The sequence below is a fragment of the Ursus americanus genome, chromosome 6 (assembly GCF_024610735.1).
Source record: "Ursus americanus isolate L20-20 chromosome 6, mUrsAme1.1.p, whole genome shotgun sequence".
NCBI classification, from domain to species: domain Eukaryota; kingdom Metazoa; phylum Chordata; class Mammalia; order Carnivora; family Ursidae; genus Ursus; species Ursus americanus.
In genome coordinates this window covers 64911919-65056097 of record NC_142132.1, presented here as the reverse complement: position 1 = coordinate 65056097, position 144179 = coordinate 64911919, and the positions used below count along the sequence as shown (strand labels likewise).

At 38.0% G+C, this 144179-nt stretch overlaps 2 protein-coding genes across 6 annotated transcripts; one reads left to right on the top strand and one right to left on the bottom strand.

The window, feature by feature from the left end:
• Positions 1-59979: 59979 nt before the first annotated feature.
• On the bottom strand, positions 59980-102980 carry IPMK (inositol polyphosphate multikinase). Of its 2 annotated transcripts, none has more exons than XM_045783151.2 (6): positions 102648-102980; positions 90211-90305; positions 84310-84406; positions 76515-76687; positions 66715-66796; positions 59980-65233 (listed from the first exon to the last, which is right to left on the bottom strand). In XM_045783151.2, exons 1-6 carry the CDS (start codon positions 102835-102837, stop codon positions 64611-64613), a joined length of 1260 nt encoding a protein of 419 aa, XP_045639107.1. In that variant the 5' UTR covers positions 102838-102980; the 3' UTR covers positions 59980-64610. The 2 variants fall into 2 exon arrangements, with proteins under 2 accessions (XP_045639107.1, XP_045639108.1); XM_045783152.2 differs by having other exon boundaries at positions 90220-90305.
• Positions 102981-104300: 1320 nt separating this feature from the next.
• CISD1 (CDGSH iron sulfur domain 1) lies at positions 104301-120974 on the top strand. Of its 4 annotated transcripts, none has more exons than XM_045783155.2 (4): positions 104301-104499; positions 109869-109963; positions 110905-111110; positions 119005-120974. In XM_045783155.2, the coding sequence occupies exons 2-4, from the start codon at positions 109924-109926 to the stop codon at positions 119092-119094; spliced, it is 336 nt and encodes a 111-aa protein (XP_045639111.1). In that variant the 5' UTR covers positions 104301-104499; positions 109869-109923; the 3' UTR covers positions 119095-120974. The 4 variants fall into 4 exon arrangements, with proteins under 4 accessions (XP_045639111.1, XP_045639113.1, XP_045639110.1 ...); XM_045783154.2 differs by lacking the exon at positions 104301-104499 and adding an exon at positions 106340-107603 and having other exon boundaries at positions 109754-109963; XM_045783156.2 differs by lacking the exon at positions 104301-104499 and adding an exon at positions 107506-107603.
• The last annotated feature ends 23205 nt before the right edge of the window (positions 120975-144179 follow it).

Genomic DNA, 144179 nt, shown 5'->3' with positions numbered 1-144179 from the left:
CTCTCTCACACCATACACAAAGATAAACTCCAAATGGATGAAAGACCTCGATGTGAGACAGGAATCCAACAAAATCCTAGAGAAGAACATAGGCAGCAACCTCTACGACATCGGCCACAGCAACCTTTTTCATGACACATCTCCAAAGGCAAGAGAAACAAAAGAAAAAATGAACTTGTGGGACTTCATCAAGATAAAAAGCTTCTTCACAGCCAAGGAAACAGTCAAAAAAACTAAGAGGCAGCCCACGGAATTGGAGAATATATTTGCAAATGATGCTACAGATAAAAGACTGGTATCCAAGATCTACAAAGAACTTCTCAAACTCAATACATGAGAAAAAAATACACAAATCATAAAATTGGCAGAAGATACGAACAGACACTTTTCCAATGAAGACATACAAATGGCTAACAGACACATGAAAAAAATGTTCAAAATCATTAGCCATCAGGGAAATTCAAATCAAAACCACCTTGAGATACCACCTTATTCAAGTTAGAATGGCAAAAATTGACAAGGCAGGAAACAACAATTGCTGGAGAGGATGTGGAGAAAGGGGATGCATCCTACATTGTTGGTGGGAATGCAAGTTGGTACAGCCACTCTGGAAAACAGTGTGGAGGTCCCTTAAAAAGTTAAAAATTGAGCTACCCTATGACCCAGTCATTGCACTACTGGGTATTTACCCCAACGATACAGACATAGTGAAGAGAAGGGCCATATTCACCCCAATGTTCATAGCAGCATTGTCCACAATAGCTAAATCGTGGAAGGAACCGAGATGCCCTTCAACAGATGACTGGATTAAGAAGTTATGGTCCATATATACAATGGAATATTACTCAGCTATCAGAAAGAACGAGTTCTCAACATTTGCTGCAACATGGATGGCACTGGAGGAGATTATGCTAAGTGAAATAAGTCAAGCAGAGAAAGACAATTATCATATGATTTCTCTCATCTATGGAACATAAGAACTAGGAAGATCGGTAGGGGAAGAAAGGTGATGGGTAGTAATGAAGGGTTTTAATCAGGAAAGGATGCTGTATTTTGTCAAATGCTTTTTCTGCATCTATTGAGATGATCATATGATTTTTGGGTTTTTTCTTGTTGATGAAATCTATTACACGGATAGATTTGCGAATGTTGAACCACGCTTGCATCCCAGGGATGAATCCCACTTGGTCATGATGGATAATTCTTTTAATGTACTGTTGGATTCTATTAGCAAGGATCTTGTTGAGACTTTTGACGTCCATATTCATCAGGGATATTGGTCTCTAATTCTCCTTTTTGATGGGGTCTTTGCCTCATTTAGGGATCAAGGTAATATTTGCCTCATAGAATGAGTTTGGTAGCTTTCCTTCTGTTTCTATTTTTTGAAGAAGCTTTAGGAAAATAGGTATTATTTCTTCTTTGAATGTTTTGTAGAATTCCCTGGGAAAACCATCAGGCCCTGGTGTTTGTTTTTTGGAAGGTTTTTAATGACTGCTTCAGTCTCTTCATAATTAATCAGTCTGTTTAAATAATCAATTTCTTCCTGTTTCAGTCTTGGTAGTTTATAGGTTTCCAGGAAGGTCTCCATCTCTTCCAGATTGCTTAATTTATTGGCATAAAGCTGTTGATAAAAGTTTCTAATAATCTTTCCAATTTCATTGGTGTTGGTTGTGACCTCTCCCTTTTCATTAATAATTTTATTAACTTGGTTCATTTCTCTATTCTTTTGGATAAGTCTTGCCAGTGGTTTGTCAATTTTACTTATTCTTTCAAAGAACCAGCTTCCAGTTTTGTTGATCTGCTCTACTGTGCTCCTGGTTTCTAATTCATTGATCTCTGCCCTAATCTTGATCAACTGCTTTCTCGTGCGTGGATTAGGCCTGTTTCTCTGTTGCTGTTCCAGCTTCTTGAGGTGAGAATATAAAAACTGCATTTTAGATTTTTCTATTCTTTTGAGTGAGGCTTGGATGGCTATGTATTTCCCCCTTAGGACTGCCTTTGCAGTGTCCCATAGGTTTTGGACTGTTGTGTTTTCGTTCTCATTGGTCTCCATAAATTGTTTAAATTGATTTTTGATTTCCTGGTTTATCGAATCATTCTTGAGCAGGATAGTTCTTAGTCTCCAAGTGTTTGAGTTTCTTCCAAATTTTTCCTTGTGGTTGAGTTCCAATTTCAAAGCATTGTGGTCTAAGAATATGCAGGGAATAATTTCAGTCTTTTGGTATCAGTTGAGACCTGTTTTGTGACCCAGAACATGGTCTATTCTTGAGAATGTTCCATGGGCATTAGAATAGAATGAGTATCCTTTGGTTCTGGGGTGTAGTGTTCTATATATATCTATGAGGTCCATCTGGTCTAGTATGGCATTCAAAGCTCTTGTTTCATTGTTGATTTTCTGCTTAGGTGATCTATCTATTGCTGATAGTGGAGTGTTGAGGTCCCCTACTATTAACGTATTTTTATCTATATGTCTCTTTATTCTGGTTAAGAGTTGGCTTGTGTATCTTGCTGCTCCCCTGTTGGGGGCATAGATATATATAATTGTCATATCCACTTGTTGGATACATCCTTTAAGAATAATATAGTGCCCTTCTGTATCTCTAACTATAGTCTTTAGTTTAAAATCCAATCTGTCTGATATGAGGATTGCTACCCCAGCTTTCATTTGAGGTCCATTGGCATGAAAGATGTCTTTCCATCCCTTTACTTTCAGTCTGGATGTATCTTTAGGTTCAAAATGAGTCTCTTGTAGACAGCAAATGGATGGGTCATGTCTTTTTATCCAATCTGCAACCCTGTGGCATTTATGGGAGCATTTAGGCCGTTCACATTGAGAGTTATTGTTGAGAGGTAGGATTTTAATGATGCCATGTTGCCTGTAAAGTCTTTGTTTCTATAGATTATGACTTTCTGTTCTGTATCACTCTTGGGGTCTTTTTACTTTTATAGAACCCCCCTTGGTATCTCCTATAGGGCTGGTTTCGTGGTTACGAAATTGGTCAATGACGGGCGATTCTGGAAGGTCTTTATCTCTCCATCAATTCTGAATGACAGCCTTGCTGGATAAAGGATCCTTGGCTGCATGTTTTTCTCTGAAAGAGCTTTAAAAATGCCCCCCAACCCTTTCTGTCATTCCAGGTCTGTGTAGACAGGTCTGACATAATTCTGATACCTTTGCCTTGGTACATGAGAAATTTCTTTGCCCTGGCCACTTTCAATACTGTATCCTTGGATCTAATATTTAAGAATTGCACTATAATGTGACTTGGCATAGATTTGTCAGCTTGGGAGGGGTCCTTTCTGCCTCTTGGACACGAATGCTTGTTTTCTTTGCTAGATTAGGGAAGTTTTCAGCTACAATTTGTTCAAATATCTCTTCTAGACCTCTGTCTTCCTCCACCCCTCAGGGATGCTGATGACTCTGACATTGGAACGTTTCATTGAGTCAGTAATCTCCCGTAATCTACATTCTCGAGATTGGATTTTTTTTGAGCCAAGTTTACATTTTAACTTTCTCTTCTACCATCCCATCCTCCAATTCACTAATTCGTTCTTCTGCCTCATTTACCCTGGCCATCAGAGCATCTAGTTTAGACTGCATTTGCTTCATAGCATTTTTAATTTCTGCCAGATTCGCTCTCATTTCCACCCTTAGAGATTCTATATTCTCATTAATATTTTCGTTAATATTTTTTTCAAGCCTACACATCATCTTGACCATTGTTACTCTGAACTCCATTTCTGACAATTTGCTTATATCCATATTCATCAGTTCTGTGTCAGAGACCACAGCCTCTGTATCTTTTCTTTGCTGGGGGGAATTTCTCCTCCTCATCATTCTGATGAGGAGAGTTTGCGGGGATGCCCAGAGCCCAAATTATTGACCAGGACCCAGGCAGTGTGCAGTTGTTTTATAGGGACTTTAGGGATGTGGGCTTCTTGATTTTTCAGGCTGCCTTCTGGGGGAAGGGCCTGCCACGCTGATCCTCAGGCAACCCTGTTTGGGTAGAGTCGCCCTGTCCCCTGTGATGGGGGATAGGGATGGGCACAATGTGAACCTTTATTTCCTGGCTTTTGTTCTCTGGCGGCTTTCCCTGGTGGTTTTCTGTGACTCTTCTGAGAGAGCAGCAGTGGCCGTATCCCAGCCTCTGTCTCAGAACAGAGAGACCACAGTCCTCTCTCCACTGAGCTCTCCTGCCCACCTTAACTCTGTTTCTGTCAGAGCTGCTAAGAACCCCGCAGCTTCCCGGGATGTGCGCCCCACAGCCCCTCTCCCAGCCCTTGCTTCCAGGGTTGGCACGTCTCTGTCCTTTGTGCTTCTAACACTGCCAGCCACCCCCAGTTCCCGCTCATGCTCCCGTGCTCCCTGTTTCAGTGTGGTTCACACGCGCTCCAGAGTGCCAGTTTCAGTCTGGTCACGCGTGCGCTCCCAGGCTCCCGGTTTCAGTCCAGTTCCAGTGAGTGCTCCAGAGCTCTGGTTTTCAGTCTGGTCGCATGTGCATTCCCAGACTCATGGTCTCAGTCTGCTTTCTTGTGAGTGCTGGTCTTCAAGTCTGGCCCACTCCCCAGTGCAGGTGGCTACAACTTTCTGGCGCCTGAGCATGGCAGCTCCCTCCCCCTTCTGTTTATTTTCTGATATCTGGGCTTGGATTCTTGGCTCCCTGCTTTGTACCTCAATACTCAGCACCAGAGATGTTCATTTGTAGAGATCCAGATGTATCTTCCTGTGTCTCAGGATGATTTTGTGGGTGTTCAGGATGGTCTGGTAGATATCCAGCTCAATTCAGGGGACCAGCTGAAAAAGGGGTCCCCTACTCCTCTGCCATCTCCCCCCCTGAACTCAGTCCAAATCAAGTGAGATCTCACGCACACTTCTTGAAATTTCTAGCCAAATCTCATGAGATCTGAGTCCAAATCTCATGTGAACTCAGTCCAAATCTCACGTGATCTCATCCAAATCTCTCCAGATTTCAGTCCAAGTCTAGTGAGTGCTCACGAACATCTCCCAAGATTTCTACCCAAGACTTGTGACATCTTATCCAAAACTCATGAGATCTCATTCAAATCTTGCCAAATCTCAGTCCAAATCTCAAGGGAACTCAATTCAAATCTCGAGAAAACGCAGGTCAAATCTCGAGAGATCTCAGCATATCTTGTGAAATTTCTAGTGAAAGCTCATGAAATATCAGTCCAAATATCATGATATCCCATCCGAATCTCTCCAGATCTCAGTCTAAATCTTAAGAGAGCTCAGCACATCTTGTGAGATTTCTATCCAAATCTCATGAGATCTTTGCATAACTTGTGAGATTTGTAACCAAATCTTGTGAGATCTCAATCAAAATCTTCTGATAACTCATCGAAAATCTCGCCAGATCTCAGTACAAATCTTGTGAGAACTCAGTCCAAATCTTGTGGGATTTCATCCAAATATAGCCAGATCTCAGTTCACATCTTGTCAGATCTCACCTACATCTCATGTGGTTTCTAGCCAAACCTCATGAGATCTCAGCAGAAATTTTGTGAGAACTCAGTCCAAATCTCATATGATGTCTTTCAAATCTTGGCAATCTCTGTCCAGATCTCGAGAGAACTCATCCAAATCTCATGCGTTCTCATCCTAATCACATGAGATCGCAGCCCAAATCTCGTGGGATGTCATGTACATCTCACAAGCTTTATAGCCAAATCTTATGAGATCTCAGTCCAAATCTCATGAGAACTCTTCCAAATTTTGCCAATCTCCATCCAAAACTCCTGAGAACTCAGTCCAAATCTTATGAGAACACAGGCTGAACCTCATGAAAGCTCATCCAAAACTTGGTAGATCTCAGTCCAAATCTCTTGAGATCTTGGTTGAGATTGAGATTTCTACCCAAACCTCCTGAGATCTCAGACAAAATCCCATGAGAACTCAGTCCAAGTTTTGTGAGAGCTATTCCAAATCTCACCAGATCTCAGTCCAAACCTCATGAGATATCAGCATATCTCCTCAGATTTCTAGCCACATCTCATGAGATCTCAGTCAACATGCCATGAGATCTCATCATCTCTCATGATATTTCTAGCCAAATCTCGTGAGATCTCAGCATATCTTAAGAGAATTCTAGCCAAATCTCATGAGATATCAGTCCAAATATCATGAGAGCTCATCCAAATCTTGCCAGATCTTAGTCCAAATCTCATTGGAACTCAGTCCCAATGTGGTGAGAACTAAGTCCATATCTTATATGATCTCTTTCAAACATCACCAATCTCTGTCTATATTTCCAGAGAACTCATACAATTCTCATGAGATCTCAGTCCAAATCTCATGAGATCTCATGCATATCTTGTGAGACTTATAGCCAAATCTCGTGAGATCTCAGTCCATGTCTCATGAGACATCAGTCCAATTCTTGTGAGATCTTCCAAACCTTGTGGGATCTCCATCCAAATCTTGTGAGACATCATGCACATCTCATGGGATTTTGACACAAATCTCATGAGATCATAATCCAAAACCACATAAGAACTCATCCAAATCTCGCCAGATCTCAGTCCAAATCTCATGAGATTGCAGCATGTCTCGTGAGATTTCCAGCCAAATCTCGTGAGAACTCAGGCCAAATCTTGTGAGATCTCGTCCAAATCTCATGAGAACTCAATCCAAATCTTGTGAGAACTTCCAAATCTTGTGCGATCTCAGTCCACATCTCATGAGATCTCATCCAAATCTCACCAGATCTCTTCAAATTTCATGTGAACTCAGACCAAATCTTGTGAGCTCTCCTCCAAATATCATCAGATCTCAGCCCAAATCTCCTCAGATCTCATGCACATCTCGCATGATCTCTAGCCAAACCTCGTGAAATCGCTGTCCAAATCTAGTGAGAACTCAGTCCAAGCCTCAAGAGAATGCATCCAAATCTCATGAGTTCTCATCCAAATCTCACCAGATCTCAGTCCAAATCTTGTGAGACCTCAGCATATCTCGTGAAATTTCTAGCCAAACCTTTTGAGATTTCAGTCCAAATCCCATTGAGATCTCTTCCAAATCTCGCCAGATCTCTGGCCAAATCTCGTGAAAAATCAGGCCAAACCTCATGAGATCTCATCCAAATCTCGGTAGATCTTAGTACAAATCTCTCAAGATCTCAGGCACACCTCCTGAAATTTCTACCCAAACCTTGTGAGATCTCAGTCCCCATCTCGTGAGAACTTAGTCTAAATCTTGTGAGATATTTTCTTTTTTTTTTTTATTTATTCATTCGACAGAGATAGAGACAGCCAGCGAGAGAGGGAACACAAGCAGGGGGAGTGGGAGAGGAAGAAGCAGGCTCCTAGCGGAGGAGCCTGATGTGGGGCTCGATCCCATAACGCTGGGATCACGCCCTGAGCCGAAGGCAGACGCTTAACCGCTGTGCCACCCAGGCACCCCCGTAAATCTTGTGAGATATTTTCTAAATCTCTCCAGATCTCAGTCCAGATCTCATGAGATCTCATACACATCACACAAGATTTCTACCCAAATCTCATGAGAAGTTAATCCAAACCTCATGAGATCACAATCAAATCTCACCAGATATAAATCTCTTGAGAACTCAGGCCATATCTCCTATGATCTCTTTCAAATCTCATGAACCTCTGTCCAAATCTTCAGAAAACTTATCCAAATCTTGGGAGTTCTCATACAAATCTCATGAGGTTTCTACCCAAATCTCGTGAGTTCTTAGACCAAAGCTCATGAGACCTCAGTCCAAATCCTGTTTGATCTTCCAAATCTTGCCAGAACGCTGTCCAAATCTTGTGAGATTTTACCCATGCCTTGTGAGTTTTTTAGCCAAATCTCATGAAATCTGAGTCCAAATCTTGGCAGAGCTTAGTCCAAATCTCATGTGATCTTATCCAAATCTCTCCAGATCTCGGTCCAAATCTCCTCAGATCTTTTGCACATCTTATGTGGTTTCTAGACAAACCTCATGAGATCTCAACCAAATCTCATCATATCTTGGTTCAGCCATTGACACCTAGGGCCAAAACCTGATGGATCTGTGGCGAAACACCCAGGCCATTGGAGGTAACTGGCACTCTGTAGCAGAGCCCTCCTGCCACTTCTTATGTCAGTACTGAATGCACAGGCCAGGATCATGCAGAACTTCCAATATGTCAGGTTGAATAATTTGTCCCAGACATGACCTGCCAGAAGCCACAAGGTGTCTCCCACTAAATCCCTGGGGTTTCACCATCTTGGTGAAGAGCAGCTACGATGGGAGCATTGAATTCAGGAGGAATGTGCCATGTGTACTCTTAATCACCCTCAACCAGAAGTGATGGAAACAATAGAGCACCACTGGAATGAGGAAGCAATGTTCCCCTGTTCAACCCCCCCCCCCCCGCCAGAACATGACAAGTGAGCATGCAGGCAGGCTCACCTGTGTGTGAGCCTCACTTGTGAGTCTCACCTCACAAACCCTCAGCAAAAAAGAAAAGTTTCTTCTTTCCTTCCCAGGCATCAGGTGATCTTGGGGGGAAACCTGGGGAGATCCCAGCTCAAATCTTGTGAGATCACCTCTAAATCTCAGGAGACCTCGGGCCCAGCCACTGAGGTCTAGAACCAAAACCTGTTGGATCTGTGGCCAATCAACCGGGCCCTTGGGAGTATCTGGAACTCTCTAGCAGAGCCTCAATTATGATCTTTATGTCGGTAGGGATGGCTCATGTCATGATGTGGCACAACTTGAATAGTTCTGGTAACCTAATTGGTCCCAGACATGACCTGCAGGAAAGATGTGCCTCACCCCAAATCCATGGTGTTTCAGCATCCTGGGTGAAGAGTATGTATGAAGAGAGCATTGAAGTCAGATGAATGGACTTGGTGGATTCTTAATCACCATCCACCAGAGGTGATAGAAACAGGGGAGCAGGAATGGAAGGAGGAAGCAAGGAGACCCCAAGGAGGAGAGCACAAAGGCATGCTCTCTGGGGCTTTCCCAGGCTTTCCAATTGTTAAGGTTGTCTGTATTAGCATCACAACACCCCAGAAATGAAAGAACATATACCTCTTTCTAGTGCTAGACCTCACCCATCTGGGGGGGGGGGATCTCATGAGGTCTGGGTTTAAATCTTGGGAGATCTCATCCAAATCCCCCAAGATCTAGGTCCGAATCTCATGAGATCTCATACAAATCTCATGAGATCTCATGCCCAGCTAGTGAAATCTAGAGCTAATCCCTGATGGGTCTGTGGCCAAACTTCAAGGCCCTTGGGAGGATCTGGCACCCCTAGCAGAACCTGAATGGAACTCTTGATGTTGGTAGGGGATGCACATGCCAGGATTGGGCAGAACTTCCAATTGGACTGGTTTCCTAATGGGTCCCAGACATGACCTGCAAGAAGACCGAAGGGATCTCATACCTCAATCCCTGGTGTTTCAGCATCCTGGTTGAAGAGCAGTTAAGAAGGCAACATTGAATTCAGCATGATCATCCTTGTGGACACTTGTTCACATGAAACCAGAAGAGATAGAAACAGGAGGAGAAGAAGAGGAGGCAGAAGAAATATGCCCTGGAGGAGGACATGTGAACACACAGGCAAGCTCCCTGGGGGCATTCCAGTCTTTGAACATGTTAAGCTCTCTGTGTTTACCTCACAATGCCCCAAAATAAAAAGAAAACATAACTCTTTCTTTAGTAGGACCTCGGGGAATCTGGGACCAATCTCAGAATTCTCTGGCTGTCTCTCAGGAATCCTTATCCTAAATCTCAGGAGCACTTTGACAAATCTGGTGAGATCAATGTCCAATCCATGTAAATGGGCCCAAATCCCCTGAGACATCGGGGCATGTCTCTGTGGCGAGATCTATCACTAAATCCCATGAGACATGGGGAGAAATCTCTCCGAAACTCAGCAGGGGTGGGAAATGCCTAACTTTGTTGCTTGTGCAGAATAATAGCTAGCCATTGGATATTCCTGCCTGGGGGACTATGGGAACACCTGGCATTTCACAAAGCCAACAGATGCCATTCAGACATTGGGATCTAAACCCAACACTGAAATAGGGATGAATGGGCTCAAGGTCCCTTACTAACATTACCTGAGAAGGGAGAGACATGGGAAGACATCAGTTACAGAAAGAGGCGAGGAGCCTGAGAGCTGGCTCATCTGGATAGATAGGAAGGCTCCCTAGCTGCTCTCCCAGGCTTTTGACTTTTAAGTACTGTGTATGGGAATCACCACATACAAGAGCAAGCCAACTCCTGACTTTGCCAGATATCACATGATCTTGGGGCCGATCTTGGGTGATGTCAGTTACAGATCTCATGAGATCTCATCCAAATATCATGAGATGTTGGGCCCAGCCAGCAAGATCTAGGGTCAAAACTCATGAGATCTCTGGGCAAAGCTCCTGGGCCCTTGGGAGGAACTGGGAGTCCCTAGCAGAGCCTGCTTTGTGCTCCTTATGTCATTAGGGATAGCACATGCCAGGATTGGGCACATTTTCCAATATTCCTGGTTTCAGAAGTGCTCCCAGACTCGACCTGCGGAAGGATACAAGGTGACTCACTCCTAAATTCCCAGTGCTTCAGTATATTGGGTGAAGTGGGGGTATTAAGGGCGCACTGAATTCAGGATGAATGGGCCCTGTTGACTCTTCTTCACACTCAACCAGAAGTGATAGAAACAGGATGGCAGGAGGAGAAGGAAGAAACACTGAGCCCTGGAGCAGGAAGTGTGAGCACACAGGAAGTCTCCCTGGGGACTTTCCCAAGCTTTCTACAGGTTAAGGCTGTCTGTGTTTGCCCCACAACCCCCCAGAAATAAAAAGAGAAAGAAAGAAAAGAAAAGAAAAGAAAGAAAGAAGAAAGAAAGAAAGAAAGAAAGAAAGAAAGAAAGAAAGAAAGAAAGAAAGAAGGAAAAAGAAAGAAAGAGAGAAACATATTTCCTGAGCTGGATCTCATGTATTCATGGGGGTAAATCTGGCAAATTCTCTGGCTACTTCTCAGGAATGCCCAGACTATTAGGATAACCATGACAAATCTCATGAGGTCAAAGTCCACTCCATGGAACTGTTCCAAAATCCCGAGAGGTCAGGCCAACTCTCTTGAGATCTGTAACTAAATGTCATGAGACCTGGGGAGAAATCTCAGGGGAACTTGGGAGGTGTGGGAACTTCCTAGCCTTGCTGCCTGTGCAGCATCATAGGTAGCACTTGAAACTTCTTTTTTGAGTGATTTGTAGTTTCTAGAATATAGATCCTTTACGTCTCTGGTTAAGTTAATTCTGAGCTAACGTATGATTTTTGGTGCTATTGTAAATGGAATCAATTCCCTGATTTCTCTTTCTTCAGTCTCATTGCTTATGTATAGAAATGCAACTGATTTCTAAGCATTGATTTTGTATCCCACCACATTACTTTTTTTAAAGATTTTATTTATTTATTTGACAGAGAGAGAGACAGTCAGCGAGAGAGGGAACACAGTTGGGGGAGTGAGAGAGGAAGGAGCAGGCTCCTAGTGGAGGAGTCTGATGTGGGGCTCGATCCCAGAGCACTGGGATCATGCCCTGAGCCAAAGGCAGACGCTTAACGACTGCGCCACCCAGGCACCCCTCGCGCCACATTACTGAATTGCTCTATAAGTTCTAGTAGTTTGGGGGTGGAGTCTTTTGGGTTTTCCATATAGAGTATCATGTCATCTGCAAAGAGAGACAGCTTGACTTCTTTGCTGATTTGAATACATTTTATCCCTTTTTGTTGTCTGATGCTGTTGCAAGGACTTCTAGTACTATATTGAATAATAATGGCGAGAGTGGGCATCCTTGTTGTGTTCCTGATCTTATGGAAAGGCTCTCAGCTTTTCCCCATTGAGAATGATATTCACTGTAGGCTTTTCATAGATGGTTTTTATGAAATTGAGGAATGTACCCTCTATCCCTACACTCTGAAGGGTTTTAATCAGGAAAGGATGCTATATTTTGTCAAATGCTTTTTCTGCATCAATTGAGAGGACCATATGATTCTTGTCTCTTTTCTTGTGATATGATCTATCACACTGATCGATTTGCGAAGGTTGAACCACGCTTGCATCCCAGGGATGAATCCCACTTGGTCGTGATGGATAATCCTTTTAATGTACTGTTGGATCCTATTAGCTAGGATCTTGTTGAGAATTTTGGCATCCATATTCATCGGGGATATCGGTCTGTAATTCTCCTTTTTGATGGGGTCTTTGCCTGGTTTGGGGATCAAGGTAATACTGGCCTCATAGAATGAGTTTGGTAGTTTTCCTTCTGTTTCTATTTTTTGAAAAAGCTTTAGGAGAATAGGTATTATTTCTTCTTTGAATGTTTGGTAGAATTCCCTGGGGAATCCATCAGGCAATGGAGTTTTGTTTTTCAGAAGGTTTTTAATCACTGCTTCAATCTCCTCAAAATTAATTGGTCTGTTTAAAAAAAATCAATTTCTTCCTGTTTCAGTCTTGGTAGTTTATAGGTTTCCAGAAAGGCATCCATTTCTTCCAGGTTGTTTAATTTATTGACATAAGGCTGTTGATAAAAGTTTCTAATGATCCTTCCTATTTCATTGGTGTTAGTTGTGACCTCTCCCCTTTCATTCATAATTTTATTAATTTGGGTCCTTTCTCTATTCTTTTGAATAAGTCTGGCCAGTGGCTTATCGATCTTATTTATTCTTTCAAAGAACCATCTTCTAGTTCTGTTGATCTCCTCTACTGTGCTCCTGGTTTCTAATTCATTGATCTCTGCTCTAATCTTGATCAAATGCTTTCTCGTGCATGGGGGTCCCCTAAAAAGTTAAAAATCGAGCTACTCTATGATCCAGCAATTGCCCTACTGGGTATTTACCCCAAAGATACAGACGTAGTGAAGAGAAGGACCATACACAACCCAATGTTCATAGTAGCATTGTCCACAATAGCCAAATTGTGGAAGGAGCCAAGATGCCCTTCAACAGATGACTGGATTAAGAAGATGTGGTCCATATATACAATGGAATATTACTCAGCCATAAAAAAGAACGATTTCACAACATTTGCAGCAACGTGGACAGGACTGGAGGAGATAATGCTAAGCGAAATAAGTCAAGCAGAGAAAGACAATTATCATATGGTTTCACTCATTTATGGAAAATAAGAAGTAGGAAGATCAGTAGGAGAAGAAAGGGAAGAAGAAAGGGGGGGGTAAAAAGAAGGGGGGATGAACCATGAAAGACTACGGGCTCAGGGAAACAAACTGAGGGCTTTAGAGGGGAGGAGGATGGGGGATCAGGATAGGCTGGTGATGGGTATTAAGGAGGGCATGTATTGCATGGTGCACTGGGTGTTATGCGCAAGTAATGAGTCATGGAACTTTACAACAAAAACTTAGAATGTACTATATGGTGACTAACATAACATAGTAAAAAATTTTTATAAAAAAAGAAACTTTTTTTGTGGGGAACCCCGGGAACACCTGGCATTCTACAAAGCCCACAGACACAATTGTGATGTTGGGGACAAAACGGAGCATGGAAGTGGTGATAATGGGCCTCCAGGTTCCTTACTGATATTACGTGAGAGGTGATAGACACAGGAAGGCATTAGGTATGGAAATAGGTAAGGAGCCTGGGAACTGGTTCATCTGTACACACAGGAAGCCTCCCTGGGTGGTTTCCCAGGCTTTCAACTTTTCAGGACAGTTTGTTCACATAGTCGCCACCTGCAGACAGAAGCCACCTCTCTCTTTTGGTTGAGCTCAGGAAATCGGGGAAATTCGCACAGGCCACAGCTCATGACAACTCGACCCAAATCTCATGAGTTCTCAGGGCTAATCTCATGCGATCGACAGACTAATATCATGAAGTTCAGGAAAACTGGCCTAAGAGCTTGATGTGTGAAAACACAGGCATGCTTCCAGGGGGGCTTCTTAAGGCATTCTCCATGTTAAGGTTATCTGTATGTGTGTCAGCAGGATAAGGCACTTCTTGCCTTTACCAGATCTCAAGTAATCTTGTGTTAAATATTGTGATTTCATGAAGTTTGATGTGTTTACTGAGTATGTGCAGATGTATAAAGAAAGTGCCATATACTGGACTCATTCAAACACTGTGTAGAAAGCACCTTTCAACTAACATCTCCTTTCATTATGATACAAGTGTTTTCAAATGTATCTGTGGAAGCATAAGGAAGTCTTAATACACACTGATGAAAAACACTGTGTAGAAAGCATCTTTCAGCTAACAGGTTCTATCTGATTATAGAAGCATTTTCAAACGTCTGTGTGGAACATAAAGAAACTTCCACATATTGAACACATTGAAACCAATGGGGGTATAAGGCACCCTTCATTCACATCTTCTTTCATTGAGATATAAACGTTTTCCAATGTCTGTGTGGATACATAAAGACAGTCTCAAATAATGATCTCCTTGAAACAACACTGTGGGGAAAGCGTCCTTCAACTCACATCTTCTTTCATGAAGTTAGAAGTGTTTTCAAACATATGAGTAGATTGAGGCAGCAGTGGCTCAGTGGTAGCAGGTGGGTGCTTGAGACTGATGCTCAAGTGTTTGGAACTGGGGTATGGGGCAGTATTCTTTGAAAGGGCTATTTCTGTATCGAGCAGTTCCCAGGGCATACTTCACATGTGTGAACCTCCTGCTTTTCAGAATGCAGGCATCTAGGTCAGTTAAGGGTGGTTGGGAAGCTTGCTGCCGATCACCAACTTTGCCACAGCTGGCTAAGCAGCAAGCATTCAGGGACCACACAGCCTGTTGTTTGGTTTTGTTTTGCTTTGTTTTGTTTTGTTTTCTAGGGTGGAGGAAATATCAGACATTGATTCACCTGCATAGCAAAAGACTAGAGTGGGAACTCATCAGCAATTCCTGAGGGCTGGCTGTGTGAGTCAGTCCTATTGCCATGGAATATAAACAAAGAACTTGTTAGAAACGTAGCAAGGTTGTAGGAATGGCCACAGGAAGGCCAAATTTCTACATTTCGAACAGCAGTGGGATACATCTAGGAATGAGATGTCTCAGTGTGTTTGTATTGCCCCAGAAAGGAGGCCAGGACCCTCCTAAAACCTCTTGCCCAGCCTACACACAAACATGCTTTGCTGGGCACCTTCACATGCCCTAGGCCTTTCACCATCCAGATAGTTCTAGAACCAGTCTTGGAGGGGCCCAGTGTTCATACCTATCACACATTCCCAAGGACTCTGCCAGACTCCCTAGTTTAAAAATAAGTGTGTCTAGTTGTGAAAAAGAACAAAACAATGGAAAGGGCTACACAAAATGCCACAGTTCTTCATGAAAGGTGAAAATGGAATAATGTTCAGAATGGAGCTCCTAGCACAATCTCCTAATGAGTTCACTTTCTCAGGAATAAGAAACACCTCTGGGCTCAGGAAAAGGGAAATCTCCACTGGTTACACCAGAGAGATAGCCAGCAAGATGCTTCCATTTTTCTTTCAGAAATAGAGGGAATTCTTCTGACCTTGGCTCTTTCTCCTGCCCTTCAAGTCAGTAAATAAAGACAGAAGTTCAGGGGAAGCAGGTGAATCCTCTCTGCTGATGCTCAGGTGTTTGGAACTGGGCCTTGAGTCAATATTCATTGAATACGCTTTTTCTGCACTCCCCAGGACCTGGAGAATACTCTACTTGCCCACACCATCTCGTCTTTAGAACAGAGGTATCTCAGTGAGTCAAAACAATAGAGCAAGCTGACTACCCATTACAGTACTTGCTCCATCCAGTGAAGCATCAAGCAATTAGAAGAAAGAGCATGAGTTTCCTTGGGGATGTCAGATACTGATTTCTCTCATTTAGGACAGGACCAGAATGGATGCTTGCCACGAACCACTGAGTGGTGGCTGTGTGAGTGACAGCTACATATTCCATGAATGGGAACCAAAGTCTAGTTGGAAAGACAGCCAGCTTATGAGAATGGCTACTAGGAGGGCCAAAGTTCTCCATTCCAGTGGGAAAGAACTAAATCTGGCAAGATGTTTACCTTTGTTTCCCTTTGCTACAGAAATGTGACCAGTTGCCTCTCAAAACCTCTGACCCAGCCTACACACAAACATCCTATGCTGGCATATAAAAATCCCCTATCCCTCCCCACGTCCATATATTTCTGAGACCAAACTGCAAGTGATCCCGTGGCCCAACCTAATGCACAGGCCCAGGGGCCCAGCCAGACTCCCAGTTGAAAGGAGAACATATTGCTCTGAGACACAGGATCTGAATGGCCTCAAGACTGAATGTAGTATGGAAAAAAAAAACCCCAAAGGACGGAAATGGATACAGAGGTCCAGAGTTCTTCAATAGGGATGAGAATGTGATAATGTTGAAAATGAAGTGACTAGCACAATTTCCTAGTGAGCTAACCTTATCGGGAATAAGGAACACCTGTGGGCTTGGGCAAAGGGAACCTCCATTGGCTACACCTGGGAGCCCTGTCAGCAAGAGGCCTGAATTCTTTCTGCCAAAAGAGAGAGAAAGCATCTGGCCTTGGCTCTTTTTCCTGCCCTTCCCTTCCCTTCAGTGAATACAGCTACCAGTGGCTCAGGGATAGCAGGAGTGCTTTAGGGACAAATCTTCAGTGTTTTTAACTGGGAGTCCTTGCACTACTCCATGCAAGGGCTCTTTCTGGGCAGGCCATGCCGTGAAGTGTTCTGTTCCTGGGTGAACTATCTTCTCTTCATAATGAAGGCATGTCAAACACCCAGGAGAGGGAGACAAGGTGGGTACGTATCAGCAGGCTGACACTAGACAATCAAGAGCTAAGCAGGTGTGTGTGTGTGTGTGTGTGTGTGTGTGTGCCTGCGTGCATGTGTGTGTGTATGTTTGTGTCTGTGTTCATTTTATGAGTAGTATGTGGTGTGGTGCGTGTGTGTGTGTGTGTAGACAGTGTTGTTTGAGTGTGATGTGAGCCTGATCGGTGTTCAGGCATGTGTGGTGTATGTGTGGTATATGTAGGTGTGTTGAATATGTGGGTGTAGCTGTGTGGTAGAGGTGTGGTGTGTGTGCAGCTCTTGAGTGGTGTGTATGTGATGTGTGTTTTGTGGGATGTATGTGTGGTTTGTGTGTGATGGAGTTGTGTTTTGTATGGTGGAAGCGTGGAAGCATCAGGAGAGTGCCATGTAGTTAACACTGAGAAACCAAGTTGTGGAGAATGAAACTTTCAACCAATGCCTTGTTTCATGAAGATAGAAGTGTTTTCAAATGTATTGGTGGAAACATAAGGCAAGTGCCATATACTTAACTCTGCGAAACAAGTCTACGTAGAATGCGTCTTTCAACTCACATCTTGTTTTGTGAAGATTGAAGCATTTTCAAATGTATGAGTAGATGCATGAGGCAAGGGCCACATGTATTTTTTTAATCGAATTTCTAATAGCCAATATATGGCACCTCATTAGTTTTTGATCTAGTGTTCAGTGGTTCATTATTTGCATATGACACCTGGTCCTTATAAGATCCTACACCCTCTTTATTGCCCATCACCCAGTTACCCCATTCACCCATGCCACTCCCTTATGTTACCCTGTTTGCTGCCTGGATTCAAGACTCTCTCACAGTAATTCTTGCTCTCTGATTTCTTCCCATCCAGTTTTCCCTCCCTTCCCCAATGCCCCTTTGCGCTATTCCTTCCATTCCACATGGGAGTGAAGCCATATGGTATTTGTCTTTCTTTGCTTGTTTCACTTAGCATGATCCCCTCCAGTCCATCTATGTTGATGCAAATGGTAGGGATTCATCCTTTCTGCTGGCTGAGTCATATTCCATTGTATACTTAAGCTACATCTACTTTATCCATTCACCTGTAGAAGGACACCTTGGCTCCTTCCACAGGTGGGCTATTGTTGACATTGGTGCTATGAATGTTGCGGTCTGTGTGCTCCTTCTTTTCACTACAGGGTAGCTCTATGTTTCACTTCTTGAGGAACTGCCATACAGTTTTCCAGATTGGCTGTAGAAGCATACATTTCCCCCATCAGTGTAGTAGGGTTCCCTGTTCTCTACGTCCTCATCAGCATTGGTTTTTCCCTGTCTTGTTTGATTTTAACCATTCTAACTGGTGTAAGGTGGTATCTCGTTGTTTGGATTTCTAGTTCCCCAAAGGAAAATTCCATATATTTAACTTTGAGAAAAATATCTGTGGAGAATGCAACTTTCAACTAACCTCTTGTTTCCTGAGGATAAAAATATTTTGAAACATATGTATTGGAAATATAGTGAAAGCGTCATACACTTAACTCTAAGTGAGAAGCATTTGGAGAATGAAACTTTTTTTAAAAAATATTTTTTATTTTATTTTTGCCAGAGAGATATAGAGAAGAGAAACAGGGGGAGTGGGAGACAGAGAGAGAAGCAAGCTCCCACCTGAGCAAGGAGCCTGGTGTCAGACTCGGTCCCAAGACCTTGGGACTATGACCTAGATGAAAGCAGATGCTTAACCAGCTGAGCCACCCAAGCATCCCAAGAATGCAATGTTCAACTAACATATTTTTTCATGAAGATAGAAGTGTTATCAAATGTACAGGTGGAACATAAAGAAAGTGCCATGTACCTAAGTCTGAGACACAAGTCTATGTAGAATGCAACTTTACTAATGTCTTGTTTCATCAAGATAGAAGCGTTTCAAAACATAAGTGTGGAAAGCATCAGGAGAATGCCATATACTTAACACTGAGAAACCAAGTTGTGGAGAATGAAATTTTCAACCAATAACTCGGTTCATGAAGATAGAAGTGTTTTCAATGTATTGATGGAAACATAAGGCACTGCCATATACTTAACTCTGAGAAACAAGTCTGTGGAGAATGCAACTTTCAACTAACCTCTTGTTTCAAGTGGATAAAAATAGTTTGAAATGTATATGTGGAAATATAATGAAAGTGTCATACACTTAACTCTAATATAGAAGCATTTGGAGTATGACACTTTTTATTTTTTTTATTATGTTATGTTTGTCACCATACAGTACATCATTAGTTTTTGATGTAGTGCTCCATGATTCATTGTTCGCATATGACACCCAGTGCTCCATGCAAGATGTGCCCTCCTTCATACCCATCACCAGGCCAACCCATCCTCCCATCCCCCTCCCCTCTAAAACCATCAGTTTGTTTCCCAGAGTCCATAGTCTCTCATGGTTTGACTTCCCCTCTTTCTTCCCCCTTCATTCTCCCCATCCTTCTCCTAATGTCTTCCCTGCTATTCCTTATGTTCCACAAATAAGTGAAACCATATGATAATTGTCTTTCTCTGTTTGAGTTATTTCACTTAGCATCATCTCCTCCAGTTCCACCCATGTTGATGCAAATGTTGAGTAATCACACTTTCTGATGGCTTAAACAATTTATGGAACCCAATGAGAATGAAAACACATCGGTCTAAAACCAATGGGCTACTGCAAAGGTGGTACTAAGGGGGAAATACACAGCCATCCAAGCCTCACTCAAAAGAATAGAAAAATCTAGACTACAGACTCTATAGTTACACCTTAAGGAACTGGTGATGGAACAACAAAGGAGGCCTAAGCCACACACAAGAAGAGAATTAATTAAGCTTAGAGCAGAGATCAATGAATTAGAAACCAGAAATACAGTAGAGCAGATCAACGAAACTAGTAGCTGGTTCTTTGAAACAATTAATAAGATCAATAAACCACTCTCCAAACTTATCCAGAAGAAAGAGAAAGGACCCAAATTAATAAAATTATGAATGAAAGGGGAGAGATCAAGACTAACACCAAGGAAATAGAAACAATCATTAGAAATTCTTATCAGCAACTGTATGCCAATAAATTAAGCAACCTGGAAGAAATGGATGCCTTCCTGGAAACATATAAACTACCAAGACGGAAACAGGAAGAAAATGACAACCTAAATAGACCAAACCAGTAACGAGATTGAAGTAGTAATAAAAAATCTCCCAAAAATCAGGACTCCAGGGCCAGATGGATTCCCTGGGGGAATTCTACCAAACATTCAAAGAAGAAACAATACCTATTCTCCTGAAGTTGTTTCAAAAAATAGAAACAGAAGGAAAACTACCAAACTCATTCTATGAGGCCAGCATTACCTTGATCCCCAAACCAGGAAAAGACCACATCAAAAAGGAGAATTACAGACCGATATCCCTGATGAATATGGATGCCAAAATTCTCAACAAGATCCTAGCTAATAGGATCCAACAGTACATTAAAGGATTATCCATCACAACCAGGTGGGATTCATCCCTGGGATGCAAGTGTGGTTCAACATTTGCAAATCAATCAGGGTGATAGAACACATTAATAAGAGAAGAGACAAGAATCATATGGTCCTCTCAATTGATGCAGAAAAAGCATTTGACAAAATACAGCATCCTCTCCTGATTAAAACTCTCCAGAGTGTAGGGATAGAGGGTACCTTCATCAATTTCATAAAACCCATCCATGAAAAGCCCACAGAAACATCATTCTCAATGGGGAAAAGCTGAGAGCCTTTCCCTTAAGATCAGGAACATGACAAGGATGCCCACTCTCACCATTATTGCTCAACATAGTACTAGACATCCTAGCAACAGCAATCAGACAGCAAAAAGAAATAAAAGGTATTCAATTTGGTAAAGAAGAAGTAAAATTCTGTCTCTCTTCGCAGATGACATGATACTTTATGTGGAAAACCCAAAAGATTCCACCCCCACATTACTAGAACTCATACAGCAATTCAGTAATGTGGTAGAATACAAAATCAGTGCACAGAAATCAGTTGCTTTCCTAAAAACTAGCAATGTAACTGTAGAAAGAGAAATTAGGGAATAGATTCCGTTTACAATAGCACCAAAAACCATAAGATCGCTTGGAATAAACCTACCCAAATAGGTAAAGGATCTATACTCTAGAAACTACAGAACACTTATGAAAGACATTGAAGAAGACACAAAAAGATGGAAAAAAACATTCCATGCTCATGTATCAGAAGAATAAACATTGTTAAAGTGTCTCTGTTACCCAGAGCAATCTATACTTTCAATGGCATCCTGATCAAAATACCAATGCCATTTTTCAAAGAGCTGGAACAAACAACCCTAAAATTTGTGTGGAACCAGAAAAGACCCTGAATCACCAAGGAAATGTTGAAAAAGAAAAACAAAGCTTGTGGCATCATGTTGCCTGATTTCAAGCTATATTAGAAAGCTGTGATCACCAAGACAGCATGGTACCGGCCCAAAAACAGACACATAGATCAATGGAGTATGAAACTCTTTAACAAATATATTATTTTCTTTTGCCAGAGAGAAATAGAGAACAGAAACAGGAGAGTGGGAGGTAGAGGGAGAAGAAGGCTTCTACGTGAGGAAGGAGCCCAGTGCCAGACTTGATCCCAAGCCTTTGGGATTATGACCTAGATGAAAGGAGACGCTTAACCAACTGAGCCACCTGGGCATCCTGAGAATGCAACGTTAAACTAACATTGTTTCATGAAGATAGAAGCGTTTTCAATTGTATGTGTGGAACATAAAGAAAGTGCCAGGTATCTAAGTCTGAGACACAAGTCTATGTAGAATGCAACTTTCACCAATGTCTTGTTTCATCAAGATAGAAGTGTTTCAGATCAGTAGGAGGAGAAAGGGATAAAAAAAGGGGAGTAATCAGAAAGGGGAATGAAGCATGAGAGATTATGGACTCTGAGAAACAAACTGAGGGCTTCAGAGGGGAGAGGGTGGGGGAATGGGATAGGCTGGTGATGGGTAGTAAGGAGGGCATGTATTGCATGGTGCACTGGGGGTTATATGCAACTAATGAATCATGGAACTTTACATCAAAAACCAGGGATGTACTGTATGGTGACTAACATAATATAATAAAAAATATTATAAAAAAAGATAGAAGTGTTTCAAGTGTAAGTGTGGAAGCATAAGGTAGTGCCATGTACTTGTCTCTGAAAAATAAGACTGTGGAGAATGCAACTTTTAACTAACATCTTGTTTCATGAGGACAGAAATGTTTACAAATATATCTGTGAAAGCGTAAGGACAGTGCCACATATTTACCTCTGAGAAAATGTCTGTGGGGAATGTAAGTTTCAACTAAAATCTTGTTTCATGAAGATAGAAGTGTTTTCAAATGTATGTGTGGAAGCCTAAGGCAAGTGCAAAACACTAAACTCAATTAAATGACACTGTGTTGAAAGCATCTTTCAAATGACATCTTTTGAAATTAAGATAGTGGTGTTTTCAAATATATGTGTTGAGGCAGAAGGAAACAGCGTATATTTGACTCATTGAAAGAACATTGTATAACAGCAACTTTCAACTGACATCTTCCTTCATAAAGATAGAAACATTTTCCAATATATTTGTGAAACCATAGTAAATGTGCCATTATTTAACTCATTGAAACAGAACTGTGTAGAAAAGCATCTTCCAACTAACATCTATCATGATTTGAAATGTAGGACTTGGACCTTCTGGTTGCCATTCCCATTCTCTTGCTGTATGTCTAACTTGTTCTTCACTTACATTCAGGGGTGATGGGGCTGTACCTCACACAGACAGCATGCAGAGATTGATAGACCTTTTCTACTCTGTTCCTATGCTAAGCAAGAGCAATCAGTGTCTGATAATTCCAGAAAAGATGGCCTTCCTGCCCTAGAGCACTTGCTTTTTGGCCAGCTGGAGTAAGCCCAGGTATGGGTAGGGAGCTTGCCTCCCACCCCTGGCTGCCCAAGATATTTTCATTCTGGGGAGCAGATGTTTTGCACATGCCCGGTTTGCTCCAGGACCTGGTCAGTACAGAAAGAGCCCTTTCAGATACTTCCCCAAGGCATAGTTCCAAACACTTGAGCCTTGGCCTGAGCAACCACCTGATTTAACTGAACTGATCCTGCCTGGATACCCTGATTGGAAGGGCAGGAAAAACAGCAAGGGCCAGAAGCTTTCTTTCTCTTTCCCAAAGAAGAACACAGGATTTTTCTAACAGGGCTCCTGGGCGTGGTCAGTAGGGTTTTCCCTTTGCTCAAGCCTACAACTCTTTCTTAGTCTTGACACAACGAGCTTGCTAGGAAATTGTGCTAGTCACTTCATTTTCAACATTATCCCATTCTCTTTTCTAATGAGGGACTTTGGCTTTCAAGTACTTCATTTCCATCCCTTTGATGTTTTCTCAAACTAGGTTCTCCCTGATGGCCATCCAGATCGAATGTCCTAGAGTGATACCCTCTGTATTCAACTGGGAGTCTGGCCACGTCCTTGAGACTGTGGGACAGTTTGGGCCACAGGGCCCCTCTTATTTTGGCTTCTGAACTATTTTGACTTTGGCAGGATTAAGCATTTGAAGGTGCCCAATAGTGAATATTTGTGTGTAGGCATGGCCAAAGGATTTGGGGTGGGGAGCTGCCTTCATTTGTAGGGTAAGGGAAAACGAAGTTAGACATCTCATTCCCAGATTTATTTCATTCCCATTTGAAGTGTAGAACTCTGACTCTAATTGCAGATAGTCCCATTTTCTTGCTATTTTTCTAACAAGGTTTTGGTCACCATCAGGGGCCATGGTGCTGTCACTCACACAGCTAGCACCCAGGGAGGGGTGGTGAGTTCAAGTCTTGTCCTGTGCCAATCAAGAGCAGTCAGAATCTGATATCCCAAAGGAAATATGGCACTCCTGTTCCTGAGCGCTTGATTCTTGGCCAGTTAGTTAAGTGCAATGATGGGTAGCCAGCTTGCCTCCATCCCCTAGCCGATCGAGACGCCTTCATTTTGAATAACAGACCATTCCCGCATGGGCAGCATGCTCCTGGAGCTGGTCAGTGCAAAAAGACTTTTTCAAGGAATACTTCACTGAGAAACAGTTTCAAATACTCGGTCATCAGGTGGGAGAACCAACCTGCTATCCCTGAATCACTGCTACCTTTAACCACTGATGGAAAAGCAGAAATAACAGCCACCACCAGAAACATTCCTTCCCTTTATGGAGGAAGAATGCAAGGCTCTGGCTAAAGCTTTCCTGGGGTAGCACATGGCAGTTCCCCTTAACCCACAACCGTGGGTGATTCTTATTCCCAAAACTGCCAACCTGTTAGGAGAGTGTGCTAGTCACTTCATGCTCAACATTATCCAATTTTCATCCCTAATGAAGAATTTTTGCCCTCTGTGGATCTATTTCCATTCCTTTGCTCTTTTTTCAAACTAGGTTCTCCCTGGGGGCCATTCAGAGCTAGTGCCTCAGAGCTATATCTTATGGTTTCAATGGAAGTGTGTGGCTGAATGCTTGTCACTATGGGATAGGTTAGGTCAAAATGCCTCTGGTAACTTGGCTTCAGAAGTAAATTATTATACACAAACAACGCATCATGGAACACTACATCAAAAACTAATGATGTACTGTATGGTGACTAACATAACATTAAAAAAATAAAAACTAACATAACATTAAAAAAATAAAAACAAAGTAATTAGGGTGTTAAATATGAAAAAAGAAGTACATTGACATCAGGAGGCCTAGAGAATTTGAAGGGCCTAGCAGAGAATGGTTGTGTGTAGGCTCTGGCAGAGGTTTGGGGAGGAAGCTGGCCTCATTTTGGGCACAAGTGGTAGATATCATATTGCAAGATGTATCCCATTACAACTTGACATTGGACTTTGGCACTCTTTGTAGTTATTCCCAAACAGTACTTACTGTTTCTCTAACAAGGGCTTGGGTCATCTTCATGGGCCATGGTGTTTTAACTCACAGAGCACCCAGGGATTGGTGGTGAGTTCCCACTCTGGACCTGTGCTGAGATAGAAAAATCAGAGTCTAATATTTGAAAGAAAAGTTTGCCCTTCTGGCCCTGAGCACTTGGTTCTTGGCCAGCTGAGGCAGCACAGAGGTGAGTATCTAACTTGCCACACTCTTGGCTGATTGAGATGCCTTCATTCTGAAGAACAGATGGATCGTGCATGGCCTACTATGCTCCAGGACCTTTTCAGTCAGAAATAGCTTTTTTGAGGAATAGTGTTCCAAATACCAGTTCCAAACATTTGATCATCAGCTGGAAGTTGCAGCCTGGTACCTCTGAATCACGCTGCCTCTATGCACTGAGGGAAAGGCAGAAAAACCTCCAGCTTCAGAAGCTTTCCCTCTCTTTGTGAAAAAAGAATGAAGTCCTCTTGGGGCACGTGGGTGGCTCAGTTGGTTAAGCATCTCACTCTTAATTTTGGCTCAGGTCATGATCTCATAGTTGTGAGACTGAGCTCCACATAGCACTCCACGTGGGTCATGGAGCCTGCTTGAGATTCTCTTTCTCCCTCTGTCCCTCCATCACCCTGTGTGCTCTTGCTCTCTCTGTCTCTATCTCTTCTCTCATTTGAAAATTAAAAAAAAAAAACACAAGAATGAAGGTCTCTTGTTACTCAGTTCCCAGATGTAGCCAATGGAGGTTTCCCTTTGCCCAAGACCACTGGAGTTTCTTATTGCTAATATGGCCAGATTGTTTAGACATTGTGCTAGCCACTTCATTCTCAATATTATACCATTCTTGTCTCCATGAAGCACTTTGGGCCTCCATGTGTCCATTTCCATTTATTTGCTCTTTTTTCAAAATCAATTCAATCTAAGGGGTCATTCAGAAGTGTCTCAGAACCATATTTTATGTAATATAGGGAGTCTGGAAGAGTTCTTGGAACTGTGGAATACCTTGGACCACAGAGCCCCTTAACGTTGAGTTTCAGAACTCTGTGGATATCATGAAACCGAGGTAATTTGAATCAGCCCACCAGAGAATGTGTGTAGGTTTGGCTAGAGGATTTGGAAGGGAGCTGGTGTCATTTCTGGGGCATGGAGAAATTAAGTTGGACATATCTACCCCAAATTTATTCCATTCCCATTTGAAATGTAGAAATTTTCCCCTTGGAGTCAATAAAGAACCTTGCCTTCATGCATACATATACATCCCTGTGCTCTTTTTTCAAACTAGGTTCTCCTGGAGGTCCCTGAGAGCTAGTGTTCCCAGAACAATATTTTCTGATTTAAACTGGGAAATCTGACTAAGTCCCTGTGACTCTGAGATAGGTTATGCCACAGGCACCCTTGTAATTTGTCTTCAAAACAATATTAACATTAGGAAGCTACGTCATTTGAAGGAGCTCAGAAGTTTGTCTTTGTGTAGGCAAGGCCAGAGGTTTTGGGAAGGAGTTTGCCTCGTTTCTGGGGCTAGGGGAGCTGAAGTTAGACATCTCACCCCCAGAAAACTTTAATTTCTATTTGAAATGTAGAACTTTGGTCTTCCTTGAAGCCATTCCCATCCTCTTACTGTTTTTGTAACTAGGTTCACATTTAGGGGTAATACGGTTGACATCACACAACCAGTACCCAGTGTTGTTGGCAAGTTCCCACTTGGATCCTGTGCTATGTGAGAGCAATAAGTTTATGATAGCCAAAAGGAAAGTTTCCCCTTCTGTCTCTGAGACCTGGTTCTTGTCCTGCTGTTTGACATGCTGTGATTGGTAGCCAGCTCATTTCCCTTCCCTGCTAACAGAGATGTCTTGATTCTGAATAGCAGACAGTTCACACATGAGCAGTATGCTCCAGAACCTATTCAGTGTAGAAAGAGCTCTTTGAGGGAATACTGCTCCAATGACCATTTCTAAGTACATCTTCAGCCGGGAGAATTAATCTGCTAACCCTAAACCACTTGTTTTATTTTCCATAGGTCTGGAGAGACTGGAGAGTCATTCAATCCAGAAGTTTTCCCTCTCTTTATGAAGGAAGAATGAAGGTCTCTTACATCCTTGGCTCCCAGGTGTAGCCAATGGAGATTTCCCATTACCCAAGACAACAGGTCTTTCTTATTCCTGAGACTGCTAGCTTGTTAAGAGATTTTTGTAGACACTTTATTCTCAACATGATTTTATTCTCAACACTAAGAAAGTCCTAACTTCCTCTGTGTCTATTCCCATTCCTTTGATCTTTTTTTTAAACTAGGTTCTCCAGAGTGAAGGCTTCTCACTCAGCCAGGGGAGGGAGGCGCCCTGGCTACCCATCCACACCTTTATCCAACGCAGCCATACAGCAAGCTCAGGGACAAGAGGGCCAACTCTTTTACAGGATAACAGACACTAATTCTGTCACATCACACAGGACCAGAGGCAGAACTCACCAGAATCACTACGTTCTGGCTGTGAGTAAAAGCACTTTCCAGCCTGAATGTGAACCAAGACCTAGACAGAAAATCAACAAAAGTATAGGAATGTACATAAGCAGGGCCAATAATCTATATTTAAATTGGCAATGGGATAAATCAGTAACAAGATGTCTAATTTTTTCCCTTACACAAGAAATGAGGTCAGCACCTTCTAAAATCTTCTGGCCAAGGAGAAAGGGGGGGAAAGATTGTGGAGGAGTACGGGACCCTATTTCAACTGGTCCATTGAGTTGGGCTGGATATCTACCCAGACCGTTCTGAACACACATGAAATCAGCCTGAGATGTAAGAAGATAATCTGGATCTCTATAAATAGAACTTCTCCGGTAGTTGGTCTTGAGGTATGAAACAGGGAGCCCAGAGTCTGTGGGCAGATATCAGAAGATAAACGGAAGGGGGAGGGAGCCTCTATGCTCTTGCACTGGGAAGGCAAAAGCCCCCCACACTGGGAACAGGGCACAAACTCACAGAGAGGTAGCGGTGGGGAAAGGTCTTGAGAACACTGCACCAGACTGAAACCTGGAGCTCGAGAGCACGCGTGCAAACCAGCTGGTGGTTTTAGATGCACAAAGGGCAGAGATGTGCCCGGCCTTGGGAACGAGGACTGGGGGAGTGGCTGTGGGGTGCACAAACCAGGACTCTGAGGGTTTTTAGCAGCACAGACAGAAACAGAGTCAGTGTGGCCTGGAGAGCTCAGTGAAGAGCAGACTGAGACAGAGGTTTGGATACAGTTACTTCTGCTCTGACTCTCAGAAGAGACAATGAAAGCCACCAGGGAAAGCCACCAGAGAACAAAAGCCCCCCCCCCAAAATGGGTTTTCACTGAGCCCATCCCTCTCCCCCCAGGGGACAGGGCAACTCAGCCCAAACAGGGTTGTCTGAGTATCAGCATGGCAGACCTCTCCCCCAGAAGGCAGACTGGAAGGACAAGAAGCCCACTTCCCTAAGGTCCCTATAAAACAGGTGCATCTTGCTTGGGTCCTGGTCAGTAATTTGGACTCTATACATTCCAGCAACTACACATCATCAAAATGACAAAGAAGAGGAACCCCCAGCAAAGGAAAGAGTCAGAGACTGTGGCTTCTGCCACAGAACTAACTGACATGGATATAAGCAAGATGCCACAAATGGATTTCAGAGTACAATTATCAAGATGATACCTAAGCTTGAGAAAAATATTAATGAGAATATAGAATCTCTAAGGGCTGAAATGAGATCTAATCTGGCAGAAATTAAAAATGCTATGAATGAAATGCAGTCTAAACTGGATGCTCTAACTGCCAGGGTAAATGAGGCAGAAGAACGAATTAGTGAGTTAGAGAATAAGATGATAGAAAAGAAGGAAAAAGAGGTGGCATGGGAAAAATGAATCCAATTTCAAGAAACTAAGCTGAGAGAGATTACTTACTCAATGAAACATTCCAATATCAGAATTATTGGGATCCTTGAGGGGGTGGAGAAAGAGAGAGGTCTAGAAGATATATTTGAGCAAATCATAGCTGAGAATTTCCCTAATCTGGGGAAGGAAACAGCATTCATTTCCAAGAGGCAGAGAGGACCCCTCCAAGATCAATGAGAACAGACCAACACCACGACATATAATAGTACAATTTGCAAATCTTAGATCCAATGAAACTATCTTGAAAGCAGCAAGGGGGAAGAGGTTTCTTGTGTACAGAGGGAGGAACATCAGAATAATGTCAGACCTGCCCACAGAGACCTGGCAAGCCAGAAAGAGCTGGCAAGACATCTTCAGGGTATTAAATGAGAAGAACATGCAGCCAAGGATACTTTATCCAGAATGGATGGAAAGACAAGGTGCTTCCAAGACCGGCAGAAACTGAAAGAATATGTGACCACCAAGCCAGCCCTACAAGAAATATTAAGGGGTGTTCTATAAAAGGAGAAAGACCTCAAGAGTGATACAGAACATAAATTTACAGAGACAATCTACAGAAACAATGACTTCACAGACAACATGATGATATTAAAATCGTATTTCTCAATAATCACTCTCAATGTGAATGGCCTAAATGCTCACATAAAATGCAACAGATTGCAAATTGGATAAAAAGATATGACCCATCCACATGCTGTCTACAAGAGACTCACTTTGAACCTAAAGGTATATCCAGACTGAAAGTAAAGGGATGGAGAACAATTTTTCATGCCAATGGACTTCAAAAGAAAGCTGGGATAGCAATTCTCATATCAGACAAGTTCGATTTTAAGCTAAAGACTGTAGTTAGAGATATAGAAGGACACTATATCATTATTAAAGGGTCTATCCAACAAGACAATCTAACAATTATAAATATCTATTCCCCCAACATGGGAGCAGCCAACTACATAAGCCAATGGTTAACCAAAATAAAGAGACATATTGATAATAATATGCTAATAGTAGGGGACCTCAACACTCCACTCTCAGCAATAGACAGATCATCTAAGGAGAAGATCAGCAAAGACACAAGACCTTTGAATGACAGACTGGACCAGATGGACCTCATAGATATATACAGAACATTCCACCCTAAAACAACAAAATACTTATTCTTTTTGAACACACATGGAACTTTCTCCAGTATAGATCATATACTGGCTCACAAACAGGTCTCAACTGATACCAAAAGATTGAGATTATTCCCTGCATATTCTCAGACCACAATGCTTTGAAACTGGAACTCAATCATAAGAAAAAATTTGGAAGAAACTCAAACACTTGGAAGCTAAGGACCATCCTGCTTAAGAATGTTTGGGTAAGCCAGGAAATTAAAGAAGAACTAAAGCAATTTATGGACCAAATGAGAACCAAAACACATCCATCCAAAACCTGTAGGATACTGCAAAGGCGGTCCTAAAGGGGAAATACATAGCCTTCCAAGCCTCACTCAAAAGAATAGAAAAATCTAAAATACAGACCCTATACTCACACCCTAAACAACTGGAGATGGGACAAAAGAACAGGCCTAAGCCATGCACGAGAGGAGAAATAATTAAGATTAGAGCAGAGATCAATGAATTAGAAACTAGAAATACAGTAGAGCAGATCAACGAAACTAGTAGCTAGTTCTTTGAAACAATAAGATTGATAAACCACTCTCCAGACTTATCCAAAAGAAAAGAGAAAGGACCCAAATTAATAAAATTGTGAATGAAAGGGGAGAGATCACGACTAACACAAAGGAAATAGAAACAATCATTAGAAATTATTATCAGCCACTATATGTCAATAAATTAAGCAACCTGGAAGAAATGGATGCCTTCCTGGAAACCTATAAACTACCAAGACTGAAACAGGAAGAGACTGATGTCAGGCTCCCTGCTTAGCAGGGAGTCTTCTCCCTCTCCCTCTGCCACTTCTCCTGCTTGCACTTGCTTTCTTGCTCTCTCTTTCTCTCTCTACTAAATAAATAAATAAATAAATTTTCTAAAAAATAATAAATAATAAAAACAGATTAATTCTAAGAAAAAGGAAGAGACTGACAACCTAAATAGGCCAATATCCAGTAACAAGATTGGAGGAGTGATCAAAAATCTCCCAAAATACAAGAGTCCAGGGCCTGATCGATTCCCTGGGGAATTCTACCAAACATTTAAAGAAGAAATAATACCTACTCTTCTGAAGCTGTTTCAAAAAAAAAAAAAAAAGAAAAGAAAAGAAAGAAAGAAACAGAAGGAAAACTACCAAACTCATTCCATGAGGCCAGTATTACCTTGATCCCCAAACCAGGAAAAGACCACATCAAAAAGGAGAATTACAGACCGATATCCCTGATGAATATGGATGCCAAAATTCTCAACAAGATCCTAGCTAATAGGGTCCAACAGTACATTAAAGGATTATCCATCACAACCAGGTGGGATTCATCCACGGAATGCAAGCGTGGTTCAACATTAACAAATCAATCAGGGTGATAGAACACATTAATAAGAGAAGAGACAAGAATCATATGGTCCTCTCAATTGATGCAGAAAAAGCATTTGACAAGATACAGCATCCTCTCCTGATTAAAACTCTCCAGAGTGTAGGGATAGAGGGTACCTTCCTCAATTTCATAAAACCCATCCATGAAAAGCCCACAGAAATATCATTCTCAATGGGGAAAAGCTGAGAGCCTTTCCCTTAAGATCAGGAACATGACAAGGATGCCCACTCTCGCTATTATTGCTCAACATAGTACTAGACATCCTAGCAACAGCAATCAGACAGCAAAAAGAAATAAAAGGTATTCAATTTGGTAAAGAAGAAGTAAAACTCTGTCTCTCTTCATAGATGACATGATACTTTATGTGGAAAACCCAAAAGATTCCACCCCCACGTTACTAGAACTCATACAGCAATTCAGTAATGTGTCAGGATACATAATCGATGCACAGAAATCGGTTGCATTTCTATAAACTAACAGTGAGACTGAAGAAAGAAAAATTAGGGAATAGATTCCGTTTACAATAGCACCAAAAACCATAAGATCGCTTGGAATAAACCTACCCAAAGAGGTAAAGGATCTATACTCTAGAAACTACAGAACACTTATGAAATACATTGAAGAAGACACAAAAAGATGGAAAAGCCTCCCATGCTCATGGATCAGAGGAATAAACATTTAATAATAAACAATTTAAATTGTCCATGCTACCCACAGCAATCTTCTATACTTTCAATACAATCCCAATCAAAATACCAATGACATTTTTCAAAGTGCTGGTACAAACAATTCTAAAATTCATGTGAAATCAGAATAGACTCCAAATTGCCAAGGAAATGTTGAAAAAGAAAAGCAAAACTGGTGGCATCACATTGCCTGATTTCAAGCTATATTACAAAGCTGTGATCACCAAGACAGCATGGTACTGGCACAAAAACAGACACATAGATCAATGGAACAGAATAGAAAGCCAAGATATGGACCCTCAACTCTATGGTCATCTAATTTTCTACAGTGTAAGCAGAAAAAAATATCCAATGGAAAAAAGACAGTCTCTTCAATAAAAGGTGCTGGGAAAATTGGACAGCTATATAGAGAAGAATGAAACGCAAGCATTCTCTCACACCATACACAAAGATAAATTCAAAGTTGATGAAATACCTCAATGTGAGACAGGAATCCATCAAAATCCTAGAGGAGAACATAGGCAGTAACCTCTTCATTATTGGCCACAGCAACTTCTTTCATGACACGTCTCCAGAGGCAAGGGAAACAAAAGCAAAACTGAACATCTGGGACTTCATCAAGATTTAAAGCTTCTGCACAGCAAAGGAAACAGTCAACAAAACAAAGAGGCAATCCATGGAATGGGAGAAGATATTTGCAAATGACACTATAGATAAAGCACTGGTATCCAAGATCTATAAAGAACTTCTCAAACTCAATACCCAAGAAACAAATAAATCAAAAAATGGGCAGAAGGTATTAACAGACACTTTTCCAATGAAGACATAGGAATGGCTAATAGATACATGAAAAAATGTTCAAAATAATTAGCCATCAGAGAAATTCAAATCAAAACCACATTGAGATACCACCTTACACCAGTTAGAATGGCAAAAATTGACAAGGCAGGAAACAACAAATGTTGGGGAGGATGTGGAGAAAGGGGAACCCTCTTCACTGTTGGTGTGAATTGAAGTTAGTACAGCCACTTTGGAAAACAGTGTGGAGGTTCCTCAGAAAGTTAAAAATTGAGCTACCCTATGACCAGCAATTGCACTAGTAGGCATTTACCCCAAAGATACAGATGCAGTGAAAAGAAGGACCATATGCACCCCAATGCTCATAGCAGCAATGTCCACAATAGCCAAACTGTGGAGTGAACCAAGATGCCCTTCAAAAGACAAATGGATAAAGAAGATGTGGTCCATATATACAATGGAATATTACTCAGCTATTAAAAAGGACGATTACCCAACATTTGCATGTTGGAAATTATGCTAAGTGAAATAAGTCAAGCAGAGAAAGACAATTATCATATGGTTTCACTTATTTGTAGAACATAAGGAATAGCAGGGAGATCATTAGGAGAAGGAAGGGAAAAATGAAGGGGGGGGAAGAAAGGGGGAGATGAACCATGGACACTATGGACTCTGGGAAACAAATGAAGGGTTTCAGAGGGGAGGAGAGTGGGGGGATGGGCTAGCCTGGTGATGGGTATTAAGGAGGGCATGTATTGCATGGAGCGCCGGGTGTTATATGAAAACAACGAATCATTGAACACTACATCAAAAGCTAATGATGTACTGTATGGTGACTAATATATCATAATAATAAAAATAAATAAATAAATAAATAAATAAATAAATAAATAAAATCCTCTGGCCAAGCCTACACACACACATTCACTGCTTGGAACCTTTAAATGCCTTAGGTCTCCTCATGTGAACATAGTTTTGGAGAGTACATTTAAAGGGGGTTCTGTGACCCACAATTCTGCGCAGTCACAAGGAATCTTCCAGACTTCTCAGTTTAAAGAAGAGGATATTGCTCTACTCTAGATCCAAATGGCACACAAGGTGAACCTAGACAGGAAAAGAGCGAGAGGATGGAAATTGATATGTGGTGGGCCAAAAGAGTATGGAAAAGGATATATGGTGGGCCAGTTTATTAGAGATGAGATGAGACATGATGTTTTAATTGAAGTGACTAGGATAATCTCCTAGCAACACAATTCTCATTCCCAGGAATGGGAAACAACTGTGGGCTTGGGTAAAGGGAAACCTCCATTGCCTACACCTGGGAGCACTGTCAGCAAAAACTCTGCATTCTTCCTTCAGAAAGAGAGGGAAATCTGGTATTAGTTTTTTTGATTTGCCCTTCCCATGAATGGTTAGAGGCTGCAGTGATTCAGGTATAGTAGCTTGGGACTCCCAGCTGATGCTCAAGGTTTTGGATGCAGGCCTTGGTACAATATTCCTTGAAAGGGCACCTCCTGAGCTCACCAGATCCTCCAGCATGCAGCATATAGGTGAATTTTCTGTTCTTCAGAAAGTTGAACTTGACTCAAGTTGAAGGAGAGGATGGCCACCTTTCTTTTGGGATATCAGACATGGGTGCTCTCACTTACCACAGGACTGAAGGAGGAATTCACAACCAATCCTTGGGTGTTGGCTATATGAGTAAAAACCCTTGCCCCCTTGAATGTAATGGTATCTCAGCATCCTGGGAGGAGTGGGAGTAATAAGGGAGCACTGAATTCAGAATGAATGGGACCTTAAGTGATAGAAAGAGGAGGCCAGGAGGAAAAGGAAGAAGCAATGTGCCTCAGAGCAGGACATGTGAACACACAGGCAAGCTCCCTGGGTGTTTTCCCAGGTTTTCAATATGTAATGATGTCTATGTTTGTACAACACCACAGGAAAAAAAGAAAAAATACCGTTTCTCTTACACTTACAGATCTCATGGGCTCTTGGGGCAAATCTCACATGATTTCAGTCCAAATCTTGGGAGATTTCATCTAAATCTCATGAGATCTCAGGCCCAGCCAGCAAGATGTAGGGTCAAAACTCCTGAGATCTCTAGTCAAATCTCCCGTACCCTTGGGAGGAACTGGCACACCCTACCAGAGCCTGCTTTATGCTCCATATATAGGAAGGGATGGCACATGCTAGGATTGGGCACAACTTCCAATATTTCAGGTTTCAGAATTGCTCCCATACACAACCTGCAGGAAGACACAAAGTGTCTTACACCTAAATTCCTGGTGTTTCAGCATCCTGGGTGAAGAGCAGGTAAGAAGGGAGCATTGAATTCAGGATGAATGGGCCCTGTGGTGTCTTATTCACTGAACCATAGGTGATAGAAACAGGAAGGCAGGAGGGTGTGTCTGGTGGCCATCTGGATGTCTTCTTTAGAGAGAGACATGTCTATTCATGTCTTCAGCCCATGTTTTAGTTGGATTGTTCTTTGTCAGGGTATTCAGGCCCTTTTAAGTAGAGGATCTTGGGCAGGTGCAGAGGTCACATGCCAAGAATTCAGCCCCGTTAATGGAACATCAAACCTACTTACTATAGATTAAAAAGTTTGATTCTTGTACCTAATACACTATTCTCAAAAAAATGTTTAGTTTATTTCCATTTAGAAATGACTTACCATATATTTGTTGCAAATAAATATAGCATGCATTGATATTTTTTACATAAATGTTTATAGAAGCTTTATTCATAATCACCAAAAAATGGAAACAACCGAAGGATCTTTCATTGGGTGAATGTAAAACAAAATGGTGTATCCATATAGTGGGACACCAAAAAGAAACAACATGGATGAATCTCAGAGAATGACATTATGCCCAAATAATCTCAAAGAAACGAGCCTCCAGCAGTCACATCATGCATAATTACATTTATGTGACACCTTAGAAAAGGCAAATACACAGGGAAGAACAGATTCCTGTTGGCAGAGGCTTGGGTGAGCCAAGGGCTTGACTACAAAGGGCAAACATGAGAGAATATTTCAGAGTATGGAACTGCTTTGTGTTCTGATTGTGGAGCTGGTTACATAAAACCATACATGTATCAAAACCCTTAGAACTGGGGTGCCTGGGTGGCTCAGCTGTTAAGCATCTGCCTTCAGCTCAGGTCATGATCCCAGGGTCCTGGGATCGAGCCCCGCATGGGGCCCCCTGCTCAGCGGGAAGCCTGCTTCTCCCTCTCACACTGCCCTTGCTTGTGTTCCCTCTCTTGCTGTCTCTCTCTGTCAAAAAAACACAAAAACCCTTAGAACTATTAATTTTATAGCATGCTAATTTCATAGTATGTGAATTTAAGAATTTTTTTGGTGAAAAAATATATATTTCCAAATAAATTACTCTTAAAAATTATTTTTTTAAAAGATTTATTTATTTTAGAGGTGGAGGAGGGGCAGAGGGAGAGCGAGAGAGAATTTTAAGTAGACTCTGCACTGAGTGCAGACCCCAACATGGGGCTCAATCTCACAACCCTGAGATCACAACCTCAGGTGAAACCAAAAGTTGGGCACTTAACCAACTGTGCCACCCAGGCAACCTTAAAAAGTACTTTAAAAGACATTTTCCCTTTGGGTTTCTGCCAGAAAGGAAGTGTTGGGGGGCTCTGCCATATCAGTCCTGATATTCTGTGGGTCTGTTTTCCCATCTGTAAAATGAGAATATCAGTCCAGAGCAGTGATTTTTTCATTCATTTTTCTCCCCAGTTGCATCCCTAGGCAGTCCCTTTGTAGAAGTGGGGCAGAGGTATGTTTGGAGGGAAAGAATATTCATCCTCCACTGGGCTCTGGGCACAGCACTGCATCAATTGTGCTTTTCTTTCTCTCATATATTGTTTGTCTGCAGACCTCTTGATTAGAACAGCTGATCCCAAGCCACATCTTCAGGCACCTAGGAGCATGAACAATCCCAGATTCCAGGGCCTAGTTGGTAGGACCAACTGGTCTGTCCCTTAGGCACATGCCTCCATGGATCTTAGTAGTTAGCCAGACTGGTGTGCTAATTTAGTGGTCAGTGATTCTAAACAAGACATTTGAGGGGAGCTGGAATCATGCTTCTTACCCACAACCCTTGGATACACATGGATTAAACACAATGGGAACTCTGAAAAGGCTGCTGAGTCTAGGCTTCCACTCCTTTCGGGTCTGAAATGACCTTAAATTTTTTACCTCCCATAGGATGATTTTCTAGAAGAGTACTTTGTAAACAATGAAGGACCATACACAGATGGGGAAAACACTGTTATGAGGATGAGTACGCTGACCACAGACCAGAAGTGCCTGAGAGCATCATTAATTATAAGAGTCATCCTTTACTCTAGATTGCTAATCCTTGCCAATGATTGCTAGTCTTAACAACAACCAATGATCGCTATCCTCACAAGAACCCTGTGAAAGAAGGGCTGTCATTGCTTTGATTGGTAAGGAAACTAAAGCTCCAAAAAGCCCCAGATCACATGAAGAAGAGATGACAAAGATGACAGAGCTGGGCCCACAGCTCTAACCTTCTGAGCCAAGGCCTGTGGAAGGAAACTTGAGGCCTGACATCAAGCCTGACCTCTCAGCACATGCCCCAGAGAAAGGGACTAACACACCTTTCATCAAAGGCTGGTGGCAGGTCACCCAAGTCACCCTGAGATTTTGCCATCTGGAACACCACTCAAAATTTTAAAAAAAAATTTCATATAAGGAAATATTTTCTTTAAAAACTGTTTTTTTTTGCTTAACTCCAATCCATAAACCCAGAGTTAAGTCACTATGGTTGAAGTTGAGGGCAAGGGCAGCCTGCAGCTCTGAGGGCTCCTAGAATACTATTTAAAGGCCACTTATGGGGGCGCCTGGGTGGCACAGAGGTTAAGCGGCTGCCTTCGGCTCAGGGCGTGGTCCCGGCGTTATGGGATCGAGCCCCACATCAGGCTCCTCTGCTATGAGCCTGCTTCTTCCTCTCCCACTCCCCCTGCTTGTGTTCCCTCTCTCACTGGCTGTCTCTCTCTCTGTTGAATGAATAAATAAATAAAATCTTTAAAAAAAATAAAGGCCACTTATGAAGTAGATTAGCACATATTGTGAGAGATACAGAAGGTGCCATGACACCTAAGGCTCTGGCTTTAGGTTCCAAAGAATAAGGTGGGATTCTGGCTGACTTGCTCCTGCATAGTCAGCCTAGGGAAAGCTGTGGAATTCCAGGCCTGCCACATGCATTGGACTTTGAGAGGACAACGCCTGCTCTGTGAATAGGCCCCAGCAGTCATGCCCTGGCACTCACTGGTTGGAAATATTTTCACCATCTCAGGTTTAGTGAGTTTTATTCTTCAAAGAAATGGATTATAAGGTTAAAAACTACAGTTTCCCTCCTTTTTTTCTTGCCCTTATAAAAGCCATCATCTGATTTTCTGTATCAACAAAAGTAGAATGTTCAAGTTCAGATCTTGGTGTAGGATCAACGGCAGATCCGCACCTCTGACCCCGGGGGCAGGGCTAGCCAGGATGGCTCACCGTTTGGCTGCCATCAAAGCGACCTCCTTCTCATAGGCGCCAGTGCTCATGCCCATAGAGGAACTGACCATGTGCGCAGTGTTCTTGCCAAACAGCTGGAACTGTTTGTGGCTGTTAGTGGCTCAGCCGTTCCTGAAAGCCGTTGTTGGGCAGGGAGCGGGACAGAAGCACCACCCGGTCCAGGCGCGGGAGTCGGCAGGACTGTGGCTGGTAGGCTTTCAGAGGTGCCGGGTGGAGGGCGGCAAAGGAGCAGAGCAGAGATGGTGACCCCGCTTCACCTCCACATGATGGGAGCACTCGGCAATGGAGCCCTCAAAGTCGCAGGGGCTTGAGATGAGTGCGTCGGTCAAGGCACCTGCACGTACTGGATGTCCTCGTATAAGGTGTTCTCCGCCTCCATCGAGACGTTGATGACCGTGGTGATCTGGCTGCTGGACAGCTTGAGCTTGTTGCTGACAGCCACACCATTGCTGATGTACAGGCTGCTGGTGACCTGTGAGAGGCCGTTGGCGCAGGCTGCCAGAACCAAACTGGGAGGGCACCCAGGCTGCGGTCAGCAACCAGCAAGGAGCGAAGGCTGCATCTTTCTGTAGGACTGAGGCCTCTGAAAACTCAACGGTCAGCGAGGGGGTGGGGTGGGGCGCTGATTCAAGGCATAGCTATGCCATGAAGTCTCAGGAAAGGGTCCGGGAGAGAGAAGACAGGTCACGACCTTGCAGCCACAGTTCCTACCGGCAGTGCTCTGGTTTCCATGGTAGGCACAGATAGGCTGTGCCTGGTCTAGGTTGAAACCCTGGCTTCTGCTCCCTGGCCGGCACCACCCACGCTGGCTCACCGGGTTACCTGCCCACGATCCCGCAGCCCCACTGAAGCCCTGACGGAAATTGACACTGAATTTTGTAAGGCATTTTAAATAAAATTAAGTAATTCCTCCAACTTTCTTAAGGCGTTGAAATGCAGCTTGCTATTTCCTTTAAGGACAAACAGAGGAAAACTAATTTAGTCTATGGTATTAGACATTAAATTCGAAACAAAAACTGTTGCAAGTAGGAGTGTTTGACTTTGTAATGGATCTTAAAGAAAAAACTCTCTCTGGAACTTTAAGATGGGATTTCAGTAAGGTCCACCTAAACAGCTCTATGAGAGTTGGGCCCCAAAAGCCAAATGAAAGACTCCCAAAAAGGAACCCAGAAGTCAGAGAAAATGTCCTCAGCTATATAGAATGTTTTACTACTTTTTAAGAGATATCTGTGTCTCCATAAAAGCAAATATCTACATTAGCTCATTGTTCTCAAGTGCCTGGATGGTTCACCACTGGCTGCGGATGTTACTGATGTTATTTAGGGTTCATGATTCACCACACTGCAGCCTAGAGGCTTCTGAGGGAACATGACCCTGCCAACACCTTGATTTTGGACTTCTAGCCTCCAGAACTGTGAGAGAATAAATTTCTGTTGTTTTAAGCCATCCAGTTTGTGTGTGATACTTTGTTACGACAGCCCTAGGGAACTCATACACCTTCTAGTCTTTCACTCATGAAAGCATACCTCAATCCAAGCAATTGAGTGGGACAATAGTAGGACAAGCTTTGAATTCACTCCTTGAAACCAACATTATTCCCCAAACATCACTATTTTAAGTGTAATCCGCAACAAATTACTGTGACACACTTTGCAACCAATTACAATACCCCAGAACAATTTACTGCCTGAGCCAGGAACTGTTAACCCAACACTTTCATTTTACTGAGGAAATGAGCTACAAAGAGGCCAAATGGCTAACCAAAGGTGACATTGCAATTTAACTGTATTCCTTACCATGCCTGGCCCACCATCTTCTAGCCAAGTTCCTTGAGTACCGGTAGAAAAAGACTGCCTAAGGAATGTAGAAGACACCTTAGCATTGCTCACATCAGTCCCTAAATTTCACCCTCTGACTCCAGTTTAAAATATTTTGTGCAAGATGGGTGAATACTGAGACTTCCATAGGCAATTGTGCTCTCAACTGTGACTCTGAAGTCTGATAAAGTGATTCATTCAGGCTGCTCAGTGTGTTGGAGACACACTGGATGCCTGCTCAGTGTGTTGGAGATTAGGATGTGATACAATATCCCATGTCAAGGCATAGACATTGGGCAAGAGAGGAAGAGCATCACCACTTTTATATTGCTACTGAAAGACTCAATTATTATTATACCCTCCTTGAATAAAAAGACCAAGGGTGAGTTTATCAATAAGCCTGCTATATAATTTTGAAGTGAGAATTTCTTTGCACCTCAAATAAGAATCTAGTACAGGCTTCAAAAGGTAGCCAAGACAAAATGTCAAAAATCAAAAAAGGGACTTATATGTGCAATTAACTAATATTTTTAGCCTTGAAAGATGTCCTTTCTGTTAGGGTGCCTGTCCAACAAGATGACTTTGCTGACCTAGATTTCTCACTGTAATAGTCCTATTTGCTTCCTGCTTATATATAAGTGCTAATTTAGTTCTCATTCATGTTTCACAAAATAATGTATCTCCTACTTTTGAGACATAACAGTTATAAGAAACTAACTGTTCTGCCAGTAAAAAGTTCCCATCTACTCTTTTCTTAGAAGAAATTAAAGAATCACATAGGTAAATTAAACATTCAAATAACACCCCGAAGGCGAGTCCAAAAACTCATCAAATAATCTGGTACTGGAGTTTGGGTCTAAATACCTGAGTTAAAGTGTGATAACACCCCTGAGGCTCTACATGGGGAAAGAATCAGGGGGCAATGCTGAGAGATGTAAAGGGTGCAGAAAAGCCAACAGATCTGCCTTCTAGTCAAATGGGTTGCAGTGGTATCTTTTTTTAATGTACTTTTATATTAATATATTTCTTTTAGAAGGAATAAAAACTACATTTTGTGTAAAATATCTTAGATCTATGATGTCTTAACTTCTGGTTATACACGTGTCTGATTTGCTGCAAATCCATTTTCTAACTAAGTGCGTACTGGCACTACTAATTCCAATTTTGTGTAGATAGGCGCATTCTCCAATTCCAATTATTTTAAACCAACCACTGTATATGGTTCCATTTATCCACTTCCAGGTCTGTCCTGGTTCTCGACTCAATCCAATCCAATATTGAGAATGGTGAGAATATCATTTCAGGAAATCCAGTTCTTTGTGGTGTTGAAGACAGCAAGAGTGGCTGCATGAGAGGCACAGAAGTTCTGGCTTGCTGTCCAGGTTCTTGTATTTTCAGAAAAATAGAAGCACTTTCCCAGGTAGCCAATCCAGCCATTCAAGCACAACATACGTTCAGTGGAAGATTTGTGTTTTTCGACTGCTAAAATTGTGGCCAGTGTAGTTATCAAAATCACCAGGAAGAAGATGACAGTGGTGATAATTTTAGAGATACAAAGTCTCTCTTTATTCCCTTTTGAGGGTCCTTGTGACTTTCCAGTAAGGTTCAAAGTGATAAAATGTGAAGACTGGGAATCTATATGAGAGGAAAAAATGAAGGCTAAGAATCAAGCACAAAGAACGCCAAGAATAAAACAGAAAACAAGGAGGTCCTAGGCAATTTAATAAAACTGAAAAGTCCTAAATGTCAGTGTGTCAAGTGGACTAAAGATATGATGAAGTGTTTTTCTTAATGCACACAGCTGACTTTATTTATATACTAAACAAGAAGGGTGATTTGGTCTATAAAAAAGTTGGTCTTCTCAACACCACTTACCTCCTTAGCTGATCACATTACTCTGACTTATTCTAGTCTGTAAATATACATGCCCTGTCCTCAACCCTGAAACAGTGTAAAGTACATGTTATCCATTATAGAATTGCTGTGATTGACTGGATCAGTAGGAGACAAAAGGACTAAGACCTGGCAATCTATTGTCTAGCCAGCAGCCAATCAAAATACTTCCTCAAGAATTTTGGTTAAGAGATATCCCAACTGTACTCAGTGGGTAGAACATAATTCAACTAAAGAGCCATGTGACTTTGAGCTCACTGTTTCGGCACAGACAGATATATAAATGGTGGACACTAGCTGCAGAAAAAGAGAATGGACCAACATAAAGAAAGAGGCAAACACTTGAGAGCCTGTGATTTAAGAAATAGTGAAAGGGAGAGATGGGAAGAATACCTCTCTTGGTAACCGACGGCATAACATTCTTCCATTTTATCACCTTGTGTCTTTTTAAAAAATTTTTAAAAATTTTTTACTTTTTAATAATAATTTTTTATTATGTTATGTTAGTCACCACACAGTACATCCTCAGTTTTTGATGTAGTGTTCCATGATTCATTATTTGCATATAATACCCAGTGCACCATGCAATACGTGCCCTCCTTAATACCCATCACCAGCCTATCCCAGTCCCCCAACCCCCTCCCCTCTGAAGCCCTCACTTTGTTTCCCAGAGTCCATAGTCTCTCATGGTTTATTACCCCTTCTGTTTGCCCCCCCTTCATTCTTTCCTTCCTTCTCCTACCGATCTTCCTGCTATTTCTTATGTTCCATAAATGAGTGAAACCATATGATAATTGTCTTTCTCTACTTGACTTATTTCACTTAGCATAATCTCCTCCAGGCCCGTCCATGTTGCTGCAGATGTTGGGTAATCGTTCCTTCTGATGGCTGAATAATATTCCATTGTATAAATGGACCACACTTTCTTGATCCATTCGTCTATTGAAGGGCATCTCGGCTCCTTCCAAAATTTAGCTATTGTGGACAATGTTGCTATGAACATTGGGGTGCCTATGGCCCTTCTCTTCACTACGTCTGTATCTTTGGGGTAAATACCCAGTAGTGCAATTGCTGAATCATAGGATAACTCTATTTTTAACTTTTTAAGGGACCTCCACACTGTTTTCCAAAGTAGCTGTACCAACTTACATTCCCACCAACAGTGTAAGAGGGATCCCCTTTCTCCACATCCTTTCCAACATTTGTTGTTTCCTGCCTTGTCAATTTTTGCCATTCTAACTGGCGTAAGGTGGTATCTCAATGTGGTTTTGATTTGAATTTCCCTGATGGCTAATGATTTTGAACATTTTTTCATGTGTCTGTTAGCCATTTGTATGTCTTCATTGGAAAAGTGTCTGTTTATATCTTCTGCCCATTTTTTGATTTGATTATTTGTTTTTCGTGTATTGAGTTCAAGAAGTTCGTTGTAGATCTTGGATACCAGTCTTTTATCTGTAGTGTCATTTGCAAATATCTCCATTCCGTGGGCTGCCTCTTAGTTTTTTTGACTGTTTCCTTGGATGTGCAGAAGCTTTTTATCTTGATGAAGTCCCACAAGTTCATTTTTGCTTTTGTTTCCCTTGCCTCTGGAGATGTGTCATGAAAAAAGTTGCTATGGCTGATGTCAAAGAGGTTGCTGCCTATGTTCTCCTCTAGGATTTTGATGGATTCCTGTCTCACATTGAGGTCTTTCATCCATTTGGAGTTTATCTTTGTGTATGGTGTGAGAGAGTGGTCAAGTTTCATTCTTTTGTCTATAGTTGTCCAATTTCCCAGCACCATTTTCTGAACAGACTGTCTTTTTTCCACTGGATGTTTTTTCCTGCTTTGTCAAAGATGATTTGCCCAAAGAGCCAAGGGTCCATTTCTGGGTTCTCTATTCTGTTCCATTGGTCTATGTGTCTGTTTTTGTGCCAGTACCATGCTGTCTTTGTGATCACAGCTTTGTAGTACCACTTGAAATCTGGCAACGTGATGCCCCCAGCTTTGTTTTCCCTTTTTGACAATTCCTTGGCAATTCGGGGCCTTTTCTGGTTCCACACAAATTTAAGGGCTGTTTGTTCCAGTCTTTGAAAATGTCATTGGTATTTTGATCAGGATGGCATTGAAAGTGTAGATTGCTCTGGATAGCATAGACATTTTCACTATGTTTATTCTTCCAATCCTTGAGCATGGAATATTTTTCCATCTTTTTGTGTCTTCTTCAATATCTTTCAAGAGTGATTTGTAGTTTCTAGAATATAGATCCTTTACATCTCTGGTTAAGTTAATTCTGAGATAACATGATTTTTGGTGCTATTGTAAATGGAATCGATTCCCTGATTTCTCTTTCTTCAGTCTCATTGTTCGTGTATAGAAATGCAACTGATTTCTGAGCATTGATTTTGTATCCCGCCACATTGCTGAATTGCTCTATAAGTTCTAGTAATTTGGGGGTGGAGTCTTTTGGGTTTTCCATATAGAGTATCATGTCATCTGTGAAGAGAGACAGTTTGACTTCTTCTTTGCCAATTTGGATACATTTTATCCCTTTTTGTTGTCTGATTGCTGTTGCAAGGACTTCTAGTACTATGTTGAATAATAATGGCGAGAGTGGGCATCCTTGTTGTGTTCCTGATCTTAAGGGAAAAGCTCTCAGCTTTTCCCCATTGAGAATGATATTTGCTGTTGGCTTTTCATAGATGGTTTTTATGAAATTGAGGAATGTACCCTCTATCCCTGCAGTCTGAAGGGTTTAATCAGGAAAGGATGCTGTATTTTGTCAAATGCTTTTTCTGCATCTATTGAGAGGATCATATGGTTCTTGACACTTTTCTTGTTGATGTGATCTATCACACTGATAGACTTGCATCCCAGGGATGGATCCCACTTGGTCATGATGGATAATCCTTTTAATGTACTGTTGGATCCTATTAGCTAGGATCTTGTTGAAAATTTTGGCATCCATATTCATCAGGGATATCGGTCCGTAATTCTCCTTTTTGATGGGGTCTTTGCCTGGTTTGGGGATCAAGGTAATACTGGCCTCATAGAATGAGTTTGGGAGTTTTCCTTCTGTTTCTATTTTTTGAAACAGCTTTAGGAGAATAGGCATTATTTCTTCTTTGAATGTTTTGTAGAATTCCCCGGGAAAACCATCAGTCCCTGGACTCTTGTTTTTGGGGAGGTTTTTAATCACTGCTTCAATCTCTTCATAATCAGTCTGTTTAAATAATCAATTTCTTCCTGTTTCAGACTTGGTAGTTTATAGATTTCCAGGAAGGCATCCATTTCTTCCAGGTTGTTTAATTTATTGTCATAAAGCTGTTGATAAAATTTCTAATGATCCTTCCTATTTCATTGGTGTTGGTTGTGACCTCTCCCCTTTCATTCATAATTTTATTAATTTGGGTCTTTTCTCTATTCTTTTGAATAAGTCTGGCTAGTGGCTTATCGATCTTATTTATTCTTTCAAAAAACCAGCTTCTAGTTCTGTTGATCTGCTCTACTGTGCTCCTGGTTTCTAATTCATTGATCTCTGCTCTAATCTTGATCACCTGCCTTCTTGTGTGTGGGTTAGACCTGTTCTTCTGTTCCAGCTCCAGCTTCTTGAGGTGAGAATATAAAAACTGCATTTTAGATTTTTCTATTCTTTTGAGTGAGGATTGGATGGCTATGTATTTTCTCCTTAGGACTGCCTTTGCAGTGTCTGATAGGTTTTAGACAGTTGTGTTTTCATTCTTGTTGGTCTCCATAAATTGTCTAAATTGATTTTTAATTTCCTGGTTTACCCAATCATTCTTCAGCAGGATGGTTCTTAGTTTCCAAGTGTTTGAGTTTCTTCCAAATTTTTCCTTGTGGTTGAGTTTCAGTTTCAAAGCATTGTGGTCTGAGAATATGCAGGGAGTAATCTCAGTCTTTTGGTATCGGTTGAGACCTGTTTTGTGACCCAGTATATGGTCTATTCTGGAGAAAGTTCCGTGTGCATTCGAAAAGAATGAGTATTCTGTTGTTCTGGGGTGTAGTGTTCTGTATATATCTATGAGGTCCATCTGGTCCGTATGTCATTCAAAGCTCTTGTTTCTTTGTTGATTTTCTGCTTAGGTGATCTGTCTATTGCTGAGAGTGGAATGTTGTGGTCTCCTACTATTAGCATATTATTATCAATATGTCTCTTAATTTGCTTAACCATTGGCTTATGTAGTTGGCTGCTCCCCTGTTGGGGTCATAGATATTTATAATTGTTAGATCATCTTGTTGGATAGACCCTTTAAGAATGATATATTGTCCTTCTGTATTTCTAACTACAGTCTTTACTTTAAAATCTAATCTGTTGATATGAGAATTGCTACCCCAGCTTTCTTTTAAGGTCCATTGGCATGAAAAATGGTTCTCCATCCCTTCACTTTCAGTCTGGATGTATTTTAGGTTCAAAATGTGTCTCTTATAGACAGCATATGGATGGGTCATGTCTTTTTATCCATCTGCAACTCTGTGACGTTTATGGGAGCATTTAGGCCATTCACATTGAGAGTGATTATTGAGAGATAGGATTTTAATTATGTCATGTTGCCTGTGAAGTCTTTGTATCTATATATTTTAAATTTCTGTTCTGTATCACTCTTGAGGCCTTTTTACTTTTATAGAACCCCCCTTAATATTTCTTATAGGGCTGGCTTGGTGGTCACATATTCTTTCAGTTTCTGCCTGTCTTAGAAGGTCCTTGTCTTTCCATCAATTCTGAATGATAGCCTTGCTGGATAAAGGATCCTTGGCTGCATATTCTTCTCAGTGAGAGATCTGAATATGCCTTGGCAAACTTTCCTGGCTTGCCAAGTTTCTGTATACAGGTCTGATGTTATTCTGATGTTCCTCCCTCTGTAGTTTAGGACTCTCTTCCCCCTGGCTGCTTTCAAGATTGTATCCTTGGATCTAATATTTGCGAATTGCACTATGATGTGACGTGGTGTAGGTCTGTTTTCATTAATCTTGGGAGGGGTCCTCTCTGCCTCTTGGACACGAATGCTTGTTTCATTTGCCACATTAGGGAAGTTCTCAGCTACAATTTGTTCAAGTATCTCTTCTAGACCTCTCTCTTTCTCCACCCCCTCAGGAATGGCAATGATTCTGACATTGGAACATTTCATTGAGTCAGTAATCTCCCGTAATCTACGTTCTTGAGATTGGATTTTTTTGAGCCAAGTTTCCATCTTTTCCTTCTTTTCTACCATCCCCATTTTCCAATTCACTAATTCACTCTTCTGCCTCATTTACCCTGGCTGTCAGAGCATCCAGGTTAGACTGCATTTGATTCATAGCATTTTAATTTCTGCCAGATTCACTCTCATTTCATCCCTCAGAGATTCGATATTCTTGTTAATATTTTCGTCAATATTTTTTCAAGCCTACACATCATCTTGACCATTGTTACTCTGAACTCCATTTCTGACAATTTGGTTATATCCATATCCATTAGTTCTGTTGCAGAGACCACAGTCTCTGTCTCCTCTCCTTGCTGAAGATTCTGCCTCCTTGTCATTCTGATGAGGAGAGGTTGCGGAGATGTACAGAGCCCTAATTATTGACCAGGACCCAAGTAATGTGGACTTGTTTTATAGGGACCATAGGGATGAGGGCTTCTTGATTTTTCAGCCTGTCTTCTGGGAGAGGGGCCTGCCGCACTGACACTCAGGCAACCCTGTTTGGGAAGAGTTGCCTGGTCCCCTGCGGAGGTGGGGGTGTAGGGATGGGCACAATGTGAACAGGTATTTCCAGGCTTTTGTTCTCTGGCAGCTTTCCCTGGCAGTTTTCTGTGACTCTTCTGAGAGTCAGAGCAGCAATGGTCATATCCTAGCCTCTGTTTCAGAACAGAGAGATCGCAGTCCACTCTCCACTGAGCTCTCCAGGCCACTTTAACTCTGTTTCTGTCGGTGCTGCTAAAAACCCCACAGTGTCCCAGGTTGTGCTCCACACAGCCATTCTCCCAGCCCTCACTTCCAGGGCCAGCATGTCTCTGTTCTTTGTGCTTCTAACACTGCCAGCTGCCCCTGGTTCCTGCACGCGCTCCTGAGGTCCCTGTTTCAGTGTGGTTCGTGCGCGCTCTGGAGCACCGGTTTTCAGTCTGGTTGTGTGTGCACTCCCGAGTTCCCGGTTTCAGTCCAGTTCCAGTGAGCGCTTTGGAGCTCCAGTTTTCAGTGTGGTCCCACACACGTTCCCAGGCTCACGGTCTCAGTCTGCTTTCTCGGGGGTCCCAGTCCACTCCCCAGTGCAGGTGGCTACTGCATCCTGGTGCCCGAGTGCAGCGGCTCCCTCCCCCTTCCATTTATCTTCTGATATCTGTGTGCAGATTCATGGCTCCCTGCTTCATACCTCAATACTCAGCTCTGGAGATGCTCGTTTGTAGAGATACAGATGTATCTTCCTACATCTCGGGCTGATTTTGTGGGTATTCAGGATGATCTGGTAGATATCCAGCTTGATTCAGGGGACCAGCTGAAAAAAGGTCCCCTACTCCTCCTCCATCTTTTTCTGACCTCCGACAAACTAGATTTTAAACCAAAGACTGTGATAAGAGATGAAGAAGGATGAAAAGATACTATATCAAAATAAAAGTGTCTATCCAACAAGAAGATCTAACAATTATAAATATTTATGACCCTAACTTGGGAGAAGCCAATTACATACACCAATCAATAACAAAATTAAAGAAACACATTGATAACAATACAGTAATGGTAGGGGACTGTGACACCCCAGTAATAGCGATAGACAGATCATCAAAGCAGAAGATCAACAAGGAAACAAGGGCTTTGAATGACACGCTGGACTAGATGACTTCACGGATATATTCAGAGCCTTTCATCCTAAAGCAACAGAATACACATTCTTCTTGAGTGTACATGGAATTTTCTCCAGAATAGGTCACATACTGGGTCACAAATCAGGTCTCAAGCAGTACAAAAAGATGGAGATTATACCATGCATATTTTCAGACCACAATGCTTTAAGACTTGAAGTCAACCAAAAGAAAAAAAAATTGGAAGGACCACAAATACATGGACATTAAAGAATACCCTACTACAGAATAGATGGGTCAACCAGGAAATTAAAGAAGAATAAAAAAAATACATGGAAACAAATGAAAATGAAACATGACGGTTTTCCCTAAACTGTCTTTGGGATGCAGCAAAGGTGGTCCTAAGAGGGAAGTATACACAAATTCAGGCCTTTCACAAGAAACAAGAAAAGTCTCAAATACACAAGCTAAATGTACACCTAAAGGAGCTGGAGAAAGAACAGCAAATGAAACCTAAAATTAGCAGGAGAAGAGAATAATAAAGGTCAGAGCAAAATTCAATGATACAGAAATTAAAAAAAACAACAACAGTAGAACAGATCAACAAAACTAGGAGCTGTTTCTTTGACAGAATTAAATTTGGAAAAACCCTTAGCCAGACTTACCCAAAAGAAAAGAGAAAGGACCCAAATAAGTAAAATCATGAATGAAAGAGGAGAAATCACAACCAACACCAAAGAAATACAAACAATTACAATAGCATATTATGGGTGACTGTATGACAACAAATAGGCAATCTGGAAGAAATGGATGCATTCCTGGAAACTTACAAGCTACCAAAACTGAAACAGGAAGAAATAGAAAACCTGGGCAGACTCACAGCCAGCAAAGAAATTGAAGCAGTAATCTAAAATCTCCAAACAAACAATAGTCCAGGGTCAGATGGCCTCCCAGGAGAAATCTACCAAACATTTAAAGAAGAATTAATACCTATTCTTCTGAAACTGTTTAAAAAAATAGACATTATAGGAAAACTTCTAAACTCATTCTATGAGGACAGCATTACCTTGATCCTAAAACCAGACAAAGACTCCACTCAAAAGGAGAATTACAGACCAATATTCCTGAAGAATATGAATGCAAAAATTCTCATGAAGATACTAGCTAATAGGATCCAACAGTACATTAAAAAGATTATTCACCACAACTAAGTGGGATTTATTCCTGGGCTATAAGGTGGTTCAACATCTGCAAATCGATCAATGTGATACACCATATTAATAAAAGAAAGGACAAGAACCATATGATCCTCTCAATAGATGCAGAAAAAGGATTTGACAATACACAGCATTCTTTCTCAATAAAAACTCTCCACCATGTAGGGATGGAGGGAATATACCTCAATATCATAAAAACCATATATGGAAAGCCCACAGTGAATATCATTCTCAACAGGGAAAAACTGAGAGCTTTTCCCCTAAGGTCAGGAACATGAGAATGATGTCCACTCTCACTACTGTTGTTCAAGATAGTACCAGAAGTCCTAGCCTCAGCAATCAGACAACAAAAGAAATAAAAGGTAACCAAATTGGCAAAGAAGAAATCCAACTTTCACTCTTTGTGGACAACATGATACTCTATGTAGAAAACCCAAAGACTTCACACAAAAATTGGTAGAACTGATACAGGAATTTATCAAAGTCACAGAATATACAATCAATGCACAAAAATCAGTTGCATTTCTGTACACTAATGATGAGACAGAAGAAGGAGAAATCAAGGAATCAATCCCATTTACAACTGCACCAAAAGCCATAAGACACCAAGGAATAAACCTAACTAAAGAGGTAAAGGATCTATACTCTGAAAACTATAGAACACTTATGAAAGAAATTGAGGAAGACACAAAGAACTGGAAAAACATTCATGGTCATGGATTAGAAGAAGAAATATTGTTAAAATATCTATGCTACCCAGAGTAATCTACACATTCAATACAATCCCTATCCAAATATCATCAACATTTTTCACAGAGCTGAAACAAATAATCCTAAAATTTGTATGGAACCAGAAAAGACTGTGAATAGCCAAAGGAATGTTGAAAAACAAAACCAAAGGTGGAGACATCACAATTCCAGACTTCAAGCTATATTACAAAGCTGTAATCATCAAGACAGTATGGTACTGGCACAAAAACGGATCAATGGAAAAGAATAGAGAATGCAGAAATAGACACTCAAGTCTATAGTCAGGTAACCTTCAACAAAGCAGGAAAAATATCTAATAGAAAAAAGACAGTCTCTTCCATAAGTGGTACTGGGAAAATTGGACAGCCAGATGCAGAAGAATGAATCAGATGACTGTCTTACACCATACACAAAAATAAACTCAAAAATGAATGAAAGACCTAAATGTGAGAAAGGAATCCATCAAAATCCTAGAGGAGAACACAGGCACAACCTCTTCAACCTTGGCCATGGCAACTTCAAGACACGTTTCCAATAGCAAAGGAAACAAAAGCAAAAATGAACTATTGAAACTTCAATAGGATAAAAAGCTTTTGCACAGAAAAGTAAATAGTCAACAAAATTAAATGACAACCTACAGAATGGGAGAAGATATTTGCAAATGTCTTATCAGATAAAAGGCTAATATCAAAAATCTATAAAGAACTTACCAAAGTCAACACCCAAAAAACAAAAAATCCAGTCAAGAAATGCACAGAAGACATGAAGATATTTCTTTAAATAAGACATACAGACATACAAATGGCCAACAGACACATGAAAAAATGCTCAACATCATTCAGCATCAGGGAAATACAAATCAAAACCACAATGAGATACCACCTCACGCCAGTCAAAATGGCTAAAATTAACAAGACAGGAAACAACAATGTTGGCGAGGATTCGGAGAAAGGGGAGCCCTCTTACACTGTTGGTGGGAAAACAAACTGATGCAGCCACTCTGGAGAACACTGTGGATGTTCCCTAAAAAGTTAAAAATAGAGCAACCTTAGGACCCAGCAATTGCATTACTGGGTATTTATCCAAAGGATATAAATATAGTGATTCAAAGTGGCATATGTACCCCAATGTTTATAGCAGTAACGTCCATAACAGCCAAAATATGGAAAGAGCTGAAATGTCCACCGACAGATGAATGGATAAAGAAAAAAATGGTATTTATATACAATGGATTATTATAATAATCAAGAAGAATGACATCTTGCCATTTGCAATGATGTGGATGGAACTAGAGAGTATTATGCTAAGCGAAATAAGTCAATCAGAGAAAGACAAATACCATATGATTTCACTCATATGTGGAATTTAAGAAACAAAACAGATGAACATAGAAGAAGGGAAGGAAAAATAAAATAAGATGAAAAGAAAGATGGAGGCAAATAGTAAGAGACACTGAATTCTAGGAAACAAACTGAGGGTCGCTGGAGGGAAGGTGGGTGGGGGGTGGGGTAATTGTGTGATGGGCATTAAAGAGGGCACTTGATGTAATGAGCACTGGGTTTTATATGCATCTGATGATACACTAAATTCTACCCTGGAAGCCAATAATACAGTATATGTTAATTAAATTAAATTTAAATAAATAATTTAAATAAAGAATTTTTAAATAAATAAAAGAATGACTGTGTCCTGAGGTTTCAAAACAGCCTCTCAGGATGAATGATGGTGGTTTCAGAACCAAGGACAGCACCTGCACTCCACCTCTCTCATACTCTATTTTCTATCTACATCTGTAGGAATAGTGTAATCAGATTTCCCAACCACATATTAAGCTACACCACTCTAAGAAAATAATACTACCAGTACAATAATAGTAGCATTACCTTACAGTTAGAGCTTAATATATGGTATACATGTATTGTTTAATTCCCATTAACAACCTTTTAAGGTATTTTTATTATCCCAGTTTACAGTTGAGAAATTCAGGATAAGGATGTCAAGTGGCTTTACGAAGGTCACATGGATAGTAAAAATAGAGCCAGAACTGGAATCTAAATTAGGTATTTATTATTATTCAATTTAACATCTCTAATTACATACTCTTTGCCAAAACTATTGTTATCCTGAATAACTTTTTATAATAAAGGACTGTTTTCTAGTAACACTGTCAGAAATATGTACATTTCACTATAATAACACTGTTGATCATTATTTAATTAATCTTGGGAGCTCCCATGAAACCAGGTAACAGGTGGAGTCCCCAGCAAGGAGTCATACTGAGAGGCTGAGGCAGGTGCCCCTTAGTTAACCACTGCCTTCAGTCTTAACCTGTGAGTGATGCAGTTCCTGCCACCAGTAGGGAGGAATCAAAAAAGGGAATAGTCATGGAAAATTACTGTCTTTTAGGGACTTTGTTAGTTTGCAATATGTTGAAATTTGATGTTCACTTTTGAAAACAGAGCTGATTAGTTTTTTCAATTATAAATACTCGAGAGAAAAAATCAAAAGGAAAAATTAACTCATTTTCAAATGCCTAAATACAATCACTCTTTCTATTTTTGTGTATTACTCTGCAGCCTTTCTTTATAAAGTTAATTTTATCAAGTTAGGGAGTAAATGGGTTAGGATCCTGGTCCCCCACATCCCTGCCTCAAACAAAGCTGTTAAGCATTTACCAAGTAAACATACTGGGGCCCCAACTAAACTCTCATTTGAAGAAAAGGTATCATTAGTTTTTAAAATTAAACTTCAAAATATTTATCTAGTAACGATTTTAGATAAGATTGTGGATATTTTCTAGTTATTATAAAAAAAAATAAAATCTAAGCATTTTCAGAATTCCAGCATCAACTTGTTATCTACGTAAACACCACTAGGTGGTACTAGGTGATTTTCCTTTTTAATTCAAGTAGTAGAGTGTGTGTGTGTGTGTGTGTGTGTGTGTGTGTGTGTGTGTGTGTGTTTTCCTACCTCAGTCCTGTTAAAAACAGTGAAAAAAGTGCAAATCAGCATAAGGAACAGTTTGGGGGTGATGGAAGACTAAAACTGTATTGAAGTGATGGCTCACAAATTTAAATCTCAAATTTACTAAGTCTTGAATTATACATTCACAGAATGTAAAAGGATAAAAGAGAAGAAAATTTTCCATACATGGTATATCTTGATAGCATTCATATACTTTGTCTATATATTCATGTAAGAAGCTCTCTGATTAGCAGCAAGTTAAAATTTTAAATTCATTTATATAATGTGAACATACTCCCACCATGGTACTTTTTTTTAATTCATAATAATATTTTTGTTATGTTATTCACCATACAGTACATCCCTGGTTTTTTATGTAAAGTTCGATGATTCATTAGTTGCGTATAACACCCAGTGCACCAAGCAGCACGTGCCCTCCTTACTACCCATCACCAGCCTATCCCATTCCCCCACCCCCCTCCCCTCTGAAGCCCTCAGTTTGTTTCTCAGAGTCCATAGTCTCTCATGCTTCATTCCCCCTTCTGATTACCCCCCCTTTCTTTATCCCTTTCTTCTCCTACCGATCTTCCTAGTTCTTATGTTCCATAGATAAGAGAAACCATATGATAATTGTCTTTCTCTGCTTGACTTATTTCACTTAGCATTATCGCCTCCAGTGCCGTCCATGTTGCAGCAAATGTTGAGAAATCGTTCTTTTTAATAGCTGAGTAACCACCATGGTACTTTTAGCTCCTTTAATCTGCATCCTTTCAAAATTGCCTAACAACATCAGAAAACCATTATAATGCTGCAAATAACCAACCAGTAAAATTAAATACATATTTAAAATCTCTGTTCCTGTGTTATATTGTACAATAAATAGAAACTATTCAATTTTTAGTTCTGACCTTTTAACTTCTTTATTTTTATTTATTTATTTATTTATTTATTTATTTATAGATTTTATTTTATTCATTTTAGAGAGAGAGTGTGCGTGTGAGCTCTGGGTGGGGAGGGGCAGAGGGAGAGGGAGAGGGAGAGAAAGTCTTAAGCAGACTCCATACTGAACACAGAGCTGACATGGGGCTTGATCTCACAACCTGACTAAAACCAAGAGTCAGTCTCTTAAACTACTATGCCCCTAGATGCCCCTCTCTATTTCTTTTCAAGTTGTATTTATTATTATTTTTCTTAGTAATCTCTATACCGAAGCTGGGGCTCAAACTCACAACCCTGAGATCAAGAGTCACATGCTCCTCTTACTGAGCCAGCCAGTTGCCCCTGCCCTTTTAACATCTTTAACATGCAGAGTATATCCATGGAGAGTAAGAGTTCATGAACCCACATTTCTTTTTATTGTTCTATTAGTCACCATAGAGTACATCATTAGTTTTTGATGTAGTGTTCTGTGATTCATTATTTGCATTTAACACCCAATGCTCATTACAACACATGCCCTCCTTAATACACATCACCAGGCTAACCCATCCCCGCATCCTCCTCCAGAGAGGGGGTACTTCACAGGAGTTTGCTTTTACTTTGTTACGTTTAAGGAAGGAAGCTGGAAAAACAATGATTCTGAAGTGGCTAGGGAATACCTATCACCCTCTGGCCTAAAGTTGCTTATGTAGAGGGAAAAATAGTCACCACTTACCTTTAATATCTTCTTCTGAAAATATAAGAAATTGTGCAATGTCTTTTGGATGGATTACTGTAAACAGTTTAATAACATTGTGACACCTGAAGTTATTTATAGCTTTGTTATGTGGAAGCTTCTAATATGTCATTTGCTATTTATGGCTTACCTCAAAAGTATATGAATATCGTATATTTTTTTTAAAGATTTTATTTATTTATTTGACAGAGAGTGACAGCCAGCGAGAGAGGGAACACAAGCAGGGGGAGTGGGAGAGGAAGAAGCAGGCTCTTAGTGGAGGAGCCTGATGTGGGGCTTGAACCCAGAACACTGGGATCACGCCCTGAGCCGAAGGCAGATGCTTAACCACTGCACTACCCAGGCGCCCCTATCATATATTTTTTTAAAGATTTTATTTATGTCTTTGAGAGAGAGTGAGAGAGAGAGCACAAGCTTAGGGAGGGGCAGAGGGAGAAGCAGACTCCCTGCTGAGTAGGAAGTCTGATGTGGGGCTCGATCCCAGGACTCCGAGATCATGACCTGAGCAGGCAGACATTTAACTGACTGAGCCACCTAGGCAATCCTGAATATCATATTTCTAAGAATCAAATACTCGAGCCCTTTTGTAAAAGCAAGGTCTCTACAAAAGCTATAAAGAAAAAAATAAAGATCAAATAGCCAGGAAAAGCTACATAGCATGTATTTGTGTAGTTACACAAATCAGCAAAATGTCTGATTCAATCACCGTACATGAGGTTAGACAGAATTACCATAAACCTAGAAACTGGAGATTAGGGATAAAATCCCTGACTGCTTTGGATAAGTTAAGTAGAGAGATGTTATTATTCTTAAAAGAAGACTTGTTAATTTTATTTTCCCCAAGAAATATATTCAGAACTTATTAAAAGGGCAAAAACCATAATAGTATCTCCTCATTGAAAAATGAATGGGAAATGCATAGAAAAGAGAAATTAAGAAGTAAACAGACATTCTTCCTAAGAATTTTCACCCTTACTGGTATATACTAATAATAGAAAATAGTGGGGAGAAAATGAAAACTAAAATCTAGTTAAATTGACAATAAAACAGCACATTCAAGTTCAAATAGTATTTTAGAATTAAGTAGCTCTTGCACCTAAAAACTGAACCAAAAGTACTAGTTCAATTAAAAAAAAATAGTTTCATCAACTGGAGAACAGTATCTACAATATGTAATGGAAAGTACATGTCTTTTGCATATTTTTTGTCACAGAAACATAGCAGTTTATATACACTTGAAAGAAAATCAATTGACATTCAAGTCACCGCCAAGGAAGCTCATTAGGACAAGATTGCTTAGGATACCATACAATACAATTGAATATTACTCAGTCATCAAAAAGAATAAAATCTTGCCATCTGCAATGACATAGACAGGCTAGAGAGTATTATGATAAGCGAAATAAGCCAGAGAAAAGCAAATACCATATGATTCCACTCATAAGTAGGATTTATTTTTTTTAAGATTTTATTTATTTGAGAGCAGAAAGAGAGCACAAGCCGGAGGGGGGGGCGGGGCAGAGGGAGAGGGAGAAGCAGATGCCCTGCTGAGCAGGGAGCCTGATGCAGGTCTTGACCCCAGGACTCCAGGATCATGACCGGAGCTGTAGGCAGACACTTAACCGACTGAGCCACCCAGGTGCCTCCATATGCAGAATTTAAGAAACAAATGAACATAGGAGGAAAAAAAAAGAGGCAAACTAAGAAACACTCTCCTAACTATAGAGAACAAACCAATAGTTACTGGAGGTGAGATGGATGGGAGGATGGGTTAAATAGGTAATGGGGATTACAAGGAGAGCACTTGTGATGAGCACTGGGTGCTGTATGTAAGTGATGAATCACTAAATTCTCCACCTGAAACTAATTACACTGTATGTTAATTAACTGGAATTTAAGTAAAAACTTGGGAAAAAAAGAAAAAAAATCACTTAAAATACCAAACCATTCCCCAAGTAACATATTACTAAAAATTGAGGATGGCAACAGAGTGAGACTACCCAGAGGGTTCTACCTAGGGGAGGTAATGGGTGGAAACCTGGGTGAAATTTTTTTAGAAAGGAAAATGAGATTTTAAAATTTGCCCATGCTGCTTATTCTGCTGCTGCTGTTCTGATCAACAGAATTAATGCCCACATTGTCCACTTGATCTGACAGTGCTGCCTGATGAAAACACAGACCGTGACAAGCCAAGTCTCAATATTTTGGTGCCCTGTATGAGCTGGTCTAAGATTGGAGCATGTGGTTGATTGCATCGTGCCCATCTTCCGTATCTGTCCACACTAACTGGATTTGGCAATAATAGCAAACTTGACTCAAACAAGCCTGAATCCTGTTTGCATGTTTCGGCATCTTCTTTCGGACCCCCACCACCACCAAAAGAAAATGCTGGGGATGGTCTGCTGAAAGGATGTAAGACATGTCATCCCAGCCATCCTAGACTAGCTCACAACCCACCCCCCTCCCACCCCCAACTCAACTGACCTGCCAGCTGACTGTAGAAACTTGGCTGACTGTAGCCAAGATCAGCAGAATCACCCATCTGACTTGCAAATCCATACAAATAATGAAGGACAATTGTTAAGCCACTTACATTTCAGGGTGTTATGCAGCAATAATTGCTGACAGAGTGGTCGGGCTAGCGCATTACTGAGATTGGTCTCTCTGCCTCTGGCATAACCTGGATGGGTCAGAGTAGACCATAATAGGGAGTGGCAAATGGAAGTTAAGACTGATGAGAACTAAAAGTTATGGTTTCTTTACAAATTCACAAAGATATTCTTTGAACTTGATCAAAGCCCTATAAGCTATAAATTAAGCCTATTTACCTTAAACTTACCATCTTTAAAATGTTTGAGGTGATACTTCTTCCATAGATTAACAAGTGTCCACATGATGCTTCCACATTCATCATCTTTTTTGTGCCCATCCCAAAGCACTTAGTCAAATTATATTAGTTTAATAAATAACAATTTTAAAGACCTTCCTGGACGCCTGGGTGGTGCAGTTCGTTGAGCGTCCGACTCGATCCGGGAGGTCATGGTCTCAGGATTGTGAGACGGGCCCCACATTGGGCTCCACAGTGTCTGCTCAAGACTCTCTCTCCCTTTCCCTCTGCCCCTGCACCCCACACTCTCTAAAAATAAATAAATCTTTTATTTTACCTTTTTTTTAAGTTTTTTTTTTTTTTTTTTATTTGACAGAGATAGAGACAGCCAGCGAGAGAGGGAACACAAGCAGGGGGAGTGGGAGAGGAAGAGCAGGCTCCCAGCAGAGGAGCCTGATGTGGGGCTCGATCCCAGAACGCTGGGATCACGCCCTGAGCCGAAGGCAGGCACTTAACCGCTGTGCCACCCAGGCGCCCCTAAATAAATCTTTTAAAAAAGACCTTCCTAACTTCTCTTAGAAACATATAGACTCAAAACATTTCAGAGTATCCAGCCCAAGTGTATCACATCATTTCTGCCTAGAGCAAGTACAATGTAATTAACAAGCATATGCAGACTGTTTTCTTCAGTTGGCAAAGTAGGCATCATTCATACACGTGAAAAGCTAACAGTGCAAATAGAAAAAGATTAGTCTATTATTACAGGACTTTTAAGACCTGCAGGAGGAAAGTTTAATGGACTGACACAGCTGATGAACTTTTCTTCCATTCAAGAATGGACAGAATTAACCTGAGCCATTGCTGGCTGTATTTTCTCACATTCTTTCTCATCACTCTAACTGGCTTTCAAATAGCTCTGGTTGCTCGGATCAAAGTGATCCAAGTCTTACTGCACACTTTACACCCAAAGAACTTTTTGAAAATTTTGCTACTAAAGAGTGGTCCCTGGGCCAGGAGCATCACAGACCCCATCCAGGCCTGCTGGATCAGAATCTGCATTTTTAATGAAATCCTCGAGTGATTATTTTCACTTACTTCATTTCAGCTTTTTTTTAGTTCTTACAGTTAGCTATAACTAGGGGACTATGGGAATGGGATTCCCTGTTATTCTCAGCAGTTAGGCAGCCAATCTTAAGAAACTACACATAGTATTGCTCTTTCCCACAGTTCACAGTACCAGGCATAAAAGAGGAATGCTGTATAGCTTTCTGGAGCCTTGACTCACAATTGCAATGACGCTATGAATCCCTCTTCTTCCTCTTGCATTTTATCAGAACAAACTCCTCTCTTTCACAGCCCTGCTGGATATTGGTTAAGTATCAGTCATAGCCCCAATAGTATTTTATCCCATATTTACACGGTTTTTTCTGCCAGACAGTACATATCTTGAGAACATGTACTGAATCTCTTATGCATCTTTTCAAAATCTCCAAAGCCAAATACAGTGCCTAATAGAGGGTAGGTGTTTGATAGTACCCTCTCTTTTTAATTAATGAATGAAAATAATTAGGTCACTAAGTAGCTAATTCGCAAAACTTCAAATACAGGCAAAACTATTTTACCCACTTCTGAAGTTTTACAATTATATATTTTCAGAACCAAGTCAATTTGTTTCTCCTACAGTTCACTTCCCCTATAAGGTTGATTCCAAAGATTTTGGTATATCTCACAGAAAAATATTCAGGCAAAACGTTTACATACTTTTTCATTTGCAATGCATATTTTTTTTCTATTAACAGCTTGCCTTAATCATCCTTGAATCCCTAATGATTCCTGTAGTTTTCTGGTACATAACATGCACTCAAATATTCGTTGAAAAAGTTATTTTTAAATTACCATGAGTTTGTTAGCAGATTACAATTAATGAAGAAAAGCTCCAATGCAAAACATTTTAATAGGTTGTCAAATATACAGTTATTAGAATTATCTAAATATCACTTATAAAAATCGGTATATCACATTAGATGATTCTATAAAATAAAAACACAAATCACACGATGACAATAACCCCTGCAGTCCAAGAATACCCCCCATCAATACTACAAATTACAAACACATTTAAAAAAAGACATTGTGTAGACATTTAAACCAAAGTAACTTTGACTACACTAAATACATTCATTCATCAAGTACAATAAATTTAGCATAGTCACTAATACAATTTTAGGTGCAATTTCACATGCTTTCATAAATCTTCCAGTACAACTCCCTATAGTAAAGTGTCTTTGTGCACGCCAATTTCATTTAAATGCAGGAGCATTATACATATCATACTTGAAACTATTTCACTTCATAAACTTGTTAACATATATTGTAAGTGAACACCAGGCCAATTTAACATGATGGCAAAGTTTAACAAATAAAATAAAATTTTTCAAAGTATATTCTAATTTATTTAATCACACTGATGCTATTTCCTCTTATTAGACACTATCAACATAAGTAACGAGAATTTAAACATCAAAAAAACAGAGACTCCAACCTTCCTAAAATATGAACAAGGATTTTAAGTAACCATATAATCACTCTGTAAGTCAAAAATTCCATATTCATTGCCAAATTTAAAATACCAGTGATTTGAAGATGAGACAAGGCCTAAAGTATTTGTACTAAATTGTAAAACACAATTTTAAAAATGTGCAGTAATTTGCTTGTGAATATGTAATGGAATGTTTTTCACAGTAATGTTCTCTTAAAACACTACTCTAAATGGACAGTCTAAAAATAAACGTACCTTTACCGGCAAGAAAAGTGAAAAATTAAGGCCTTTTTATTCTAACTATAATTACCTGAACTCAAGAGTCAAATAGAGGTTATAATGCTGCAAAGTATTATTTTTAACCTAACACATTGTCAGTTGCTTCATCTCAGCTCAATAATCATTACCTTATCTTTACACAAACTCAAATGCTAGTTAACTTTATTATTGTTAAATGCATATTTTTCTGTATCTCTATTTTAATTAGGTCCCCAAACCCACCCCATCTAGACAGAATGCAGAAAATGGTTAGGGCTTTGTCTGACTGGTTCACAACTGTATATTCAGGGGCCAAAAAATGTTGGGCACATGGTAGACATCCACTAAATATTTTTGAATGAATTAAGAAGTCTGGCCTACAGGCAACTCTACGTGTCTTCCCAAAGCACTGATAGACAATTGCTACCTCTTTACATGATCAAATTGACATTTTTTTTTTTTAAAGAAACTGCTGTCTAGGCTACAAAAATATTACAGGATGTAGTGGAAGGATAACTGAGGCTACAAACATATCAAATCAAGGTTAAAGGCACTGGATAAGGAAGATTATTACAAAGCATTGTAAACAATTTTAAGAGCAAATCAAGTTTTAAAGTATCAAATGTCTAACTGCTAAGAGTACTAAAATGATGACAATGTTTTAAAAACAGTGGACAAAATTTCTGTAATTTCACAAATAAAATTGTTTCATACCATTTTCTTTCATCCTGTATTTTCTACAATATTCCAAATCCTAGAAACAAATGTTTTCAGTTGCATGAATTATGAAAATTACAACTGAAATCTCTCAGAAAATTAATCCCTTTTTCTTAAGTTACATTATCAATTTAATATATAGACATTATAGAGATAATATAAAGAACATCACCTTAGAAATCATAAAATAGTAAATTACACTCAAAGTCAGAAAAAAAAGTTCTTATTCAGTTGAACACAATCTAAAGCCCCACAATAGCAAACTGTAGTGTAAAGAGGCATATTAAGTATGATCTTTCTAGACACATAAAATAAAGAATAATGAATACTGAGTTGAAAATACCACAAGCTCCATGTTAGAGCCACTTAATATACATATTTTCACAACTGTTTCCTGAAAAACTATATAGATAAAATATTTAGCACTTACCAATTTTTAATTTATTTAAATCTATGCAACTTCCACCCATATTAAAATATCAATTAGTGTAAATACTTTATTATAAAACTATTATACAATTTAAATTTTTATTAGAGAAATGTTTTATTCACTATCCACAATTTCTTAAAGTCCTTTTCATGAGTGCATTCCATAAGAAATACACTAAAATCATTATTTATGTTTCCTAGGGGGAAAAAAAAACCTATCATAATCCTATTAACCAAACTATATTCTTACTATGCTTATTTCTTAAACATGTACATGTTTAAATATGCTTGGTGAATAGTGATCATTCTTCCCCCGCAGTGGTAAATTTCAGCATAATGTTAAATTACTGGGCTAGACAGTAAAATATTCACATGTAGATTACATAAACAGATACTTATTCTGTGACATGTAAGCTTACTTATAAAGTAACATAAATGGGCATTGGATAACGGTAATAAAAATGTAAACAAACAGAATTAAATGTTAATCCCTTCCCTGAAAAACAAAAGATAAAAGCGCTTCTTGTTTTATTAAAACAAAACCAAAAATGATGTACTGTATCAAAAAGGTAAGACACCGGTTTTTACAAAACTGTATTTCCGAACATGGTAAAGACAATCTGGAAAGCTGATTCACACTTTTGAGCTAAAATGTGCAAAACGTCTGGTAATACTTAAATTTGTTAAATTCATTGTACATAGGCTGATACCATCCCATACAAAAAAGCCTCTTATTAAAAGACTCAAAATTGTTAATTATCTGAGCTTAAGAGTTATTGAACTACTGTCCAAATAACAACAAAAGTCTATATTGTAGAAGAAAAAAAGTAAAATTAAAAATTTTTTGACTATTTGGACTTGAAATTCATCCCCACAAATAAAGCTACAGCCAAAACCCATTTAGGCAGTAGAGAAAAATATGAAGTCTCTATGAAAAATACTTCTACTGACTCTAAATAAAAAATTAAAAACAAATTTTGCATAACAAAATGTATAAGAATTTTAAAGTAATTCAGCTTTAACAGATTTTTAAGCATAGAATTCATAGAGCATTTGGTACTTCTGTCTGTGCTCAGATATTTGCAAAGTACACTTAGAGAGGTTGGGAATGTGAGATAAACATAAAACTGTGATGCCTTCCTCCACACCAAAAAAGCCGCTTAGATTTAAAACTTTAATCTGTAATTCTAGGGGAAAAAGAGAGGGGAAAAGTCCAACAGCCCACAAATCTAAAACATTTTCCAGGAATATGGCAAAACTGTTAACTACTCAGATGTGTTGTTAGCAAATGAAAGTGCAAGTAATGCTTTCATACATATCTAACATATTTCTAAATTTAATTTCAAAGTTTTAAATGTTTTCAATAACAACTAGTTATTTTTTTTTAAAGGTGGTAAATGTGAAATGTGAAACAAAGATAATACATAAAAATCTAATTTTTCCAGGAAAAATAGCTATTATTCCCCGCCACCTATCACAAAATTAAATGATATTTTCCCTGTGGAATAGGATATAAAACTGTTTTGAGTAAGAGTGAAATAGAAGCATGTATTTAGATATGCACCAAACTCATAGAGATGCACCAATTTACACATAGTACTTCTGATAACACAATACTGGATGGTGTCCTTCACTACTTATCAGAATTCTGAGAAACACTTTTTAGCAACATATATTTATACTACTGCTGAACTAAATGGGGACATATAAACACATGAATTTTAAAAGAGAAAATTCTCAAAAGCTATTTAAAGGAGAAATAAGACAAAGCTTCAATCATCCACCTTTTGAAGCTGCAATTAGAGGAAAAGGTATTATATGGTTTATAGCACTTTTCACAATGTAGTAAATATATACCCCACTTTTCACATCAATGAAAGATTTTAAAAGAACCATTTTGTTCCTTGGAAAGATACTTCTCTCTTCTCCTAACCCTGGCAAGAATAATTATTAGTGAACTTAATTTCAAGATTTTTGTTGTTGTTCAATTATCTTTCTCATGAAGTATATTGAAATATGCATATTAATGGAAATTAAAGAAAAAATCTGCTTTTTGAATGCAATAATTCTAAATTGCTTTACTAAGAAGCACCTTTTGATATGCTGGTCTGAACTTTTAATATAAAACCTAAACAGTACTTAACTGTTCTAAAGTAGAATTTTCTCCAGTTTTAATAACTTCATACACAGTAATACTAAGGACATCAACCTGTGCTTTCTAGATTTTTTAAAACTGTTCTAATATTTTAATGAGTTTAGATATGGCTCATTGTCAAGGCTGGGTGGACAGAGATTTCATGACAAATTGGCTACAGAAAGCTAAATAAACTCTTAATGAGTGAATAATGGTTTGCATTTTGCTTCAGCCAAACAGATGTTTAAGCCATGTACCACCACATTCCCTGCTTAAGATTCCTAAGTTTCTTTATTCTTCATAGTTTTCTAATGAACAAATAATTAGTTTTCCTGAGTAAGATTATAAAAAAGATAATCCTTCTACCAAAAGTATAAAGACAAAATGTAGACTCACAATATAAATTTTTTACATAGCTTTACAAGTACAGAGATATTGACCGCTGCTTTTATTATGATTGCCCCATTCCTTAAAAAGACTGCAGAAGACTCAATTGTCTAAAATACTTTGCAGTACAGTAATTAAATGCTTCAGCCCATAAACATATCCCTCATCTATTGTGTTGCTAGGGAACACATGAGCAAAATCTATCATTCGCACTTCTGCTTCTGAAATCTCTTGGCAACCAGTGGGAATATGATAGAAAACTTTTTCCAGTTGGGAAAGTACATTTCCATTTAAATGTTCCTGTGACATGCTTTTCCACCCATTGTCTTGCTCTATATTTTCAACTTTCAATGAAGTCTGACTGTGATGCTTTTTTGAACACATTTTTCTGTGACGAGCATACATCTTGGACAAGCTTTTGCCTACTGAAGCATCTATTTTTCCATTCTCTGTGGAATTTAACACATGAAAGTTATTATTGTACTCCAGTACATCTGTGTCTGACAGTTGCCCTTTGGACAAAAACTTTTCTACCAAAGTTCTGTCATTCGATTTTGTAGTTGTTGGCCGAGATGAACCTTCATAAACAAACAGTAATGAACTTGCATAAAAGTTAAGCTGCTTCTGATTTTCAAACCACTGCAGAATATTCTCAATCTTCTGAATACTGGCAGCAACAGCATCTTTTCTTAAGCAGAATCCATTATGAAAAAACCTGGAGACTCCTATAAACAGGAAAATATTAGGATTATAATGAAATTATGAACTAGCTATCATGTGGGAAATAAACTCATCTTAGATACAATTCTTCAATTTCTTCCCATCACTCCTTGCAATTAGCTGAACAGGCAAAATTCTAGTGAGACATAGAAACTTGGACCTCAACTTAATTTCTAGTGAAGATTCTCTTACTAGAAGATGACACTTATGTAAAGTGAAATATACTATTTAGATTAAAAAAAATCATTACACAAAGACTGGTAGTTAGTTCTCTCTCTATATTCTCTTAAGGAATGTGACTCCAAGATTTGCTTCATTTGCTAGTGTAAGGGATTTGCTTTTAAGATTAACTGTTTGTTAGAATCACATTCAAGAGCTAATCTAAAATCTAGAGTCAAATCACAACTACTTATGGCATCAACAGTCCATTACCAAAATACCAAATCGTTACAATAAATTCTTTCCATTCTTAATAATATTGATTAAATCAGGCTTCACAAAAGTTAAGCTCACTTTGGGGATCAACACTACTCCAGGTTGAATATGTTATTCAAAATTGAGACTTCACATGTTTTAACCTATCAGATTATTAAGCCTCTTTTAAAGTTATTTATGCCTATTTTATCATATTTGAGAATTTATGGGTAAATATAATTTGATTTCTACTCTTAAATAGTTTGTTCCCCCACTCTGGGACAGAAATTGCTAAAAACACATATTCACATTAGCCTGCAAAATATTTTAATAAAGAGCCAATCTGAATATTATCCTGCTATTGGTTAATAAACCAAGGCAAATACTGTTAAGATCACATTGTGTATGTTTGTTTTCTATACCTAAAATTAAAATTTTTCTTCAAACTATTTACACTACACGTAAGCTCTTTCCCATCTTAGGCAAAGCTAAGAATAAACTTCTTAATAGAATGTTATTTCCAGAAATCTATTAAGGTATCATTGTTTTTGTAATAGCTTGGCTATAATCATCTTGGAGGAATGTATGTTAACAGACTTTAAACTACTTCTAATGCCATTTATTTATTATGTAGTTCTAGAAGCTTATACTATACAGCTAAACTAGACATGGGAGATTTCCATAAAAATACATTACATACAACAATACACATTTTAAAGTCTCTTATGTAAAAAAAAGTTTTAATACACTATGATTTACATACTAGGATTTGAAAGACAACCTCTAGTTTCAGGACTTGAACTATAATGGCTGGTTCACAGATGTTCACTATTTTTCTATGCATAATAATAAGAAATAAACTAAAATGTAAAAGAAGGCATTCATAGACCCATGATTTTGGTGTATTACAAACCAGGGATTATGATTAATCCAATTGTGTAAATTTAAGGGTTTATGTTTATTTATTATGGATTCGATCATTATACCAAAGAATAAAGATTGAAATTACTTTAGGATTATCTTGATAACTGTGCAGTAATAAAAGTATTGAAACAGGTTTTTCAATTCTTACCATCCTTTAGAGTTTCTTTTGTTAAGCTTCTTCCATAGTGCTGGTTTTGTGTCTCATAGCTGTCAGAATGAACATGGTAAACCTGTGAGAAAAAGCACTGAGTGTTAAAAACTGATCGTCCTTAACCATGTGGGGTTTACCCGCAATGCAAGGATAGTTAAAGATGGGAACATCTACTCATATTTCGTTCTAATGGATTTAAGAAGAAAAAAATTGCATCATATCAATGAATGCTGAAAAGGCATTTAAAAAATTATATCCTCTATTGATGAAACTGATGAATATTTCCAATATGAAAGAATTATCGACATCAATCCACCAAAAGTTAGCCTAAAGTTTAAGAAGGAAATAAGGAAACATCTGTCCTAGAATAAATACAAGAAGCTTTCAGAAAAAGTATTCTACCACAATGTTTTTTTTTTAATCATCTAATATTGTCCTGGAATTTCTAGCAAATATAAATAGACAAGAGAAAGGGTATAATAATTTGGAAAGAAGGAGATAAAAATATTACTCTTTGTAGATAATGGTTGTGTATCAGAAAATCAACTGAAAAACTAATACAAACAATAAGAACTTGAAATGGTGACTGAGTACAAATTGGTACACAGAAATAAGCTTTCATATTTACAAATAACCAGTTAGAAAATGTAATGGAAGACTCCATTACATGTGCAACAAATTAATAAAACACAGAAATTAAATAAGTTTAAGTCTATATAAAGATATCTTTAAAACATTCCTAAGACATATGAACACTCACCCATTGTTCTGAGAAAATTCAACATCATAAAAGGTATTAATGCTACTTAATCAACAACTAAAATGAGATTATAATAAAACAACTTTTCTTAATCATATAAGTTAATTCTGAAGTTCATATTAAAAAAACAAAAATAGGCAGGAAAAATCCAAATAAGAATAATGAGGGAACAGCCTTGCCATCCTACTAGATATTAAAACATATTTTTTATTTTCTGACTTTATTAACATGAGAAATATAATTATATATAGTGTACAACATGATTAGTTGCTATACATACACACTGTATAATGATTACTAAGATTGAGATAATTAACACATGCATCACCTCACAGTTAACTCATTTTTTGTGCATGTGTGGTGAGAAGGCTTAAGAGCTACTCTCAGCCAATTTCAAGTACATAGTACTATATTATTAATTATAATCACCATGCTGTACATCAGGTCCTTAGAACTTATTCATCCTGTAACCAAAAGTTTGTACCCTTTGACCTACATCTCCCCATTTCCCCTTTCCCCAAGCCCCTAGGAGCCACCATTCTATTTTGTTTCCATGAAATTAGATTTTTTTCTTTTTTCTTTTTTCTTTGGTTCACATATTAGTGGTACTACACATCACTTGTCTTTCTTTGTCTGGTTTATTGCACTTAGTGAATGCCCTCCAGATTCACCCATACTGTTGCACAGCGAGATTTCCTTCTTTCTTGTGGCCGAATAATAATCCATTGTGTGTGTGTGTGTACACACACACACAAACTACATCTTCTTATCCATTCATCTGTAGGTGACACTTAGATTGTTTCCATATCTTGGCTATCGTTAATGTTGCAATAAACATGGGAGTGCAGGTATCTCCAAGATACTGATTCCATTACAATATATCTTTAGAATCAAATACATGAGAAGTTTATATGTGATAACAGTATTTTAAATCAGTAGAAAAAGATGGATAATTTATTAAATAGTGATGGTGTCTTTAGGTAGTGATCTGGAAAAAAATAAGTTGTATTTATACCTTATACAAGGATAAATTCCAAATACATCAAATACCAAAATGCACTAAATGAAATGATAAAAGTGTCCCCATAAAGATTGAAGAATCCTTGAATAACTGATACTAGGGAAGGCATTTCCAACCACAACTCAAGTCTTGATACTTTAACACACACCCTCCTACCTATATACGATATGTTCCAGTCACCTTACATAAATTCCTGTTTCACAATATGCTCTACTTCTCAATTTTCTACCAGTTACTTTCCTTTGTTGCCAGTTCAAAAGACAGGTATCCCCTGCTTTTCAAAAGTTTGTGTAACGCCACTTTACTTTTACAAAAGAACTACATTAGTATCCGTATTTGCTAACCAAAAGAGGTCTGAAGAGGATTTTCACTTCTATAAAGAAAGGCAAAAAGTGAAAATAGTGTTCAGCCTTTGTTTTGTAGTAACCTTTACAGAGGCAACACGAACCCCAGCAGCAAGAGCAGCACAACTAAACTCCTTCCCAGGGAACTGCACTCAGCATTCAGCATCAAGCTGCCGTACCTTTGAACTCTGAGTGTGTTTTATCTTGATGAATTTTGTGCATCCATTAGCAAGAGGTAGCCTAAGGTATCAGAAAAGCCTGAGGGGTTATTTTTTGGGTGTGGGAATACTCAAAACTTTTCCATATAAATTAATTGTAACTAAGTTTTCACTTGATGCCCTTTCAGATTATAAAATGTTTCACAGGAACACTCTACTTTCATAGAGCAGGGAAAAACTACTATCTTTTCTAAAGTCACTCTGTAACCCTTCTCTCTTGACTCCCTTGCTCTTATAGGCCCTACTCTGCTTCTACTTCTTTTGTAATACATTATCTCAATAAATCTTATTAAATCAATGATGAGTCTTTTTAAAGATTTTTTTTTCATTTTTTAAGTCATCTGTACATCCAGCCTGGGGATCGAACTCACGATCCTGAAACCAAGAGTTGTATATTCACTAACTGAGCCAGCCAGGTGCCTGAAAATTAATCTTTTTTTCTTTTTCTTTTTTTTTTTTTTTAGACTTTCTTTTCTTTTTTAATTTAAATTTTAGTTAGTTAACTTACAATGCAATATTGGTTTCTGGAGTAGAATTCAGTGATTCATCACTTACATACAATACCCTGTGCTCATCACATCAAGTGCCCTCTTTAATACCCATCACCCACCTAGCCCATACCCCACCCACCTCCCTCCATCAACCCTGTTTGTTCTCTACCATTAAGAGTGTCTTATGGCTTGTTTCCCTCTCTCCTTTACTTCTTTTCCCTCTTCCCATATGTTCATCTGTTTTCTTTCTTAAATTTCACATGAATGAGATCAAATGGTATTTGTCTCTGACTTATTTCACTTAGCATACTACATTCTAGCTCCATCAACGTTGTTGCAAATGGCAAGACTTCATTTTTCTTGAGTCTTATCATCTACACCATCTTGGGATCAATGAAATATAGTATAATTAATGAAAATCATTAAAAATAAAAGAATTCCTAGGGGAGCCTGGGTAGCTCAGTCAGTTAAGCGTCCAATTCTTGATTTCGGTTCAGGTCATGATCTCAGGGTTGTGAGACTGAGCCCTGTGTCAAGCTCTGCGCTGGCTGTGGAGCCTGCTTAAGATTCTCTCTCTCTCTCCCCCTCTGCCCCTCCCCCTGCTCTCACACCCTCTCTAAATAAATAAATAAATAAAAAGATCCTAAATCAGCACAAAAAATTGGCAAGTTATTCTACCCACAAAACCTCTTCTACTGGCTGAACACAGCAAAAAAATATTTAAATATATTTTAAATATCTGATATATTTGGTAAACTTCAGTCTAGTAAGTGATATCAAGGGATTTTTGTTGTTGTTGTTGTTTAGAGGCATGACTTTCCTGGAGGGAAATTTTTAAACTTTATGAGTATTAATTCTAAAATTATCCAACTCTATTATTAGTCTATAAACCCACTGTGACTAAAAAGTTCAATGAATTTACCACCTTCCAGAGAAATAAACTATTTGAAAAATTTAACCCTAACACGATATTCCTATTAAAATTCAAGGTTTATCTTCCAATTTTAATGTCCTAGAATTGTGTAAGTAAATCTATATTCACATCATTTTCATTAATTATCTCACACTTCAATCATATCCTTTCTCAGATAATTAAACAATATGTATAAAGGAAGTTATGAGAACAAAAATAACAGGAATACAAATTGACCCACATCCAAACTCGCATTTTTTTTGCAGGAACTGACAATTACAACTTAATCCTAAAATTCAAGTGTAAATTTAAGGAGGACCCAGAATTAGTCAAAACAGTCTTGAAAAAAGGAAGAATAAAATTAGAGCTATCACAATTTCTGATTTCAAAGCCTACTCCAAGGCTACATTAACAGACGGTGTGGCTCCAAAAAAATATTTGCAAATCATATATTTGATAAGGGGTTAATATCCAAAATACATAAAGTACTCATACAATTTAAAAGAAAAAAATCTAATTAAAAAAAATGGGCAGAGGAACCAAATAGACATTTTTCCAAGGAAAACATCCAAATAGCCAACAGGAACATCAAAAGATTCTCAACATCGCTAATCTCAGGGAAACACAAATCAAGACCACAATGACATGTTACCTCACACTTGTTAGAATGGCTACCATCAAAAAGACAAGAGAGAACAAGGATTGGCAAGAATATGGAAAAAAGGGAATTACACTCCTTTCCTGGGAATTATACTCAATATCTCAGCATCAAGCCACCAGAGCTTTCAACTATATAGTTCAAATGCTAGGAATGTAAATTGGATACAGCTACTACCGAAAACAGTATGGAGGTTCCTCAAAAAATGAAAAAACAGAACTACCATATGATTCAGCAATTCTACTTCTGGGTATATATTCAAGGAAATAAAAACAGAATTATCATAGAAATATGTGCATTTCCATGTTCACTGAAGCATTATTCACAATAGCCAAAATATGGAAACAACCTAAACGTCCATCAATAGATGGATGGATAAAGATATGCTGTACATATATACAATGAAATTATTCATTCATGAAAAAGAAGCAAATCCTGCCATTTGAAGCAACTAGGATGCACCTTAAGGGCATTATGCTATATAAAATAAGTCAGACAGAGAAAGACAAGAACTTCGTGGCATCACTCATATGTGGAGTCTCAAAAAAAAAAAAAACCAAACTCATAGAAACAGAGCAGAAAAGTGGTTGCCAAGGGCTGGGAGGTGGGGGAAATAGGGCAAAGTGGGTAAAAAGGTACAAATTTTCAGCTACAAGATGAATAAAATCTGAGGATCTAATGTAAAATATGGTGACTATAGCTGATAACACTGTACTGTATAATTAAAATTTGCTGAGAGTAGAACTGAAATGTTCTCTCACAAGTAAAAGATGGATGTGTTAATTAGCTAAGGGGAAATCCTTTCACATGTATATGTACATCAAATCACCATGATGTATACTTTAAATATCTTACAATTCTATAGGTCAACTATACCTCAATAAAGACTAAATTTAAAAAAAGTGTGATACTGGCATAAAGATAGATAACGTGGATCAAGGAAACAGAACTGAAAGTCCAGAAATAAATTCTCACATTTATAGTCAACTTATTTTCAAAAAGGGTGTCAAGACCATTTGATGAGGGAAAGAATGGTCTTTTCAACAAATGGTGCTGGAACAACTAGATATCCATATGCAAAAGAATTAAGTTTGTCTCCTTCCTCAAACCACACCCCCAAAATTAACTTAAAATGCATCACATATCCCAATGTAAGAACTAAAACTATACAATTTTTAGAAGAAAAATAGTAAATCTTCATGACTTTGGGTCAGGCAATGATTTTTTGGTTGTAACACCAAAGGCGTAAGCAATGAAAGAAAAAAAAATAGATTTCAAAATGAAAACTTTTGTGCTTCAAAGGAACTATCAAGAAAGTGAAATAATGTGAGAAAATATTTGCAAATCATATCTGATCAGGGATTTGTATAAAACTCATTAATAAAAAGACAAATAAGCCAATGTAAAAATAGCCAAAGGATCGGAATAGACATTTCTCCAAAGAAGATATACAAATGGTCAATAAGCACGTGAAAAGATGCTTAACATAATTAGCCATTAGGGGAATGTAAATCAAAACCATAATGAGATACCACTTCACACCCGTTAGGATGGCTATGGTTTAAAAAAAAAAAAAAGAAAGTAACATGGTTGGGCAAGGATGTGAAGAAACTGAAACACTCACAACATCACTGGTAGGAAAGTATAATGATGCAGGAACTTTGGAAAAACACTTTGGCATTTCTTAAAAAGTTAAACTTAACCACAGGACCCACCAATTTCAAACTTAGAAATCTATCCAAAAGAAATAAAAACATGCACACGTAAAAAACTTGTACAGGGATGTTCATAGCCATAAAGTAGAAATAACCTAATGTCTATCAATAAATGAATGGATACGGGAAGCCTGGGTGGCTCAGTTGGTTAAGCATCTGCCTTCGGCTCAGGCCATGATCCCAAGGGTCCCAGGATCAAGTCCCACATTGGGTTCCTTGCTCAGTAGGGAGCCTGCCTCTCCCTCTGCCTGCTGCTCCCTGCTTGTGCTCTCTCATTCTCTCTGACAAATAAATAAAATCTTTTAAAAAATTAAATAAATGAATGGATAAAGAAAATGTGGCATATATGGACAATGAAATACTATTAACAATAAAAAGGAATACAATACTGATATATGCCACAACATGGCTGAACTTTTAAAAACATTAAATGAAAGAATCCAGTCACAAAAGACTACCTATTATATTGTATGATTCCACTTATATGAAATGTCCAAAAGAGGCAAATCTATAGGGACAGAAAGTAGAACATAGTTGCCTAAGGTTAGGGGGAGTTGAAAGACTGAAAGAAAAAGAGAGGTGACTTCTAATAGGTATGGCATTTCTTTTGAGGGTGATGAAAATATTCTGAAGTTGAATGTGGTGATGGTTGCCCAACTCCACAAATATACTAAAACCAATGAACCATATATTTAATGAGTGAATTGAAGGATATGTAAATTATATCTCAATAAAGTTGTTATTAAAAAAATGCAAACAGAAGAACTTCTATTTGTCTGGGGAAACTGCATATCCCAAGAATGCCAAATCACACAATGTCTTATTTATCCTGTATTTGTACCCTAAAGGTAATAATAGAAACTCACTGAAGAATTTTTAAATAGGGTAATGTCCTAATTAGATATACCTTTTGCAATGTTTGATGAACAGATTGGAAGAAGGCAAAACTGAACTTGAAGAGATCAGTTAAGACTAGAGTCTGGAAAGGGATAATGGGACTCAAGAGATGTTTGGGAATTATGATCAATAGGATTGATGGATGGTTCTGAGATGTGATAGTACTATAAGTTTTCTTCTTTGTAAAATTGTATGTATGGTGATGTCATTTACTGGGATAGGGAATAATAGAGATGTTCCTATTGTTGTGGTTGTTAGTTTGCAAGAAGGATGTGTGTCAGTTTTTAATGTACTAATTCTAGATGTCTTTACATTATCCAAGCAAAGGTCTAGCTATACAGACGGACAGCAAAGAAAAACCAGAGGCAGAAGATATGCATTTGGGTGTTACTACTGTAAGTGAAAATAAACCAATTAAGAACAAAAGACACTGCTTAGAAGAAACAGAAAGAAAAAAGAGGGAGTAAAATGGAATTGAGAATACCTCAACATTTAAAGAATAAACAGAAAGAAATGAGCTAGTAAAGACGACTGCAAAGTGGTCTTAGGAAACAGCCAGGAGAGGGTGTCATGAACACTAAGAGGAAAAGTTTCAAGGAGGGCTTAGTTAGCACTGAAAGCTGCTTTTCAAAGTAAAGTAAAGTGAGTAATGAAAAATGTCATTTGGACCTATTAACAATGAAGATTGTTAAGGTCTTTAGAGACTTTAGTGAGGAACAAAACTGAAGGGATGATCAAACAGAAGCCAGACTGGAATAAGTTTAAGAATACTGAATGGAGTGGCGCCTGGGTGGCTCAGTCCCTTAAACATCCGACTCTTCATTTTAGCTCAGATCATAATCTCAGGGTCGTGAGATCGAGCCCTACGTCAGGCTCCATGCTCAGCACAGAGTCAGCTTGAGAGTCTCTCTCCCCCTTGCTCTCTGCCCCTCCTCCACTTGCATGCTGCACGTGTGTGCTTTCTCTCAAATAAATGAATAAAATCTTAAAAAAAAAATAAAAGAATACTGAGTGGAAAGGCAATAGAAATAACTAGTTCGGTTGTGAAGGGGAGGCAAGTCAAATCTACCGCTAGAGAGCAGAGCACAGTAAAGGCAGAGTTTTGATGTTTCATTACTGAAAAAATTGAGTAATCTGAACATATTCAAAGCAAAGTTAAAGAGTCAGTATATCGACAGAAGTTGAAGATATAAGAAAAACAAGAGAGAATCAATACTATTAGGTTCCTGAAGAGGTGGGAGGACTGAGGTCCAGAGGACCTAAGGAAGGGGTATACTTAGACAAGACGACAAAAAATTCTTCAGTGTGACAGAAAGAAATAAGAGGGACTGAAAGTACTTGCAGGGTAGGTATGTACACCTGTTAGCAAAAAATTAAAGGAAATCCTGTCTGATATCTTTTATTTTTTCTGAAGCAGAAGGCAAATTCATCTGCTAAAAGTGAGAAGGAAAGTGGGAGGGTGAGAGATTTGACAACAGTTAAGGTTTAAATAGTTGCCCTGTTAGATTCCTGTGGGATGTTTATTCCTTGTTTGTTTTAACATTATTCCATTACCCTTTTTTTTCTTTACCATATACCCACATTTAGTTATAGTTTTCTAAAATGAAGTAACTGTACAACATTTCTTTGGTTTTATTTATAATCAGAATACCAAATTCAACTGTGCTGTTATTACCATCACATTAACATTTCATCTATAAAACTTCCTGTAACTCTCCTGTTTAAAGGTCAAACGAACACCTTACATCTTACATTATGAATTTCAAAACTACCCATTATGCTTATACAGGTAAACAATCGTTTATCATATATACAAATTTTATCTCCACACATCTAGAAGGCATACCATTTTATTTAAAGGATTTTATTCCACATTACTTCTTAACTGTGGCATACTGTTTGCAAAGATGGCCTCAGCAATCCTTCCCATCCTTGTGTGCATTGACATTTATATTGTGACTTCTCAATTCCCACCATCAGAAGCGGAGTCTATTTCTTTTCCCTATCAATATGGGCTGGCCCTACGATATACTTTGTCCCATATGCATCCATAGATGTGACATCAAATGACTTCCTAATGTAGATTTCAAGAGACCTTATAGCTCTCACTCTTGACTTCTTGGGATATGAAGAAGCTCCAGCTAGCTTTCTGGAACATGAGAGATCACAGCAAAAAAGGCTCAGCCAACAGTACAATCTCCCAGACATGAGAGTGAGGTCATTTTAGACCATCTAGCCCTAGCTGAGCCATCAAATGAGCATAGTCATATGAGGGACCCTACGTGAGATCAGCAAATTTTCTACCTGAGCCCAACTTAAACTGTCAACCTAAAGAATCATGAGCAAATAAAACTGTTTTAAAGACAGTCTGAAGAAATAACCTAACTTTTCATTTCCCTTTTCTATTTTAAAAATATAGAAAAAACTGAATATATAAATTTATCACTTTTCTCATGGAAAAAACATAAATAATATCACATTTACTTATCACATTATTTTGCACTTAAACTTAAGCTTCTTTAAAACAAAATTACCAGAGTCAGAGTCTTGTGGTTCAGCGATTCATTCATTTATTAATTACATACCATGTGTCAGAATAACTCCAGACACTGACCATATATTACTGAACAAAGGAGATTAAAATCTCTGCCTGCATTGGGGAGATATGGATAACCCAAAACCAAAATTTTTTATTTTCTAATATGTAAGTATTATAGTAACATCTATATTTTTCAAGGAAAGAACATGTAAGGAGAAATGTTACCAATAATCGCTCTTACCCTCATGCCAAGCACCAAGAACCCAATCTCTTCCATTAATGGGTACTTGCTGACCTGTTGCTTAATCTTCTCAGATGAGGCAAAAGGATCATAACTCTTTCGCCCTATCTTTACATCCATTATACAGGGCTTATTAAATTTATGGGTCACATCTTCCAGTTTTAAGTATAAATCTGTTATTAAAGAAAAACCTTAATTAGTAATAGGCAAACATATTACTACCCAAATGACCGCCAGGGGAAAACAAAATGAGGAAATCTTAAAACTGAGAAAAAAGTTAAAATAAATCCAGATCAACAATTATTATTACTCCATCTAAAAAAAAAACAAACAAAAACTGACCAACAAATTTATAACAAGTATAAAAAGCACAGAGAAACTTACAGGAAGTGATTAAATAATATTCAATCATAAGCAAAAGAATGAAATAGATATAAGGTTTCTAAGGACATTAAAATGAGATTATTTCAAAAGCTGTTTCAGAATGCATTCCCCTTTTGAATACATTTTATGTCATCTGTGCCTCTGCAGATCTCTTAGTATTTTAATAATTCTTAACAATCTTCATTTAAAATTAGTAATAGGAATCAATCCTTCCCGCAGAGTACACAACAGTAGTATAGCTAAAGAAAGGTGAATCAATCTAAATTAGGGTCACTGCCAAATATACATTCTAGTCTTCCTAGTCTCAAAAGAAAAATAAATATCTTGCTTTTTAGGATATAAGCATTCATCAAAAGTTCATCTGCAAACTATTTTGGCATCCTGCATACATCTTCCCACAGAAAACTATTATAAATGGTCAAGTAAAAGATTACAAAAGTTCCAGTTATTACATACTGTAGCTGACTAAGTACAGCTTAGCTTGAAAGTAAAGTCTAGGTACACTGAGGGAAGGAAGGAAAGAAAGTCTCTCTTTATTGGATGAAAGAATCCTCCCAAAGTTCTGACTGAGATCATTCATAACTTTCAGTTATGAATTTGTGAAGCATTTCTCCCAAAAACTTTTCTCAAAAACAGAAAAGATTTTATGTTTTTTTAACAAAGTAGCAGTTAGAGAACGTATGTATTTTCTATGAATTAAATAAAAGGTCACCAGAGAAAAAAGAAGATTTACCCTCTTCTCCTTTACCTCGACCCACCAAGACTAGCATAGTTATTAAATTACAACAAAGAAGTCTGTGTTGAACCAAAAGTGAGAACAACCCTGGGAGACCTTGTGAAAGTTTAAAGCCCCTCAGATTTAAGGGGCATAAATCTCTTCCTTGAAAGGATAAGAAAGAGGTAAGTTTTATCCCTTAGTCAAAGGAAGATAGGGGCAAGGTCATGATTTTGTAGAACTAGGTGAAGTCAAGCCCAAATATGACAAAAAACTATAGCCTAAGAAACCAGCACTGGCACATAGGAAGAAGTATGACACATTTTAAAGAAGGACGCTCACAAACAGACATGTTCAACAAGAGAAAACGAAAGGTCTGGACACAGACACAGGACTGTTGACAGTGAAAGGTAATGGCATAGTGGGAATATCCTTATCAAGAAATTGGATTCCACCCAAGCTTCTGTGCTTTTAAAAGATAACTACAGGATGGGGTGAGAAGATGGGGAAGAAAGCAGCACAAAGCAGTCCCCTTCAGATTCTCTCCTCTCATCTCCAGCTATCTTGAGCGAAAATAAACAGATCTATCCTTTTCCTACAGCCGTCTAAAAATTTCAGTAACAAGGTTTAGATTTCAAATATCAGAAAAGACTAATTAGAACCTAATACAGTAAACCACTGACATTCACAAGTGTATCATTAATTTCCATAAATCAAGAGACCCCAAAAGTCTTCTTGAAGTGAGGCGATGGGTATAAAGATAGTGAGTGAACTTAGCTAACTATCATAGCATCTTTATCTGAGTGTAGGGTTATTATTTTCTACTTGCCAATTTGGTAGTGATTAAAAACAAACAACAAACCGTTTTTTGTAATAAGATAGAGATGACAGAAGCGTGAGTAGATTACAAATCTTAATATCAAATCTCTATTTCCTCCTCCCCTCTTGGGAAGAAGGAAAATACAAATGCAAATCCCATACATAGTAGGAATACAATAAATGTTTGCTGAATGAATGAATGTTTGCCTTTCTCATTCCTATTGCAGACTGAGACTTTAGGTTTGGCCTTACTAACACTATAATAACTGAGTCATTCCTTCAGTAAACAGGCCTGAGCATCCTGGGTTTTATTTGACATTTATTTCAACTACCCAAATGTGTTTTTCTTTACTTTCAGGTTCTTGATATGTGATATAGGACTCGAATTACCAAATAACTGCTAGATTATTATTAGCCTTAAATTAATAACCCTTAAATTAAGGCCTACTGAATTGGCTTATTGTTTTCTTTTAGTTCCCTAGCTTTGAATTTTTTTTTTAAGTGAAACTAAGAATTTGAGACTGTAATTTCTATCCTTCCCTCTAAGTTGTAAAAATAAACATCAAAACCTGCTTTTAGAGACGCAGTTTTTTAAGGATATAATGTCATATATCTAGCAGCTTGCCACAAGTGCTTTTGAATGAAATAGGTAAATAGGAAAATGGTGCATGATCTCAGCACTGAGACCTTTACTGATTTTTTTTATAGGTTGTTATCACTAGAGATAAGTCTGAATACTAATTCTCTATGAAAAATGCTATTAGCAAATTATTTTGCGAGCACAGAGCTTAATTCAAAGTAGGTCAATCCTGAGATTCAGTAACTTAAATGCTCAAAGGCATTTTACTACAGGGGAGTTTCATCTGTAAGGCAATGCTGCAGACTGGATAACAAAGGACACTTTTTCAGCCAGGCACCTTCTGGGTATAGAATGGACCAGTTTTTTTAAATTTTTAGGTAAACAGAAAATATGTTCTAAAACTTATCCAAAAATTGGATGGACTAAAAATAAGATAAATGTTCTATCTGGAATAGTTTTAAGTTCATTCTGACCAAAGTCAAGGAAATAAATTAAACTACTTTAATATGATGTTTGGAAAATAAGTATGATATGATTATTTAATATGATATAACTTGCAAGGTATGATTTTGAATGAAGAGAGGTGATTTTTACATATATATGAATATACATGTGTATATTTGTATGTGTATCCATCCTAAAGATTTATAGAATAATAATTAGATTTACTTTTTTAAATTCTGAAAAGCTCTATTTAGGACAGCAGATTCTGATAAGCCAGTCCGCCAGAGGTCAAAGGACTGGCATTTGTGATCACATCTAAGGAGACATTCTGTAAAGCCTACTCTTGGTTTTTGTATTGTAAATAAAAGGACATCTACTTATAAGAGGTTACACTGACTAGAAATATAGTTAAGTTTAAGAGGCTATGGCTATAAGAGATAAATCTATTACTTATCTATTAATTTATGAGAAGTATACACAGAATTTCTATAATTCATTAATTTTTTGAGATACAGATCATGAAAATAACTACCAGGTATTCAGAAACACACCACTTCATGCTGTTATGAGCAGATTACTAAGTAAGATTTCTCAGTGTCTTTACCAATGATATGATCAGAATGCTCAAAATATTTATATACTTCATGCTGTTCATGACAGTATAAGATTACCCAAGGTTACTATGGCTGAAGGAAACTTTCCTATTTTAAATATATTTTCTAATTAAAAATGTATAATTAAATATAATTACCTTAAATATAAATTAAATATAATACTTACATTGTTCTGTAATACATTAAGCATAAAAAATTCCTATAGCAAATTTTTTACTGCTGGAACATATTCCTGACACTCTAAGAAACAGACAGAAGATTCCCAGTATCAAAAGAGAAAAAAATAGAAACATTTGAAATACTGTTGAAAAACTGAAAGACCTACATATAACTAAACAGTAAAGATAATATAATTAGTTCCTTTAAAGGAAGGACAAGGGAGAGGGCATTTAGGGAGTTGAAGGAAGACTTATTTAGATGCTCTTACTGAATATTACTGATTGTATAAATTGTGAGAATATGTGTTCCAAGTTTCATCAAATTCTTCCCTACCATCATTAGAAAGCCTACTAGATACTGATTACCATCTTCATTTCTGAACCTCTCAAAAAGGAGAAAAGGCCAGATGAGGAACCCCTGCCCAACTATGAAGCCATACGGAAAACAGAGAAGGCCCTGCTTCTGCTTTCCACTGCAATCATTGGTCATTTCTAAGAGCAAGATAAACTGAAAGTAGAAAGAATTACAGGCAGAGACACTGAACCTCCAAATTTGACCTAAGTATGAAGGAGAGAACAGACATGTATGACAGCTTATTTCAGTGCATGCTTCCTAAAATTTGACTAGTAGCTAGATCCAGAAACCTAACAATCAGGCTGGAGATTAAATTTAAAAACTCTCAATTTGCTCAAACCCACTTGAAGATATACTTTTCTATCTCCCTAAATAACTATCAGGAAAAGGCTTTTGATGATGGTACGTGTACTAGGCATCATATGTTTATACAGATACAGATCAGATTTAATATCTATAGCTCAAAATCTTCAAAGATAATTTACAAATGTTTCAACTTAAAAAAAAAACCCACTGGCCACGTTCTAAAATTAGCTAATGTTGATGATTGTACAACTCTGTGAATATACTAAGAACTACTGAATTGTATACTTTAAATGAGTGGGTCTTATGATACATAAATTATATCTTAATAAAGCTATCATAAAAAAATAAAAAGAAAAAAACCCTTATTGGTCAGCACATTCTTATGCTTCACTCAAGTTACAATAATTTGCTAAGCAAATTGGCAGTACTTTCTACATTGTACTACTCTGGGTTGTAAGAACTATGTCAGGCTTTATAAAACTACTGTGAGCACCTAAAAAAAGATGCCCAAAGCGGGGGGGCGGGGAAGGCCAGTTATTCCTATGTAAAATACAGTAATGCAAACCACAGTGTTCTAAAATTTAAGAAAATATTTGGTTTCATGATATAAATATTTGTATTTATTTCATTATTAAAAGGATAAAAACCGAAAAATGATCCCATGAACTCTCTAGTAAAATCAAAGCTAAACACCTGCAGAGTGCAACAATTTTTGTCCAATTTCCTCCAGAGCTAAAAAATTGAAATGGAATAGGAAATCCCCCTGAGGCAACTGTTGGTATTACTGAACCACTCTCTACACATATACTTTTTTTTATTCCTGTCCTTTTCCCCTTTTATTCACATTTTCTCCTCTCTTCTCTCATTTTCCTCTCTTCATCTTCTCATCCCTGTAGCACCAATTTCTCCATTTATAGTCAAATAAGAATATTAGAATTTTCAAAGCATTCTTACATAACATGCATCTTCTCAAATCTATGTGGTATTACTTTCAATTTATAGAAGAAAAAGTTGAGCTCAAAAAGGCTAATGAGTTAACCAACTTCACAAAACTAGGAAAAAAAAAATCAAGGTAAAAACCAAGTCTTTTGACTTTAAACTTACTGCTTTTTCTATTTTAGCATAGATGTCCCTCTATTTAGTACTGAAGACCAAAAAGGTTGTTGATTGCTAGCAAGTCCTTGATTTTTAAATCATATGCTAGTAATTCCAAACTATAAAATGTTATTTTTAATTAAAATATTTCTGCTCTCACCCAGATTCTATATACTTTACTTTTCAAAATGATGCTGTTTGCTCAGTTATTCTACCCCTTCCTAATGATGCTTTTAACCTGAGTATTTACTTGTCTAGATGTCGAATCTAGAACCATCCTCAGCAACTTCTGTTAATCTTTCACCATCACTTTACTGACAAGTAATGATTTGCTCAAAGTTAAACAACAACCAGTAGCAAAGTTTAATGGAACCCAGATCTCTTACATTACAATGGAAACCTCTACAAAGTAAAGGTGATCATAAAGATGTGTGAAATAATTTAAGTAATGTGCTGATCTGAATCAGGGATATACTGTATATTTCGGACAAAAAGACAAAGAAAGAAAGAAGGGAAAGAGAAAGGAAAGAAAAGAAAAAAAAAAGAAAGGAAGAGGGAGGAAGAAAAGAGAAAAGCTAAGCTCATTCTTTTCTTTTTTTCTTCATATTACTGAAATACAGAAGAATCCTAAATACCTGGGGAATCATAGATTTATTATTACCTAACTGAGGATACTCAGGGAGATACCATGATTCCCTACAAATGACACTTGGCCCACCTAGTAAATGAGTAGAAGAGAAACAACGGATGAACAAGCCCAAGCTGGAGCCCCTTCTCTCCCTGTTCTCAAAATGCAGTTCAAGTACTATCTACATTAAAAAAAAGTATAGCTTTTTTTTTTTTAACAAGCATGTCACTAAACTCCAACATTGATCTGCATAATCAAAAAACTGGGAGTTGAGCCTATTAATTTGCATTTTAACGAGCCTCTGTGTTATTCTCAAACTCAGTCAAGTTTGAAACTCTTCACCCATTCACGAACCTTCTTCAATCATTAAGCGGTCATGCTACTTGTTTAATTAATTCTGTCTGCTCTATCAAAGGCTTTGAAAAGGCAAATACTCCTTCAAGTATTCATTAAGAAAGAGATGCTGTGCCTTTACATAGATCATTTTGTCCTCTAACCATGAAACTTAGCAGTATTTTTTTAAAAGATTGCAATTTTTTTAAGAGAGGAAGGGGGGAGAGCAGAGGGAGAAGAGAATTTTTTCTTTTCTTTTTTTTTTTTTTGAAGAGAGAGAATTTTAAGCAGGCTCCAAGTCCAGCATGGAACTCAATCTCACAACTCTGAGATCATGACCCAAAATGAAGAGTCAGATGCTTAACCAACTGAGCCACCCAGATGCCCCTAAAAGATTGCAATTTAAAGCCTAGAATGAGATACAAAGGAAGTTACATAAAGAAAATATTTTTCTTGATTCTCTTACTCAAAATGGAAAAAGAAATTGCCCAATAAATGAGGAAAAAAGGACATCTATAAATTAACACAGTATTAAATACAGAGAGTTTTTTATTCAAATATAACAAATTGGCCATTAATTACTTTTTTTAAAGACTTACTTATTTTAGAGAGAAAAAGAGTGTGTACACATGAGTGGAGGGTGGGGGGAAAGGGCAAAGGGAGAGAGGGAGAGAAGCATACCCCCTGCTGACCACAGAGCCAACAGGGGGCCAGATCTCATGACCCTGAGATCATGACCTAAGCCCATAGCAAGAGTTGGGACACTCAACCAACTTGGGCCCTGTTGATCATTAATGTTTTACACCATTTAAGAAACTGGGTATGAAAAGCAAAAGTAGGGGTGCCTGGGTGGCTCAGTCAGTTAAATGTCTGCCTTCAGCTCAGGTCATGATCCCATGTTCCTGGGATGAAGCCCTGCATCAGGCTCCCTGCTCAACGGGGTCTACTTCTCGCTCTCCCACTGCCCCCACCCAACCGTTCATGCTTGTTCTCTCACTCTCTCTCAAATAAATAAATAAAATCTTAAAAAAAAAAAAGTATTAGTAAGATTTCCTTAATGAAGTAAAGAAAAGATTAGAAAGAAAAACACATATTTTGTCTGTATGAAACTAGACTTAATTTTATATAAAGCCTTTTAAAAAGCCACTCTCAGGTCATGATCTCAGGGTCCTGGAATCAAGTCCAGCATCGGGCTCCCCTGCTTAGTGGGGAGTCTGCTTCTCCCTCTGCCTGCTGCACCTCTTGCTTGTGTACTCTCTCTCTCCAAAAAAAATAAATAAAATCTTTTAAAAAAATAAAAAATAAAAATAAAAAGCCACTCTCATGAATTAACATCAAAGGACGGATTTTCAAGAAAAGATTACCATTCGGTGCAGTGGGAGGTGACCAGATGCCGTAATATTTTGGCAAATATTTTCGTAGCTCTAAAAGAATACCATCAGTACAGTCAGCAGCATAAACCTGAAAGAAAGAAAATACAACATTTGCGTGGTAGTTTCTTATAATGCTTTACAACTGCCCTACACATTTCTCAAATAAAACGATACTGTTGAATAATCATAATTTATCTGGTATGAGTTTCAATTAAAAAATACATTTGGAAGCAAAAAAAGATTACTGTGTGTCTCCAACAAAAAAGTATGTATTGTTTAGAGCATATTTTTCTTGGTTATCTAATTCTAGCCTTTCACCATCCTTGAACTATTTTACAACTAAGTAAGTTGTAGATAAAACTTTCAGCAAATGCTAAATAATTCTTGTCCATAGAAATGTAAATAAATTCAGGCCAGAAGAGGTTCAGCTCACTTCCTTCCACTCTCCACCCCTCATGGGAGGACAGAACATATATAATTATTTCAACTTCCCTTTATTCTTTATAAACTTGTGCTTCTTTGGCTTCTTTTTTGAACCAGTTTCAGTATCTGCTTGGTTCCCTCATTATATAATGAATTTAACAAAATCTTTAACACATATTTATTTTATATCTGTAAGGGACTTATGATTTTTTTTAAAGATTGTATTTATTTATTTGACAGAGAGAGACAGAGAAAGAGCACAAGCAGGGGGAGCAGCAGAGGGAGAGGGAGAAGCAGGCTCCCCGCTGAGCAGGGAGCCTGATGCAATGCGGGGCTTGATCCCAGAACCCTAGGATCAGGATCTGAGCTGAAGACAGAACCAGCTGAGCCACCTGGGCGCTGGGGAGTTATGATTTTATCTTTAAAAAATTATCCTTTAACTCAATGTAAGTCTAATTATTGCTCATTTAATTCCTTGATTTATAACAGTAACAATTCTACAGAATACTAGAAATGTTCACACATCCTAGAACTAGAGTCTTAGTTTTTTCCTAGAAGAAGAGGGAAAGAAAATATTTTTGGTTTAAAAACAGCTTGTAAGGGGCGCCTGGGTGGCACAGCGGTTAAGCATCTGCCTTCGGCTCAGGGCGTGATCCCGGCATTACGGGATCGAGCCCCACATCAGGCTCCTCTGCTATGAGCCTGCTTCTTCCTCTCCCACTCCCCCTGCTTGTGTTCCCTCTCTCGCTGGCTGTCTATCTCTGTCAAACAAATAAATAAAATCTTAAAAAAATAAAAAAATAAAAAAATAAATAAATAAATAAATAAATAAAAAATAAAAACAGCTTGTAAGGCATGTTATCCAATGAATTCTCACAATATGGGATACCTAATTATCCAAAACCATTAAAGTTCACTGGTGTAAAATGCTTATGAAATCTTAGTATTACAATTCTAATTATATTTGTCAAGCCATATTCATGTCAAGTAGTTACACATAAAACAGAATTCTACAGAATAAACTCAAGTGTGACAGAGACCAAATATCCATGTGATATACTGTATTTCCCAGCTTTCCCTATTGGAACGTGAGTAGAAGTGGTATTAGTCACTTCTAGGCCAAGGTAATTAAGAGAAGGGCATATCTTATCAACCCTTTGTTCCTGGCATAACATCAGTGAGGGCAGAGTGTTCACGATGACATAATAACAGGATGGAGGAACCAAGTATATCTCTATGTACTTGAAGTCCATGATATATTTGTAAGTAAAAACGATAAAAGAACTGGAAGAGTATACATAAAGGTAAACTTTCTCTTCTTACTTTAAATATTTTGGGGGGGTGATAAAATAAAACTTTCTACCTAGAGAAATGTAGGATAAAATATAATAAACATTTTCTTAAATGCATAGCTGAGCTCCCAAGGAAGAGAAAAGGAAACTCATAGGGGTCTAAAATAAAGAGGGAACCAAAAGCATTAAACTGAGCAGTGATGTTTTGTATTCATAAAGGTCCAATCTGAAGACCTGAACCAAAGGATCTCTGAATTTAGGGACTCAGCATAGATGAAGACAGAGTTACCGTACTGAAATAGGGAGAATAAATGAAAATCTAACTACTGAACAGTAAAAACCCTGGCATCCTCTCCCTTCCCCTACCATTATACTCTAAAAATGCTGGGGGCCAAACTGATCAAGAAAAAGATAGAAGCAGCAAATAAACAATTAATATTAGGAATATAAAAGGAGTCATATAATCCAACTATATTTTACTATCACATTGACAAAAAGTCAAGATATTAAAAAAACTGAATCAGTAGTTAAACATATATCCCTTCCGAGGAGTGCATGGGTAGCTCAATAGGTTAAGCATCCGACTCTTAGATTCAGCTCAGGTCCTGATCTCATGGCTCGTGAGATCAAGCCCTGTGTCCGCCTCCATGCTCATCGGGAGTCTGCTTCGATACTCTCTCCCTCTGCCCCTTCTCCTGCTCACACTTTCTCTCTCTCTAATAAATAAATAAATCTTAAAAAGAAAATCCTTTTCCAGGAAAGAAGGAATGAAATGAAAAAAAGGATAGAAAAAAAGAAAGGAAAAAAGAGAGACAAACAACTGGCTACACTGATGTTTTACAGTTAAGTTCTATCAAGCCCTTAAGGAACAAAATCCTTATCTGATACAAATTCTTCCATGAAATAGAAGAAGAAATGCCCCTCGACTCATTTTATGAAGATATAAGAAACCTGATGTCAAAACCAGACAATGAAAATATGTGAAGAAAATAATAATTCAATCTCATTTTTGAGAATACATGGAAATATTAAATAAAATACTAGCAAACAAAATCCAGTAATGCATATTATTAAAAAAAAATTAAAAGGACATGTACAAGCAGGTTTTACTCCAAAAAATGAAAGGTGATAATAGATTAGTTATGGCATTTACATTAACAGATTAAAAGAGGAAACTCATAAAATCATTTCAACTGATACAGAAAAGGTAGCTGAAAAATATCCAATACCCATTCATATCTTAAAAAGTTTCTTGAAATAAAAATAGAGAGGATGCTGTTTATCTTCCCCTTTTTCCAAGAAGCTAACTTCAATCAACTGCGTCAGTGAGCATCCCTTGTCCTCCTGCCATTGTCTCTTAATGGTACAAGACAGTGGAGGGTAGGAAAAGTGTTGAGGTCAGATTATTTACTTCTCTAATTCCCTCCTTCTCAGTTCATGTCTTCTTGTATAGTTACCTTCCTAGAGTTCTAGTAACCACTCCCTTTCTTTGCCCTTTCAGGCCCAAGGGTGGTATAGCATTATCTCTTGCAGGTGGCCTTCAACTGTGACCACACCTTTGTAAACAGTCCTTTTATTAAACTGACTGAGTACACCACTTGTTTCTTGAGTCTTGACTCACAGAGAAAGCAATTTCCTTAATCTGGGAAGAAGTATCTATCAGAAACTTAAGAGAGAAAGCTATATTTAAAAGGAGAAATATTAGAAGCACATCTGTTAAATGAGAGGAAGATGTCCTCCCTGCCCCCCATCATTGCTTCTATTCATCACTGAACTGGAAGTACTTGAAAGAAATATATGGATTCAAAAGGAACAACAACAAAAAACCCTTCCAATCACAGTAGCTTTAACAGTCTACATAGGAAACAATTAGAACTGTTAGAGTTCAATAAGATTACTAGATAAAAGAAATACAAATATCTATTTCATTCCTGTATATTAGCAATCATTAGGAAACTTAATTGAAAAAAATATTATTTATAATAGAAACAAAAAATGAGGTACCAAGAATAAATTGAACAAATTATGTACAAGACTTTTACAGAGTGAATATAAAATACATTCTTCAAAAAAGAGGCCGTGTGTATCAGTTAAAGGCACATATTCTAGAGCTAGACTGCATCCATTCAAATTCTGGGGCCATCATTAACTTATTTGAATGATCTTGGTCAAATTATTTCAACTAATCATGCCTTCGTATGCACATATATAAAATGAGGATAATACAGTACCTAACTCACAGGTTTTTGTTGGGATTAAACAAGTTAATACTGGAAAAGCATTTACAGTAATACTTGTTTTTTGTTTTGGCTTGTACTGTTTTTTTTCTACTTGCATCTAAATGAGTTAAAACTACAAAATCTTAGAAGAAAACACAAGCATAAATCTTCATGACCTTAGATATGACACCAAAAGCACAAGCAACAAAAGGAAAAACAGATAAATTGGACTCCAAATTTTAAAACATGTGTGCTTCAAAGCACTACCAAGAAAGTGAAAAGACAACCCAAAGAATGGAAGAAAATATTTGCAAATCATTTATCTGATAAGGGACTTTTATCTAGAATACATAAAGAACTCCTACAACTAAATAAAAAAGACAACCCAATGAAAAAATAAGCAAAGGATTTGAGAGACATTACTCTAGAGAAGAAATACACATAGAAAATACATGAAAAGATGCTAAACATCATTAGCCATTAGGGAAACGCAAACCAAACAAACTGCAATGAAATTAACACTGCACACTCAAAAACACAAAACCAAAACCAAACACAAAAAATAAAAACCACTTCAACACTCACTTGGATGGCCATTAAAAACAAAGAAACAAACAAACAAAAACCCTAAAAAGTATTGGGGAGGATGAGGGAAAATTGGAAACCTCATATATTGCTGGTGAAAATATAAAATGGTAAAGCCCTCTGGGATACACTGACAGTTCCTCAAAAAGTTTAATGTAGAATTATCATATGACCCACCAATTCCAAAATTGGAAACAGGTACTCAAACACTATTTACAAAAGCCAAAAGGTGAAAACAACCCAAATGTCTATCAATGGGTGAATGGATAAACAAAATGGGGTATGGAAGTAAAATGGAATGTTACTCAGCCATAAAAACGAACAAAGTACTGATGCGTACTATAATGTAGACGAGCGTTAAAACCATTATGCTGGGGTACCTGAGTGATGCAACTGGTTAAGCAACCGACTCTTGGTTTCGGCTCAGGTCATGAGACCGAGCCACAAGTCAGGCTCTGCACTCAGCATGGAGTCTGCTTGAGATTCTCTTCTCCCTCACCCTCACCCCCTTCTGCTCATGCTCTCTCTCTCTCTAAGTAAATAAATCTTAAAAAAAAAAAGAAAAAAAGAACACTATGCTAAACAAAACAAGCTACATACATATTGTATAACTCCATTCATATGAAATATCCCGAATAGGTTAAGTCCATAGAAAGCAGATTAATGGCTGCCAGGGATGGCTTAACAGGTATAGGATTTTCTTTTGTGTGATGAAAATGTTTTGTAACTAGACAGAGTGGATGGTTGAAAACACTGTGAATGTACTAAAAAGTATTCCTAGTCATAGAGTTAATTAAATGTTAAGTAAGCCCTTTCCCCCTCTCCACACTTGGAGATTCACGGTACACACTGGCACATTTAAGGTTCTAAAAAAATTCTGTAGTAAAAATAAAAACACTTATTTAGACTCAGCACTTCCGAGAAATACAAATGGGCTCTCAGTTAAGGGGTTTTTTAAACGTAGGTCAAAATCCATTAACTGAAATCAATTTAGCAGATCAGAATAAGGATCTTTAAAAAAATGAAGTAGAGTAGGGGCACCTCGATGGCTCAGTCAGTTGGGCAGCTGACTCTTGATTTCAGCTCAGGTCATGATCTCAGGGTCATAAGATCAAGCCCCGAGTTGGGCTCCTCACTCAGCACAGAGTCTGTTAGAGAGCCTCTCCCTCTGCCCTTCTCCCTCCCCAGCTCATAAATCTTAAAAATGAAGTGCAGCGGAAAATACTAGACTGTATCAGTAAAGGTAAGCATTGTATTTCATAAAGCTTTTGTTTCAGTCACATACACAATATACCAGGACATGCTGTCAAATGTATTTCTTACCTAGTCATCAGAAAACTATGAAAAGCTAAATACAATGAAACAAATCTTACCTCACTTACCATATTATAGAATTCCAGCTCTCTTGGACCCCTTGGAGGTGGTTGTAACTGTTTCAAAACTGTGCCATCTGGATGCTGCAGGATACCTACAGAACAAAAATCAGCTATTTTTTAATGCTTTGGTAATAGTACACCTTTCATCACAGGATAGATGTGTTCCTAAAGTTACTGATAAACCACTTTCATAAAAATTAAGGGTTTTTTTTTCCTTATTTCAGAAATTTTAACATTCCCAATACATTTCAGTGCTTGTTATATGCAAAGCACCAGAACACAAATTCTGAAGTGTGGTTTCATTGTCTTGAACTACTATACCCCCTAGAGCCCTCTCAGACTTTCTAATAAATTTAGACTGTATTTCTAAATTTTATAGAAATTCTTCAGTAACCATCTTCCTGGGAGAAAGTAATTTATAGCTAAACAAGAAGTTAAAAGAAGTACTGTAAACTGATTCCACTCTTGTAAACAGAAAAAAACATACATGTTAAGGTGGGACTATATGAATTTCCTATTTTGTAACTTTTTTATAAGTTTCTCTCATTTATTATAAGAAAGCAAGTAAAAATTTTTCCTGATTCAGATGCACTATGTACAGATAATATGAGGGCAAATAGCCACTAGGAAAAGTGGGGACTGAAATCAGACACCAAGCCTGGAGCTGGAAGGGGCAATCAGTCCGCTCAGTGGAGGAGCTTTTTCCTAAAGCCATCACATATGTACCAGCACTGGTCCTGTCCCTATACCATGAAGACTCACTGCCAAATTTATATGCTAAAATCTTAAAATTTTCAAATACTGAGATTTCACAAATTCATGTGTTAGAACACAATAGGGCTCAAGTAAGTATCATAAGGAGAAAAGAGAATAGGTCAGAAAAAAATTTCTGGACTTCTTCTTTCACCTAAGATACAGAAACCTAAAAACCCCATCCCAAGACTCAGGGTCATAGGGCCTACCTAATATTCACAAGCTGGACCAAGACAGCAAGAAACACCCCTCAGAGCCTTGCATCAGGCTAGTAATCACCAAGTAATAAGCAACAGTAATCTACACTTGGGGAAAAGGCATGAAGATGGAGAAAAACTATCTCTGAAGCATGAGTGCACAAGGAAGACATAAAAGGGCTAAACAGGAATGTTGAGAAAAATCCTCTGGCAAAGCAACCCCACTCTAAACAAAAGATTACAACAGAAAAATTGCAAGCTTGTGGTGCACTGAAGGTATTATTAGTCTGCTTCAGCTTCCATAATAAAATACCGTAGACCACGTGGCTTAAACAACAAAAATTTGTTTTCTCACAATTCTAGAGGCTAGAAGTCACAGATCAAGATGACAGCCTATCAGCTCCTGATGCGGGTTTTCTTCTTGGCTTGTAGACAGCTGCCTTCTCATTTTGTCCTCACAAGGTGGAGGCAGTGAGAGAGAAAACGTATTCTCTCATGTCTCCTTTTATAAGGACACTTATCCTTTTGGATCAGGCTCACCCTTATGCCCTCATTAATCTTAATTACCTCCATAAAGACCCTCTCCAAATACAAACATATTGAAGGTTGTTCTTTTAGTGTATGAATCTGGGGCAACACAACATTCAGTTCATAACAGAAAGTAAGTATAACAACAAAATTCAAACTTGGCTCTATTCCTGACTAGACTGGCTCAATCACCAACACTAACTGCCTAGCAGAAGAGGCATATTCATTTCAGTCATAAATACTGTTTGCCTTCGGTCTCACATGTGATGTCCAGAATTTAATAAAAAATTACAAAACATATGAAAAAGCAAGGGAAAAAACACTGATGTCAGAATTATCAAAGAATTTAAAATAAGCACAATTAACATGTTAAAGATTGTAATAGAAAAGGTAAATAACATGCATGCAAAGATGGGGAATTTCAGCCCAGAAATTGTAAGAGTCAAATGGAATGTTAGAAGTGAAAAACGGAGTGGCACCTGGGTAGCTTAGTCGGTTAAGCGTCTGCCTTCAGCTTAGCTCATGATCCCAGGGTCCTGGGATCCAGTTCCACATCAGGCTCCCTGCTCAGCAGGGAGTCTGTACTCCGCCTACCCCCCTTGTGCTCTCTCCTCTCTTGCTCACTCTCTCTAATAAATAAAAAAATAAATTAAATTTAAAAAAAAAGAAATGAAAAAGAGTAAAGAGACAAAAATATGCTTTCTGTGGCCTCATCAGTGGACATAATATAGAAGAGAAAAGAATCAGGGAATTTGATGACAGGTCAACAGAAATTACCCACACTGAAACACAAACAGAAGAAAGAAAGAGTGGAAAAAATTAGAAGAAAGCACCTAAGATCTGTGGAATAACATCAAACAGTCTAAGATAACTATTAGAATCCTAGAAAAAATAAAAGGCACACTCATGTTCATTGCAGCTATTATCCACAATAGCCAAGAAGTCGAAGTAACCTAAATGTCCATCAACAGATGAAAGATTAAAAAAAAATGTAGTATATACATATAATGGAATATTTTTCAGTCTTATAGAAGGCAATTCTTTACTCCAAGCTACAACATGGATGAACCTTGAAGGCGTATGTTAAGTCAAATGAGACAGTCACAGAAGTACAAATACTGCATGATTCCACTTATATAAGCTATCTAAAGTAGTCAAACTCTTAGAAACAGTAATTACAATGCTGGTTTCCAGGTACTGGAAGGAGGGAGAGGGGGATTTGTTTTTCAAGGAATACAGAGTTTCACTTCTGCAAGATGAAAAAGTTCTAAGAGATATGTTGCACAAAAATGTTTGTATAGTTAGTACTACTGCACTGTATCCTTAAAACGGTTAATATGGTAAATTTAATGTGTTTTTTACCACAATGAAAAATTATGTAGTTAGTGGGATTACAACTATGTAAAATAAATTCATGTTAAAATTTCTGTCTGTGGCTAGAACATTCTAGGTAATTTTTACTTCTTTTTTCGTAAGTTTTTCCAAAAGTTTCTATAATAAACTCACTGCTTTTATTAGAAAAAATGTATGACATGAGAAATTCAAATATGCTAAAATGATTACATATTGTATATAATCTCAATTATGTAAACAAGTTATTGAAAAAGATGAAAGGAAAAAATCTTAAATGACAGGGTATGAGGAAATACTTGACAAGACAATGTCTAAAGTGTTCTAAAACTAATGAAAAACCTAAAAATACAGAGCCAGGGAATTCTAAATAGGATAGAAAATACAAACTCCTAGACATTTTAAATATAAAGACACAGATGAGTTAAAAGTAAAAGGATGAGAAAAAAGAATATACTAGCAAGTACCATTCATAAGAATGTTAACATATTAATATTACTATATATCAGACTATGTTAATATTAGACACAGAATTCAAGAAAAAAGAATGTTATATGTAAAAGGGACATTTCATAATGATAAGTCAATTCATTTAGACACAGCAATCCTAAATGTGTGTACCTAATAAGAGCTTCAAAATACATGAAATAAAAACTGACAGAAGTGAGAAGATAGACAAACCTGCAATTACTCTCTCAATAATTGATAAAACAAGCATACAGAACATCAGTAGTGACACATAAAGCCAAATAGTATCAACAACTTACCCACACTGACACGTACAGTATGCTATATCCAACAGAATACACATTTTTTTCATGTACAGATGAAACATTTACCAAGACTGACCATGTGCTGAATGATAAAAAAAAAAAAAACACCAAGTTTAAATTTAAAAGGACTGAATATTCTCTGCCCATAATGGAAATAACAAGATATTTGGGAAAATACCAAAGAAATGAGAAGTAAACACACTTGTAATTAATCCACGGATCAAAATTCACAAGGGAAATTAAAAAATATATTTTTTAAAGATTTTGTTTATTTATCTGACAGAGATAGAGACAGCCAGCAAGAGAGGGAACACAAGCAGAGGGAGTGGGAGAGGAAGAAGCAGGCTCCCATAACGCCGGGACCACGCCCTGAGCCGAAGGCAGATGCTTAACCGCTGTGCCACCCAGGCGCCCCTAAGAAATATTTTTAACTAGGGGCGCCTGGGTGGCTCAGTCGTTAAGCGTCTGCCTTCGGCTCAGGGCGTGATCCCAGGGTGCTGGGATCGAGCCCCGCATCGGGCTCCCCGCTCCACTGGGAGCCTGCTTCTTCCTCTCCCACTCCCTCTGCTTGCGTTCCCTCTCTCGCTGGCTGTCTCTCTCTCTGTCAAATAAATAAATAAAATCTTAAAAAAATATATTTTTAACTAAATGATAATGAAAACTAACATAACAAAATTTGTGAAATGCACCTGAAGTACTGATTTGTACTTAGAGGAAAATGAGTAGTTTTAAAGGCTCGTATTAGAAAAAAGAAAAGAAAAAAAGGTTCCAACTTAAGATGCTAGAAAAAAGTAATATATTAGCCCAAAATAAGTGGAAAGACAGGAGCAAATAAAAACAAAAACAATGAAATAAGAATGACAACAGAAAAAAAATAAATGAAAAAGATTCTCTGAGATCAATAAAACTGATAAAACTCTAGCTCAATGGATCAAGAAAAAAACATAAATTACCATTATTAGGAATAAATGAAAGATGGGATATCACTATAAATGCTATAAGCATTAAAGGCATAAGACAACTTCATACCAATAAATCCAACTTAAATAACATGAATAAATTCCTTTACACATGAATTATTAAAACACATGAAGTAAAAACTCTGAGTTGCCCTATGTCTACGAAGAACACTGAATTCATAATTTTAAATATCTTGAGATAATTATAGGCCAAAATGGGTTCAAAAGTAAATTCTATCAAACATTTACAGAAAACGATAACAGCATTCCTACCAAATTTTTTCAGAAAACAGAAAAGTGGCGAACATTTCCCCACTAATTTTATGAAACCAGCACATTCTTTTTAAAAACCCCAACAAAGACTTATAAGAAAATTATAGCCAATCATCTCAAATGAACACAGTCATAAAAATATTTAATGAAACATCAGTAAACCTAATCCAGCAATATATACAGGATAACTTATCATGACCATGTGGACTTATTCCAGGAAAGCAAAGTTAGTTTAAATATTTCAATATGAGTAAATATATTGATGTTTTGGGTAAGACAGAATTCTCAATGAGAAAGAAGGGATATGTAAATATAGAACAGGGAAAGGTAAAGAACAACCCTGTGGTATTAGGTTTAAATTATAGGTATAAGTATGAACACAAATTTTTAAAAAATATGAAATTATGTATTTCTTAGTCCAATCTGCTGAAAGGACAAACAGCAACCACACCCAAGGAGCAATGAGTATACCTGGTGCCCATACTTTGGCTTTTAAATACCATTTATCCCTAAAGGAATCAGGTTCTTGAAGAAAAGTAAGCCTGTTCCAGGGCTGGAACACAGAAAGTACAAGATAAACACAGAACATTTTTTATGCTAGAAAGTGAGAAAATGCTTTAAATGAAAAATGGGAAACATTGAAAAGACCAAGGAGCTAGCCTGAAGAAGCTCCCACCGCCCAAATTTGGGACAATCTGAGCATCAAGATAAGCAGTAACAATAACGGATAAGACCCATTGACTGAAGTCTGCAAAATCCTTATAATGAAAGAAAGCGAGAGAGAGAGAAGGGAAATCTACAATTCCCTAAAGCAGAACGCCAACTAACAAATTCAACAGGAATGACAGAGTTAGAATACTACCATTTTGCAACTACCATAGTAGTAAGTTGGTCAAATACTGTCAATGGATGCTTGTAATGCTGGGTGAAAACTGTGATGAGGAACAGGATATTAACAGTCTCAAACAGTCTCTTTATTCCTCTCAAATTACTTAATTACAATAGGAAAAATGAAAACTTGACAGTGGAAAACTTGGCAGGTATCACCTAACCATGTGATCAAAGTCATGTCACCAGTAATGCAACTGACATCCTGTGCTTTATGATATGATGCTTCAAGAACACGTAATTCATATAGTATTCTGACCAAAAATGCATTAATCTGAATCTAATGATAGGAAAGCAACAAATATAAAGGATATTCCAAAAAAGCCATGCTTATACTCTTCAAATATTTCATAGTTATGAAATATAAAGAAAAAAATGAAAAACTGCTCCAAATGACAGGTAACTAAAGAGTCCTAACAACTAAATGCAACGTGCAGTCTTAGATGGGGGGAAATTGCTACTAAGGATATTATAGAAAAAATGACAAAAGCCTAATGTTAAATATTCTCAATTTGATCATTTTACCATGGTTAGGTAAGAAAACGTTCTCATTTTTTGGAGTTATTTAATTATTTAGAGGAAAAGGGGTCATGATGCCTGCAATTTAATCTTAAAGGGTTCTGCAAAATCATTACCAAGTAGAGAGAGTAATAAAGAAAGTGTGGCAAATTTTAATAAAAGGTAAAACTAGATGAATGGTATACATTAATTGATTATACTATTCTTACAACTTTTAAGTTTGAAATTTTTCCAAAATAAAATAAAAATTCTTTAAAAAGGCAGTACAATTTATGGTAGCATCAAATACTTGGGGAAAATCTAGTGAATGTTGTGTAAGACCTCTACACTGAGAACTATGACTAAGAGAAATTTAAGAAGGCCAAAATAAATGGAAAGATCTACTATGTTCATATATTAGAAGATACAAGTATTATAAAGAAATCAATTTTCACCAAAGCACCCTATAGACTCAAAGCAGACAAAAATCTTACCTTTTCTTGGTAATTAACTACGGGTTGATTTAAAATCTATATGTAAATGCAAAGGACCAGAAATCATCAAGACAATCTTGAAAAAGAAAACAGGATGCTTACTCTACCATACATCAAGACTCAATTCCTCACTGAATTAAGACAATGAGATATTACTGCTATAATAAACAAATAAATCAATGGAAATAAATACAAGTCCAAAAGCAAATCCAGGAAACTTAAAAAACTGGGGTATACATGCACAATGGAGTACAACTGAGTTGTTAAAAAGGATGAGGAAGCACTCTATGAATTGATACTACTGATTTCTAAAATAATATATTAAGTTTAAAATGTGAAGTGCAAAACAGTATATATAGCATAGTACTTTTTGTGTCAGAAAGAAAAATATGAAAGTTTATATAGATCTGCTTAATTTTGCAACAATAACTTAGCAAGGATAAATCAGAAAACAATGAAACTGGTTACCTACAAGGTATGTTGAGAAATGGATGGAGTGACACTTTTTTGATACATCTCTCTGTAAAGTTCTGACTTTTGGAAGCCTGTTAATTTTATAAGCATTCAAAAATATATAATTAAATAAAAATGAAGGGAGGGAACTGAATTTAAACACAAACAAATGAATCCAGCTGCTTTTCAAATAAATAATATTACCTTAGAGAAGAGGGGGTAAAAATAACCAAAAAAAAAAAAAAAAAAAAAAAGCCAGAAAACCCTACTCCAATAGCTTTTGAAGAGTTTCCAACCACACACCCTTAGTATAAGGGAATCTCATTTTGAATCTTTATTCTAGGTTTGTTTTCTGCAATAGTATGGGTACAGAAATTCTGAAAATTACAAGAACAAGCAAAACAAACAAACCGAAAAAATCAACACACACAAAAAAACATTAATAATGTTGGGAGCCAAGGTTCTCACTGAGGTAGATGAGAAATACAAATTTAGAATCAGGAAAGGAAAGGAGAAAGGAAAGGAAGAGGACAGGACAGAACTCTGGTGCTGGAATGAAATCGGGAACATCAGTATGAAATTATGATTTCTAAATATTTATACATTCTTCTCAATTATCTTCTTTGAAAAGGCCAGGAAGCAATAACACTCCAATGGCAATGAGCACATCTAGCACCCAGATCTTGGTTTCAAAATACCATTTCCCACTGAAAATGAACCAGGGCTCCTGGGAGAAATTGCTGGTTCTAGAATTGGGAAAAGGAAAGTATAAGTCTAAAATAACTTGTGACAGAAAGGAAGGAAGCACTCCCACTCACCAAATCTGGTAAAATTTGAACACGAAAATAAGTATGTTCTATAATGGGTCATGACACTTCATAAAATAAGAATCCATGGGTCCATACTATTAATAAAAAAGGACATACATATTGGAGTAAAGGGAGGACTAGTTCTTAGAATGCTGACTGTTAAATAGAGGTAGTGATAGAACTGGGGAGAAAAATCACAATTTTTCAACTTTCAGAGTAAACACTGCTTCAGGCAAAAATCATCAATAGATGCCAAATCTAGGGGTGAAGGGTGATGAGGAGCAGGATATGTCCATGATCTCAAAGTGTCTCTCCACCAACAGCTTATTAGTTGCAAAGTGAAAAATATTAACTACATACCGGAGAAGCCAGACCACAACTGGACCAGATAACCAAAATAAGTATCACTAATAAATGGCAGATGGACATTCCAGGCCTCCAGATGTGGTACCCTGAGGAGAACGCACTTGTATAATATTCAAGTCAGAAATGCATCACCTGAATCTTACCATAACAACCCATCAGAAATCCAAATTAAAGAACATTTCATAAAATAGCCTGTACTCTTAAAAAAATGACAATGTCATAAAAGATAAAGGCTGAGGAGCTGTTATAAATTCAAGGATTCTAAGAGACATGACAACTAAATGCAATGAATGATCCTGAACTAAACCCTGGACTGAGAAAAACAAATATGATAAAAGACATTATCGGAACAGCTGAGAAAACTGTAATATGGATTATAGATTAAAGCATTGTATCACTGTTAAATTTCCTATATTTGATAAATGTGCCATGGTTACAGAATTACACACTGAAGTATTAATGTGTAAAGGGACAAGATATATGTAACCTATCTTCAAATAGTTCCCCCAAAATAAATAACATGCATAAAGAAATTCCACAAAATGTTAAATCCTCTGTATTGTCCTTGCAACTTCTCTAATATTTTAAGTCAATTAGTTTCAGAACTATCTAATAAAATGGACCATAAGCCAAAATAGACAACACCAGTTGAAATCCTTCTTTACCCAGACTACCTCATTTCTATATCCTTAGTTAGATCAGGAAACAAACACAAGATTTCAACTATTTGTTTGAAACTTTAAGGAATTTTGAAAGAAATTAATGGTACACGTTAAATAATGAAACAGAAAAAGGATTTCATGCTAACTTGGGTGAACTTTGGGAACTTAAATTGACAGCAATTATACTTTTGTGAAACCTCCCTATAGAAAATGTTGCACAATGTGTAAGGTATACTATAATGTACAAAATGTTTAATACATTATTTATAATAGCAAAAAAATAGTGAATATATAAAAATCTACCACTAGAGGAATAAATTATGATACATTCACACTATGGAATACAACAGTTTTTTTTTTTAAAGAATAAAGTGTATTATGAATACAAAAATATGGATATACCACATAATATACACTGAAAACAAAAAGTTGCTGATATATTTGTACAAAAAATTAGAGTTCTGTTAGTGTGTTTACATATGTGCGCAGAAACAAAAACCTGAGAGGATGCACCGAGAATAGTTAGCAGTGACTACCTCTGGGAGAGGGAGAGCAGGTGGAAGGGTACTATTACACTGTTTGAATTTTTTTCCTAAATGATTACGTACTGCTTTTATAATAATAAAAAAAAAAAGAACACTTCGTATTCTTAGAAATAAGATTGAAATCATATTTCAGTGAGGACCACAAAATATAACTCTGATAGCAGAACTGTAACATATTCTTTTTTTTTTAATGTTTTTTAATTATATTACGTTAGTCACCATACAGTACACATCCCTGGTTTCTGATGTAAAGTTCGATGATTCATTAGTTGCATATAACATCCAGTGCACCACGCAATACGTACCTCCTTACTACCCATCACCGGCCTATCCCATTCCCCCAGCCCCCTCCCCTCTGAGGCCCCCAGTTTGTTTCTCAGAGTCCATAGTCTCTCATGCTTTATTCCCCCTTCTGATTACCCCCCTTTCTTTATCCCTTTCTTCCCCTACCGATCTTCCTAAGAACTGTAACATATTATTACTCAGCTACAAGAAGATCTATTTTTATGTTCAAGTACCTTTGTGCAATTGGTTCCACGTTTTTAATTTTTAACAAAGCCAATCACTCCTTTTTGGAAATAGGTAAGATAGATATCAATCCGAAATTGAAAAACCCTTACTTAATGATAGTAACAAAAAATTTCCACACAATGTCTTTAAGAAAATTTATTCTGAGAATTTCAGTTGACAGCCAAACCAAAGTATAATCTACACAATGTACTTTACAACTGTAAGTTATTTATGATAGTAGAGAGACATAATAAATTCTTGAACTTTGAATTACTGGCCATCTTGTTATCCATTTTATGAATAGGTAAGATTATCATCATTCAGGTGTCCTTTCATTAACAACAGATGCTAGGTTGCATAAATAATTATGAATTAAATTCAACAAAATATTAGGTTGCTAGCACAGGTTTGAGGCATTGTGCACTAGTGATACAAAGACAATCCCCAGTCAAGACTATCTTACAAAATTTTTTAAAAAGCTTATTTTAAATTGAATGCAATAATAAATAAAATTAAGGACTTTGTTTAGAATCTCAACTACTCCTTCAATTAGGTAATATGGGTGACAACTCTTTCAGCCACTGTTTGCAATGTGGTATAAAGTCACATTTGGAATACATTTGTGAATATGCGTGATAAGCAGTGGTTACACTCTCAAATGACAATCACCACTGAGACTGTGTTTATGCCGGGATTTTTTGTTTATCTATTTTCCTTTGCAGATGAGTCGATTTCTAGGGAACCTTGGGGAAACAATTATTTTTTTAGGCTTCTAAAATATTATTAGGAATATTATCACTACAATTCATGAAAATAAATCAATAGGTATGCAATATAAATCTACTAACAATAATTCCATAATTACGCTCAAACTCTCACTACCAGAAGAGACACACAAGAACGTGTCTGTGCTAAGCATCTTAAGAACATTGTTTCCTTACATCTAGGCTAAGCACCTCGAGAAATATATGTTTCCTTGCCTGTGTGTACTAAAAGAACTGTCAATTTTCACTCTTTCAACATTTCCCAATTTAACTAAGCCCCAATCCCTGTACAAGGCTATAAGGATAAACAGATTTGGTCTCTAACTTAAAGGAACTCACAATTCAGTGGGGACAAAGGCACATAGTCTACATGACATCATCATTAACACCTAACTTTCACCAAAAGAAGAAAAGGTAAAGATAAAAGCAGTAAGAAATGTTGCTCTTTGAGAAATAACATACATACAAACACTTATCCATTTTGAAAAAATCCTTGTTCGATGAGTTATCCACAAGAACAATACGCGGTGGAAAAATACAGTGCTCTGAGGCAGGACCCTTGGCTTCTCTATTCTAACACATAGTAGCGGTGTGACTTCAGGCTTGTCACTTAACCAGGCTTGGCCTCTATTGCTCTTCTAAAAATGTCAGTATTATCTTACTACCCTAAGCCTGAATCATTTTACTAGCATAAACCAAACTGTATCTAGTGGTTTCCAAGTCTGAGATCTGTACTACTCACATACGCATACATCAGATGCCCCAAGTAATCATGGCCCGGAGAACCAGTGTGAGTAAACTAGGTGAATTACGGTTACTAAACTCTTAACTTTCACATCACCAAGAGAATCAACTGCGATAGACTGTGTATTGTGCTTTGAATGTGGTAGGCTCACAAAATGTGTTACACAGGCCACAACACAGTCTTAAAAAGATAATCAAGAATAACTGAACGTCTTAACTGTGTACCCTTCTAGTGTAACAGCAGGGTATATTTCCTACCATCAGTTGGAGTTTCTGCACTACCGGAACCACGCCTCCTGAGAAATCCAGGAGATACCAGAAAAACCTCTCAAGGGAATAGGGAGAAAGATCCCTATAAGCCAAGACAAGCGTTGCCAATCAATCAATCAATCAATCAATGAAATAAGCCCTATGTTTTTTCTTCCCCTCCAGCTATGAAGCCGCACGCAGAAGAGAAGCACTAGATTAGCATCATCTGCATTTCATTCCTTTTCTTGTGCAATAGCTACCCGCCTATAATAAATAGACCTTGTGCTCAGGGGAGAATTTACTTCCCCGTCCAGTAAGTTCCTATTTTTCACTAAAAACGCCGTCTCCAATCAACAACCACCCTCCTGGGGAGACCAGGCACTCCTTTCCTCGCCACCTCCTGCTGCTGGCCTGACGCCCCCCACCCTAGTAATCTCCCCCCTTTCGAGCCTCTGCTACATGGATCGCGAGGCTCTGGGGGACAGCGGAAGAGGCCTGGGGTGCTGTGCGCACACCGGAGGAGAATCCAGCCCAGCCCGTGAGCGCCAAGCTGCCTCCGCCGGCCGGGGGCTCACAGAGGCGGAAGGGGAGCGGCGAGCCCCACGCCACCCCCACTTACCTACTTTGTCCTTCCCGTACATGTGCCCGGCCACCTGATGCGAGAGGGGCACGCAGCCGTTGAGGAAGCAGAGCCTGCCGCCTGCCGGCTTCGGGGTGCCCTCGGGGGGGGCTTCGCTCACCGGTGGGCTCCGCATTTCTGGGGGGCCGGGCGCCTCGAGTCGGAGGGGGGATGGCGGTTCCGTTGCCATAACGGAGAGCTGAAGCTGAAGCCGTAGCCGCAGCGGGAGTAGGCAAAAAATAAGACGGAGGGAGGGGGAACCGGAGAACCCGAGGGTCGCTCAGGCTCGGCCTCGAGGAGGCCCGGGGGTTCCCGCGGCTGGTGCCCGTTGAGGCCCGGGAAGGGGGCCCATGACGCCGCGGAGGCGCGGGCGCTCCCCTGCCCAACTCTCGGCGGAGCGGGGCTCCCGACTCCCGCCCCTCTGCCGCTGCGGCTACGGTTGCCGGCGCAGCCCTGGAGACGGAACCGAGCAGAGGAGCGGCGGCGGCGGCGCCCCGCGCTCCCTGGGGCCCTGACGGCGACGGCGGCCCCACCTCCTGCGCCCCCGCCCCCTCCCGCCGTCCTCCAGTCCCCTCAGCTGCCGCGCGCGTCAGCGCCGCCTGCACGGCCGCCGCAGCCGCTAGCTTCCGACTGCGCGACCCGCGGCCGCCGCCACTACTGAGCATGCCCAGAGGCTGCCCGACGGGACCCCCTGCAGCGGGGCGGGAGCTTGGCGCAGCCTGCGCGAGCTGAAGGCTACGGGATGGGGCAAGCGCACTAGCCGTCTTTCTCACCCCCACCCCTGAGCTGGCTTAACAATGCTAGCAGGACTGTTCTAGCTTCATTCATTCGGTGGGCATTTCAGCGCTTCCTGGGGTCCGGCTCAAAGATTCCAGGGGCTTCCAGTTGTGAGGAGCACTCACGTGTTGAGAGTTGGGAGGCCATAGTGCCAAGCCTGGCTTGGGGGCTACCCTGCAATCAACTCCTTCCAACTCCCACCCCACATAGAAACAAGAGTAAAAACAAGCAGCTTCTTAGAAAATACACCTTTAAAACACCCTGTAATTCTATCCCCCTCCCCAAATTCGGGCCCCTAAACCGCTTTTATAAAATATTGTGTAACCTACACTAATTTCAGACTGTAGAAGATAGAGAATAATCTTAGTATCTTTTATAAGTACAATTTTTGAAGAAATGAGCCGCTTTGTTTCTCTCTCCTACCCAGCCCTCAGCGCAGCTTCCAGGGTCCTCAGTAGATAACTGGCTCAAAAGCAGAAGAAAGTGACGTATACCAAGGGAGGTGAGGTTCTGAAATAGGACTCCACAATTAATACCTGTGTGTCTTCCACTGGCATTTTATACGAAAACTGGACGTGGCCTTGCGGGTGCCGAACTGAGCAAGAAAACTGTAGATAAAATCTTAGATACCTGATTATGTCAAGTGTTATTCCAGCACCTGTCCTTTGCCCTGAGAAACCCGCACACCTGGAAAAGACTTAAATCTGGCCTAGAATCTCTTTTTCTCAAAGCCCTGCCCCAGGCTCCAGGACTCCGCCCCTTACGATTGCGCACACTCAGTTGCTACCTCTCTAGGTCTCTTCCTCCTCCCCACTTTTCCGGCTGTCAAAATCCCGACTCAAGACTTCTTTAGACTGGGACGCAGCTCCGCGCATGCTCAGCATCTACTAGGGTGGCAATACACACGTGCTTACGGCCAGCCGCAGCGCCTGCGCCGTAGCGGCCTGGAGTCGGTACGCGTAGGACGTTTCTCGCACCTTGACTCCGGCCCTCCGCAAGAGGCTCTTTGTGCTTAGTGTCCTGTGCACGCGCCTTGCAAGCAACAGCGCCATGAGTCTGACTTCCAGCGTACGAGGTGAAGTGGGACCTGGGAGCGGGTGAGGCTGGAGGCCTGCGCACCGGTTGCAGCTTCCTCAGCAACTCTGGGCTGTTAGTTACCGCTGCCGTGCGAGCCCGCCAGTCCTGTAACCTTGAGATGTAAAAGGGCAAGCGCAGGGCGGGCCTGCAGGCTCCCTGGGCCAAACCCGCAAAGGGGGCGATGTCGGTATGGATTGGTGATCTTTCCAGGCATAAGTGGCATGGGGGCCATGGAGGCATCTACCCAAGTCTAGACCACGTTTTTCTTAAGTAGTCATGCCCTAAAACCTAATGGTCCCGCCGCTAGCTTTTTTTCTTGTTCTCCCGCGTTCTTAAGTCACAGAGCTTGGAAAAGAGAAAAGGTTAAAAAAACAAAACAAACAAAAAAAAAAACTACTCCCCCTTCCCAAGTTTAAATCACCGTGGGGTCAGACCATCAATTTCCTGCAACCCTGAAGCAATGCGTGACTAATCACATCTCGGTTTTGCACGTTTTTTTTAAAGGAAAGAAACCCAGTCCGAGGTCTTCAGTTTTCCCAGGTTTTTGTTTTGTTTTGTTTTAATCCCTCTGGCATCTGGCACTCATGGCAGTAGTCCAGGAAGAGAGGATTGAAAACGGAGCTCTTTGAGCTCTCAGCTTTCTCAATCTTGCTTCCTTTGCGCTAGTCTGGCGTTTGGAAACAGGTCCAATTAAAACTAAGAGATTTTTCTAGAATTCGATTAATGTAGAGCTTCACATTATAACAATTTTTGGTGGTGGTATAACTTAATCCTGTGCACCAGCTACGTGATACATGTGATCTCTATACCCGGTTATAAAACGCCACACTTCATTGTTTGGTTACCTGTAGCAGTATTTAAGTAAAAGTGAGAGCTTGTCCAGAAGTTAATTTAAAAGAGCCCTGTTGATTCATTTAGTAAATATTGAGCAACTAGAGTGCCAGGTTCTGTAAAGGCTCCCTCTTAACCTGAGACCTAATTTTGTAATCCATTCTTTAAATTGGAGAATTCCACATCTGTTGCCAAAAGTTACCTGGCAGGGTTAGGGTGATAACCCATGATATTTTTAAGTTACTAATGAAGTATATAGGAGGTGATTATTTATAAAACTTATTTCAAAGGATGCTCATCTGGAGATTCCTTTAAATGGAGGTACCTTGGTGCACTTAAAATAGAGAGCGGTTTTTGTTTTTGCTTTTTAAAAAACCCAAACCTGTATTTTCTCAGGAAGATGTGTAATATACAACTTGAGCCACTGATGATTTTATAGGAAGACAGCTTGCACTTTTGTGATATGGGCTGAAAGATTCCAACACGTGTTTTTAAAATGCGGAGTCATTTGTGTGTTTTAAACCTAGGGTTTAGTGCCCATTGAAATGTGAAGTAGGTGAACCCTGGGACTTCTTAACACTACCTGCTGACTAATCTTTCTTATAATCAAAACAAGTTGTGTTTTGTTTTGTTTTGTTTTGTTTTTAAAATCTAACCATAGGGGAATCCAAAGGTGACTTTCCCATTAGCTTGCTGTTTTCTAAGGGATAGGGAATTGCTTGGTGAAGAGGGTTTTCAGCTTAAACTTGAAGTACCCAACTTTGTTATGAGAAGTAACTACTTTTTATTTCACCTAAAAGTGTAAAGGTTGTTAGGAGGACTATGGGAAGACGTCCAAAACCTTTGTAAATCTCTTCATTCAACACCTTCTTACGTTCTTCAAACATAGTAGTGTGGCAAGGAAGGGACAGATAATGTATTGGGAATCCACCTTGTAATGTTTAGCCCTCAAATTGTTCTCAATTTTTAAACCACCCAGAAAAATCTAAATTTTTGATTTTTGAATTTGGGGAAGGTGAATTGAGAAGATGTCTCTTCTCAACTGAGTAGATTAATAATTATAAAGGGCTTAAAATAGTATGCACTTTGTAAGTATATGTTAAATAAAAAATGAAAGGGTGTGTCTATGCATGCAGAATTCTTGTTTATATTCAGAAGAAAAATAATGGGTTGTGGGTTATAAATAAAATTAATAGGGATCAGTCCAGGACATGAATCTGGGGGAGGCAAAGAGGATAAGTGATTGGAATTGAAATCCAGAGATCGTTTTCAGTGAGATGGTTCTTGATACCCTTTGGATGGTTATACCAACCTTTGTTTTTCCCTTATTGAGGTATAATCAGCATACTTATGCCGAATTTTTTATTTGATACCAGATACTAGTTTATAGTTTCTAACATGAAGCGTTGTTCACTACTATGGAGTCCCCCATCTCTAGTGACTCCTCCTCATACCCAGTGTATGACTTTTAGAAAGTTTACTATATGTCTTGCTCCTTGATACCTCCAAAACTCATTGAATCTGCTCCTTTACATTATAAACAATAAATAAATATTGGTGGGCATTAGGGACTATAGATGAAACAGGATTGGTAGTGAGTTGATCCTTGTGGGAGCTGAGTGAGGGTAAATGGGAGTTCATTATAGTAATCCCTGTATATATCTGAAGTGTCCCATAATAAAGTTTTATTTATTTATTTTTAAAGATTTTATTTATTTATTTGTCAGAGAGAAAGCACAAGCTCACAAGCAGGAGGAGCAGCAGGCAGAGGGAGAAGCAGGCTCCTCGCTGAGCAAGGAACCCAATGCGGGACTCAATCCCAGGACCCTGGGATCATGACCTGAGCCAAAGGCAGATACTTAACTGACTGAATGACCCAGGCATTTCTGAAGTTTTATTTTTAATCTGAAGAAATGTTTTAAGTCCCACACTTGATACAGTAGGTTAAGATGAGGCCAAAGATACATCATTTAGTATAAAAGCAATGTGATGGTAAAATGGAAAGATGGAGTTGCAAATTCAAATTAGTAATCTGTTAGTTCTTTTTACTCAGCTGACATTGAACACCACCTGTATGCCAGGCCTTAATAAAAAAACATTACCAGGCACAGCCTGCCAATCTGGGGTAGAGACCTAAGGGAGGGAAAGATTTAAACATACCTCCCCTCCCCCTCTCCTGAGAAGAAAAGAACATTCTGATTCTGTGGCAGTTGACCCTGGGCAGGAGAGGACCGTTTTGGACAGAAAAGGGACTAAAGGAACAGAAACAGGGTGAGATTTCTGTCTAAGGTAAAACAAAATAATTTCCACAGTACAGAAAAGCTGAGGAATGGATTATAAACAAGAGATTGTTTTCAATCTCTGAATAATTCTGAGAGAAAACCAGTATTATGTTATACAAACCAATCTTATACAATAGTAGACCAAGGGAAGAGTAAGAATGGGAAGGATTGTTTAGAAATGTATTTTCTGTATTTTGTTCTTTGTATTGGCTTATTGTGTTTGTATGGATAGCACAGTGAAGCAAGATTGGGCAGGGTGGGCTTTGATCTATCTGTAGGAATACTGTATGTTGGGGATGTCTATAGAGAAGGGAAGTGAGGATAAAACCAGAAGAGGCAGAAGTAGTGCTCAGGATTTTTCTGTACCCCAAGTAGGAAAGAGGGTCTGGAAAGTGCCAGGTGAAATGTCTTTAAAAATGGGGTTTTGGTAAAGTTTCTTTTTGCCTCTGAGATTGTGTTTATTCTTAATAGAATATATCCACTATCAAGAACTAAATGTTACTTAGGTTTTATTATTTTATTTGTTTATTGTCTTGGGTTTTCATTTCTTTCTCTATTCTAATTGTTGGCTTTTTAATCCATCATCGTTTTTGCCTGTCTCTACACAGTTTCCTTTTCCTTCTTTTCCTTAGAGTTGCCGTGGCATCCACAGCTTTTTGCCAGAAAAAAACTGATTCAGGCTGCAATAATGAAGTGATAAAACAGCAACATATTTCTTATTCTGGGAACTTTTGCATTTGCCTCTAATGACATTAGAGAATTAGGTTTTGGGAAGGGGGGATAATGGAAATTCTTAATTTGTCTAACTCTGTGATTCAAAAAAACCCATTGGAGCAAATGCAAAGCCATTTTCCTAGCACACATATGGTACTATGATACTTATATAGGGTCATTAAGTGACCCCTGTTAGGGGGTAGGGTAACAGTGCGTGTTTTGATTCCCCATGGAGCAGCTACTTTTCAGTAATATCTAGAGTCAGTTCCCATTTCTTTCATTTGCTAGTGCTCTTTTGTGTGTCAGTTATTCTGTCACTTATCCCACTGTCAAAAATTCCAGGGAGGTAAAGGTTTAAAAAAAAAAAAGTCATGTGGATTCAGTGGCTAATACGAGAAAAGAGAGTAGAAGACTGTTTTGATGGCTAAGAAAGATTCTTTTGGCCTATCATGAGTTTCAGGTAGAAATTCCTATAGGATTCCCTTTTTATGTCGTGAGACAAATTAATCTTAACCAATTTTAGTTGTTCTTTGGGTTTCAGGCCTTTTTGATATATGTAGGCTATTAAAGCAAATCTGCTAGAGATTACTTCATAATTCACCTAAAAAGTAGGGTATAACTAAGATTAACAGTTTTTATTGTGTTAATTTATTCTTTTGGGATATTTCCTCCTTTGAAGTTTATACCAAAAATAATGTTTAGCAAACATAATTGAACATATACTATGCAAAGCAATAATATTTTAGCCCATTTTGTGATAGGTACATTAGCTATTCAGAGTGGTTTTCGATTAGCTCAGGAGCAGATTGCTATAGCTCCTGACAGAGAGAGTCCTTTCTCAAGGGAGTTCCATGGTAAATAATACATCAAAAAGGAATATCATGAACCAAGCTAGAAATCAGAGCAGCTTCAGCCCTGCTTGGAATTGCTACAGGGTAATATCATGAAGCTGCACTAAAATTCAAGACAAATCTATGCAAAATGTGTAGTTAAAAACATTCTTCAATGAGTCCAAAGGTTTGAAGCTGTCAAATCACTTATTAACTTGTCTCAGTCATGTAGCACCTGGGAAGGACATAATGTTAATGTTTATTTTAGAGGATTTTAGCAAGGAGGAATGGAAACATTGTGGGAAGGAAAATATTTTGTAGAGAAAAATACTGTGGTTGAAAATAGAATCCAAGGAATGAGTTAAAAAAGAAGACCCAAGATAAAAGGAACTAAGTGTGAGAATGGCTGTTCCTTCCCATTACAGTTTTGTAAGAATGAGCTCCAGTTTAATGTAGGGCACTATGAGGAAGGGTGATTAATCACATTAGTGCAATAAGAAATTTGATTCAATAGTGCAAATAAGCTATACAGTTAATTATTCATTATATGTTTTTATTTGTCCTTGGAATGTGTTTTTTGTACTTATCTCTCTAGGGCTTTATTTGATAGTCTGGGAACTTATTTCAAACACTGTGAAGATCTGACTCAGGAAGTGCTGGGAAGCAGTCCAGTGTGTTTATCCTGACCCCTGTTCAACTTCTTCCTGCAGTTCACTCCATGCTGGGAATAGACAACTCTCCTCTGAGGCTGAGGCTAACCAGACTATGCAGAACTTTCTTCTCTCCAACATTCTGTGGAACTGGGGTAGTTAAGTGCTTGGGTTTCCAAGGGCTCCTTGAAAAACTACATGAAAAGAATAAATAGATGGTCTGTTAGTCAAGCAAATAATGAGTAGAAAAATGTCATTAAATTTAAAATGAAGTTTGGAGGGAATTCAAATCATCATCCACTGGTGGATAATGGAAATTTAGAATTTATTAAGTGAGAACATAACTGTAATTATATTCATGTTTTCTAGGAAATAAGAAATTAATACATTCTGATTTAATACATTCTGATTTTTATTCTAATGAGAAAGCACTTTGAAATTTAAAAAACAAAAACAAAAACTTTTGAATGACTTTGAAGCCCAGAATCCTGCTGGATATATTTCTTTGAATGTTTAGTATTAAGGGTGGCTTTGTTTTATTTGTCATTTCTTTGTTTTTTCCTTTGGATACCAATTCTGTTTGTGGTTATGCACTTTAAAATCACTAAAGGACCTACTATTTAAATGAACTCTGATGAGTCAGTTTGTTAACATAATCGCCTCCTGATTTTTTGGGTGGGGGTAGTCTTTACAATCTGAATTTTTTTATGTATCAGGGTTTGTTTTTCTTTTTTAAGCTATAGGTAGCTGCAGGCTTACGTGTTATTTTAAATCTATTTATGAACACTTTAAAAATTATTAAACATTGTTTTTCCTTCTCCATCTATAAAATAATTTTTAAGTTTTCCTCTATCTCAATTTAGCTATCATCATTCAATAGAAAATAACGTAATTGCCTCAGTAAAGGATGGGAAAGTCTTAACAAGAATTGTTACATCATTGTGTTGTGATTATTTTGTTAACAGTAAAAACTTTTGACTCTTGGAATGCTTAATTCAAAAACTGGATTTCTTGAACATTCATGTTAGTAAAAATATGCATTATTAGTGTATATTTTGGTTGTGATGTTTATTCCTGTTTTCCTTCCCTTCTGTAGTTGAATGGATCGCAGCAGTTACTATTGCTGCTGGGACAGCTGCAATTGGTTATCTAGCTTACAAAAGATTTTATGTTAAAGATCATCGCAACAAATCTATGGTAAACCTTCACATCCAGAAAGACAACCCCAAGATAGTACATGCTTATGACATGGAGGATTTGGGAGATAAAGCTGTGTACTGCCGTTGTTGGAGGTCCAAAAAGGTGAGGAAAACAAGTCTTTTATGTTAGTGCTGTCTTTAATGTAACATTTCTTTTTAAACTATCAAACATGCATCACCAGATATTATTAGGATCTCTTCTTCTTCTTCTCCTTCTCCTTCTCCTTCTCCTTCTCCTTCTTATCTCTGTGCCCAGTGTGGGGCTTGAACTCACAACCCTGAGATCGAGAGCCACATGCTCCACTGACTGAGCCAGCCAGGCTCCCCTTTTCTTTTTTCTTTTTTAATGCATCCTGTTCTTCTCTGTTTTCCATGTACTCTTCAGGATTACATTTCCTAAAATGTATAACTACTATGCAGTAAAATTCCATTATTCCCTTATTGAGTTCAGGTGAATGTAACTGTATTCTTGGCCAAGAAGAGAAAAAAAATCCCTTTATTTATTCTTAGGATTTCCTCCCCAAGTGGATCTTTGCCTCCACTATCCCAGGAAAGAGAGTATGCAGCCTAAAACACAAAGAGAAGCAGAAGGGGTAGATTCTTTTCTTGAGCTTTCAAGTTCCTGGATTCTAGAACAAGTTTTAGAAAATTCAGGAGAAACTTGGAAAACTACCCTTGAAGATTTCTTATCTGGTAAATATATTGACCCTGTATCTAATCTTTAAGCTATAGCTCCTATAGTTAAATATCCTACAGGATTTTTTTAATCTTCTTTTGTGATAATTACATTTCATCAAGTTCCATTTGGAACTCTCATCTGTGATACCTGTGACTTTTAGGCAGCTTTTAGACAGTGATGATAGCTAGTGAGCTAAAGATGGTAAATCCTTTCCTAAGGTCATCTTAGGAAAAGCTTCATACATTGAATGTGATGTATTGTGAGAAATATGGTGAATGTACTGCCATTGTGAGTGTTTAAAAAGATGGATTTCACTAAAGATGACATTATAACACATAAGAAAATAGACATTAAAAATGACTTATCTGTTTCTGAAAGCACATGTTAGGGACCACCTCTTCCCACAGTGGAAAGCCATTATCACAAATCATATATCATGAATAAGAAAGAAATCACATACTAGGTACTGGAAAGTGTGTTCTAACTCTCTTCCCCAATACAATGATGTTGTATAATCCAATGCTACATTGCTTAGATAATGTCATTGTATCTGAAACTGCTTGATGAACATATGGAATGTGAACCAGAAATTAATAGTCCCATTACAAGTTGTATCTTAAATTAAGAACACTGTTCATTTGGTATGTGGGATTATTTGTAAGCACTAGTGGGGTTGCTAGAAAATTAATCCCCAATAGTATTCTGTAGAGCAGACCTGGTTTGTTTTTTTAAGAATTATGCCCATGATAGGTTTTATTTTGCCATTGCTCACCAAAATATACAAAACAATATCTTTAGAAATTCAGGAATTTCTAAGTCAGTATAGTGGTTCTTTAATCAGTGATCATTTAATGTCTGCTACGTATGCATGAGAAAAGTTAAGTAGTAAAACAGCAGGTATCATAGATGTATGTGTACAGTAGACTCAGTACAGGTGCTTTAAATAAAAGAAAGAGCTTGTACTGTGCACTAGAATTTTCTGGGAAGGCATAGTGATATATATGGGAGTTAAACTGCCCCTGGAAGGTTTGGTGGTACTTGAATAAACTGGAAGTTTTGGGGGACTCTTTCTCAAAATCTGGAGGAAAGGGCTCCTGTGAGCAAAGGTGGTGGGATCAATGAAGAGTCTAGTCTGGTCATAGGTCTCCCATCCCCCCAGGAATAAGTCCAAATTGAGGACAGTCTTGAGTACCTGTGTGAGGAGTTTTTGCCTCCAGACATGGGGAGCTTCTTGTCAGGAATTTCCAGACAAAGTTGTGATACTTATACCAGAGTGACAGCTCTAGGAATAGAGAAAAATGGACAGGTACAGGAAACATTTTGAGGGAAGGATAAGCCAAATGTGCTGACTGATTTATAAGGGAGATTGGTGGAAAAAAACGGAAACTCTAATTAAAGTATCTAAACCTGTAGTATTAGAGGAGATGGTGCTGCTAACAGAAATAGGACTTCCAAGAAGAAAAGCTGATTTTCTAGAACGGTAACAAGGCATTCAATTCCAAAGTGAATTTTGAGGTGACATTTGAATGGAAATGTTCAGCAGATAATCTGAAATGTGGGTCTAAGGCTGAGACATCAGGGCTGGAGATAGAAATCAGCAAAACTGATGAGTCAAACATAAGAATGCAACAGATCCTTGATGCAGATAAAAATCAGGGGCTAAGTATGAAAACTTAGGGAATTTTTTGCACTTTGGAAAGAGGAATAAGAGCCAAAAAAGGAGATGAAATGAGCCAAAGTTAGAAGAAAACTAAGAATATCATGGCTTCACAGTGGAAAGGAGAAAGTTTCAAAGACTTGGCTATGAACATCGGCTTGGGCAAAGACAACTAGGTGAATATTATAGTATGAGTTGCATTAAGCAATTAGGCAATTGACCTTTTGGTGTCATTTCAACAGAATAATTAGAATAGAAGCTGTGTCAAAGTGGGTTAAAGTGTGAATTACTAATAAAGAAATGCTAGAAGTCTGAGTATATGTCAGAATTGCAGTAAATGACAATGAATGGAAGGGAAAAGAAAGATGACTGCTTGAGTGAACTCTAAAGCATAGATTTGGGGTCAAGTAAAGGGTGTTTGCTTTGGTTGGGTTTTCCCAGAGGGTAAAGAAAGGGTCATTAAAGCAAATAGGAACTCATAAGGACTAAGATCTTAAGTATTTCAGGAAGAATCACAAATGGACACAAGCTACGGTTTAAATGTTTATTAGACTTTATAATTCAACAAAACATTCCAGGATTATTTTTTTCATCACACAGTTTAGAGTTTCCAGATGATTAAACTAGAGATGGTCATTTCCCATAGGTAGACTTCAAGGAAAAGAATGCCAGACCAGTCGTTTTATTTCCCATTTCTCTTTTTTTTAAGCTTGTCTTTTATGCTGTTAGCGATCCTCTTTGCATCTAGGATTTGTCAGTTCTGAATTTTCACTGAATCTTGGGAACTTTTTATTCCCACATGAATCAATTAAGAGTTCACTTTGAATATTATTCTTGTTAATGGATGTTCTTATTCTTCAGATATCTTTGGAAACCTCCATATTCCTGAGGTACCTAAGGTTATTACAGAGGGGCCAACTCACACATTTACCTGCCAGTGTACAAAAGACTTGATATTAATACCTTTGAGTATCTATTGAGTTCATAATCAGTAATTGTTTTCCTCATATAAACCAGTTGTGTTTATAATACAACAAAATGAGAACACCTTTCTACTATCTCAAAAAAAGTTACATGTGATAGAAACTTTAATTCTGTTCTAGTTCATTCTTAAGGTACAATCACTAGTAGTCCATTGTGTGGGTCTAACATTTTTGAGTGGTTTTCCCAGACTTAATGAATCATCTCTTAGCAGTGTGCAGAAATTACATTTTTAAATACACCTCATTCGTCCTCTCCCGCTGCCCCCAGGATTGGTATGCCCTCTGCTGTTTCAGAAACAGGCCTGTTTCATAGTATTTCACAAAAAGGCTATCCATATGTGACAGGAGAAAGCAAGGAGGCAATAGAGAAGTGACTGCAGGGAAAGATACTATTTGAGACAGTGCTGACTTGAAAGAGGTGGAAGGAAATGAGAATGGGAGCACAAATGTGAAACTCAGGAAGGGAGAGCCTTGTTTTTGAAATAAGAAAGTGAGAGAAGTTAGATGTCAGAGGGAAGAGTATGCAACATAGTCTTGCTAGATTGCCACCCTACCCCCACTCCCCTGAGCTGTATTTTGGCCATCTAGGAGGCAGGAGAGAGTTTGAACAAGGGCAGTAGAAGAATGCACACACACTAAGAAATAAGAAAAGAGGAAAGGCATGCCAATTACTGTCAGGAGCTCAACTGAAGTTGAAATGCAACTGAACATTCTATGTAGAATCACTTCATTTCATTTACAACTTCAGGATTTGAATTGGGTTTTTGTTAGTGGTGTGCTTGTTTTTGTTTTAGGGTGTGTTACAGAAGTCTCCATCGTATTAATGGTTTGGATGTGGGCGCATGGAGTCCATTTCTTTATAGAAACAAAATTCTGAATGTTGGTTACATAGCTTGTTTAATCCACATAAAGACAGTTCTGTTACTTCTATCTTACATTTTACTAAAGTAAGCACCTAAAAATGGAATAAAATGTCATATCCTCTCAGGTAATGTCAGATCTTACTGCTTTTCTTTCCCAGCCAAAGCAAAACTATTTCTCAGAGCAGTTTATGATAGTGAGTCAAAATGGTCCCAGGCAACTTCCTTGGGAAATAGAATCCAAACTCCTTAAAAATACAAAGTTTGGAGAAGGAAGATAGTGGTTTTTTTTTTATTGTTGCAGATACAAGAGGTAAGGAGGAGCATTTATTTATATTTATCTTGAAATACCGAGAAAACAGAAACATCATAACTTGAGCCATTAAAAAGAAACAAATCCTGTGTATTTTTTGAAGACGAATGAAGTTGCTAGCTTTCCAAATGAAAAGCAAGAATCTCTAGGGTTTTTTTTTTTTTTATCCTATTTGTTTATTAAGCCTCTCTCTAATTTTAAAAATATGTGGGATTTGTGTTTTACTAATTGGGTTAACAAACGTATGTTATTTTCTGGACATATAAGAAATTCAGCCAATTCAATTTGCAAGCTTTCCTCCAGAATTTGTTAATAACAAACACTGGCACGTTAGAACAGATTTTAGAATCACTTATGAGCTAAACTTTTTTCCATCCGTTATTTGATCCTTTAGGTTTTACTTTTACGTATTGATAACTACATGAATTAAATTAAATATACCCTTTGTGGGTTTTTCGTAATTTCAGCTCTTTACTTGACAATTTAACAAATTTCATAATCTTAAAGAGGGTTTCGACATATAATTGCATTATTAATACAAAAACTACTATACTTCCTAGATTATGTTTGAAAGTATACACATATTTTCTTTCTCTTGCATAGAAAAGTTAAAAAATGGAACAAGACACTGCCTAAAAAATGTAAATATTGTTATGTAATATACCGTTTGAATTTTAATGCCAGGTAATTAACATTTATTCATTTATATTGAGAATCATGAATTAATTTCAAAAAATATATCCCATTAATATGGACAGTATATTCTTAAGAAATTGCTAATCCAATCTTGAAATAGCTCATCTTGGTCCTGGTTGAAAAAAAAAAAGTTTTGTTTTTTCATTAACTTAAAGTGAGAACTCTAATGAATAAATACGAGAATACCTAATCTTCACATGAAGTTTGGGAGAGGATTCTGTCTTAAGTCAGTAATTCCTGTGATTAATAAAGTAGCATTAAAAAATATCTGTGTCTCTGAGCAAAATGATTTTTAATGCTTAGTTTATATTTTAAAGTCATAAAACCTTTATATATTATGAAAGCATGAAAGTTTATTAAACAAATAGCCGGGATCTACTATTTGCTGCTTTTTAAAGAAATATTTTTTCTTTTAAAATAGGAAACAGGCAAATTTCTGTTTTTAGGCAGACCTAGATTATCATATAAAAGTATATTCTCATTTTAGATGTATGACTTTCTTAATCATTTATGAGATGTTCATTGTATATTTCTCTATAGATTTCTCTCCTGTTCTTGATTTCTATATATAGAGGGAACAATTTTTTTTAATGTATTATTTTTCTAGTATTTTCAAAATGAGATTTAAAAAGAAATAAAAGTTAAACATTCTATTATAGTAAGTTATTTGAGGCTTTTTAATTTATAAATGCTTCATATTTTAGAAATACATTTTATAACCTGTGTATGTAAAACTGTACAGTAATATGTTTTGTGTGTGCCATTTATAAAAAATGGAGTCTTTACAGTGTAAATTTGTATTCTCACTGTAAAATCTGTGTTTATTAAACATATGTCACCTTGAAATGCTGTTCTTTGCTGTGGGGTACATTTTAGTTTGATTTTTGTGGATTGTTATGGCCTCTTTCTTCACCCATGCCAAGAACAAAACTGAAAGCTTAGGTTGATGTTCATGTTGTAAGGACTTGTTTTTAACATGAATATATACTGTGTACCATATCTTATTGACCAGAAAGAAAGAAAGAGAGAAAGCTTTATATATATTGCATTGATGTTGCCATCTACCCCAAGATAGAACTTTTACTTGGAAATATTAGATATGCTGGTACCTTGACTCTCTGAAATTTTTATCTAATTTACTGTGTCTTAGAATTATATACAAATAGTATAACTAAAATTGAATTTCTTTAACATCAACCAAATATTATTTTAATCTTAGAATAGACACTTCTAATATCAAAGTTTAAGATTATATACCCTTACTGTCTATTTTCAAGTGTCTAAAATTATACTGCCTTCACTGTGAGTAATGAGGCAATTTTAATCTTAAGGCTAAAATTCCTCTCACTTTACTCTTCTAAATAGGCCTCTTCAATGCAATAGTGTACCTTATACCAAACAGTGGCTCTAGATTCTAGAGTGTTAGGTACATTTCAGACATCAAGAATAAAACGAAGATGCTAGCTATCATCGTTTGACGTGAAATAGAAATAAAAGGTATAAATAGAGAAGGAAAGAAAAAAAATAACATACTAGTAATTGATAATATATAGCATAAGTAGTTAGGTATGAAAATATACCTAACTGTGATAACTATAAAACATATAAGGCAGAAATAATGTTATCAGAGTATGCATGAGACCTGAAGATGAGAATTCCAAGAGAAATTAAATAATATTTGGCGAAAAAAAAAATTCTCAAGTTTATCTGGAAGAATAAATAGGTAAAGTTTAATAAAGGTAGGTAGAGAATAAATAGGAAAAGTCTAACAAGAATAATGTGAAGGAAACCTAGCTCTACCAAGTATTGAAGCATATTTTAAACAGGGTTCTTATCCCAGCAGAGTAGGTTGATGAATATAATTATGTAGAACCTATAAATAGCTGTTTTTATAGGTAGAACTTACTTTGTAAAATTAGAAATAAAGGCATAACAATTTGGAAATGTGCAGCCTCTAATAGTATTGAAGCAACAGGATCTTAAAACAGCATTTTGTAAAGTGCTCTGTAGAACACTATGATTAGATATCAAAGTTATAAGTGTCCATGCGTCAGTCAGCCTGGGAAATTTTGAGTTAAAATAGTATTTTTTAATAGCAGGACTTCTTTTAAATAATGTATGCTACAAATCAAGAGAATTACAGGATATGTTTTTAAAACAAAACGAAACCAAATCAGAATATTTTTTTAGGACTTCTTTGGAGCACACTCCGACAAGCAGTGTTAGAAATTTACTTCTGTCACTTATTCTACCGCTGAACCCCAAAATGTCGGTTATATTTAAAATGTGAAGTCATGGAAAGTAATAAAAATTTACCACATCTCTAGGAGAAAGACGTCTCCATGAAGAATGTTAAAAAGGGGAAATACTGGCATGTTTGTATGAAACTAATATGAAAAAATTAGCCAAATAAAAAGGTTTAGGAAAAATTGCTACAAAGATAATCAACAAAGGGATAATATGCAAATTGATTTTGAACAAATGAACTTAGGCTCTAAATGGACATAGTTCACTAGAAGGGAAATGTAACTAACGAGCATATAAACATGGAAAAGATATTCAGCGTCCACAATCAAGTATCCCAAATGGAAATGCAGTTAATCATCTGTGTATTATCCACAAGTTGATTTCTTCCTTCTGCTTGGTGTTTATACTTCAAATATGTTCTTTAAGAACTTATATAAGGTGGTCTGAGAAAATCTTTTTATTAAGAGTTATGTGTGTTATATATGTAAATTAAGCATCACCCGCACTCTGCCAAGCTAATACTGATTTTGCAATTAGACATTGACATTCTCTCTTTTCCTAGTTCCCATTCTGTGATGGATCTCACACAAAACACAATGAAGAGACTGGAGACAACGTGGGACCTCTGATCATTAAGAGAAAGGAAACTTAGACAGTTTTGACACTGCAAACCAACTTGTCATGATGTTATCTGATTGTTTAATTAGAATGACTACGACTTCTGTCTAATTCACCTCCTCTGGGTTCTAGATGTGGTATATTGGAAACTGCAGCTTTCATATTCACGGCATTTGCCTTCCTTGTTGAACCATCGTGGTGCACATTTGTTTAAACAAAAAATGGAAAAAGTAAAAACCAACTTCATGGCCTATGGGTTGTTTTGGTCTTGTAAGGATCCGTTTCTTTACGTTTAAAATAATTATATTGGAATATAGTTGTATTAACGTAGAAGTTAACATTAAATTATTCTCAAAATCCTGTATATGCAGGTTGTACTTTTAAGTTTCAAAGAAAATTATCACCTTTTATTTATTTATTTGAGAGAGGGACAGCCAGTGAGAGAGGGAACACAAGCAGGGGGAGTGGGAGAGGAAGAAGCAGGCTCATAGCGGAGGAGCCTGATGTGGGGCTCGATCCCAGAACGCCGGGATCACGCCCTGAGCCAAAGGCAGACACCCAACGACTGAGCCACCCAGGCGCCCCAAAAGAAAATTATCACCTTTTAATATTACTTAGTTAACCTAGAAAGTAAATTGGGTGTGATTAAGCTATATTAATCTCTTAATATAGGAAAAACCTGTTATGACCTTGATTCTCTTCTTGACAGAGGTGATGACACTGAGAAAATATAGCTTCTGTGTTTTTATAGTTTTTAATCAAAATGAACTTGGAATGTTATTCTACTTAATTATAAGTGGGCCAGGTCTAAAATAAAAGGGCACAGTAGCTTCTTTATTCATTTTCATGGGTATTTAATTGACCCATTAAAAGAACCAATACTGGAAATTTAGATTGAAGTAATATTAGATTTAAAGTAGTCATGAAGAAAGTCTGAAAATGTTATGTTCCAGACAGAATTCTATTCCAAGAAGTGACAAGCACTTGCAGCGGAAACACTGAAGGATTTGGAGCACATGATGTCAAGCCTCTTGAACAGAAAGCCATACATCCATGACAGAAATAGTAGTCACAAAGCTAGATCAAAGGTGCAGGAAGATTTTATTTCCCACTCTTGATAATCAGGCACATGGTTATTTCTAGTAAAGAAACTACTTGGGGGAGGAAAATAATTACATTCTCTTAAATTGTATGACCTTAAAGCAAAAATTTGAACACAAGTTTTTGTTTATATAATATTCTTCAAAGACTCAGACCAGAAACATTGCATTCATTCCTGACTCAGAAAAAAAGAAAATATGAAAACTGAAAATAATTAGGAGCAATAAAAATATTTAGACAGGAGTAGTTAATATGTGAATTTTTAAAGAGATTACTTTTTTGTGTTTTATGGGTTAGAAGGAAAAGTCGGGACAGAATATATACATAATACAATTTGACAAAGGTAACAAATACTCTCACCATTTCTTTTAGTATACTTGAATTCTCAATAATAAGTTTCTGTGTGCGAAAATCCAGAATTACCATGGAAGTCACAGGAATCAAACCAAATATCAGCATTCCTATATTATGTACAATCACCGATATTTTTTAAATGTACAAGTTTGTGTATTACAGTAGGTATAATTTATACCAAAATTGTGTATACTGGTTTTTTTTTAAGATTTTATTTATTTATTTGACAGAGATAGAGACAGCCAGCGAGAGAGGGAACACAAGCAGGGGGAGTGGGAGAGGAAGAAGCAGGCTCATAGCAGAGGAGCCTGATGCAGGGCTCGCCGGGATCACGCCCTGAGCCGAAGGCAGACGCTTAACCACTGTGCCACCCAAGCACCCCATGTGTATACTGGTTTTAAGCAGCCTGTGTGACTTGGATGTGTCTTTAAGGCACATGTTCTTTTTTTTTTTTTTAAAGATTTTATTTATTTATTTTCCAGAGACAGCCAGCGAGAGAGGGAACACAAGCAGGGGGAGTGGGAGAGGAAGAAGCAGGCTCCCAGCAGAGGAGCCCGATGTGGGGCTCAATCCCAGAACTCCGGGATCACTCACTGAGCGGAAGGCAGATGCTTAAGGACTGCGCCACCCAGGCATGCCTAAGGCACATGTTCAATACAAAATCTAAAATATTACAAACCTTGATTCTACCTCTCAGTTTCTTAAGGTGAATTTCTTTCGGTGTTTTTGCCTCCTGTTTTAAGTAAGCGTGAGTGGGTCTGCAAAAGAAGCATCATGCTCTTAAAGGTTAATGAATCCATGAACTCCCAGTTTCTGATAAAGGGACATCCTTTTAACAGACCAAACTGTATCCTTAATTTTGAATTTGAAATTACACTATCAGTCATGCATTTTTATAGCTAGTGGAGATGGGGGAAGAAATTAGTGCCAATTCTCAAAACTATTTTTCAAAGGAATAAGATCTTGTACGTTTATGATGGAATTAGAAGTGATCACCTAATTGAAATGCAGATCTACCGTAGCATTTTGTTAGTCCAAAATAATTAGATAAATGTATCCTCAGGGTCATGTTAAAATTCTGTTACATGCTCTTGAACTAGAATTCCTTTAAGATATTAAAACTTTCATGTTACTTAACCTAAAAACGTTAAGTGGGTGTAGTTAAATTAATGTAATGTTTTTACACAAAAAATCATTGTGTGCAAATACTGTTCTCATTTAAGCACCCCGAAGCATCTGATTGCTCTTTCATTTGAGAAGTCAGGCAAATCGGGTTTCCCCACACCACCACTATCTTTTTTTCTCTCTACATTAACATTCCAGTAAGTTCCAAAATAGGATTTTGCGCTAGGTTGAGAGTTTCTGATGTTAGGAAGAAACTTGTTTTACAGTGATTGAAAGTGATACTCCTCTATTAGTACAACAGACATTTATTAAGCATCTTCCATAGACCGTGTAATTCAGAATGAAACATTTTGGAGAATTAAATCTCACAGAGAGGGGCGCCTGGGTGGCACAGCGGTTAAGCGTCTGCCTTCGGCTCAGGGTGTGATCCCGGCGATCTGGGATTGAGCCCCACATCAGGCTCCTCTGCTATGAGTCTGCTTCTTCCTCTCCCACTCCCCCTGCTTGTGTTCCCTCTCTCGCTGGCTGTCTCTATCTCTGTCGAATAAATAAATAAAATCTTTAAAAAAATAAAATAAAAGCTCACAGAGAAGATTATATCATTTGTGATGTAGCTTACATAATTATGGTAATTTATGATTTGGGGTTGTTTTCCTTAAATTATAATAGTTGTGTGTAACAAGTCTTTATACTATAAAGTAGGTGGATTTATTTGATTTTTCATTAGTTATGAAGGATTTGGGCTTGGTTTGGTTTTAAGATAAACATTGATTAAGGGTTCCTAATTAGCAACATGTTTAGTGATTGTGTTTCTGTGCACGTGTATTATCTACTAGTTGTCAGAAGCTATGCTTTCTCTCTGAGTTTAACACAAGCTGATTTCAGGCAAAGTCACTCACCTCTCAGCCTCTATTTAAAATGGTTGGAGGAAATGGCATTTTAGGCAATTTATTTGCAAATTCTAGGCCAACCCTAAATTTTCAGCATCCAAAAAAGGAAAAAAAGTAAAGGACTAATAGGTAATCAGCTTGAATTTAAGTTTTATTATAAGATTATCCCAACTTTTGTGGTATTGAAGTATCCTTTTATGAAATGTTGATAGTATTATTAGTTGCTTTAAGTATCCTTACTTGGCAAAATAAAAAGTTGACAGCTCTGTATTGGTCCCCACTTTTTTTTTTTTTTTAACTACATGAAATTTAAAAGCCTGGGAACCACTAAGCCAAGGTCCTATCTAAAGTTCTGTGACTTACTATTTTATTAAGGTATTATTTTTTTTTCATTTTTTTTCATTTTGGTATTTAGTTTGTATATTTGGAATTTTTCACATATGATTACAATGTGTTGAGGTTTCATGCAAAGTTATTGATGTATAAGAAATCATTTTTATTTCCATTCAAATGTACCATCATGGAATGGATCCAAACTAAGAGTAATGGCTATCTATCCTAATCCTTTATTTAAAGCATTAAATAAAATACACAACACATGATTTAGAAAGGATCATTGTTAATTGGGTATATGCCTTTCCTGAGAAGTCTATATTTTTGTGGACTTAAGTATTTCATAAACAAAAGAATTGCTTAACGAAAGTTGCCAGGAATTATGACAAAGGGGAAAGACTGGGAATAAGATTTTAATCAATAAATTGGTGAATATAGTTAGGATTATAGATTAAGGGTATTGATACGGTATTACCCCTAAAATCTGAATAACAAAAAAGGCAGTACAACCTCAAACGTGGACAGTAGAATGCCAAGCTGAGAATGTCAGCTAGGCATTTTGTAACTAGATGTTCTCTTTCAGTCACACCTGTTATCTGTGAGGATAGTCTATTTCTTTCTAGTTCTTTTGGCCTTTCTCTTACAGATCAGCAGAAGTCAATTTCTGTTAAGACCTGGTTCTCCCGAGTGCTAGTTCAAAAGTTGTTTTCACTTGTAAGTGCACAGAGTCATATAGATTCCCAGCCTTATGTTTAAAATAATTGTGGATATTGCCCACCTGCCTGCATGCTCATTACTATGGGATACATTATTTCTTCTGCTGGTAATACTGCCTACTAATATTTTCATTATTGGGTTAGGCAGTGAGTGAGTGATCTAACTCCATATTCAAGATAGACATGAGAGATTATGTCTCTTAACAGCCCTATCATCCGTTACACTTAGCTAAATCTGTTTTATTTCAAAATCTCCCAACCATGAAAGGTAGAGTTCCATTTATGTACGCTATCTGCACAGAAATCCTTTTTCTTTATCCTAAACTTTCTTGATACAGGCTTCATTCTAGACAAGAAGCCTGTGTATTCACTTTAATACCATTATTTTATTCTTTAAAAATTCCTCAGCCTTCATCTTTCCAACCTGTAGTCTGCCCTGTAGCCCTCACATGAACCTTTTCCTGATCTCTTCACCTCTGCGTCCCCTCCAATGGGGAGCATTTTGACCATCACTTAAAGTAAACAATTCTCTTTTAATACGATTTGTCTTGGGATCCACTGGGAAGCTGTTTCTAGCACAGAAGCTAAAATACATTGACTTTCCATTGCTGGTCACTGCTTCCATTCTGACCCCGGATGCCACCTAGTGTAGACTCTCTGATAATAAAAATATTAAACCATAAATCACATTTCTTAATTTAACACTGCCATCCAGTGTATGCACTCGAGTTAAGTCCCTGTTCCACTAGTACCTTTGTACCCCCAAAAGTCTGGTCACTTGTAGTAGTTTGTAGTTGATGGCTTTATTACTCCTTTATGCTTTCGGCGCTTTGTTTACCAAAGTCCTTGGTCATGCTACGTGACTCACTTTACTTGAACCCCTGAGAAAGAAAAATTTTCAAATTTTAATCATTAAAATATACCCAGTACCCAAAACAATTACAAGCACATACAGGTACTTGATAAAGACTTGTTTTCACTAGTAAGAGATTTGAATGTAATTTTAAAAGGATACAATGGTAATACCCCAAAAGTCAATATTTCTGTCTTCTTCTACTCCAAAGTCCTGGTTATCTTTCTTTTTTTCAAATTGCTCCTTTACATCCGGTATTATAAACCTTCGAACATGCTTATTAGGAAAATTTACTAAGTAGCTATCTTACCCTGACAAGATGGACTATAATTTAGTCTAATCAATACTTCTGTGCCTAAACATCTAGTATAAAAACCAACAAACAAATGCTACTACCCGAATCAGCTTGTTTTAGGCCAGTATGCACATGATACATTGTAATTGGGGGAAAATGACGGTACTTGGAATATTTAAAATCTGTGGACATTGCTTTGGGAATGTGCTTTTTTGAGAAAGCTGCTATGAAAAAGACCATCAAAAGTTTTGGAGTTTGTCAACCTGGAAGGCTTTCTAATTGCATTTATTATCTCTTTGGAGGCAGTGTGTGCACTGGCACAACAATTATAGCCTTCTAAATCAGACATATTTAAATCCCTGCTCTGCCACTTGAAGAAAAAATTTTCTGTGGGTCTCTCTGATGGTTAGTTTTACATGTCGACTTGACCAGACTACAGACTGCCCAGATATTGGGTCAAATGTTATTCTAATTGTTTCCATGAGGGTGTTTTTGGATGAGATTAACATTTAAATCAATAGACTAAAGCAGATTGTTCTCCCTAATGTAAGTGGGTCTCATCCAAGCAGCTGAAGAACAAAAAAGCTGACCCTCCTCCCCAGAGGAAGAATTCTTCCTGCCTGACTGCCTTTGAACTGAAACATCTGCTCTTCCTGAGTCTCCAAAGCCTGCCAGTCTTTGGACTGAAACTATACCATTGGATCTCCGAGATTTCCAGCTTGCTGACTCACACTGCAGATCTTGGGATTTGTCATCAGACTTCACAATCTGATGGGCCAATTCCTTCTAATCACATAATACAAACTGTCTTGGCTGCCTTACCATAAAATCATGTCCCCTGCTAAAGGTAGTACGAAAAGATTCAGAGCTGTGTTCTACACAAATAATACCGAGAAATGATTGAATATTGGCATACTGCTGTTAACATTCCTAGGACATTTTTCTAAAATGGTCCCTGGTTTTTCTGCATTAGAGGGAAAAAGCAGTTGTTGTTGTTGTTGTTGTTTTTAAGTATAAGGTCTTCCTATTGCAACTTCTACAAGTAATTAATCAGCACCTACTGTTTTCCAGGCTGGAAGTAACAAGACTCAAACAATCCCTGCCCTTACAGAGTTTATCAGCCCCCAACTCTTAGGAGGGGTGAAGGGTGATATTACAACTAACAGGCCATTATTAATATGATTAGAGAGATGAGGTGAGGGAGGTAAGTACAAACACTGTAAGTGTACAAGGGGCAAAAATCCAGAACCAGGTTAGGGCAGGAAGAGCGGAAGAATGAGTAAGTGTTTGAAGGGGAAGAGGGCAAGCAAGTTTCAAGTCTGGAAGACCAGAGACCACCTTACCCTCTCATTCAACATGGCCCTGATTGGTTCTACCACTTGTTAGGTCAGCAGTGCAACCTCCTGTGGAATGATTATATTAACGATATTTTTTTCCCAATTTTTAATGTGCAAGATAAAATCCAGTTTTCATCCCTGACTAACCAGATGAAAGCAGACAAAGTTAGCATCAAACCCAGGTAGAAGAGGCTGGCCCTTATTGCTTTAGCCAAAAGTTAAAAGTTTTCAACCTTGATCATGTCACCAGAGAGGCCAAGAAGTTAAATCAGTGGTGTTCTATATTGTTCTCATTGCCTAATGAAGAAATAACTGATCTGAATAGAAAGGTTCATAATCTCAGTACCAATAGTGATGTTTTAAATTAAGCTATACCATAATGTAATGTTGAAGAGGAAAATTAGGTGGGTATTTATACTAAAACCATTCTTTGTATTCGCTAACCATCAATGAGTACCCTGGAAGGTTCCTAACAAAGCCAAGAGCTAAAGACTCCACCTTTTCCACTGTGTGACCTTAGTTTGATCAATTAACCTATTTGAGCCCCTGTAAAACAGGGACAATAGGACTATCTCACAGCACTGTCATGAAGATGAATGCATATGAAATGCAAGTAGATGAATGCATATAAAATGCATATGAAGTCTTTTATATAGTGCCCAACACCTAGTAAATATGCTCAATTGTTCACTACTGTCAATTGTTGTTCAGCTCTTTAACAGCATATCAGAATGCTGTATGAGTCATTACTACTACATTCCCATGACCATTTTAATTCAAAGAAACCTTTTTCCTGATCAAAAACTATAGTTTATTTGAGTATAAAGTTGGTTTGATTAACATACCCTTTGATGGATATGGTCTAAAGAACAAGAACAAGAAACTAAAGAACAAAAGCAATAAACACACCACACAAAGTTGATGAGATTGGAAATTTAAACTTAGAGAAGTAACCCAAACATTCCTAAATGTTATCCTTCCCCTTTCTTCCTTTGGCTTCTTCCATTAGTGTCCACTCCATAGAATGAAAGCCTAGAGAGAAATGCAAAATGCTAAGATTTCCATGTACGTCCCTGGTTACCATGACCACCAGGGGGAGTCCTGGGCATGCCTTTCTATTGGAAGATAATAGGGTGGAGAAAAGTCTCTTTCATAAGTTTCTCATTAACCTTTAATCAAGATTAGGAAAACTGTAGTACTGTTGACTAGAGGGAGTGTACCGCTTGATTTCAAAGAAGCCGTTCCAACCAGCTAAATTTTTATTAGTGTCCTAAGAAAAGAGAAGAGAATGTAAACCCTGAGGGCAGAATCAAACCGGATAGTAAGCAGATCAAAGCAAGCGATCTCAGACTGTTCTTTAACAGTAGGCACAGGAAGAAAGAGCTCTGAGAAACTTCATGTATAATATCAAATAAAATTTCTAATCTCCCATTGGCTTCAAATATATTTTAAACAATAGGAAATGCTTAAAATAATACATTTCTTGAGTGAACATTTCTCTAACCTTAATCTATTTTTTTCTAAAGAGTTTGAGATTTTTTTCCTTCTTGGTAAGGATTCCATATATTCATAATTCTGTGAGAGGGTAAAATGAAGAGTCAACAACCTGTGTATATCTATCTATATTCATATATGTGGTAAATGTGATGTCTAACAATATCAACTACATGTCAAGTCATTTTATAGACATAAATCAAAGTATAAAGTATGCAGTTACAAAAGAAGTAAACATGCTTTTGAGGGTTATAATATGTATTGGAAAATGTACCAGCAGAAAGTCCAGAGGGATTTGGAAAAGAGAAAGGGGCCCCTAGGCTTTCAATAATTGGAAAAGACTGCATGGAGAAAGTCAAGTATGACCTGGGGATTAAAATACAGCAAGGAAAGAAAGACCTGTCATAGTTGTCCGTTCAACTGCACTAACATAAATAAATACCTTCACCTCTTCAGAAATACTTGAACATAGGCCAAAGCAGTAGAAGAATTCAGTGTGAAATGGAATTTCATGACAGCCTTCCTTTTATGCAAATGCCATCAAAATTTCTTTATCCTCACTAATCACTTGGGCAGTCATTTCAACCCAAATAATTTAATAAGAAATATTTTTGTTCCTGGGGCACCTGGGTGGCTCGGTTTGTTGAGCATCTGACTCTTGATTTCCGCTCAGGTCATGATCTCAGGGTCATGGTATCAAGCCCTGGGTTTGGCTCGCCTCTCAGCTCAGAGTCTGCTTGTCTCTCTCCCTCTGCTCCTCCCCCAACTCGTGCACTCTCTCTCTCAAATAAAATCTTTAAAAAGAAGAAAGAAATATCTTCATTCCTATTCCATTTGCACGATATGCCCTCCCTCACTCATGTGTGTGTGTGTGTGTGTGTGTGTGTGTGTGTATGTTTAATGTTACTTATTCTCAACATCCACCTAAAATGCTATTTCCTCTGAGAAGCTGATGACAATCTATTCATTCAAGGAACAAATATGAAATATCTTACAGACGCTTTGGATACCAAGATGAACTTAAAAACAGTAACTTTAAAAACAAAATGATTCCAGCCCAGCTGAAAAAGTAACAAATGTAAAACAAAATAATTAGAGCTAAAATATAAGTATGTACAAAGTACAGTGGTTTAATCAATTCGAATTCTGTTCATAAGGGTTAGAGGGAGGTCGAGACCATCTTTCCAGAAAAGCTGGCATTTGAACTGGTACATGAAGGATAAGTAAGATTTTCCCAGTTAGAGAATTAGAAGAAAGAAATTACAGACTGGGGGAGAAAAACCAATTGGAAAAAAAGAGGCATTACTTTGCATTGTGTGCTGGTCTCATATGAACTTAATGTAGTTCTTCCTGACCAACCCTGACTACCCTCTGGCACCATCATTCATCATTCTCAACCAATGCTCTGGAATCAGCTATTCCAGTCTAATTCAGCTCCCATACTAAACTGCTTTCTCTTCTTGGAATGCCTCCCCACATTTTTTTTTTCTTTTTTATGGATAAACCCAGTTTCTTCAAGAATCAAAGAATTATTTCAGATGTTGCCTCTGGGGGCAGGGAGGGGCATCTCAACCCCTTCATTTAGGATTAGGTGCCCCTTCTTTGCAGCCCACAGGACTATGCTTATTTTTTGTCCAAGGTTTATACTTACTATAAACCTTTTCATTTAGGCTATAAAGTCTTTTCTGTTTCTCTGCTATCTAACATTCGTTGAGTGAGTACATGAATCAACAAATAAATGCATGACAACATTAAGTACCAGAAATTATGGTAGATGCAGAAGTGGAGGGGGGATACAATAAGAAGGGATGCTCTTAAGGAGTTCACAGTCCAGGTAAGTCATAAGTGGCATTATCAGTGGCTGAGGATAAAGGGAGAAGAGTAGGGGGAACTGAACTGTAGGAACCATTGGCTGATGTTGGGGGAAGAAGACAAAAAGGGAAATATTTTTGTTTGTCCCCAGTACCTACTAACACAAAGACTGAATGCTGGTAGACCCATGGCCAAAAGAACAACAGGCAGTTTTAGCTTATTTCTTCAAGCTAACATCAAAAAATCAGAAGATTTTATATAATAAGATGGATTTTTGCTTTATTTGAATAATTTGGTAACATGGAACCACATTTTCAAATGTGAGGAACAGCTGCCTTTTTTTTTTTTTTTAGTAGGGCATTAACTCATTTAACATTTTTATATTAAATAAACTTATTTCAGTTAGGAAATGTGTGCTTGGCAGGGGGGAGCTAAGATGGTGGCATGGTAGGAGGACCCTAGGCTTGCCTCCTCACTTGAACACAACTAGATTAACTATCAAATCATTCTGAATACCCAAAAAATTGACCTGAGGACTGACAAAACAAATTGCACAAGTAGAGGGAGAAAAAAGGCCACATCAAAGAAGGTAGGAAGTGCGAAGACATGGTTTGGGGGAGAAACAGATCTCAGGTGCTGTGGAGGGGATGGAGCCCTGGTCACAGAGAAAGGTGAGAGAGTAGAATGCACAGGGATATGCACAAAGAGAACACTCCCACAAAACCACTAGCTGGGGAATCAAGAGGGGCTGATTTCTGTGAGTTTTTGCAATGCACTAGGCTCAGAGACTGAAGATTTAGAAGTCAGGGGCTTGGCTGGGATAGAACCCTGAGGGTACTGTCCTGTTCCTGGAGAGAAGGCATACAAGCAACCCTGGGGCAGATGGCACTATCTGAAAATAGCCTAAGGCATGAGGGGAGAGACTATTAGCTCTTCTTGGAGCACATATGTGCGATGTGCCAGTCACAGAGTACCCACTCCTGGAACAAAAGAGCCAGAGGGCACCATTTCCCTCCCCTGCCCCTCAGCATGGGCACAAAAACCCCTGCTAAGGGAGGCTAACCTGGACACTGGCTGTTTAGCCTGCTTTGCTCCATATCCCACACTCTTACATCCTGGTGCCATTCCCCTTCTTGGTCAAACCTGCATCAGTCCCAGCGTGACAAGACTGTCCACCAGAAGACCAGCACAGGACCCTGACTACACCGTATTCCTAAAGCCTGGAGTTTTGAAAGTCTGCAGGCTTGGTTGGGATAGAGCCCAAAGTGCACTGTGCTGCTCCTGCCAGACAAGCAACACAGAGACAGACAGCATGAAAACAGTGATAAAAAAAAAAAAATGCTTGGGACACACAAGGGGAAATTATTTGTTCCTCTGGGAGTGCTTCCCTGAAAGAAGCAAGCACAAGGTCCCCTCTCTGGGGACAAAGGAGCTGGCTCGTACCATTTCCCTCCCACACCCCTCAGCATAAACCAACTTCAATAAACAGCACAGTGCCAACAATGGCTGCCTAACCTGCTTACACCAAGTCCCACCCACTCCTGTGCTCTCCTGATACTGCTTTTCTCAGGCAAGTGTGCCTAAGGACCAGCAGAGCAGGCTCGTTCCCCAGGAGTCCACCACAAACTCCTATATACATCATGTTCACCAACCATAGAGTTCTGCAAGTCTTCAGTTCTAGTGGAAGTAGCATCAGGTCTCATTTAACAAGCAAAACAGAGCACATCTAGTTAAAACTCACCACACTCTAGCCAAGGTCCAAACACTGCCTTCTGCAGGCAAGGAGAACCTCTGTAGATGGGTGATCTGAGAGATATAGCAGCCAAAACACAGCAGCAGTGTCATGCAGCACACACCAGAGACACTCCCTGAAGCGCCAGGCCCTGGACATTATACGACCTCTTCTTCATAAAGCCATTACTTTCTGGAGCAGAAAACATAACAAGCTTCTCCAACACACAGAAGAAACAGAGACCTAGACAAAATGCCAACACAGAGGAATTCATCCAAAAAGAACAAGAAAAGTTCACTGCCAGAGATTAGGCAAAACAGATAAAAGTAATATGCCTGATGGAGAATTTAAAGTAACAATCATAAAGATACTCATCAGGCTTGAGAAAAGCATGGAAGACATGAGGGAAACCCTTACTGTGGAGACAAAAGAGTTAAAAAAACAATCAGGCAGAAATGAAAAATGTAATAACTGAGATTCGAAACGGACTGGATGCAATGACTACGAGCATGGATGAAGCAGAGGAATAAATAAGTGATACAAAAGATAGAATTATGGAAAATAATGAAGCTGAACAAAGGAGAGAAAGAATAATTATGGATCATGAGAGTAAACTTAGTTTACTCAGTGACTCCATCAAACATAATAACATAACATTCATGTAATAGGAGTCCCAGAAGAAGAAGAGAGAGAAGGGAGCAGAAGGCTTATTTGAGAAATAATAGCTGAAAACTTCTATAATCTGGGGAAGGAAACAAGCATATAAATCCAGGAGGCACAGAGAACTCCCATAAAAATCAATAAAGCAGACCAACACCAGGACATATTGTAGCAAAATATAGTGATAAAGAAAAAAAATCCTAAAAGCATCAAGACACAAGTCCCTACTTACAAGGGAAGACCATAAGCTAAGCTGCAGATCTCTCCACAGAAACTAGGCAAGCTGGAAAAAAGTAGCATGATATATTCAATGTGCTGAATGGGGGAAATCTGCAGCCAAGAAAATTCTATCCAGCGAGGCTATCACTCAGAACACAAGGAGAGATGAAGAATTTCCCAGACAAACAAAAGCTAAAAGTGTTCATGACCACTAAACCACCTTGAAAGAAAATAAAAGGGGACTCTTTGAATGGGAAAAAAAGACCAAAAGAGACAAAGACTAGAAAGGAACAAGGAAATCTGCAGAAAAAAATGATTTAACAGTAATAAAATGACATTCATTACATATCTATTAATAATTACTCTGAATGTAGATGGCAACAAAGTGACAAAGTGACAAAGATTAGAGAGGAACAGAGAAAATCTCTGGAAACAATGACTTAACAATTAATAAAAGGGCACTAACTACATATCTATCAGTAATTACTGTGAATGCAAATGGACTGAATGCTCAAATCAAAGGACACAGATGTCAGATTGGATTAAAAACAAAACCCAATTATATGCTGCCTACAAGAGACTCATTTTAGACCCAAAGACACCTGCAGATTGAAAGTGAGGTATAGGGAATCATTTATCGAGCAAACGGACGTCAAAAGAAAGCCAGAGTAGCAATACGTATATCCGACAAACTAGATTTTAAACCAAAGTCTCTAATAAGAGATGAAGAACAGCCCTGTATTATAATAAAGGGGAGTATCCAACAAGAAGATCTAACAACTGTAAATATTTATGCCCCCAACCTACATATATAAAACAATTAATAACAAACATAAATGAACTCATTGCTAATAGTACAATAACAACAGGAGACTTTAACATGCCACATACATCAATGGACAGCTAATCTAAGCAGAATATCAATGAGGAAACAATGGCTTTGAATGACACACTGGACCAGATGGACTTAACAGATAAATTAAGAACATTTCATCTTAAAGCAACAGAATACACATTCTTTTCATGTGCACATGGGACATTCTCCAGAATAAATCACATACCAGGTCACAAATCAGGCCTCAGCAAGTACAAAAAAGTTGAGATCATACCATGCATATTTTCAGACCACAGCACTATGAAACTTGAAGTCAACCACAAGAAAAAAATTTAGAAAGTCCACAAATACATGGAGGTTAAACAACATGCTACTAAAGAATGAATGGGTCAACCAGGAACTCAAAGAACAAATTAAAAAATACATAGACACCAATGCAAATGAAAACACCTTTGGGATGCAGCAAAAGCAGTCATAAGAGGGAAGTATATAGCAATACAGTCCTACCTCAAGAAGCAAGAAAAATCTCAAATATACAACCTAACGTTACACCTGTAGGAGCTCAAAAAAGAACAACAAATGAAGCCAAAAGCCAAAAGAAGAAGTGAAATAATAAAGATGAGAGCAGAAATAAGTGATACAGAAACTAAAAAAATAGTAGAACAGATCAATGAGACCGGGAGCTGGTTCTTCGAAAAAATTAATAAAATTGATAACCCCCTAGCCAGACTTATCAAAAAGAAAAGAGAAAGGACCCAAATAAATAAAAACACAAATGAGAGAAGAGAAATAACAACAACACCACAGAAACAGAAAAATAATAAGAGAATACTATGAAAAATTATATGCCTACAAATTGGACAATCTAGAAGAAATGGATAAATTCCTAGAAACATATAAACTACCAAAACTGAAACAGGAAGAAATAGAAAACTTGCACAGACTGACAACCAACAAAGACATTGAATCAGTAATCAAAAATCTCCCAACAAATGAAAGTCCAGGGCCAGATAGCTTCACAGGGGAATTCTACCAAACATTTATTTTTTTTTTCTTAAAGATTTATTTATTTGTTTGAGAGAGAGAAAATGAGAGAGCACACTTGCGTGCCTGCAAGTGCAGGGGGGAGGGACAGAGGGAGGAGAGAGAATCTTTCAAGCAGAATCTCCACTGAGCATGGAGCCCAATGAGGGGCTCAATGTTAGAACACTGAGATCACCACCTGAGCCAAAATCAAGAGTTGGCCACTTAGCCCATTGTACCACCCAGGCACCCCGCTACCAAACATTTAAAGAAGAATTAATACCTATTTTCTCAAACTATTTCAAAAAATAGAAATGGAAAGAAAACTTCCAAACTCATTCTACGAGGCCAGCATTACCCTGATTCTGAAACCAAAGACTCCACTAAAGAAGAGAACTACAGGCCAATATTCTTGAGGAACACGGATACAAAAGTTCTAAACAAAATACTAGCAAATTGAGTTCAATAGTACATTAAAAGAATCATTCGCCACAACCAAGTGGGATTCATTCCACTGCTGCAAGTGTGGTTCAATATTCACAAATCGATCAACACAATACACCACGTGAATAAAAGAAAGATAAGAACTATAGGATCCTCTCAATAGATGCAGAGAAAGCATTTGACAAAATACAACATTCATTCATGATTAAAAAAAAAAAAACCCTAACAAAGAAGATTTAGAGGGAACATACCTCAACATAATAGAGGCCATATACAAGAAGCCCACAGCTAATATCAGCCTCAATGGGGAAAAACTAAGAGATTTTCTGCTATGGTCAGGAAAAAGACAGAGATGTCTACTCTTACCACTGTTATTAACATAGTACTGGAAGTCCTAGCCTCAGCAATCAGACAACGAAAAGAAATAAAAGGCATCCAAATTGGTAAGGAAGAGGTAAAAGTTTCACTATTTGCAGATGACATGATACTCTGTATAGAAAACCCAAAAGACTCCACCAAAATATTGCTAGAACGGATACAGGAATTCAGCAAAGTGGCAGGATATAAAATCAATGCACAGAAATCTGTTGCATTTCTATACACCAATAATGAAACAGCAGAAAGAGAAATCAAGAACTCAGTTCCATTTACAATTGCGTCAAAAACCATAAGATACCTAGGTATAAACTTAACCAAAGAGGTAGAAGACCTGTACTCTGAAAACTATAAAACACTGATGAAAGAAATTGAAAATGACACAAAGAAATGGAAAGACATTCCATGCTCATGGATTGGAAGAACAAATATAGTTAAAATGTCTATACTACCCAAAACAATCTTCACATTTAATGCAATCCCTATCAAAATACCAACAGCATTTTTCACAGAGCTAGAACAAACAATCCTAAAATTTGTATGAAACCACAAAAGACCCAGAATAGCCACTGGCACAAAAACAGACACATAGATCAATAGAACAGAATAGAAAATCCAGAAATGAACCCACAACTATAATCTTTGACAAAAAAGGAAAGACGATCCAATGGAAAAAAGTCTCTTCAACAAATGGTGCTGGGAAAACTGGACAGCAATAGGCAAAAGAATGAAACTGGTCTACTTTCTTACACCATACACAAAAATAACTCCAAAATGGATGAAAGACCTAAATGTGAGACAGGAAACCATCAAAATCCTGGAGAAGAATACAGGCGGGAACCTCTCTGACACCAGCCATAGCAACTTCTTACTAGATCTGTTTCTTGTGGCAAGGGAAACAAAGCAAAAATAAACTATTGGAACTTCATCAAGATAAACAGCTTCTGCACAGTGAAGGAAATAACAAAACTAAAAGGCAACAACCTTCAGAATGGGAGAAGATATTTGCAAATGACATATCTGATAAAGGGCTAGTATCCAAAATCTATAAAGAACCTATCAAACTCAACACCCAAAAACCAAATATTCTATTTTAGAAATGGGCAGAAGCCATGAATAGACATTTTTCCAAAGAAGACATCCAGATGGCCAACAGACACATGAAAAGATGCTCAACATCACTCATCATCAGGGAAATGTAAATCAAAACCACAATGAGATATCACCTCACACCTGTCGAATGGCTAAAATTAACAACACAGAAAACAGCAGATGTTGGTGAGTATGTGGAGGAAGGGGAGCCCTCTTACACTGTTGGTGGGAATGCAAACTGGTGCAGCCACTCTGGAAAACAGTATGGAGGTTCCTCAAAAAGTTAAAAATAGAACTACCCTATAAACCAGCAATTGCACTACTATTTTGGTATTTACCTAAAGGATACAAAAATACAGATTTGAAGGGATACGTGCACCCCAGTGTTCATAGCAGTATTATCAACAAACAATAGCCAGATTATGGAAGGAGCCCTAATGTCCATTGATGAATGTATAAAGAAGAGATATATACATAAAATGAATAAAATCTTGCCATTTGCAATGACATGGATGGAAGTAGAGGGTATTATGCTAAGCAAGATAAATCAGTCAGAAAAAGACAAATACCATATGATTTCACTCATATGTGGAATTTAAGAAACAAAACAGATGAACATAGGAGGGAAAAAAGAGGCAAACCAGGAAACAGACTCTTAATGATAGAGAACAAATTGAGGGTTAGTGGAGGGAAGGTAGGTGACAGGGTGGGTGAAATAGGTGATTGTTATTTTTAAAAATTTTTTTTAAATCTTTTTTTTAAGATTTTATTTATTTGACAGAGAGTGAGCTCAAGCATGGCAGGCAGAGGGAGAAGGAGAGGGAGAAGGAGAGGAAGAGGGAGAAGAAGGCTCCCCACTGAGCAGGGAGCCTGATGCAGGGCTCAATCCCAGGACCCTGGGATCATGACCTAAGCCGAAGGCAGGTGCTTAACCGACTGAGCCACCTGGGCACCCCAGGTGATTGGTATTGATGAGGTTGTGGGATATCGGTGAGGTGAGGTGGAGGCTGGAGCCGTCGACCAAGAAAGATTTCTTAAGACATCCTCGGTGCAAAATGGTGGTTTATTAAAGCACGGGGACAGGACCCGTGGGCAGGAAGAGCTGCACCAGGGTCATGAGGAATGGCCCATTATATACCCTCAAGTTGGGAAGGGGTTAGGGAGAGCGTAAGTCTCTAAGGAATTTTGGAAGCAAGGTTTCCAGGACCTTGAGGGGGCTAGCTATTGTTGAGACAAGGTCATTTATTACCATCTAATAAAACCTTAGTCATGAGACCCTTCAGATGTATATTGGTGGGCCATATGCTTGGGGGATGATTGCCAACACCTATCTTGGGGGGTGCGGTTAGAGATAAAGGAAGTTTCCAAAAGAATTTTTATATGTTAAAGTAGACTTACAGGATCCTGGTGGAGGGGGAGGAGGTCAGGCTAGGGTTGCCTTTTGCCCTTAGCAAAGTATTAACATCAAGGCAGTTGAGTCCCTAGAGGAATGTTACTCTGCCTGTTTCAAGGACTTGTCCATGGGCTGTAGGTAGTAAGGAAATTTAATAATTTTTCTTCTGCCTTTGTCTCCCACATCGGTATTAAGAAGTGCACTTGTGATGAGCACCAGGTGACGTATGGAAGTGTTAAATCACTAAATTCTCCACCTGAAACTAATATTCCATTGTATGTTAACGAACTGGAACTTAAATAAAAAACTTGAAAAAAAAAAAAAAGGAAATGTGCCATTTTAAAGAAAAGATTATGGTAAATAACTAGGCAGGCAATACTTGAATGTCACCTAAAAAGCTGAGTTGGCAGTTAAACGGTGGTTCAAGGCCACAGAAATCTGGGCCTCCCAGATTTTCTACCACTGCCCACTCCCAACCTCACCTGCAACGTCCAACAATTTGGATCAAATTGTACATATAAGTTGGGCATCATAAAACCTTCATTGTATATTGCACTCTTTATAAAGTGTCATCTTTGTAATTATTTTCCAGAGTTTCATCTCATCTGATATTAATAATGCAACCTCTCTTTCTTTTATATGTATTTTCATAGAATATCTTTGTTCATCCTCTTATTTTCAAATTTTCTGAGTAATTTTAATTTAGTGTTTTCTCTATGTACAGAATGTACAATATAGAATTGTTTTATAATTCAACCAGTCTTTTTTTAATAGGTATGTTTTAACATATTTATATCTATGGATATAATATATGGGTTTTAGTTCTACCATTTTTTATGACTTCTCTCTTATTTTTGGCCTTTTAAATATAATTTTTCACTATATGTTCTGTGTTTGTTTTGTGTTGGTATGTGTAACCTGACAATATGGGAAGTTTGTATTTTGCTTTTGCCATTAGCTTTATTATGAAACATACTTTACCTTCTGTTTGTTTAGATAGTGCCTAGCTGCTACCTATTCAGAAATTATAACAGAATATCTGAACTTCTTTCTCTCTTCCCTCTTTGCCACCAACCGAAAAAGATATCTGAAGGAAGTTCCAGGTAGCAGATGAGCAAGTGTAAAGGCCTGGGGTAAATTATGCTAAGTGTTTTGTTTATGTATTTGAAGAATAGCAGGGAGGCCCCAGGCACTGGAGAGAGTGGAAGGTGAGGAAGTCAGAGAAGTCACTGGGGCTGTGTGAATATTTGTCTTTTACTCTAAGTAAACTCAAATGCTATTAGAGGGTTTTTGAGCAGGAGGCTGACATCCATTCACATGTAATCCACACTTTTGTATGGAGAGGAACTGTAGGGACACCAGGCCCGGAGGCAAGGAAAGCATTTGGGAGGCTACTGAAATAATCCGGATGAGAGAAAAGAAGGCAGCTTTGGGTAGGGTGGAGAGGTAGAGAAGGGGTCAGATTCAGGATATGTTTTGAAGGTAGAATGGATCAAATTAATTGACAGATTGGGTATAGAATGTGAGAGAAAGAGGAAGGGTCATGGTGAGGACTTGACCTATGTGTTACACAGATGTTCTCCAGAGTGCTATAGGGGGTAGCAAAACCTACTATTAAACCCCAAGTTAGCAACCTTAGACTGTGCAACCTATTATTAAACTATGATAATAACTGAAATGGTGTGATAATGAAGCATGAATTTACACTAAAAAAAAATCTATGAAAAAGAATAGAAGTTCAGGAGGACCTTAATTCAAATTAGGATTTAAAATAAAAATGACATTTCTAATCATTAAAAAAAGGGATAAATAATTCAAAGGATTGTGCTGAAACAACTAATAGCCAACTGGAAGAAAGAATAACGTTAGATACCTGCTACTAACTGATACATTACAATAATTGATAATCGTCCCCCCCAAATGTAAAGACTTGGAGAGACTATAAGGCTCTGAAAGAAAGGAGAACAATACTTTTTAACTCTTGAAGTAGAAAAAACTTTTATAGTACAACACAAAACACAAAAGTTCATTGAGTTCATTTTTGAAAACAAAACAAAACAAATGTGCATGACAAACACCCAATAAATAAAATCAAAAGAAACAAGAAACTGACAGAAGGGAGCTATATTTGCAAGAATCACAGACATATATGCTGTTATTTGTCAAATTTCTGTATTAATAAAAAAGTTTTGTTTTTAAAATCTCATAATAAAAATATTAAGAAGAAAAATGGAATTCTACAGAGTTCAGGAATTGGGCTGTGAACATGGGGAAAGGGGTACGGCACTGAAAACAAGAGGATACATTAAATATCTAACTAGGGGCTATAAACACCCCCGCCCCCCAAATTCCCTGTCAGACCCACATAGTAGTTAACTTCCCTTTTGCCCCATTCTCTGAAAGATGACTTGATCCTTATTCTGGGGAAAGGCTGTCATGGGTGGCACTGGACTTCAAGACTCTAGAATTGGCAAGGGGCTGACTTAAAAACAGGAGAGCTAAGTTAAAAATCTGTATAGCAACACCTGCAGCCCCTTTTCCTAATGGGTTGCTTATCACTTCTCTCTACATCTCCTCCCCACCTTATTTAGTTCAGGCTGCTGTAACAAAAATAACCATTAGCTGGGTGGCTTAAATAACAAACATTTATTTTTCATACTTCTGGAGGCTGAGAAGTCTAAGATCAAGTTGCTCAACAGATCCTGTTTTGTAAGAGCCCACTTCCTGGTTTGCAGATGGACACTTCTCATGCTATCCTTACATGGCAGAGGGCTAACTCTCTCCCTCTGCTTATAAGGACACTAATCCCATCATGTGGTCTCCATTTTCCATCTTCATGAATGAATTACCTCCCAGAGGCCCCACTTTCAAGGGCCATCACATTAGGGCTTCAACACAGGAATTTAGGTGGAGACACAAATATTTGGTCCACAGCACTACCCCAGCCCAATAGAATAGCCAAGGGAAAATATTGACATTTGTAACTTAAATAGATAGCCCTAAAGTAATACCCTTTGGTCAGCAAACCCTACTTATTCATGCAGATATTGAAGCCAGCTTTTTAAGTGTCTCCTCTTAAAAGTGAACTGATAGGCAATGATCACCAGGCCTGTGAGAAACAGAAGCAAATAAACAACAGAGAATTTGGGAATTAATAAGTGCATTATAAACTCCAAAACAAGTAAATGTGATACAAGAAAGGAAAAAGTCTTGTGTGACTGTGCTGTGAAAAATATTTATCTGGTTATGATAATTAAACCATTAGTTTTGATTTTATCAAAACTGGATAGATAGGAAAGGACAGCTGTTTTCTCTTCAGGGCCTTGTTGTACTACTTGGCTATTAAAACTATGTTCAGATGAGTCCCTGAAAGTCCTAGTCAGTTTAAGAGAAGATGGGGAAAAGAGGAAGAATAAGATACTTAAATAAGAGACAAAGGGATTGAAAAGAACAAGCACAATTCTAAGTGGTCTGTTTGTTACTTGGTAATTTGCACAGTCTTAACTACGACTTTGTAATTAGTCTTGACTTTGGGATACACTTTGATGTACACTTTTGACTTTGATACCCTAAAGATTGTCAACATGAAAATCTTGGAACAATTAGAACGTATAAGATCATACAGAGTTGTTGAATACAAGATCATGATAGCAAAATCAATCATATTCTTATAAACTAGCAACGAATAATTACAAAAATGCCAAGAAATTGATTTAACAAAATATGCAAAGGTATTTATGGAAAAAAGTATACCCAATTCAGTAAAGAAACATTTAAGAAGACCTAAGTAAATGAAAATGATAGCATGATCAAGAATGGTAAGAATCGCCATCACGATGAGACCAATTTCTCCTCCAAATTAATCTTTACATTTAATGAAATTACAATTGAAATCCCTACAGGGTTTTCCATGGACTTTGATGGGCTGATCCTAAGATTCATATGAAAAGGTGAAGAATAGGCAACTTAGTTTTCAAGGCAAATAAGAAAAGGGCACTTGTCCTACAGGAAAGCAAAATTCATTATAAAGCTAGAGTAACTGAAATAATGTGGTTTGATATGAAACGAAAATACCAGGGAAAAAGAACAGAAAGCCCATACCAGATCTACTTAAATATGAACAGTAGCAAAGCAATTGTCTAACCATCAGAGAAAGATAAAATTAGATTCCTGTATCCTTCTGTTCCAGGTAAATTAAAGAACTAAATATAAAGTGTAAATTTCAAAACGTTTAGAAAAAAAATGCAGCAGATCATTTTAATGACATTGAGATAGGGGAGATTTCTTAGACAAGACCCCGAAGCATGAACTCTGAAGGGGAAGATCTGATTATATAGACCACATAGATATTTGAGTACACAGATATTTAAAACTTCCATTCAACAAAAAACAACCCATCTAGTATCCAGAATATACGAAGAACTTCTAAAAACTCATAAAGAAAGAAAAGAGAAAAGTTGGCAAAAGATGTAAAAAGGCAATTCATAGACAAGGGCACCCAAATGATCAGTAATCAAGGAGAAGATGCTCAATCTCTGGCATAGTCAGAGAAATCCAGATTTTAAAATAATAATAACTTGACATTCATCTGATTATCGAAAAAGACTGGCAATACTAAATGTTGGGAGAGAATAAGGGAGTGAAAGTTGGCGAGTTTAAAGAGCAATTTGGCTGTATTGAGTGAAGTTAAAGATGTGTATGCTCTATGATCCAACAATTTCACTTCTAGAATATACCCTAGAAAAACTGCTTAATTGTAAGGTCCAAAAAGCAATAGCTATTAAGGGAAACATTATTAGTAATAGCAAAACATTGAAACAATTTAAATGTCCACTGACATGAGCTAATGGATAAATTGTGATATATTTATACATAATATATAGTAATTAAATTATTTAAACTGTATATGTATCAAAATTAATAAAACTCAGAAACATTTTTCTTGAGCAAAGAAAGGAAATTATAGATTGATAAAGTGTGATACCATTCATGTACAATTTTAAGACACAAATATAATATACAAACCAACATTATATATGACTAATATTTTAATATCTATATGCTATATATCTAATATTATATATAGCTATGTATTCATAAATGTGTGACCATGTTGTAAAAACATACAACAGAGTCACACAAAACTTCAAAATAGGAGCTACCTCTCCAGAAAGAAGTAGGGGAACAAAATGTCTAATGTTATCTTTAACAGTAAATATTGCAAAATATAAATATTCATTATATCTGGGTGGTAGGCATAGGAGTTGGGGGTCTTTACATAATTTTGACGTTTTGTATATGTGTGAGATACGCCATAATTTAAAGAGAGAAAGAGAAGCACACAAGTCTAATCTAGTACCAAAGACTTAGTCATCACTGGGAAGGAATAATTTTAAGTAACACATGATTTTTCTACTCATATTCTTCATCGAGCCAAGTCTCCACTCTCCCCATGTGCTCACTCCCAAAGTTTGCTTGAGAAAATTGGAGGTGAGGAGAGGGAGAGGGAGGCAAATGCTTCAAATGTAAACTGAAAGTATATTTTCCTTAAAAATCTAGAAGACATAGTGGCGCAAGGGATGGTAGGGCAAACTTTTCTCACCCGTTTCCTTTTTGAATCCTGATATGTACTAGGGCTGGGAAAACAGAGAGAAGCCTTGGTAACGTAATTAAAAGCCAGGAAGGAGATAGTCAGGAGGCTAATTTCTTTTGAAGTATAGTTGATACACAATGTTACGTTACTTTCAGGTTTACAACATAGTGATTCCACAACTCTATACTATGCTGTTTATGCTATGCTCACCACAAACGTAGCTACTATTTGTCACCATATAACTTGACAGGAGGCTAATTTTAACAGTGCAAAATATTAACTTTCTTTTAGGTACTCCACCATAAGACCTGAGTACAGGGTGGGCTTCTTCCCCATTGTTTGTCCTGCCTTCAGAATCTGGAAATCCCTGGCCATTTGGTAACCCCAGCAATAAGAACAATTTAAGCCTTGGGAATGAGGGATTTAAAAGGACTGAAAAGCTGAAGAGAAGAGTGAGCCAAGTTTGGGGGCAATTATGGAGCGATTGGTCATGCAGAATGCCCCTAAATCTGGGAAGTAAGACGATGTCTGAGCTGTTTGGAAAAGATAGGGACTCCACAGTCTCTTGCACCAAGCACAGTGTAACATATAGGACACAGGGCTGCATAGAACACAGTGCCACTTACGTGCTATAGAGATCCAGGATAGGAATGGTTGTTCCTTTTGGGAAGTCTGGGGAAAGCAGTAGCAGAGCTTACTGCACATAACAAGTGCTCTGTGGAAGTAACTCTCCTGTGGGCATTGAATGCAGCAGCAGCATGGCCCTAAGTCCGTTGACAGCACTGGAGTCAGGGACACACACAGTGCACATACTAATGGAGGGTTTCAAATGGGGGACTACAGAGGAGCCCTTGGGATTCTGTGAGCTGGAGTTGGATGACTTCCATGCTCTTATCTGTGATGAGTCTATGCTCCTAAAAGAGTACTGGTTGTTTTCCTTTGTTATATACGGTGTGTCTTCGCTTCTGAAGTTTGTAAATTTGGGGTGGTCCTTGTGAGATTTTGATATGAGGTGGGGAGACTGAAAGACTGATCAAAATTCAACACATAGCAATTTCCTTTCAAACCTGTGTGTGTGTGTGTGTGTGTGTGTGTGTGTGTGTGTGTGTGTGTTGTTTGAAGGAAAAGTAGTGATAACATTTAAGTGCCTCTTTCCAGGCAGCTCAAGAGAGAAAAGACTGAAGAAGGAAATTTGACCAATGAATCCCCTTATCCCAGTAATAAGAACCTGAGGGGGCTCCTGGGTGGACACTAGTAGGGCTGATGTTCAGCCCAGGAAACCTCAGGGTGGCCATTCCAGATGTTAAATTGTTGAAATTTCTCTGAACCAGTTGGTGAGTGCTCACTGCCCAGAGATGACCCCTTCAAGAGCTGCCCCAGCTTTCCTGGGTCTTCTCCCAAACTCTGCTCTCCCCCCAGTTCCACAATCCTGCTCCAATATTA

What these genes read in the sequence shown, in the direction of transcription:
- IPMK (XM_045783151.2), bottom strand. Translation starts at nt 102,837, where the DNA reads ATGGCAACGGAACCGCCATCCCCCCTCCGACTCGAGGCGCCCGGCCCC. An exon ending in TCTATAATATGGTAAGTGAG is followed by an intron (nt 84,407 to 90,210) that starts GTAAGATTTGTT and finishes TCTTTCTTTCAG; the next exon opens with GTTTATGCTGCTGACTGTAC. An exon ending in ACCTCCCACTGCACCGAATG is followed by an intron (nt 76,688 to 84,309) that starts GTAATCTTTTCT and finishes CTTTAATAACAG; the next exon opens with ATTTATACTTAAAACTGGAA.
- CISD1 (XM_045783155.2), top strand. Translation starts at nt 109,924, where the DNA reads ATGCAGAACTTTCTTCTCTCCAACATTCTGTGGAACTGGG. An exon ending in CAACATTCTGTGGAACTGGG is followed by an intron (nt 109,964 to 110,904) that starts GTAGTTAAGTGC and finishes TCCCTTCTGTAG; the next exon opens with TTGAATGGATCGCAGCAGTT. An exon ending in GTTGTTGGAGGTCCAAAAAG is followed by an intron (nt 111,111 to 119,004) that starts GTGAGGAAAACA and finishes CTCTTTTCCTAG; the next exon opens with TTCCCATTCTGTGATGGATC.